We start from the raw sequence: 144,179 nt of genomic DNA on the forward strand, positions 1-144,179 counted from the left end.
TTCTTTTTTTTTTTTAGTCTCTATTTAAATTTTTCCACTCTGATCTTTGTTACTACTTTTTTCTACTAACTGAACTTCACTTGTCCTTTTTCTAGTTGCTGAAGGTGTAAAGTTTGGTTGTTTATTTGAGATTTTTCTTCTTTATTGAGGTAAGTGACTTACTGCTACCACCTTCTCTCTCGAAAGTGCTTTTGGTCCTTTCAAAAGCTTTGGCCTTTCATGTTTCCATTTTCATTTTTCTCAAGTTATTTTTTTAATCTTTTTGATTTCTTCTTTGACCTTTGTTCTTCAGTAGGTGTTGTTTAATCTTCACATACTTGTAATTTTCCAGTTTTGTTCTTTCATTTCTGGTTTCTTACCATTGTGGTTAGAAAAGATGCTGCATGGTCTCACAGGATTTCAATGTTACTAGGTTTATTAAGATTGGTGTGTGTGTGTGTGTGTGTGTGTATTCTAACGTAAGATCTACCCTGGAGAATATTCCATGTGTGCTTGAGAAGAATGTGTATTCTGATGCTTTTGGATGGAATGGTGTGTATGTCTGAGAAGACCATCTGGTCTAATGTGTCATTTAAAGCCAGTTTTTCTTTACTGTGGATATTTTGTTTGTTTGTTTGTTTTGGTCTGGATGATCTATTCATTGACGTAAGGGGGCATTAAAATCCCCCACTAATACTCTAAAGCTATCTATTTCTTCCTTTAGGTCTGTTGCTATTTTCATTAGACTTTTAGGTGCTCCTAAGTTGAGTGAATAAATATTTACAAATGTTATATTCTCTTCCTGGATTGACCCCTTTATCATTGTGTAATGCCCTTCTTTGTCTCTTATTACAGCCTTTCACTTAAATTCTGTTTTGTCCAAGTATAGCTGTTACAGCTTTATTTTGGTGTCCATTTCATGGAACATCTTTTTCCCTTCACATGTGTGTATCCTTACTAGTGAAGTGAGCAGCTACAGGCAACACATAGATGAGTCAGGATTGTGATTCTAAGTGGTTTGATCAGGGAGGGCCTTATGGAAAAGGTGGTATTTGAAGAAAGATGTACTTTGAATCATTTCAGACAACCATACAAGTTTCTTTGATGATAGTGTTACTCTTTCAAACATGCTTATTTCATAGATGAACATTATTCTATATTTGGAATAAGCATAATTTTATTTAACCCTGTGGCTGGACCCTTGTATCAATACTGTTTTTTTTCAGTGATATCTATCAATAAATATAGCATCTGTGACATCTTTATTCAGGTGTTGCAATTAACAATATAAAGGTGAGGCTTATCTCAGAAAAGATGAGGCAGCAGTAAGGTAAAAATGTTAAATTTTTGTTAAATGTTGCAGGGTTTTCCCAGCTGTCATTTACTTTCAGTCTGTTGATAATGTGTTTTTAAAATATTAAGATTTTGGTTAAAAATCTATATATTCATTGTTGAAATTTTAGAAAACAAAAAAAAAAGCAAAAGAAAAGTTGAAATACCTATCTTTCACCCTCAATCGTATTTTGTCAAAATACATACTTAGTTTGTATTTTGTTTGTAGTTTGTGTTAGTTTGTATCATATTAAACATGCTGTTACAATTTTCATTTAAATAACTGAACATTTTTTAAGTTTTTAAGTGCTTAGAAATATATTTTAAGTTACCATTTTTAAAGTACTCTTTTACAACATAATTTTGTAATAAGTGTAGACACTTCATAGTTTGGCCATTGCATAAACTATCCCCATTTTATAAACTGAAATGTCTAATTTATCACTATTATAAAATCCTTTCACATATGTCCTTACACACAGCTCTTATTATTTCCTTCTATAATAAAGACATAAATCTTTCATCTGTGTTGCAAATATTTTCCCTAGTTTGTTGCTTTCCTTTTAGTTTTATCTATGTTGTTTTTTGACTTGAAGAAATTAAATCTATCAGTTCTTTCCTTAAGGGATTCTTCTTTTATGTTTTCAAAGACCTTTAGCACCCTGAGGTTTTTTGGTTTTTTTTTTTTTTTTAAACTCTTTTTTCCCTGGTGGGATTTATTTTGGCCTATGGTATGACATTTACTGAACTGACTTTATTTCTTTTGGAATAGTTATAGCTTGGTTAACCTTCAATAAGCCTTTCTTTTCTTTATTTTGTTATTCTGTCAGTCAGGACTGACCTGAATACTCCTTCAAACCATATGTAGGAGCAAAGGTGGTGCTTCTATTGACATTCCAAGTATTGACATCCTTGGGCACAGGAAGCTGATGGATTATAAAAGGAAAAAAAAAATTGTTTCAAGGAGAAGAAATCAGTATGTAGAATTAAAAAGTTTTAGTGAGATTTGTTAGGAAAAGCTCTAAATGCATAATTCCAGGTGAAAAAAATTTAATAGAACCATGAATTTCAAAACACCATGGTTATAGCTTTTTAGGAGTTGTACAAACTAGATTCACAACCTATGGAAAGTTGGTGTCCCCATTAGGACTTCCATAAATGTATCAACAAGTACTCTCTCAGTGCTTCCAGAGTATCAGGAATATAATAATGAGAGCTGCCATTTAGTGTACTCTTACCACATGCAAGGCATTGTGCCAAGCACTTCACATGTGGTATTTATTTAATCCACACAGTGTTCTAGAAGGGAGATATTAGGATCCCCCCTTCCCAGATGAGGAAACGGAGCCTTAGCAGAGTAGAAAGTTTCTGAGATCCCACAGCTAGCCATCTATATGGAGAGGACTCCTCAACTTTTCCTTTTTTTTTTTTTTTTTTTAAGATTTAATTATTTGAGAGAGAGAGAGAGAGAGACACCCAGGTTGAGGACCAGAGAGAGAGAATCTCAAGCAAACTCCCCACTGAGCGTGGAGCCTGACACAGGGCTTGATCTCATGACCCTGAGATCATGACCTGAGCCAAAATCAAGAGTCTGCCGCTCAACCACCTGAGTCACCCAGAAGCCCCCCTCAACTTTTTCTACCCAAAATTTACTCAGTGCAATAGTAAAAATAAAAACCAGGAGTGTCCTCATTGGATACGTGGTATGATGTTGCCAGCTTTTGTTCTCTAAGATATGCCTGAAAAATTCAAGGTGGCTTAAGGTATACCTGGCCAGTAACAACTATATTTGATAAGTGAATCATATTTTATAAAGTATGTTCACCCACAGAGGTGATGGTTACAGCATAACTCCTTTGAAGAGCATATGGTTGGGGTCATTACCATTTACAGCTGAGAAAGCAGAGGTGCTAAAAGGTTAAGTGGCAGAGTTGTTACTTAAAACCATGACTTACAACTTTGCCATCAATGATTTCCCTGATCTACACAATGCAAGTTTGGGGGATTTCTCTTAGGGAATTTACTTGATCCAAACCTCAAAGTATTAGGACTGGTTTTTGTCCTTGATATTCTCTGACTATGAATTTTTCCACAACTAAGATGCTGTATTTTTAGGTTCTCACTACTGTTATGACCTAGGCTATCTGGTCCTTTGTTTACATATTGAATATGAAATATTATGTATGCTCTTTCATCTAGTTCATCCTCTAGTGAATGAATTATGTTGTTTGGACTTATCCATTTGATGTGTCTTTTAAGGACTGAAAACAAAATTTATGTAATAATAAACATATTACAGATGTGAATCCTTAATACTTCATTATCACTACCTTCATTTATTTGGTACTGCATATATATTTATACAAAAAAAGACTTTGCTCTATGTAGAAATATAGAAAATTACAATAAGTGCATTGACAACAGCAACTTATGAGCACTTTGCAAGAAAGAACAGTAATTTTACAGGGAATAATTAACAAAAGGGCATTTTTAAGGTTTGTTTGAATCTTTCGTGGCCTGTTCAAATGCTACCTCTTCCGTGACCTTCCTGCTCTGAAATATTCCTCTCCTCTGAGTACCATTACAACAGAGTCTGTAACATCAGAGAGGGAGAAAAACCATGAGAAACTCTTAACTCTAGGAAACAAACTTAGGGCTGCTGGAGGGGAGGGGGTTTGGGGGATGGGGTAACCAGGAGATGGGCATTAAGGAGGGCGCGTGTTGTGATGAGTACTGGGTGTTATACACAACTGATGAATTATTGAACTCTCCATCTGAAACTAATGTCCTGTATGTTGGCTAACTGAATTTAAATTAAAAATAAGATAATCATTAAATAATCAAAAATGGAAAATGAAAAATTTTAACAATGCATTGTAGCGCTAAAACCATAGTACACCTTGTAGAGTGGTGAGCTGTAAACATGTCTGTTTAGATTACAACCTCTTTTGGGGTGGGATCCGTGTCCTTGTCTTTTTCTCACTATAGCCTATTGCTTGATACAAAAAGTGAAAATAAGAGGCGATCAAGGTTTAAATAGTAAACAAATGGATAATCCTAATTGAAGGGCTTCGGTGGATAAACAGTTAACATATGCCGCATAGTAAACCAGAATGCAAGTATACCTTAATTAAAGCTAGCTCTAAAATAAAAAGGGCAATTTAAATATTTTTGAATAGAACAGAAAATTAAATCTGTTATGGTAGAAATAGGATATGAATTATAACTTAAGATTATATAAAATTTCTGTGAACAAATTAATGTATATGTATATTTTAAAGATTTTATTTAATTTTTTGAGAGAGGATGAAATAGAGCACGAGACGGGGGAGGGTCCGAGGGAGAAGCAGACTCCCCGCCGAGCAGGGAGCCCGATGCGGGACTCGATCCCGGGACTCCAGGATCATGACCTGAGCCGAAGGCAGTCGCTTAACCAACTGAGCCACCCAGGCGCCCAAATTAATGAATATTTTCCATCATTAGTTTAAGACTCTGATACCAAGGTCAAAACTTGATCTACAAAAATCTAAGGCAGGGGGAGGAGAAGTAAAAGTGTAAGGTTTAGGAAATACATTGAAGATAAGTTGTCATACTAAAGAGTGTTATAATTTTAAGGTTTTATGTAAGTCTCATGGTAAGCACAGGGGAAAATATTACCTAAAAAATACGATAAAGAAGTTAAAGCATATTAATACCAAAAGACATCAAAACATGAAAAAGGACAACAGGCAAGAACCAAGGAATAGTGGGTCTGGAAAACAACCACAAAACAACTGACTGAATGGCCATACTAAGTCCCTACATATGAATAATTACTTCAAACCTAAACAGATGAAATTCTCCAGTCAACACACATAGAATGGCTGGTTGGATTTAAAAAAAAAAAAAATGCAGTGATATTCTCCTTACAAGAGAATCACTTCAGCCTTAAAAGATATACATAGACTGAGAGTGAAGGATTAGAAAAAGTCATTTCAAGAAAATGGTAACAAAAATAAGCAGGGGTAGCTATACTTAGATCACACAAAATACAAATGGTAAAAAGAGGCAAGGAAGGTCATTAGATAATATTAAAGGGGCCAATCCATCAAGATGATAAAACAATTGTAAATATTTATGCACCAGACATCAGAGACATACATAGATAAAACAAAAACTAACAGAGCCAATAAGAGCAATAAACAGTAATGCCATCATAGTTGGGATCTTTAGTACCCACTCAAAAATGGATAGATCATCCAGACAATCAAAAGGAAACAGTCGTTTTGAATAAAACTAAAGACCCAATGGACCTAACAGGCATATACAGAACATTCTATCCAACAATGAAATATACATTGTATTGTCAAGCATACATGGAACATTTTCTAGAATAAATACTATGTTAAACCACAAAACAAGTCTTAGGAAATTCAGAAAGATGGAAATCATACCAAGTATCTTTGACCACAATGGCATGAAACTAGAAATCAATAATGAAACCTAACGAACGAAAATTCATGAACGCACGGAAATTAAACAACAGTTAACTGAACATTCAATGAATCAAAGAAGAAATTAAAGGGGAAATAAAGCTCCTTGAGACATTGAGAAGGAAATACGACATACCAGAATTTTTAAGATGCAGCAAAAGCAGTCCTAGGAGGTAAGTTTTTAGCAATAATACCAGCATTATGAAAGCAGAAAGATCCTGAATAAAAAACCTAACTCTACCCCTTCAGGTACTATAAAAGCTAGACTAAATCAAACCTGAAGTTAGCCCAAGGAAAGAAACAGTAAAGATTTAGAGCACAAATACATGAAAGAAAAAATACCCTAGGCAAAATTAAACTAAGAATTGTTTCTTTGAAAAGGTAAGGTTGATAAGTTCTTAGGTAGAATAACAATGAAAAAGAGAAAACATAAGTTAACAGCACAGAAATACAAAGGATCATAAGAGGTTGCTATGAACAACTCTAGGCCAACAAACTGGACAACCTAGAAGAAATATAAAAATTGTTAGAAATATATAATTTACCCAGACTGAATCAGGAAGAAATAGAAAATCTGAGTAGACCAATTACGAGTAAGGGGACTGAATCAGTAATGAAAAAAAAAATTGCCTAACAAAAACCCAGAATTAGTTACCTTCACTAGGGAATTTCAGCAAACATGTAAAGAATTAACCCAATCCTTCTCAAACTCTTCAAAAAATTGGAGAGGAGGATTCCCTCAAACTCATTGAGTAAGGCCAGCATTATCTTGATACCAAAATCAAAAAAGGACACTACTGGAAAAGAAAACTACAGGCCACTATCTCTGATGAATATAAATGCAAAAATTCTCAGTAAAATACTAGCAAACCAAATTCAGCAATTTATTAAAAGCATCATTCACCATGATCAAGTGGGATTTATCATGGGGATGTAAGGATGGCTCAACATTAACAAATTAATCAGTATGCTACATCACGTTAGTAGAATGAAAGAAAAGAATCACATGAATATCTCAGTAGGTGTAAGGAAGTATTTGACGAAACTGAATGTTAATTTATGAAAAAAAGTATTGTCAAATTAGGCCAGCAGGAACATAACATAGCAAAGGCTGTATATGATAAGCCCACAGCTAACATCAGACTCAGTGGTAAAAGATTGAAAGGTTTTCTTCAAGATCAGAAACAAAACAATGATGAAAGAAATTGGAGAAGACACAAACAGAAAGATGTATGTGTTTATGGATTGGAAAAATTAATATTCTCAAAAATGTCTGGGATGCCTGGGTGGCTCAGTCGGTTAAGAGTCTTCTTTTGGCTCAGATCATGATCCCAAGGTCCTGGGATCGAGCCCCGCGTCTGGCTCCCTGCTCAGCAGGGAGTCTGCTTCTCCCCTTCCCTCTGCCTCTCTCCCCAGCTTGTGCGCTCGCTCGCTCTCAAATAAAATCTTTTTTTTTTAATGTCAATACTGTTAAAAGCTATCTATAGATTCAACGCAATGTCAAGATTCCAATGGCATTTTTTTTAACAGAAGTTGAGAAAAGATTCCTAAAATTTATATGGAACCACAAAAGACCAGGAATAGCCGAAGATATTCTGAAAAAGAAAAACAAAGTAGGAGACCTCCTACTACCTGATTTCCATCTATATACAATAAGGCTATACTCACCAAAACAGTATGGTATTGAAATAAAAACAAATAGACCAATGGAAGAGAATTGAGACTCCAGAAATTAACCCAGGTATATACAGTTAACTAACATTTGACAGAGGAGTCAGGAAAAAAACTCCGTGGAGGAAAAAAAAATAGTCTCTTCAATAAATGATGCTGGGAAAATTAGATACTCACATGTAAAAGAATAAAAATGGAGCTATAGCTCATGCCACTCCCCAGAATTAAAGACTTAAATGTAAGATGAGAAATGAAACTCCTAGAAGAAAACATAGGAATAAAATTCCTTGCTATGGGTCTTGGTAATGATTATTTGGATATGACACCTAAAGCATAAGCAACAAAATTAAGGATAAACTAGAAAGTTTCTTTAAAGCGAAAGAAACCAGAAACAAAGTGAAGAGACAACCTGCAGAGTGGGGGAAAATATTTGCAAACCATGTGTCTTTAAAAAGTTACTAAAATTGAGAACACTTTAGCAAGATGAAGAGGAGAAGAAGACTCACATACATAAAACCAGAAATGAAAGAAGGGACATTAATATTTTTATATAAATAAAAGGTACTATAAGATAGTGGTATAAATCTGCATAAATAAGCTGGATAACCTAAAAGAAAGAAATGCCTAGAAATACACAACCTATCTAGACGGAATCATGAACCACAAGGAAATATGCGTAAACCTATAATTAGTAATGATATTGAATCTAATGAAAGGTTAAGGACCAAATGACTTCATTGGTGAATTTATCAAATATTTAAAGAATTAAGAGCAATCACCTTCAAACTCTTCCAAAAAAATTGAACAGGGTGGTAAACTCATGCAGTGAAACAGCATTAACCTAATAACACCACCAGACAAAGACACTCCAAGAAAATTGTAAACCAAGATCTCCAAAAAAGCATTGACACAAAAAAAACCCTCAACAAATTACTAGCAAACAGAATTGAACAATACATTAAAGGGATTATAAACTATGACCAAATGGGATTTATTCCAGAAATGAAATGATGATTCATCATATAAAAACGAATCTATGTAATACACCACTTAAAAAGAACAAAGGAAAAAAAATCATCTCAATGGATGCAGAAAAAGTTGTTGACAAAATTCAACACGCTTTCATGATAAAAACAACCAACATACTAGGAACTGAAGGAAACTACCTCAACATAAAAACAGCTCTTAAGCGGGGGCGGCCGGGGAGGCTCAGTCATTTAAACGTCTGCCTTTGGCTCAGGTCATGATCCCATGGGGTCCTGGGATGGAGGCCCTCATTGCGCTTCCTGCTCAGTGGGGAGCCCTCTTCTCCCTCTCCCTCTGCCCTTTCCCAACCCCCCCTTCCTGCTCATGCTCTCTCTTTCTCTAATATAAATAAAGTTTTTTTTTTTAAGCCCTTATATGGAAAACCCAGAGCTAATGTCTTATTCCATGGTGAAAGATTAAGTTTTTCTTCTAAGATCAGGAGCAAGAAAAGGATGCCCACTTTCACCACTTCTATTCAACGTAGTACTGGAAATTCTTGCCAGGAGTAAAAGTATTGCTGTTCATACTTGACCTGATCTTATATATAGAAAACTCAAAAAATTCTCTGAAAACTATTAGAACTAATGAATGAGTTCAGCCAAATTAAAGTATACAAAATATACAGGCAAAATGAGTTGTGTTGCTGTACACCAACAATTAATGATGAAAAAGGAAGTGGACAGTTCCATTTACAATAACAACAGAAACAATATTTAGGAAAAAATTTAACCAAGGAGGCAAAAGAGTTGTACTACAAAACTACAAAATATTGCTCCAAGAAAGGAGGACATCAATAAAGGCAAAGACCTCTTATATTTATGAATTAGAGTATTCCTAAGATATCAATACTACTAAAAGTGCTCTAATACAATCCCTATCAAAATCCCAGTGACCTTTTTTTTTTTTAGGAATAGAGAAACATCCCAAAATTCATAAGAAATCTCAAAGGACCTATAAAATAGCCAAAACAATCTTTTTAAAAAAAAATTTTTTTTTTTGAGAGCGAGATCACCAGCAGGGGTGAGGGGTAAGAGGGAGAAGCAGACTCCCCACTGAGCAGGGATCTTGACGCAGGACTAGATCCTAGGACCCTGTGGGCATGACCCGAGCCCAAGGCAGACGCTTAACCGACTGAGCCACCCAGGTGCCCCTAGCAAAAACAACCTTGAAAATGAAGAACAAAGTTGGAGTTCTCATACTTCCTGATTTCGAACCTTATTATAAATCTACAGTAATCAAAACAATGTAGTACTAGCACAATGACAGACCTATAGACCGATGGAATAGAATAGAGAGCTTAGAAGTAAACTCTCACATATATAGTTCATTGATTCCACCAATGGTATCAAGATCATTACTGGAGAAATAACAATCTTTTCAACAAAAACAGCTGAGAAAACTAGATATTCCCATGTAAAAGAATGAAGGGGGACCTGTATCTTCAACCATATACAACAATTAAGTCAAATTGGAATCAAAGACTTAAGAGGTAAAATCATAAAACTCTTAGAAGAAGATACAGGATGGGGCCCCTGGGTGGCTCATTGAGTTGAGCCTCCAACTCTTGGTTTTGGCCTAGGTCATGATCTCAGGGTTGTGGGATCAAGCCCCTGTGGTACTCCATGCTTAGCGCAGAGTCTGCTCGAGATTCTTTTCTCCCTCTCCCTTTCCCTGCTCCTCTGCTCCTATCCCAGCTCACGCACATGCTCTCCTCCTAAAATAAGTAAATCTTAAAAAAGATATAGGGAAATGATCACAACATTGGATTTGGCACTGATTTCTAGGATATGACACCAAAAGCAAAGGCAACGAAAGAAAAAATAAAATTGGAGGACATCAAAATTAAACACATCTGCGGGAAGGACATACTCAACAGAAAAGGCAGCCCACAGAATAAGGGAGAATATTGGCAAATCCTATCAGATAAGAGTTAATATCCAGATATGTATATAAAAAAATACTCAACCACAACAAAAATCAAACAACGTGATTAAAAATGGCAAGGACTTGAAGAGACATTTTTCCAAAGAAAATATACAAATGGCCAGTAAGTACTTGAAAAGATGGCCAACAGCAGTAATCAGTGATGGGATTTTTACAACCACAATGAGATGTCACCTCACATGCTTTAGGATGGCCATTATAAAAACAAAACATAAAATAGACTCTGGCGGGGACATGGAGGAATTGGAACACTTGTGCTTTGTTTTGGGATTACTAAACGGTATAGCCACTGTGGAAAACAGTATGGTGTTTCCTCAACAAATGAAAAAAAGAATAATGGCTTCAGGCAGCGGGACAGCGCCGCAGCATCTCTTCAAAGCGGAGCGGGCAGTTTTTGCTACCGTTGTCACCGCCATGAGTCGTAGTTATAATGATGAGCTGCAGTTCTTGGTAAAAGATCAATAACAACTGCTAGAGAATCAAGAAGGGCTTCGCGCCCAACCTGCAGGTTGAAGGAGTTTTCTACGTGAATGATGCTCTGGAAAAATTAACGTTTGAAGAATTAAGGAATGCCTGTCGGGGTGGTGGTGTCGGTGGCTTCCTGCCAGCCACGAAACAAATTGGCAGTGTGGCAGCCCTGCCTGGGATTGTTCATCGATCTATTGGGCTTCCTGATGTCCATTCAGGTTATGGGTTTGCTGTTGGGAATACGGCAGCCTTTGATATGAGTGACCCTGAAGCAGTGGTATCCCCAGGTGGCGTTGGATTTGACATCAACTGTGGTGTGCGCTTGCTAAGAACCAATTTAGACGAAAGTGATGTCCAGCCTGTGAAGGAGCAGCTTGCCCAAGCTATGTTTGACCACATTCCTGTCGGGGTGGGATCAAAAGGTGTCATTCCCATGAGTGCCAAAGACTTGGAGGAGGCCTTGGAGATGGGTGTGGACTGGTCCCTGAGGGAAGGCTATGCCTGGGCTGAGGACAAGGAGCACTGTGAGGAGTACGGAAGGACGTTGCAGGCCGACCCCAACAAGGTCTCTGCGAGGGCTAAGAAAAGAGGACTTCCTCAGTTGGGGACCCTGGGAGCAGGCAACCACTATGCAGAAATCCAGGTTGTGGATGAGATTTTCAATGAGTACGCAGCTAAGAAAATGGGCATCGACCATAAGGGACAGGTATGTGCGATGATCCACAGTGGAAGCAGAGGCCTGGGCCACCGAGTAGCCACAGATGCACTGGTAGCTATGGAAAAAGCCATGAAGAGAGACAAGATTATAGTCAACGACCGGCAGTTGGCTTGTGCTCGGATCGCTTCCCCAGAGGGTCGGGACTACCTGAAGGGGATGGCAGCTGCTGAGAACTATGCCTGGGTCAACCGCTCCTCCATGACCTTCTCAACCCGTCAGGCCTTTGCCAAGGTCTTCAACACAACCCCTGATGACTTGGACCTGCATGTGATCTATGACGTTTCTCACAATATTGCCAAAGTAGAGCAGCATGTGGTGGACGGAAAGGAACGGACACTGTTGGTTCACAGGAAGGGATCCACCCGAGCTTTCCCCCGTCACCATCCCCTCATTGCTGTTGATTACCAACTCACTGGACAACCCGTGCTCATCGGCGGCACCATGGGCACTTGTAGTTACGTTCTTACTGGCACTGAACAGGGCATGACTGAGACCTTTGGAACAACTTGTCATGGAGCGGGCCGTGCACTGTCCCGAGCAAAATCTCGTCGTAATTTAGATTTTCAGGATGTCTTGGACAAACTGGCAGATATGGGAATCGCAGTCCACGTTGCCTCACCCAAATTGGTTATGGAAGAGGTTCCCGAGTCCTATAAGAACGTGACAGATGTGGTGAACACCTGCCACAATGCTGGAATCAGCAAGAAGGCCATTAAACTGAGACCGATTGCCGTGATCAGAGGATAGAACGCTGACCGTAGTTGCCAAACACCACTGCCCCTCATGGAACAAAGGTGGACGGAAACGCCCCTCAGACACCCGAGACCCGACCGGCTCAACGTGCACAGCGGTAACTGCCCGCCCCTGAATGGCTGGCGGGCAGCTGCTGCTCTCGGGAGCCAGGGTGGTAACATTACCTTCCATTACCGAGTCCCATTGCCCTCGTTTGGAAAGGGGTGTCTGTGCTTCCTCCCTGATTGTCCCACAGGTTTTAGGAAAATGTTAGGGGGTGGGGTTAGATCAAGATACTGCCTAACTCATTCATGGAAGCCTGTAGTCATCAGAATGAACTTCTTTACAGCAAGCCCGGTTTATAGTCTGAGATGAAGCGCGTTCTAGTAAATAAGTTTTTTTGAATGTTTCCTTTCCCTCCTCCCTTTGTTGGTTTGTCCATTCATCCACCCATCCAGCCCCTTCCCCTGAACCCAGCAAAACCCTAAACACCACTCTCACTTGGAAAGTACCCACGGGGTCCTATCCGGATGTTAGATGAATGGATAATGGGATACGTTGAGGAGGGAATGTGTATGGAGGTATAGGAATAGGGGCTCAAAAGTAATTTTTCATAGACTTGCTACTTTGCTTAGCCTAAATATGAGGCAGAGTTTTGCCTTACCTGCACATGGCATCTTTTGGGACCTGTCATTAATGAGGCCTGGTTTGGATGAGGTCTTGCAGCAGCAGAAAACCTGCACATGATACTGAATATGTTTGTGATTGAATTATTATAAAAGCATTACATGACCACAGCTGTGATGTTAACGGTTGTTCCGCTCGACAGGTTGACGGGTGCCATCCAGTCAGATTTTGTGTTCTGTACGGTGACACCTGAGGATGTTAAAGTGACAGGTTACTAAGGCCTTTGTTGAGTCCAAATAGCCAGTAAAATAGAAAAATCCAATAAAGTTGCAATATGTTGTTAAAAAAAAAAAATAGAATAACTACTGTGTTAGGATTCCCCATAGAGAAAGAACTAATAGAAGTTTCCAGATAAAAGAACAAAAGGAGATTTATTATGAGGAATTGAGTCTAGATGATGGAAGCTAACCGGTCCCACCATCTGCTATCTGTAAGCTGGGGTCCCATAAAATCCGGTGGTGTAATTCAGTCTGAGCCTAAAGCTCTCAGAACCAGGGGAGCCAATGGTAGAAATCCTAGTCTCCGTAGAAGATGAGATGACCTGTCCCAGCTCAAACAGTGAGGCAGGGGCAAAAAGGGGCAAATTTCTCCCTCTTCTGCCTTTTGGTGTGTTCAGGCGTGCCATGGATTGGATGGTGCCCACCCACTTAAGGGAGGTCAGTGTGCCCTATGGAGTCTACCAGATCAAATACTAACTTCCATTGGAAAAAAAATTCTGACCTATGTCACAACAGGGATGAACCCTGAGGATACTATAACTAAGTGAAATATGCCTGTCAGAAAAGGACAACTATTGTATAATTTCACCTACAAGAGATAGCTACGGTAGTCAAATTCTCAAACTCACAGAGGCAGAAAGTAGAAAGCTGGCTGCCAAGGGAAGGGGAAGTTAGTGTTTATTGGGTATGGAGTTCCGGTTTTGCAAGATGAAAAGAGTTGTGGAGATTGGGGATTATGGTTGCACAGCGGTGTGACATATTTCACGCCAGCCACGTTAGAGAAGCTGCAACACCCCCAAAGCGGAAGATACACTCGCCGCCAGAGAAGTGTGTCCCTTTACCTTCCCTCTCTCATGCCCTCGGGTCTATGAGAAGAGGTACAGCCAAGAAGAGGAAGGAGGTGGAGGTTGCTAGAAACTCACCTGACCATCCCCTAAAAATCCCCCAACTCACAAACCTAGTTCTGGGATAGAAGTGGGCTGGAGGTTCATGATGGAGTAATGGAGTGATCTGAAAAATTATTTTTTCAATACGTAATACATTTATAATGTGTAATTCCTTTGAAAAGGAATTAAAGGTTGCAGGGTGAAAAGTCTACTTGCCACAGCAGTGTCCCAATGAATTAGGGGCTCATCAGCCCTCACTAAAGGAAAATTCGCATGCTCAGATTCTTGGGCATCCTTCTAGAGATACATACACTCTGTGCATGCGCAAGCAACAGTAATTGTTAACCCTGTTGGGTTTTCCACTTAAAAGTATAGGAAATGACTGCAATAAGATACTTTGTACCCACCTAACAGAATGGATAAAATGAAGATTGACCCTACGAAATGTTGACATTAATGTGGTAACTAGAATCCTCATATATCAGTGGTTAAGAGTGTAAAATGTGACAACTACTTTCAAAGTGTTTGGCAGTTTATAGTAAAGTTAAATGTGTAGTGCTCTATGAGTCAGCAGTCTTACTTGTTGGCATCTACTCAAGAAAATTAAATGCAGATGTCCACAAAAAGACTGTAAACGTTTTTCATGTCAGCTTTCTTCATAATAGCCAAGAATTAGAAATAACACAAACCCATCAAGAGAAGAGTGGACAAACTGAAATTCACACACCAAAGTACCACTCAATGTACTAAAAAGAAAAAGAATGAGCTGCTGATATATGTAACAACATGGATGTATTTCAAAAGCATGACGTCAGTGAAAGAAGTCAGACATTACACTGAATGGTAGGATTCCATTTATATGAGATACCAGAATAAGGAAAATGAAGCTATGATGATAGAAGTCAGAATAGTATTTCCATTTTGTTGGGGGGTGGGTAGGGGATGCTGCCTTAAAAGGTACGCAAAGGTACGCGAGGGAACTTTCTGGGAGTGATCAGAACGTTTTATGTCCTGATCTGAGTGGTGGTTGCATGGGTAGATACATATGTAACAAGGCTTTTATGTAATTTACACACTATATTGTGTGTGTTTTTTTAAAGGCTTTATTTATTTTTCAGAGAGAGAGAGCACAAGCGGGGGAATGGCAGGCAGAAGGAGAAGCAGGCTCCCCGTGGAGCAGGGAGCCCGATGTGGGACTCAATCCCAGGACCCTGGGATCATGACCTGAGCCGAAGGCAGATGCTTAACTGACTGAGCCCCCCAGGCGTCCCCATATTGTGTATTTGATTACACAGTGGCATCCTTAATATTATCCTTAATGTTTGTGGATCTTACTATATATAAACTATATATTAATGAAGTACCATAAAAATATAAGAGCTTATATTCAAATAGAATGAAATTAGAATTTTAAACATAATTCTAACAGCCTCAAATGACTAGAAAGTTCTGGCATCTGTCCACGATGTAGGTAAGTACAGGAGAGATTTAGCAGAGTAAAAGAAGTGAGTGTAGAAAAATGAAGTGGATTCATGCTTATATTTTATTGAATAGATCCTGCTTAACCAACCAGCTACAATTCCGTTATGGAACATTCTGTTACACATAAAAGGATGTTACAGGTTGCTTATGGAATGCATGTATGTAATGAGTTGTTTTGTTTTTTTTTTTTTAAAGATAGGCATGTGAACAGCAAAGTAAACATTCAGGAGAATGGTCAGAGGGGAATGGATGGGGGTTAATAGGATTAAGAAAAGGCATGCCAAATGGATTTTCTCTTAACAGGCGAAAATGAAAAAAATAAAATGTTAATACTTGTTAAATTTAGGTGGTGCCTTTAAGAGTGTTTACTAAATTTGGGGCGCCTGGGGAACTCGGTCGCTTAAGCGTGTGCCTTCGGCTCAGGTCGTGATCCCAGGGTCCCGGGATCGAGCCCCGCGTCGGGCTCCCTGCTCCGCGGGGGGTCTGCTTCTCCCTCTGCCTCCGCGCCTGCTTGTGTTCCTGCTCTCGCTGTGTCTGACAAATAAAATCTTTTAAAAAAAGGGTTTATTAAATTTGTATCTATAGCCATTATTTAAAATGCTTCATAATAAAAAAGAAGATAGGTTTTAAGTCCCAGCAGAGAACTATCTCTGAGATTTACTGCAAGTCATCACAATTCTCTAGATTCCTTGCGATGCTGTTAAGTAGGTTAAATGTGTGCTTGTGTGTTAAAATTTGAGAAGAATATCCAAGAAGTTGTTTCTAGTCATTGCCCCTGGGATAGGAAAGAACCTTAAATCTGTATAATCTTAAGTAATAACTGATTATTTCCTTTCAGAGGCACTTATTAATAATGTAATTAAATAAGGGGTTTAAATTATATGATCGGCAAGGTATTTGTAGGTTCTAAAATGTCATAGAATGATACGATTTTCCAGAAGGGAATTTATTCTCAGGTCCAAAGACATGATTTTGACATGACACCTATTCTGAGTTGTAACAGTGCATTAAAATGGGGGGAAAACATAAACATTATCCTTTTCCTTTAATCAGCGTTATACCTGTGCTCAAGTTTAAAGTTACTAAATATGTATGCGTTGTGTTGCCATTGCATTCGATTTTTTTTCGCACAGTTTCATTGAGAAGAAGCTGACATACATCCCTTTGTAAGTGTAAGTCCTACAGCATGAGGGTTTGACTTACATATATTGTAACATGACCACCACAGTAGTTGGAGGTAATAAACGAGCTTTTTTGCCACTTCACAATATACCTGATTATGACAATATCCTTACTAATATTTTCTCTGGGATTAGTATTCGCCAGTCTAGATTTTTTCTCCCATTTTGATCACTTCAGTTACGTATTTCCTTTTGGAGTTGAAGGTAATTTTGCCAACAGTCTGAAATTCCTTGTGCAGAAAAGCAAATAGAAACCTGTACGTAGTATCAGCTAACTGCAACATACAGTACTTTACCATCCGGGCTGGCCCTGTCATCTGTGACATAGAGGAAAAGATTTCTCGGTTTCTGTATTTTGTGTTTCAAAAAGCAAAAGGGGCTGTGATACATGAAATACAGATTTATCTTTAAAAAGGGTTCAGATAGGCATTTTCCAATATGGAAAATTCTAACCCTTAGTTACTTAGTCCACTTAAAGGGGAAAGGATATGCCCTAATATGGCCAAACAAACACATTATCATTATATTAAGTAATAGATTGAAAATTGATTCCAAATGAACAGACAACCAAGAATACTTTGGCAGTTCTTATTTTAATATCAGAATTTTAAGGAGTGTAACAACTTTGGGGCGCCTGGGTTGGCTCAGTCGTTAAGCGTCTGCCTTCAGCTCAGGTCATGATCCAGGGATCGAGCCCCGCATCGGGCTCCCTGATCGGCGGGGAGCCTGCCTCTCCCTCTCCCACTCCCTCTGCTTGTGTTCCCTCTCTTGCTGTGTCTCTCTCTGTCAAATAAATAAATACAATCTCAAAAAAAGAGTGTAACAATTTTATCAAGACATTTATTTTATATCAAGATATAAAATAAATAGTGCATATTTAAAGCATACAATCTGAAAAGTTTTGAAATACGTAAATTGGGGAAGCCGTCACATCAATTGAAGTAACGATCATATCCAATACTCCTAAAGTTTCCTTGTACCACTTTGTTTTGTTGTTGTTTTGTAAGTAATCTCCATACCCAACGTGGGGCTCGAACTCACAACCCCTGACATCAAGAGTCACGTGTTCTGACTAAGCCAGCCAGGTGCCCCTCCTTGTACCACTTTGTAATACTCCATTCTGTCCCTTCCTTTCCCCTTGACCCCAGTACCAATTGACCATTGATCAGCTTTCTCTGACTTTAGATTGATTTTTGCTTTCCCGACTCTGTATATACACAGGTGTGAACTGTGGGCTCCTTTTTTTGTTGCACTTCTTTTACTCTGTGAATACACATTTTTTTACAAGATTTTATTTATTTATTGGAGAAAGTGAGAGTGGCTGAGAGAGAGCGAGAGAGCGCAGGTGCAAGCCAGGGAGAAAGGCAAAGGGAGAGGGAGAAGCAGACTCCCCGCCGAGCAGGGAGCCTGACACGGGACTGGATCCCAGGACCTTGGGATCACGACCTGAGCCGAAGGCAGATGCTTAACCAACTGAGCCACCCAGGTGCCCCTGTGAATACACTTTTTATAATGATTTTGAGATTTATCCTTGTTCCATGTATCAGGAAACTCATTATTGTGGAGCACTATTCCATTGTATAGCTATGCCAGTTTGCCCATTCTATTCGTGAACATTCTATTTCCCATGTGGCTGCGAATAAAGGTCCTATGAACATTCATGTACAAGTCTTTGTAGGGACATATGTTTTATTTCACCCGGGAGAAGACACCGAGGTAAACACCCGGAAGGATTGCCAGTTTATTTAGTCTAATGTTAGCCTTTCCAGTTGTTGTGTCGTAGTATGTCACTGTGGTTTTCCATTTTCCTACCTAATAATAATGAGCATCTTTTTATGCACTTTCTGGCTATCCATGTATCTTTTTTAGTGATGCGTTTGTTCAAATGTTTTATCTTTCTAAAAACTGAATTTCTTACTATCGACTTGCAAGAGTCGCTTATATATTCTAAATACGGATCCTCTATGGGATACGTAATTTGCAGGTATTTTCCCCCAAGTTGTGGTTTGTTTTTTTGTATTATTATTGTTATTCTAGAACAGTGTTTTAAATTTTGGTGAAGTTCTAATACTTAATTTATTCTTTTGTGGATTGGGCTTTTGATGTTCTTATATGTAAGAAATGTTTGTCTAACTAAAAACCACGCAAATTTTCTCCTATGTTTTCTCTTAGAAGTTTTATAGTCTTAGATTTTACCTTTAGATCTATGAACTCTTTTGAGTTAAAGTTTTGAACTCCTTTACTTCATTGATATGTAATTGACATATGACACTGTAAGTTTAAGGTAACGTAATGATTTGATGTATGTCTGTATATTGCAAAATGATTACTGCAATAGGGTTAGCTAACTTATCTATCACCTCACGTAATGACCTTTTGTGGGTGGTGAAAACATTTAAAATCCACTCTTTGAAACTTTCAAATAGACATTGTCATTAACTCTAGTCACCATGCTGTACCTTGCATCCCCAGGACTTACTTATCTTGTAACAGAAAGTTTGTACTCTGACCACCTTCCTCCATTTCCCCCACCCCTGGCAACAACCAGTCTCTTCTCTGTTTTTATGACATCAACGTTTTTAGATTCCACATATAAGTGAGATGATATAATATTTGTCTTTCCCTGTCTGACTTATTTTACTTAGCATAATAACCTCAAGTTTCATCCATGTTGTTGCATATGGCAGAATTCCTTTGCTTTCGTGGCAAAATAATATCCCGTTGTATATAATACCTTTGTCCATTCATCTATTGATGGACCCTTAGGTTGTTTCCATGTGTTGGCTCTTGTGATGCTGCAATGAACATGCAGGTGCAGATACTTCTTCAAGATGGTGAGTTCATTTCTTTTGGGTGTGTACCCAGAAATGGAATTTCTGGCTCATATGGTTAGTTGTGTTTTTCATTCTTTGAGAAACCGCCATACTGTTTTCCACAGTGGCTGCACCAACTTCCGTTCCCACCCACAGAGCACGAGGGCTCCCTTTTCTCTACTATCTTGATGACACTTGTTATCTCTCATCTTTTTTTATAATAGCCATTCTGACAGGTGTGAGGTGATAGGTCATTGTGGTTTTGATTTCCATTGCCCTGATGATGAGTGACATCGAGCATCTTTTCATGTACCTGCTGGCCACCTGTTTCACGTACCTGCATCTCTTCAGGTCTTTGCTGGTTTTAAATTGGATTATTTGGGGTTATTTTTGCTGTTGAGTTGTGTGTGTTCCTTACATATTTTGGATATATTTTATTAAAGTGTCGACACACAATATTACATTAATTTCAGGTGTACAACATAGTGATTCAACAACTCTATACCTTCTGCTGGGCTCACCGCAGGTATTGCCACCATCTCTCACCATACAACGCTATTCCAGTACCTTTGACTGTATTCCCAGTGCTCTACCTTTCATCCCTGTGACTTAGTCATTCCGTACCTGGAAGCCTGTACCTCCCACTCCCCACTACACATTTTACCCATCCCACTGCCCCCACCTGTCTGGCAACAATCAGTTTCTGTATTTGTGGGTCTATTTCTGTTTTTTATTTATTTTTTTAGATTTGACATATAAGTAAAATCACATGGTCTTTGTTGGATTTATTTCCATCCATGTTGTTGCAGATGGCAAAATCTCATTCTTCTTTATGGCTGAGTAATATTCCAGAGTAGGTATATATGCCACATCTTTTATTTAAATTCAATTAATTAACATATAGTGTATCATTAGTTTCAGAGGTAGAGTTCAGTTATTCCTCAGTTGCATATAACACCCAGTGCTCATTACATCACGTGCCCTCCTTAATGCCCATCACCCGGTTACCCCGTTCCCCCCACCTTCCTCCCCTCCAGCAACCCTCAGTTTGTTTCCTATAGTTAAGAGTCTCTTATGGTTTGTCTCCCTCTCTGATTTTGTCTTAGTTTATTTTTCCCTCCCTTCTCCAATGATGTTCTGTTTTGTCTCTTAAATCCTGCATAGGGGTGAAATCATATGATAATTGTCTCTCTCTGATTGACTTATTTCTCTTAGCATAATACCCTCTAGTTCCATCCATGTTGCAAATGTTAAGATTTCATTTTTTTGATGACTAATATTCCATTGTTCATATATATGAGCAACAGATTATATATATACATATATGTATACGTGTGTGTGTATACACACCCCACATCTTCTTTATCCATTCATCTGTCAATGGACACCTGGCGTCTTTCCATAGTTTGGCTATTGTGGACATTACTGCTGTAAACATTGGGGTGTGGGTGCCCCTTCGGAACACTACGTTTTATACACCACATCTTTATCCATTCATCTGTGGATGGACACTTGGGTTGCTTCCTTTTCTTGGCCATTGTGAATAATGCTGCATTAAAGGTTAAGAGTACATATATCTTTTCAATTTAGTGTTTTCATTGGGTAAATACCCAGTAGCGGCATTACTGGATCTTACGGTATTTCTGATTTTAATTTTTTGAGAAACCTTCATACTGTTTTTTTCCACGGCGGCTACACAGATATACATTCCCACCAACAGTTGAAGAGGGTTCCTTTTTCTTCACATCCTTACCAACACTTGTTATTTCTTGTCTTTTTCATTCTAGCCATTCTCAAAGGTGTAAGGTGGTATCTCATTATGGTTTTGATTTCCATTTCTCTAATGATTAGGGATGTTAAGCATCTTTTCACCTGTATGACTTTTTTTTGAAAATGTCTATTCAGGTCTTCTACTTCTTTTAAATTGGATTATTTTTATTTGTTTCCTGTTGAGCTAAGTACTTTATGTATTTTGGATGTTACCCCTTTATCTTGCAAATATCTTCTCCCATTTACTAGGTTGCCTTTTCATTTTGTTGATGGTTTCCTTTGCTGTGCAGAAGCTTTTTATTTTGATGTAGCCCCAGTGGTTTATTTTTGCTTTTGTTTCCCTTGCCCAAGGAGACATACCTAGAAAAAATTTGCTAAGATAAATGTCAAGCAGATTACTCTGTTGTTGTTTTTTTCCCTAGGAATTTTGTTTCAGGTCTTACATGTAGGTATTTAAGTCCATTTTGAGTTCATTTTGTGTATGGTGTAAGAAAGTGATCCAGTTTCACTCTTGTGTATGTAGCTGTCCAGTTTTCACAACATCATTTATTGAAGATACGATCTTTTTCCATTTGCATATTGCCTTTTTTTTTTTTTAGAATAATTGAACATAAAATCATTGGTTTATTTGTGGGATCTCTATTTTGTTCCATTGATCTATGTGTCTATTTTGGTGTCAGTACCATACTGTCTTAATTATTGTAGCTTTATAGTGCATCTAGAAATATAGGATTTTGATAACTCCAGTTTTCTTCTTTCTCAAGTTTGGTTTGGCTCTTCAGAATCTGGTGTGACTCCATATATACTTTACTATTATTTGTTCCAGTTCTGTGAAAAATGCTATTTTGGTAAAGATTGCACTGAATCTGTAAATTGTTCTGGATAGTATGGATATTTTAACAACAGTAAGTTTTCCAATCCATGAGCATAGTAGGTCTTTTCCATTTGCTTGAGTCCTGTTCAGTTTCTTTCATCAATATTTTATCATTTTCAGAGCACAGGTCTTATACCTCCTTGGTTAAGTTTGTTCCTAGGTATTTTATTATTTCTGGTGCAGTTACAAATGAGATTGTTGTCTTAATTTCTCTTTCTGCCACTTTGTTATTAGGGTACAAAATCAGAACAGATTTCTGTATATTAATTTTGTACCTTGCACCTTTATTGAATTCATTTATTCCAGTACTTTTTTGGTGGAATCTTTAGGGTTTTCTATGTATGTGTCATCTACAGATACTGACAGCTTTACTTCTTCCTTACCAATTTGGGCGCCCGTTGTTTCTTGTGTGATTGCTGTGGCTAGGACTTCCAGTACAATGTTTAATACTAGTGGCAAGAGTAAACTTCCTTGCCTTATTCCTCATCTCAGAGGAAAAGCTCTCTGTTTTTCATCATTGAAGGTGATGTTAGCTCTGGATTTTTCATATATGACCTTTATTATATTGACATATGTTCTCTCTGAACTCATTGGAGAGTTTAGTCTGAAAAACTGTTGAATTTAGTTCAGTGCATTTCTTACATCATTTGTCATGATCATGTGATTTTTGTGCTTCACTTTGTTAATGTGGTGTATCACACTGATTGATTTATGAATATTGAACCATCTTTGTATCCCAGAAATAAATCCCACTTGATAGGGGTGAATGATCCCTTTAATGTATTGTTGAAGGTGGATTGCTAATATTTTGTTGAAGAGTTTTATATCTGTGTTTATCAGGGATATCGGCCTGTAGTTTTCTTTTTTTGTAGTGTCTTTGTCTGGTTTTGGTATAATGGTAATGCTGGCTTGACAGAATGTATTTATAAACTTTCTTTCCTCTTCTGTTTTTTTTGGGGAATAGTTTGAGTAGAATGGGTATTCACTTTCCTTTATTTATTTTTTTAAAAAGGTTTTATTTATTTTTTAAAAAGGTTTTATTTATTTGACAGAGAGAAAGACAGCCAGAGAGTACACACAAGCAGGGGGAGCGGGAGAGGGAGAAGCAGGCTTCCCGCAGAGCAGGGAGCCCGACGTGGGGCTCGATCCCAGGACCCTGGGATCATGACCTGAGCTGAAGGCAGACGCTTAACGACTGAGCCACCCAGGTGCCCCTCACTTTCCTTTAAATGTTTGGTAGGACTTCCCTGTGAATCTGTCTGGCCCAGGATTTTTTTTTTCCCCTTGGGTCTTTTTTGAAAGACCCAGTGAAACTAACTCAGTTTCACTACTTATATTTGCTCTGTTCATATTTTCTATTTGTTCCTGATTCAGTTTTGGAAGATCGTAGGTTTCTAGGAATTTATCCACTTTTTCTAGGTTGTCCAGTTTGTTTGCATATAGTTTTCTGTAGTAGTCTCTCATAATCCTTTGTGGGCTTTTTGTTTTGTTTTGAGTTGTTGGTTATTCTCTTTAATTGCTAATCATTCGGATCCTCTCTCCTTTTTTTTCTTGATGAGTCTGGCTAAAGGTTTATCAATTATGTTCATCTTTACAGAGAACCAGCTCTTGTTTTCATTCATCTTTTCTACTGTTTTTTGAGTTTCTAATTTATTTGTGCTCTGATCTTTATTATTTCCTTCCAACTTTGGATTTTGTTTGTTCTTTTCTAGTTTCTTTAGGTGTAAAGTTAGATTGTTTACTTGTGACTTTTCTTGTTTCTTGAGGTAAGCCTGTGTCTATAACTTTCCCACTTGGAACAGCTTTTGCTGCATCCCAACGATTTTGGACCCTTGTGCTTTTATTTTCATTTATCACCAGGTATTTTTTAATTGCCTCTTGGCTTTTTTTGTTGATCCATTGGTGGTTTAGTAGGATGTTGGTTAGCCTTTATGTGTTTGTATTTTTTCCAGGTTTTTTTCTTGTAATTGCTTTCTAATTTCATAATGTTGTGGTTGGAAAAGATGCATGATATATTTTGTTCTTAAATTTATTAAGACTTGGGCGCCTGGGTGGCTCAGTTGGTTAAGCGACTGCCTTCGGCTCAGGTCATGATCCTGGAGTCCCGGGATCGAGTCCCGCATCGGGCTCCCTGCTCAGCAGGGAGTCTGCTTCTCCCTCTGACCCTCTTCCTTCTCGTGCTTTCTATCTCTCATTCTCTCTCTCTCAAATAAATAAAATCTTTAAAAAAAATTTATTAAGACTCTTTGTGGTCTAACTGATTTATACTGCAGAATGTTCTTTGTGTACTTGAAAAGAATGTGTATTCTGTTGTTTTGGGATGGAATGTTTTGTAGATATCTCTTAAGTACATCTGGTCTAACGTGTGGTTCAAGGATACTGTTTATTGATTTTCTGTCTGGATAACCTATCCATTGACATAAGTGAGGTGTTCAAATCCTCTCCTGTGAGTGTATTACTGTCAATTTTCCCTCTCATGTCTGTTAATATTTGCTTTATGTATTTAGGTACTCCATTGTTGGAGTTCATAGATAACGACAATTGTTACACCCTTTGGTTTAATTGATCTCATTATTATTATCTAATGTACTTCTTTGGGTTTGAGTCTGTTCTGTGCAAAGTATTGTTACCAGGGCTTGTTTTTTTGCATCCATTTGCATGGAATATCTTTTTCCATCCTTTCATTTTCAGGGTGTATGTGTTCTTGGTCTGAAGGGAGTCTCTTTTATGTGCATATAGATGGGTCTTGTTTTTTAAATCCATTCAGTCACCCCATATATGTCTTTGAATTGGAGCATTTAGACCATTTACATTTAACGTAATCACTGCCATTTTGCTAATAGTTTTCTGGTTGTTTTTGTAGTTCTTCTCTGTTCTTTTTCTTTTTCTTTGTGATTATCAACTTTCTTTAGTGTTAGGCTTGACTTTCTAATTTTTGTGTATCTGTTACAGGTTTTTGATTTGTGGTAACCACAAAGTTCCTAAGAACATCCTAAGTATATAGCAGTCTATATTAAATTGATTGTCACTTAAGTTTGAACGTGTTCTAAAAGAACTTCATTTTTATTCCCCTCTCCATGTTTTATGTATATGTTGTCTTTTTTTTTTTTTACAACTTTGTATTTTGTGAGTCCCCTTAACCAATTTTTTAGATATAACAGGTTTTACTACTTTTGTATTTTAACCTTTATACTTGCTTTATAAGAGATGGCTCCACTACTTTTATTGTATATTGTATATTTTTTCCTTTTGTAATTTTCTTGTAATTAGGGCTTTTTCTATTCCAGTTAAAGAAGTCCTTTTAACAATTCTTTTAAGACTAGTTTAACTTGGTGTTGATTTTTTCCCTTTCAGCCCTTTGAATATATCATGCCATTCCATTCTGACCTGCAAAGTTCCTGCTGAAAAATCAGCTGATTGTCTTCTGGTGGTTTCCCTTGTACTTTTTTTTTTTTTTTTTTTTTTTTTTAAGAGAGAGACAGAGACAGAGGTGTATAGGGGCAGAGGGAGAGAGAGAGAATATCAAGCAGTTTCCACACTGAGCTCATGACCTGAGCTGAAATCAAGTGTCAGACACTTAACTGACTGAGTCACCCAAGCACCCTTTCCCTGTACTTTACTAGTAGCTTCTCTCTTGTTGCTTTTTAAATTCTTGTTTTTTAAATTCTCTTTATCTTGACATTTTATTTTTTTAAAGATATTATTTATTCATTTGAGAGAGAGAGAGAGAGATGGAGAGAGCACAAGCAGGGGGAGAGGCAAAGGGAGAGGGAGAAGCAGGCTCCCTGCTGAGCAGGGAGCCCAACTTGGGGCTTGATCCCAGGACCTGGAGATCAGGACTTGAGCCGACGGCAGACACTTAACCATCTGAGCCACCCAGGTGCCCCTTTAATCTTAGACATTTTAAATCTGAATCATGGTGTGGACCTCCTTGGGTTCATATTGTTTGGTACTGTCATGCTTCCTTAACATGGATGTCTATTTCCTTCCCCAGGTTAGATAAGGTACTATGTCTTAAAATGAGTTTTATGCCCCTTTCTCTCTCTCTTTTCCTTCTGGAATTCCTATAATGTGAATGTTCACTTGATATTGTCCAAGAGATTCTTAACCCATCCTTGTTAATTTTTTTTTGCCTCTTTACTATAAGCTTAGGTGCTTTCCATTACCCTATCTTCCAGATTGCTGATCCATTCTTGGGTATCCTCTAATCTGTGGAGTCCCTCTAGTGTATTTTTCATTTTGGTTCTTGTATTCTTCAACCTTTATTGGTTATTTTTAAATATTTTTTTAATCTCTTTTTTGAAGTCATTCTCTCCAGTTCATCCAGTCTTCTCTCCAGGCTGGTGAGCATCTTTATAACCCTTACTTTGAACTCTGTACTAGGTAGATTGGTTGTCTCTGTTTCTTTTGTTTTTCCTGAGCTTTTGTCTTGCTTATTTATTTGGCCCACCTTCTTGTTACCTCCTCATTTTGCTTGACTTTCTGGGCTTGTTTCTATAAATTAGGAAAAACAGGTACTTTCCTAAACTTGGAGGAGCAATCCTGTGTATGGTGGTCCCCTGTGTCGACTGTGTATGGCTGGTGACTTTGGCTGGCTGGTTGGAGCTGTGGCTGGTGTGAGCTGGGGGTCCAATCCATGCTGGGGCTGTTCTGGTGGGATGATTGGAGCTGTGATGGGCATGGGCCAGGGCCTTCCTGGGGCTTTCTGCATAAAGGACACTCTGGCAGGACAGCTGAAGCTCTTGTGGGTGCAAATTGGGGTGTCCCAGGATGCTAAGTTCAGGCGGCACCCTGGCAGCAGGACTGGAGCCAAGTGGGGACAGGCTGGGGTATCCTGGAGTGCTGTGTGCTGGGGGGTGCCCCAGTAAGTTATCTGAGTGTTCTGGGGTACTTGGTGCTTGTGTCACCTTGGCAAGATAGCTAGAGCTGTAGTGAGTACTGACCAGGGATGTTCCAGTGTGTACTATGCTGAGGTGACCTTGGTGGGATGGCTTGGGCTGGTGTGGGCTAGGGACTCAGGACTCACCCAGGTGGCAGGCCAGCCTGGGCACCCAGACCCTACTTCCATCCACACCGTGAAGGTGGAGGGGGCAAGCAAGCTGTGGTGCTTACCAGCTCCTCTGATCCAGAGAGATTTCCAACAGTTCCTCTGCCATTTGGCAGGGTCTTATGCTGGTTTTTTGATATTCCTTTTACCCTTTTAGACCATGGGGTTTTTTGCTATGCCCCAGTGCAGCCAAATCTGCTCAGTATCCTTCCCCACTGCATTTGGCAGCCTCAGGGGTGAATGTTCTCCCCATTACTGTGTCTCCATCTCTCTTGCTGTTCTCTGTGGGGTCTCTCTTTTGTTGTTCTGAAGCTGTTCAGTGAGCCTTCTGTTCTTCCTCGGGAGGAATTCCTCTATACTAAATGGTGTACATTTGGTGCATTGGTGAAGGAGGTAAGTTCAGGGTCTTCCTTTGCATTTCAATATAAATTTTAGATTCAGTTTTTCAACAAAAAACATGATGGGATTTTGATAGGAATTACACTAAACCTATATAGATCAATTTGGGGAAAAGTAACACCTTAACAGTATTGACTCTTCAGCCTATGAATATCATGTTTCTTTACTTACAGTGTCATGTGTGTAGGTCTTTTGACATTTTTGTCCCATTTATTCCTAAGTGTTGCATGTTTTTATGCTTTGGGGATTGATTATTGGTAGCACACAGAAATACACCTGATATTTGTATATTTTACATATTAATCTTGTTGGGTTTTTCAACCTTCCTAAATGAACTTACGAGTCCTAATAGTATTGTTGTGGATTCCACTGGATATTTTTAGGTGATTAATTACGTCATCTGTAAACAGATACTCATATCTTTATAATTTGGATGACTTTCTTTTTCTTCCCAGTTTGAGTTACAATTGACAAAATTGTATATAAAGAGTACAGTGCAATGATTTCATAGATACATTGTGAAGTGATTACCATACCAGTTACCATATCCATCACCTCACAGTTACCGTGTGTGGGGGGGGGTGGGTAAGAATGCTGAAGATACACTATTTGAGCAAATTTCAAGTATACAGTACAGTATTATTAACTATAGTTGCCATGTGGTGCGTTATATCCTGGGAAATTATTCGTCTTAAAATTAAAAGTTTGTCCCTTTGAACACCTCTCCATTTCTCCTAACCCTCAGTCCCTGCTGACTGACATTCTATTGTTTCTATGAGTTCAGGTTTTTTTTTATGGTTTCACTTACAAGTGATACCATAGTGTTTGTACTTTTTATGGCTGAATAATACTTCATTGTGTACGTATATACATTTATACGTATATATCCCATTCACCTTATTCATTCGTTGACAGGCACTTAGGTTGTTTTCATGTTGGATATTGTGAATTGTGATGCAGTGAACACGGGAGTGCAGAGATCTCTGTAGATACTATTTTTTTTCCTTTTGATCAACACCCAGAAGTGGGATTGCTGGATCATAGGGTAGATACATTTTTAGTATCTCTTGTGACAGAGAATCTGTGTCCTTCGTTTTGTTAATGTGGTATATCACATTTATTTATATTTGTTGAACCCTCCTAGCCTCCCAGGGATAAATCCCACTTGATTGGGGTGTATGGTCTTTTTAACGTGGTGTTGAATTTGGTTCACTAGTCTTTTGTTGACTTTTTTTTTTTTTTTTTTTTGCATCTAGGTTCACCAGAGATACTGGCTTGCAGTTTTCTTGTGGTATCTTTGTTTTTGCTATCAGGGTTAATGCTGGCCTTTTATAAAAGGAATTTGGAAGTGTTCAATTTTTTGGAAGTCTGAGAAAGACTGGTATTAATTCTTCTTTAAATGTTCTGTAGAATTCACCGGTGAAACCGTCTGATCCCAGACTTTAGTTTGTTGGGAGGTTTTTGATGACTGATTCGGTATCCTTTCAAGTAAGTAATTGGTCTGTTCATATTTTCTATTTGTTCACGGTTCACTCTTGGTAGGTTTTATTTTTTTAGAAATTTGTCCACTTCTAGGTTATCCAATTTGTTGGCACATAATTGTTGAGTAGTCTGGTTGTGATCCCTTGTATTTGTGCAGTATCAGTTGTAATGCTGACTCTTTGCTTTCTGATTTTATTTGGGTCTTTTCTCATTTTTCATAGTTTAAGCATTTGTCGATTTTATCTTTTTTAAAACAAACAGCTCTTAATTTCATTGATCTTCTTTCTTGTCTTTTTACTCTCTCTTTCTGTTCTGATCTTTGTTATTTCCTGCCTTCTGCTAACCTTGGGGTAGTTTTTTCTTCCTTTTCTGGTTCCTTGAGGTATCAAGTTAGCACATTTATTTGAGGTTCTTATTTAATTGAGGCTTCTACTGCTATAAATTGCCCTCTTAAAACTCTTTTAGCTCCATCCCATACCTTTTGGTGTGTTGTGTTTCCTTCTTTGTCTGTCTCATTTTTCTTTATTTCCCTTTTGACTTCTTCTTTGATCCATGAGGTGTTTGGGAGTGTGTTGTTTAATTTCTACATATTTGCAAATTGTCCAGCTTTCTTCCTGATAGTGATTTATAGTTTATACTGTTGTGGCTGGAAAAGATACTTGATATGATTTTAGTCTTCTTTAAGACTTGTTTTGACCTAACATATGATCTACCTTGGAGAGTGTTCTGTGTGTGCTTGCGGAGAATGTGTGTTCTGCTCCTGTTGAACAGTAGGGTGTTAATAAGTCTGTTGGCTCCATTTGGTCTGTGGCGTAGTTCAAATACAATGTTTCCATATCGATCTTCTGTCCAGGTGATAGACCCAACGTTGACAGTAGAGTACTGAGGTCCCTTATTATTATTGCTTTGCTGTCTATTTATGCCTTCAGCTCTATTAATATTTGCTTAGCGTATTTAGGTGCTCCGATATTGGGTGAATATATACTTATTATCCCAAATCATCTTGATGAATTGACCTCTTTTTTCATTAAATAATGACCTTCTTTCTCTAATTACAGTATTTGACTTAAAGCCTATTTTGTCTGATAGCACTGTATCTATCCCCTGATCTCTTTTGGTTTACATTTGCAAGAATTATCTTTTTCTATCCCTCCATTTTCAACCTATTTCTATCCTTAAAACTGAAGTGAGGCTCTTGAAGGCGTCGTATAGTTGGGTCTTTTTTTTTTTTTTTTTTAAATCTATTCAGCCATTTTGTCTTTTGATAGAATTTAATCCATTTACATTTGAAGTAATTATAGATGTAAGGTCTGACAATTAACTGTCTTGTTTCTTTTTAGTTGCCTTGTTCCTTTGTGATTTGATGATTTTCTGTAGTGATATGCCTTAATTTCTTTTTCGTTGTGTGTAAGTACTGTAGATTTTTGCTTTGACACAAAGCTTACACAGGATATAACAGTCTGTTTTAAACTGGTAACAATTTGGATCATACAGAAAAACCCCCATCCTTTTCTCCCCCTATATGCTGATTCTGAAGTCACAATTGACATTTTTTTTTGCACTGTGCATCCATTAATCAATTATTGTACCTGTAATTATTTTTAATACTTTTGTCTTTTAACCTTTATACTAAATTCTTTACACACCACTGCTACAATATTAAAATATTTTGTTCCTGGCTGTCTCTAGATGCCTCAGCTATGCCAGTCTTCCTAGGGATTCTTTGTGTGTGGTTATTCTTGTTGGCTCTACGGGGTTGCTATAGGTTTATAATTGGACTCCTGAGTCCTCCCAGGGCTATTTTCATTCACGGACAGTTGTTTACATGTTTTTTTTGTTGTTGGGGGCTGAAGACTATTATCTCCTACTCTGCCGCCATCTTTTCTGCCCTTATCTAACTGGTTATGAACCTTCCATACAATGTCGAATGGAGATACTGAGAACAGATGCTGTTATGTTCTTGATCTTACGGAAATTCCTCACCTCTTCCCATGAGGTATGTTACCCACAGGGTTTTTATAGATGTTCTCTATCAAGAAGTTCCCTTCTTAGTTTCCTGGGCTTATCAGGAATGAATGTTGGATTCTGATAAATGTTTTTTCTCACTTGTACCCCAAACTGCCTATCGCCATGTTCTATACAAAGCTTTGGACCCCATGGATCTGAAGGCCATCTTAGATTCTGAGTTTGCCACGTTCCCTCCCCGCCCCCGCCCCCCCCCCCCCCCGCCACCAGCTTTTCGGAGCACAGGCTTACATACAGGTTGTGTTTTTTCCATTCTTCTCCCATAGTTAACTCTGCACTTGCCATGTGACTAGTAGCTAAGTGGATGGAGTTTATGACTAAGCTGAGCATGTGTTTGCAACAGGTTTGATATTACTCTTAGTATCAAAATACTCTGACACAATCTGAGAAGAGTCTCTTTTGACCTAAACAAGCATTATTAGAGCTTTTATTAATAATGCTGTGACAGGGAACTTTTTTGTCCCCTTAGATGGCTAGGAGGCAGTCATCACAGCAAAGGTCCAACAGTGAGTAGAGACAAGAGATGAGGAGAAGAAAAAAATGCAGAAATGACCTTTTGTCCATTTGCTGTTGATTTGTGAAGGCAGGAGGCCCACTGTCACCTACTGCTGTTCACTAATAACGGTAATGGGTATGATCTCTAAGATACCGTAAGAGGAAGAAAGCATGAGCCATTAATATGTAACTAAATAGAATTTCATACTAAACAAAGGCGTTCCACAGTTTATATATGTATGTAAACATAACATATCAATATAAAAAATATATACAGTCATGATGAATACCTCAGTTCATCTGATCTCAGTAGGATGGGCAGATTCTTCTCTCTCATTTGGTAGGAGGACACGCCCGAGGGACGTGCCCAGGAAGGGCACGTACCGGAGGTATGTGGCTGTGTGAATGCAGCAAGTTTCAAGGCGGGGGCTTCAGGCAGCAACAGACGAGGCTGAGGTCTGCTACTCCTGCAGATGGGCGCGGCTGGATTCACAGGTATCTCGTGGGTCTGGACGGTGATAATGCGGTCCCAACCATAACATAAGAGGCAAAGAAGAGCAGAGCCAGCTGGTACCTTACAGCCTTTAGAAAGGGAGAAGGTGGGCCAAAGGACAAAACTGGGGTGTGAGCTCTTCTTCCTGCTCTTTCTCTTTCTCCTTTGCTTCAAGTTTTTGTGGGTTTTTAAAAGAATCTTTTAAAAGATACATTCTGCGTGTCATTTGTTCCTGGTAAACACACACGCACAGAGAGAGAAGTGTGGGTTGACAACAGAGCGACTGATGGAAGGCCACGCGAGGGCTGGCCAATACAATTTTTATGGGCAAAAAGAGTCTGTGGGCTAAATTACTTCTGAAGACTATTTATAAAACTATTTCCTACTTTGGTACCTTTGTTTTCTTCGTGGAAATTTTACGAATTTCAGTTACCTAGATAAACATCTGTCAGAAACCAAGACAAGACCATTAGTCTCATCTGCCGACAATGAAGCTAAGTCAGGAATCGAAATCTCCTTCCTCGAGGGCACGATCAGGTGAACACACGAGTCGGCTACACTGGCTCACCCAATCTAAACAGCATGACTAAGGATAGGTGCTCAGTATTTATGCCTCAAGTTCTTGATTTGCCGTACTTTGTTCAGGGCATCAGATTTTGCACAAAATCTGAACTGAACTCAAGGAATACAGTACCAGTCTTGCTTGACAATCCAGAATTTCTGTCAAGCAAACAGATGGAAATGTTAGCAAACAAATGTTGCCTTTTCAGGCTACAGAAAGAAGTCAGAGCAAGGGAACTAGTTCTTTGATGCTTTAATCCTGTTCAGTCTCTTTACTAAGAGGAGAATTTGCTGAAGAAGAGCTTAAAATAACTGCAAACCTACCAAGCACAGACTCTCTCAGTATTGGGTTGGCATTCACTAAAATTTACAATAATGTCAAAGTAAAATTTTGCAGTAATATTTCTTTTTCTCTAGCCAAGTTTTAATAGAAAATATTGAGGAAAACTCAGCATTCATCCAATGCATCTGCGTGCTTTTGACTAGTTAACATGTTAATCAAGAAAAGGATTGTGCTGTCCAACTATTAGGTTATTTGGAAAAGAAAAAATATTTGTCTATGGATTTGTGGATGAAATGTTTCCAAGAAGAAATTATAAATGGGCCTTTATTTTAGTTCTCTCCGGTTCTGAATGACAGGTTTAACATTCTTAGAAACCTTAAGAATATAATGACTACATCTTTAAAAGCCTCTAGGGATCCTTGTACATTAATGTATCAGTCAGTAAATTATTTATCTATAAATTAATCTCTCTAAACAGATTTCCACTGCTCTTTAATTTGAAAGCTAAACTTCTGAGTCTCCACTTCAGCAACTTTATATCTGAAGAGCCTCCATCTGTAAAAACATTTCTAACAAAAACATGAAGACAACCCCCCGAGAAGCAAATAAAATGAGATTTAAGTATATCGCAGCCTTTCTACAGTTACATTCCTAACACGAGTGGATTCGAACTTGATGCCAAATTGAGGTTATAGAATACAATCAGGGAACACTCTAGTTCTTTTGGTTTTCGTGAAAAATGCAGGTGCTTACACAATTCTGTCTGAATTTCCCACGTACACAAAGATAGATGAATGACATCTTGGTTTCCCTGAGTCACGGAAGCCAAGGGAAGAGGGGAGGAAGAAGCAAGCATAAGAAGTGCTCCAGAGCAGGAAGCAGGAAAGGGAATGCTGGAAAAGTCTGGGCTCCAGAGCCTGTGTTATCGTTGCCAAAACCCATCAAAGATGGGTTTACACTTTCGCGTCGTACCCTAGGAACAATTATTCAAGCAGACTTTATCCAGTGCTCCCGCACAAATCACTTCATTGCTTGGTAAGACGACCAACCAACAATAAGACTACAAAGCCTACTTTCGGCAACTTGAAATCCATTGTGAAAAATTCTCTATCCGGTTTATGTCCATGGTCTGGACTGTCTGCTCAATGAAACATTGTCTGTTGTGGGGTTTTTCTGGTCTTGGTTTTTGTTGTTCGACAACAGGACCTTAATTTTGTAAAACACGGGTGTGTTACAGCAAGTTTCAAGGATCCTGCAATTCACCGTTAGAAGTCAGAATGGAAAAGTAGCCATCAATTTTCAGTAACTCTGGATTTTGTTAACAAAGGTACAACAAACATCTAATGAAGCGTCTGATCCATTCCTGCTGTCAGGGAATGAGAAGATAGGATCTTCCAGAATGGCTTGACAGGCCACTCATGTAGGAAGCAAGCTTTTTTTTTTTTAAATTGTGGCAAAATACATGTACATGAAATTGTAACCATTTTTAAGTGCATAATTCACTGGCATTTAAATATATTCACAGGGCTGTGCAACTATTTCCACTATCCCTGATCCAGAACTTTTTCATCATCCTGAACAAATTCTGTCTCCACTCAGCACTCATTCTCACTCCCCGCCCCAGCCCCCGGTAATTTGTACTCCTTCTGTCTCCAAGCATTTGAAGCACAATTTTTATTTTATTTTTCATTTACTTATCTGTCAGAGAGAGAGAGAGAGAGCACGGGAGGGGGCAGGGGTAGAGGGAGAAGCAGGCTTCCTGCTGAGCAGGGAGCCTGATGTGGGGCTCGATCCTAGAAACCCGGCATCATGATCTGAGCCGAAGACAGACGCTTAACCGACTGAGCCACCCAGGCGCCCCAAGGCACAATCTTTAAAAGCATGACAGTGCAACAAAGAAGTCGACTTCAGCAGGACCTGGGTGTTAAGGTCGGGAGAGCCTGTTTTTGTTTTTTTTTTTTTTCCAGCATCTCCATCGTGGCTCATTTTTTATGTCTTTTGACTGGAGACCATACACAGTCTTTTCTTATGTCTTTATGGATACAACAACTTTTGAGTGCCTGCATGTGGCAGGTGCTATTTTAGTCCTGGCATGTGGCAGGAAGTTGGCTGGACCTGTCCTCTGTCCTCCCTGACCTTACTCTGTGGTTAACCATGCTTCTCCTTATTGCCAACCTCGGCAGAACGTGGGGACGGTGTGCAATTCTGGTAAGATGCCAGGAGCCTTGGACCAGTAATCATCGCCAGCACCACGGGAATGCTCCGAGACGTTACAGCAGAACATTTTTCACCTTTCACCATTAGTGCTCATCCCTGCTTTGGTAGGCAATTGACAGGAAGAATGGAGCTATCTTCTTACCAGATTGACACACATTACGCCATTATTTTGGCCTTCTGCATCTCTGTATCCCTTCATTCAACATGTGATAAAACGTTGTCTACCATAGGAACTGCTTATAGAAAAGTAGTTCGGGTTTTCTCTTATTTCTGGTTTTAAACAGAGACTCTAGGACTTCATTTACATGAAATGTCCAGAATCGCCAAAGCCACAGAGCTAGAAGGTAGGTTAGTGGTCGCCGGGGGCTGGGCAGAGGGGAGAATGGGGAGTGACTTGCTAATCCCTATGGGATTTCCTTTGGGGACGATGAAAATGTTCTAGAATCACATAGTGGTGATGGCTGTATGACCGTGAGAATATACTAAAAAGCCCTGAATTGTACCCTTATTTAAAAAGGTGAGTTTTATGGTTGTGAATTATAAAAAGAATCAAGTCAGCTATTCCGTGAAGGTAGACACAGTGGTAGCGGAGAGGCCAGATTTTAAAATTCTACACGTAGCTAGCAGAGGGCCGTTCTTCAGACTGGAAGAACAAGCAGTATGTTCTGGGAACTGAGAACTGACATTCAGGCTGGGCAGCTTCTGGACAGAACAGCAAGTGGGCAAGAAAGTCATGTGGTCAGACTAGATTGTTCTCTGCCCCGGATGTTTGTGCAGTGCCCCAGTACGTCCTTAAATCAGACTCAGACTCCCCCCTCGGCAAACGGGAACCCAGGTCTGGTCTAAATTCCTGGGCTGCAGCGGTGAAGGAACTCGCCAGGTTTCCTGACGGGGCACCGCCTTGACCTGGTCGACCTGCTACACCCTTCGCACGCAGGATGCACCGGCCTCAGACGTGCGGACTCGGCTTCCTCCGTGTCAAGGAAGCATAAACATCTTAGAGGTAAACTTTATTTCCCCTGAAAATATCCGGCGAAAGGTCTGCCATTAGGTGTAGGAATGAGGAAGCCACCTCACTGAGCCCACCCCACCCCACCCCCCCGCTTTCATTCACCTGCTGCGCAGACGCTCAACTCGCCGACCCGGACAGGACCTTTCCATTCATGAAATGACCCTTACGCGCGAGATGGCTGTTGCTGAAGGACCACAAAAAGGTGGTAGAATTTCACATGTTCCCACTTTTCAGACCCATGAAGGTACGGGCAACGTATGCCCCTCGAAACCCAAACCACAACGCGACGGGGCGCGCCGGCCACCGGCCTGCCCTGTGGAGCAGCAGACGTAACAGACCGCTCAGGAGCTCGCCATGGCACAGGATTCTGATTGGTACTGGTGAAGTTCCAGAGCCAGAGGATGGCCCTACAGACGGCGAAGTGAACCACACACCCGATGGGAAAGGTCCTTTCTGTTTCTCTAAATCTGAGGCCCCCTCTAGTGTTGGAAGAGAGTCACGCACAGCACGCAAAGCAAGCGAAGACAGTGCACCCTATTTCCCCAGGGACCTCCCGAAACGAAAATACCTCCGGTCCATGTGTGTGGCAGGAGAATCAATGAGAGAAACGTCTAACCATAATTAATATTTCACATTCCTGCTGTGATTCACAGAGTCGTTAGCCTCTCCTGCAGTAACTTCCTTCTCTGTCATTTACTGCTGGGTGGTTTTTAGAAGATTAATACTTGGCTATTACGGAAACAAAATAAAACATAGAATGCGTGTAGGGGCTTTATTTACTTTCCCCCAAAAAATACACCTTGAAAACAAGAGAAAATTACTTTCATGTTTCCAAACTGCCTCTTCTGCTTTTAGGGAAGTTCTCGGTAAACACTATATATTTCCTAAAATATCCTTAAATGTATTATATTTGGGAATCAGAAATTTTAAACTACTTATACTTTAAGCCTCACCTAATCTGTGAATTTGCTAACAAACTCTGGAAAAGGAGGTGGGAAGTGTTGCCCCGAAGGCAAACGCTGGCTATGAACAAGACGATGTACAGGAATTCTCAGAAGTTCGCAGGGAAGGGCACTACATAAATCCAATGACTTCATCTCGAATACTTTAAAAACCAACTGATTAAAATTAGGGCGAGTAAAAACGTTTTTCACTCTACTTTCTCAGCAGAAGCCTTTGTGTCTTTCTGCCTGTTACATTACAGAGGTTTTGGGTTAAGAACTAGCATTACTGTTACGGGAAAATAAAAAATGAAAAAATCCCTCTTTTTCAAGGAAACAAAACAATACAATCTTGGGCACTAGTGGGCAGATGAGCTCCTTTTTAAACTTGCGACTTTCATCTTCCTGAAAGTTAGGAGCACGGTGAAAATTTGGAAATTCAAAGGGTGTTGAAACAAGTTTATTCTGTATTAACTTTATTTAAATAAATGCCTAGTTTGTCATTCAGTAGAGCCTAGCGCTTCTCTGCCTTGATCTTGCTTTCTGTTTTCAAACTTGTCACTTGCAAATGTTACAAGTTAAAAACACGGGCTGTCTAAAGTAAGTTAAATAAAATTGTTTACAATTGGCCTCAACTTTCGAGATATAGCTGTAGTCAAATGAATAGGACGCAGCATTTTTAAAGTGCAACACACACTCTTTTGGCTCAACATGAAAAATTATACAACTGGAAATTACTGCAGTCATTTCTCTAAGGACACATCTCGTGAAAAGCTGTTGTGAAAGTTAGCTGTGGAACTATAAATTATGAGAAACACTGAAAAGTCACCTAAAATGAGTATATAAAATGCAATTACAAGTAAAACCAGAGTGGGAGAGGTAGCATAAGGTAAATAAAATCAAATAAATACTGTACAGTAACATACAAAATTTTGCTTATAAAAAATTGAAAATTGGTTTTAAAACATCCACTTTCCCTTCTTTCAAGGCGTTTACAATGAAATTAAAATTTGGGCCTGGAGTCTCCGTAAAGATTTTCCAAACGTTACTCATTACTGGCACTGTTTTTTGCCAAGACCTCCCTGATCTGTCGGTCCAGGTCACTTACTATCCGATCCTCGTGACTGTACACACCCGTCCTCATCAAAGTGTCCCTTTCCTCCAGGAGTCGAGTCAAATAATCATCCAAACCTCCTTCCAGGGTATTGCCGCGCGGGCTGTCCATCTTTCCGCTCGCAGTCTCTCTGGAATCCTGGTCCTGTTTCTGTTCTTGTTGCCGTAACCTGAGAAGTCAAGAACAAACGCCACTCTAAGCAGGCAACAAGTGCTCTTGTGGTTTTTGATTTTTTTTTTTTTTTTTAGTTAACAAAACACCGTTTCAAAAAATGATTTAATGGGAAATTATGCCTGTAGCATTATTTTCAGGAAGATAACAAAAACCAGTATTCCGCTTGGCTAGCCAGAGTCCTCATGCCCGTAACAGACAGTTTTGAAAACAATACTTGTTTTTCTAATTGTAAAATAGACACAAACTGTAGCAGTTCTAGAAATGCACACACACACAAAAATCGTGATGATCTTATCCAGAGATAACCAATCTAAGTAGTAATTTTCTGCATTTCTTTTCAATTAAAAATGTGTATGTACGTTAAATATTTTTCTAAAAAATTCATCAATTTTTTGGTATAGAGGCAAGGCTGTATGTATACTGCTTTTTTCCCCACTTATAAAATGTTTTCATACATCTTTCAGCGTCTTCTAAAGGGCTTCACCACATTCCTTCACTTGGATGTACCCTTCTTTAATCACCCTTTATTGCTGGTCTTTAGGTTGTTGGTAAATCTTTGTTTTTGTTGTTTTGAACAAAATTTCCTTAAGTCATTCAACAAATACCTGTATGTACCCAACAGTGCTAGGTGCTGGGGATACTGGAGTGACTGAAGAGGAAAACTCTTTACTATTACAGAGCTTTTATCACCAAGTGTTCGTAGAAAGTGACATCGTTTCCATGTGAATGCCTGGTTCAGACGGCATGGACCTTTTAAGATTTTGTATGTTTGTGACGCCTCATCTAGGAGTCAGAGAAGGGACAGCAGGTACCAGACTGGGACTTGGGTGTTTCCAATGGCATACTGTTAGCCACGTGGCCTTGCAGATGTTGAGTATACTTACTATACTTTCCTCAGTGACCATAACACCAACTTTGGACAGTGGAGTATGTTTTAAGTGAGTGTGTTCAATTAAGAGAGAACTTCGTACTCCTTTATGCAAGTGGCTACAAAAATGTTTTAATTTGCAACTACTGCTAAATTTTATCTTCATAAGTGGGAAGGATGAAGCAGTGGAGTCTAAGCCCCTGCTTCTGAATGGTCTTCAGGATAAGTATGCCCATGAGGACCAAATCCACTTCAGAATTTATGCAGAGTGAGGAAGAGGCAGAAGAGCCAGTGAGGAGAGTCCTGCACTCACAGACAGGGAGGACTTGGCCCCGGGAAGGGTGTGGGACTGTTGATGGTAGATACTTGGGTTTATTCATATGATCCCTTAAGAGTCCCCACAAAAGAACATGAAACTGAACTACCCAGTCCAAGATGGCCATCAGACATCGCCATCTGTTCTAAGAGAAAAAAACCTAAGCAGTCAAAGCACTGTGCTTTGGGACTCGGGTGGCAATCAAGTGGTTAACGGGACAGGGGTACAAATTAGAGCAATCCCTGTGGATGTTCCCTCTACTTTAATTCTTAGAGCTTTCTTGGACAAGGAGGTCCTGTGTGCAAACTAGTAACATACAACCTCAAACTATGTATGAGAAAGCCTAGCCATTTTCTTGTTCATCTCCTGATGCATGAAGGACACACAGAACTTTTACACCAGTGACAGATGGTCCCTACTGCATCTTTACTAAAATGCAAATCGCCAATCAGGCTCACAGTAGAATTTCAGAACCTTGCAGCTGAAGAAACCCGACAAAGTTAACAAGGGAAACTTGACGGCCCTGACGGACACTATGTCTGGACTTCACCTGCACACTCTTGTCCCTAGGAACCTACAACTTTGTGGAAGTGTTCTGTAGAAAGTTCCTTCTTATACCGAACTTGGTACGTAGCCTTATCCTTTCCATCTGCTGGCGACGATCCTGTGCAAGAGGGGCACCTACTTCTCTTTAGCTTGGGAGCCCAGCAGATACCTGAGGACAGCTATCCGATGCTTTGTCGTGGAGTTCTCACGCTCAACTTCCCTCTCTCCCGACCACCGTTTTGGTCACATTCCCCTGGAAGCTCTCTAGGAAGCCGACTGACCTGAAAACGTGTTGCACATCGGTACGAACACCCAGGTGTGGTGGAACCAATGCGGACTTGTGAACACCTCCACCGATGGCCCTGTGAGAGGCGCGTCCTCCCAGCCTTCCTCACATCAACGGTCTGCTCCTGTTTTCCCCATCACTTATGAAGTCTGCCTTATAATTTATACAGAGGATTCTCGGTTCTAATGTACTCAGTGGTTTAAGTCCTTGCTAAATCCTAATTTATTAAGATATTAACGGTAAGACTCAATTTTGCACAATCTGCAAATGTGATAGCCAAATGGCTATCTGCGTTTAAGCCACCAAAACTGTGCTTAGCAAACAGCAGAAGCTTAATACCTATATGCTAAACTAAACTAAAACCACAAAAAAGAAAACAATGCTGTAGGTATGTGACAGCAAAATTTTAGGAGGCAAGGGTCATGTTATTTCTAACATCTTCCATGTCTATAACACAATGGTAGGTTCTCCTACTGGAACTCCCATTTCTGTAGGGGAGAGAAAAAGGGCATTTTTTGGTTGTTATACCTGTTTAATTCATTTCTGATATCCAACAATTCTTGTCTCTCAGTCTTCACCGTATCTTTTTCCTCAGCAGCCAGGTAACGGAGCCTCATCTGTTCCAGTTCTTCTTGCTGTTTTTTAAGACGAGCCATCTGACTTTCTTGTTCCCGCTGGAAAGAAAGAAACAAGGCAGAACTCGAATGTGAGGAGTAAATATATTTCATACGACCTTGACCTGTGATCATAATCCCGTTAGACAGGACCCATGACACAGCCATGCGCTCTCATTCCGAGATGCGCACTGTCCGGAAAGGGCCAGGTTCTCTTGAACAGTCTTGTCTTCTTGCTGCCAGCCACAGCCGTCCGAGGCACGGTCAGTGACTGAGGTTAGCGAGATACCGTAAGAGAACCCGAGGTGACGGGAGGAAGAGTCTGCTGGCAACCCGATGAGTTGTCACAAGGACCAGTGGCAAAAGCATCTAAGAAATGGCTTATTATACAAAGATACACTGCGAAAAACCGAATGAACAGTCTCTGCACTGATCATTAATTCCTCGTCCACCTCGGGTCACTCATACACCTTTCTACTCTCTTCTCTACGTTCACACGAGAACCTGAACGTAGGACAAATTGTCTTTAAAATAAATGTGCAACCGTCCCCGGAGTGGATATCCACGATTGAGTCAACCCCTCTCTCAGTAACAGATGCGTTTGGTACCACAGGCGGGGCTGCAAACACCCCATCATCGAACAGAGTCAGCTCGTGGTTCTCTGCACAGATTTCTGTAGGGACGGGTGCTCTGCCTTCATTAGGACCAAAGCCCCAAAGGGGACAGCTCTATCAGTAGGTATATGTCGTCCTCTGTCTTTCAACATAAACTTTTGAATAACGGTAAACAGAGTTCTTACACATGAGAAGTGTACAGAGTGGTGAGATTTTACAGAGCAAACTACTCCATGCAGATCACGAAACAGAAGCGCCCTGTGCTTCCTCCGACCCACTGACCACCCCTCCTTTCCTCAAGATAACTACTGCCCTAATTTTTAACGCTACAAATAAGATGTGACCGCTTGAACTTCACAGAAATGGAATTCTAGGTATTACTTCACGTGTGGCTTCTTTAGGTTAACATTGTTTTGCAGATGGATTTGTATTCGGTAAAGCTGATGACTGCCCGTTATTACATAGTATTACACTGGATGAACGTACAATCTTTTCATTCCGCTGTGGAAGGAACTCGGGGTTAGTCTGAAGTTTTGTTCTCTAGCGCTGATGTAAATATTACTGTACGTGTCTATGGGCTCATGTTTGTATGCCTTTCTATTGGGTATATACCTAGGATTCAAACAGAAGGGCCCCAGAGTAGGAGAATTTCAGTATTAATAAGCACTGTTTTCAAAGTAGTAGTACTAATTTATACTTCCCTATGAGCATTCCAGTGCTCCATATTCTTACCACTACTTGGTAATATAATTCTTTTTGCATTTACACCATTTTGATAGGTTTATGTGGCGGTATCTCGCTGTAAATTTATTTTGCATTTTTTCCCAAGACTAATGAGGTTGAACATGGTTTAGTATTTAAATGGCATTCTTCTTTTGTTAAGTTCCTGTTCAACCATTTGGCCCTTTGCTCTACTTGGTTATGCATTTTTCCTTACTGATATATTTATAGTACCTTATATATACAGGGATGTCTTTTGTTGGTTATTTAAATTGCAAATCTTTTCCACTAGTTTTGTCTTGCCTTTTCATTTCTGTAATGGTGTTTCTTACTTAATTTTAACATAGTCCAAATTTATGCTTTTCTAGCTAGTGCCTTCTATGTCCAATTTAAGGAATTTTTTTGCCTGCCTCAGTCTTGAAGAGACTCTTGTATGAAGATGCTCTTTTATACCATCTTGAAGCTTCATTTAGATCAATAATTCATATGTATACACTTGAGTATGTGTGAGATCGTTTCTTATCTCCCCCCTCCCCCCCGCCCCCAAAGCGCTCCAACTGACATGGCCACATTTACTAAAAAAATATCCTCTCCTGCTGCTTGGCAGTAACACCACTCACGACCCTCTAACCTGATGTTTCTCTACCCTTGCATTAAATCATACCGCCTTAATACTGTAACTTTTAAAATAATAAATCCTGATAAGTGACAGTCTATTTTCATATAAATCTGTTTCTATGGCTGGGGGAAAAAAAAGGCCCCTGGGATTTGATGATGATTATGCTTAATCTTCAGATCGCCTTGGCCAAAACCATTATCTTTACAATACTGATTCTGTAATCCGTGAACACTGTTTACTTCTTCAATTATTTAGGTCTTATTTAATTTCACTGAATGTTTCAGACTTTTCTATATACTAAGGGTAACAACTTTCTTAGAATATGCTCCGAGGTATTTCTTCTTTTGAGATGTTACTGTAAATGGCAGAGTTTTTAAGTTCTCGTTTTCTAATTGGCTCTAGTATAGAGAATTAACACTGACATTTGGTTTCCAGCAAACTTGCTAAACTCACCAATTCTAGATCATCTGTAGATACTTTTTGGTGTTCTAAGTGTGTCATCTACAAATAATAGCAGTTTTATTTTCTCCTTTCCAACTAATCTACCCTTTTGATTTTTTTCTCCTTTGTTTTCTTAAGGTGGTAAACCACCATGTTTGCTTTTGTTTAATAAACCCTGTTGTGATTGTTCTAAGCGGTTTATCAATGTTCCTGGGACTGTCCAATTTATTTTGTTCTTGTCCTTGTCAGATTTGGGAATCAAGATTATGCTAGTCTCATTTTAAAAAGAGGAGTGTTCAGTCTTCTACTTTCTGAACAGTTTGTCTACAATTAGTGGTATTTCTAAAATTTTTACTAAAATTCAAATGTGAAGCCATCTAGGCCTAGAGCCTTTATATGAAAGTTTTTCATTACAGATTCAATTTCCTGAACAGCTATCCAGTGAGTATTTTCTATTTCTTCTTGTGTCAGTTTTGTAAGTTCCGTTTCTCACGTTTACAGAAAGTTTTTATTACCATTCTCTTACCTCTTTCAATGACTATGAGATCCGCAGCCCTGTGTCCCCCTTTTTTATTCTTGATGTTGGAAGTTAGGGCATATTCTTTTTGTCCTTGAACACTCTGCCATGAAGGAGGTCTTTTCAAGAAAGAACGTTTTGCTTTGTTGATTTTGTTGTATGTTTTCCCATTTCCTTAATTTTTATTCATCCCTTTCTTCTAACTGCCTTAATTTCTTATTCTTACTGACCATCTGAAAGGGATATTTAAAGAATAAATTTTTTGCTTATTTTTTAAGTGCACTCAAGGTTATAAAATTTCCCACTAAGCACAGTTTGCATTAAATCTCCCATCTTGATATGCTGTATTATTTTTTGGTTCAAAACATTTTCTAATTTCACTTGTGGTTTTCAGTTTAGCTATGGGCAATTAAAAGTGAAGTACTTAATTTTCAATCATTTGGGGATATGAGCTTTTCATTAATTTTTAGATTAATCTCACTGTGGACATAAGATACACTCAATTACAACCTTATGAAATTTGTTGAGAATAGTGTGATCTTGCACGTGAGCAATGTGGCTAAATGTTCCATGTGTACTAGAATATGTGCATTTTAGATTTCTCTTATAAAATATTCTATATGTACCAATGGTTGTGTTGTTTAAATCTTCTAAATCGTTACTGATGTTCTTGTTTGCTCTATCACTTCCTTGGAGAGTTATGGTAAAATGTACCGTTATTGTCTATTTTTCCTTTAATAGTAAAGTTTCTTGAGCGATAGAAAGCTTCAGAAGAGAGAGGGGGGACCTGAGAGGGTTGCCTCCTTTTAGTTCTGATTTTTTTGCTTCATATAAATTTGTGGCTGTTGCCAGGTGCATACACAGGTAGAACTGTTGTCATCTTCCAGGTGAATTGACCCTTTTATGATGATGCACACTAGATAGTGTAGAGACAGGTATTGCCCTGTAGTCTACTTTGCCTGACAAAAGTAGTGCTAGATTGGTTTTCTTGTGATTAGTATTAATGTGGTACATACTTTTCCCTCTTTCAAATTTATCCATTCTGTATCCTTACCTTTAAGCTGTGTCCTTTCTAAGTAGCATACTGCTGCTGTTTTTAGTTTTTCATGTAATACTTGTCTCTAATGACAGTATTTAGTCCATTTATATTTAAAGCACTTGGTCATTTAACTGGTTTAAATCTTTACATGTTAGGACGCTGTACTTGTTCCATCTTTTTGATGTTATTCTCTCCTCTGGTCTTTTTTAGATTAATCCTTTGTCTTTTCACGTGCACTCCCACTGCACCCCCCCCCTTCAGCTTCTTAGTCATTTTTGTTCTTTTTTAAGAAATAATAATACAGATCAGGACTTTGACAACTTCACAAATAATGGAACATACTTCACAAATAACGGAACATACTTTAAACATTTTAACTATTTGTTCCTCCATCTCTCTTCTACTTTGTCCTTCTAGGTTTTTGTCATGAATTTTAATTCTACGTATATCAAACTCAACAAATGCTGTGAGTGTTTTCTACCATCAATAACTGTATGTAGTCAGATATTTATTTCCATTGCTGTTTATTCTCCTGTTTTCGTCTGGGATTGTTTTCCTTCTGCCTGAAGAACACCTTATATTTTTACTCTAGGTTTGCCATGACAAAGTCTCCCAATTTTTGTTAGTCTGAAAAGTCTTAGGTCACTGTTACTTACGAAGAACATTTTCACTGCATACAGAACTTGAGGTTGGCAGTTATTTTCTTTCAGTACTTCACGGATGTTACTCTATTATCTTATGAATTCCTTCGCTGCTGTTGTAAAGTCATCTGTCTGGATTGTTGCTCCCATGAAGGCCATGTCTACCTGTACCCCCATCCCTTACGGTATTCATTGCTTTTTTGTCAATTTTACTAATATGAATCTAGGTATGTTTTACTTTGTATTTATTCTGTTTAGAGTTCATAAATGTTCTTCAATCTATAAACTGATACCTTTTGCACTTTCAGAGAATTCGCACCTAGTATCTCTTCAAATACGGCTTTCTCTCTCATTCTGTTGTCTCCTGAGGGCTTGCTCGAGGCTTAATATTTGTGTCTCTCCCAAATGCATACAGGTTTCCCACCTTTTTGTAAGTTGGTATTACACTGCTTCATTGTTATGACAAACCTGCATTAGTATGGTTTCTGCTAAACAAATCTAAAGAGGAGTTCCCCTACTACAAAAAAAAAGCCATCACCATACTAATGTAGGTCTTTTGTAAAAGCAAAGTGGGGAAACACCAACTGGGGGAAAGTTGGGGATACTCTCTGCTCTGCACCATTCTGACTTCCAAGAAGTTTTACAGGAACCCTCTACTTTCGGATAGCTGGGGAAATGTGTGTAATGAAACCTAATCCCCGTTTTGAGCTGTTAGGGGATGGGGCCTTTGGGAGGTGATTAGGTCATGAAGGCGAGCCCTCATAAATGGGATTACTGCTCCTATCAAAGAGGTCCAACAGAGCTCCCTGGTGCCTCCACCACATGAGGACGCAGATAAAAGGTGGGCATTTATGAACTGGGAAGCAGGCCCTCCCTAAACATAGAACCTGACCACACCAGCACTGTGATCTTGGCCTTCCAGCCCCCACAACTTTGAGAAACCGATCTGTTGTTTGTTAAGTCTGTGGTCTTTTGTTATGGCCGCCCAAACAGACTAAGACAGGGTCTCAGTTACACACAAAAGGGAGTCAGTCTCGTATACTCTATCCCCCGTGACGCTCAAGTTCTTGGCTAAATTTTCCATCCATTCCCCACCCCTCCGCCCCGCCCCTTTCACCTTGGATGCTTTTTACTGACTTCGGTTGAGACATCCCTGGGTCTGCTATATCGAATATGCTGTTAATTCACCTACTGAATTCTTACCCTGCATTTAAAATACTTCTCAGTTCTAGAATTTCTGTATCATTCAAAAGATTCCAATTCTTTACTACAATTCTCCATCGTTTATCACCTATTTTGTACAACAGAGTGATAGTAATTTCAAGTTTGGCTTCTGGTGATTTGAAAATCTGGATTACCTTTGACTGACTTCTACTGAGCCCAAGACATAAAAAGGCATTCCCCAGTGAAACCACACCAGTGGTTAATAAAGAAATGAAAAGATGCTCCAAAGAAGTAATCAAGGATACGAAAACTGAAGCCACAAAGTGATATTATTTCAGACCCACCAAACTGGAAAAAATGAATACATGTTATAATAGGCAAGTGTTGGACATGGTATTGAAGAATAACAATTACACAGCACTCTTGGGAACTGAAAAGTTGTACAACCACTTTGGAAAGTAATTTGGCCATATTTAGCAAAGCAGAAGAAACCAGTGAACCCTTTTACCAGAAACTCTACTTTTTGATATAAACTCTAGAGAAACTTGGGACACAGGCAAAGATTTTCAGTGTTGTCTCATTCTAAGTTAAAAAAAAAAAAAATCACTGAAAAAGGACTGGATAAATTGTGCTATGTTCATATATTTTATAAAGCAATAAAATTGAACTACAGCTATATCTTAAAAAGCAATTTTAACTCATATAAGGTAGACAACAGAATGATTCCATCTATATATATAAAGTTCAAAAACACACAAAAGAAAAGCAAAGGAAAAATAAATACCCACTTTAGGCAAGTAGTCCGTTACCTCTGGAGGGGTTGCAGTTGAGAGAAAAGGCACATGGAGGGCTTCTAAAGCACTGATAATGCTCTGTTTCTTAAAATAGAAGGTGGTGGTTGGGGTGTATAAGAATCCTTTTTTTTTTTTCCCCCCTCCTCTTTGGACCATTAGGATATATTTCTTTTAAAAAGTTTATTTATTAAAAAAGAAAGGACAAGAAAGCTCAACAAAAATATACCCAATTGTTACCTCTAGCTGAGAAGGGGATAAGATGACTGGTGATTACTAGTTTCTGTGTTATGCAGTGCGGCAAAATTTGCATTTGTTTACAGTTAAGCAAGCATAATTACAAGCAGGAAAAGAAATACTAAAAGCCAATTATATGATGTTAGCTCACTCTATAAAATTGTCACTTTATGAACCTGGAAACATTCTAGTTCTCCAATATTGAAGAAAAGCCTTTAAATGCCTCGCATTTTTCTTCAAGTATATGGCATTAATAATCATCACGCATGCACAAAAATTAGAGGTTAGAGAAAGAAATCCTCTCTGTTGCCAGGTGCTCTGGGTTAAAGGCTCCTCCATCAAGTGAGTATAATCTTTATTTTGCCTTAGCTGCCTATAAATCCAGAGAGGAGATGTAAACATGCATACACTAGACTAAACAGCGGCTAAAAAGTGGCCACTACTGACTCTCCCACTCACACATACCATGTAAGTCTGTGGGAAAAACTTACAACGAAACTAAGGAACTCAAGTCAAGTTTTCTGAAAATAACCCAGAGCTGACAAGTCAGTAGGAGGGCCTGGATGGTTTCAAGACACAGTTTTTAACCAAGACTTGGACCTCCAACTGTTTTCTTAAACAAAGATTTACATCCCCTCCTTGGCTAAATTACTTATAAATTAATCAAATTAATTACCCCGAGTGGATAAGCAGGAGGCTGGACAAGATAGTGCTGATGTCAGCCAATGAAGTCTGTGTTGTTTTAACTAAATACATCAGGGCTTAGTTTTAAACAGATCTACTGTGCACAAATATGGTAAGGGACCCACAGGCTACCCCAAATCTTCCTTCTGTTTCCTGTCCTGGGAACAAACGTACCTAGTTTTAATGGATCCGACATAATGAAAATGTTAAATTTTCTCCACCAACAAATTCATACCTCTTAATTTTTTTTTTTTTTTTAAGAAGTAGTGGCTTTTATTCTACCTAGATAATTATTTTCTAGGGTGACAAGAAATGTTATTAAACATATTATTTAGAAAACAAAAGTTAAAGCGACAACCTTGAGTAACTGTAGAACAAGGAAACTCAAGTGTTTGGGTTTAAAAATTTTTCTACAGTGTATCTTCGTGGACGTGGGGGGAAAAGAAACTAAATTTCCCCTTAACTGTCTAACAATCAGAATTCTTTAAAGATCTGTGCTACACACTGTAGCAAAGATATCAAATCCAGAATGTCTGGGGCTCATTTCCTTGTTTTCTAAGTTCGGACCCATTTAATGTTCTATTTTACAGCTGTTGTCTTCCCCGTTTGCAAAGACCAACAATAACAACACAAAATTACAGCTTGGAAACACAGATTTTTATGGTTGTGAGGAAAAGATTTTTTTTTCTAAATCGTTGGAAGAGTATGATTTTTTAATTCACAAACTGACGATACTGGGTCACCTTTGAGTAATGGAAATCTGTTTAAACATTCTTTTGGCAATAGGCACCAAGCATTAGATCTTATTTCCAAGCTTTACCAGCTGGGTTTTGTCATTAACATTTATTAACAATCTAAGATATGGCTTTCCCCGTCTAATCCGTGCTACACAAATGTTTTGGATGGCCCTCCAGAGGATTTTGCTGTGACAAATTACTGGCAGAGATTACCGCCCCGTGGCTATTCACCAGAGGCAATGTAAAATTAACATGGTACTAATCCAATTTAAACAAGAAGTTGCACAAACAGTCCTCTGAACAAAAGCAGAGAGAGGATTCCAATTTTATATTCAAACACAATAAATGTGTTTTTAATAAAAAGTTCTAAAAAAATTGTATTTTCACACGTATGAATTGTGCCTATTTGATGAAGTTATTAATTTTAAACCTGCAACAAACAGTTAGTGGCAGAGCACAATTCAGTATGGCTCTTGCATTTCTTCCTAAGTGCCCAACCTCAAAAGTCGTCTGTAGACCATCAGTGATGCCTAGTGACCTCAAAGTTTGTTTACAGTGGTGTTTCCAAAGCAGAAAGTTTGTGGGATAAGGAACAGAATTACGCTGCAGGGAAGATCACTGCACTCAAAGAAGGAGACTCTTTTTCTTGAGCAAATAGTTCAGAGGTGAGCCAGTCATGTAGGGCTGTTTTCTTCTTAATACAGACACTAACTCCAAGGGAAGCATCTGACTTTTGTGATGATAACCTCTCTGTTCGGAGGAACAAACACCAAAATTACTTTGCCCATGGTTTTTAGGCAAGAGGGCAGAAAAGACAGAGGAAGAAAGGGTAAACAGAAAAGAAGGAATTAAACGGGAAGAGCAAGAAAACAGCAAAAGTGTACAAGGAGGCCTGTGCTAGGAAGGAAGGGCAGGCAGGTGGCAGCCTTTTCGAGACAATTCTAATGAAATTCTGTTTCAGTAATTAGGGCATTTCCTTTGGAGAAAAGAGTCATCACTAATCAACAGCTAATACTTTGATACTTTTCTGCCTTTTCAGTACTGAATTTGGTAATGGCTTCTACTGAATTACCATTCTCTGAATCTCTGAGCCTTCACCATGTCACTTTTCTTCGGCTGCAGGCACCGTCTCCCATGTCTTCCCCATCTACTCCGGGTTGTAAGACTGGAAATGATTGCAAATCTGATCGTGGTATCTCAAACACTGTCTTTCAAACATTTTCCCCTTAGCTTTGAGGGATAAAATACAGTGGTAAGCCCACTGTCCTCTTATTTTTTCTAACACTTATTTTTCTATTTTGGCTAACCTCATTTGGATATCTCACCACGCTGCTAGACCCTGGAGAACTACCAGTCCTCCCAGCTGGACGCGGGATTCGCCATGAGACCGCGCCGCTCTGTGGGGAGCATCCACTCGTGTGCAAGGGGCACCACAGGCTCCCGGTAAGGACAGGCTGACAGAAAGAGGGAAAGTGAGAACTACAGACTCCATGCTCTCTCATCTCTGGATACCCAGTCTTTAGGACATTCTACAGATTCTCTGGTGTATCTGCACATTAAGGATTTCTTTTCCCCCTTCTATACAGTTTTCTAAAGAACATCGATAAAACTACCATGTAAATACGAAGTACTGTTATTACTCAAACTATATCCTACCCACTTCCCTGTTGCTATTACTATATAACCACATCCGCTGCTTCTGTAGACTTAAAAATCTGAAACTGTTGACTAGAACACCGTAGTACCAAATCCCTCCAATATTTTTCTGTCCCCAAAAATATCCAAAGCTACCAACCATTTAGATCCCCGCTGACTAAAACCAAGAACACTCCACAACAGTTTTAGGGCTCAATTCCTTTCAATGGTTAACCATGTACTGAGCATATCCCAGTACCAAACCTGTATTAAACGCTGTATAAACCACTACTCATTCAATTCTCAGAACACCCTGTGAGGAGAAGTTAGTCTCCTCCTTTGTACAGTGAAAAAATCAAGAGGTAGAGCCAAGATTCACCTTACCTCTCAGGACGTGTTCTAAACCACCTCTGAGAGAATTTGAATCCGGTCACTTTTAACAGCTACTCCCAACACATTATTTCCTTGTTCCCAATTCCTCGGGCTTCTCCACCTTGTACCGTATGTAACCTAAGGCCCCTGGCATCGTGGCTTCAGCTTCTTCCCGCTCAAAAGTCACTCAGTTCTCACCATCAGAGCTCGCCTATCTATGTCAGGGATGCCACTTTCCTGGCTGGGATGGGCCAGACCGTGACTTGTGCCTCAGTACTTTGTCAGAAATCCCTAAAGCCTTCCCTGGCTCCCTTTGTTCTTCTTGAAATTCTTGCATTATTTGGCTTCTAGGGAATAAAAAGATAACATGAAAAAAGGGGAAAGAGCCTGGACTCCAGTCCTCACCTGCTCACTCATGATCTGTGTGAGCAGGTGCACCTGACTCGACTTCTCGAAGTCTCGGTGTCTTTTGTCTGGAAGATGGAAATAAAATTACCTGCTGCAGAGGGATCTTGGTTAGGATGAAATGACAAGAAGTGAGCAGCTGGAAATCATGGTCATGATCACCCTCTTTCTAGCTGCTGCCTCCACGATCAGCTCTCCTCTGTCCTCTGCAAACCTGAGGATACTCAGTTCTGTCTGCCACAGCTTCAATTCTCCCCTCTGCAAGGGAGTCCTTGCTCTGTTCTCAAGCCCCATCAGCCTCCCTACACCGGATCCTATTTCTGACTGCTTGCTGAATTTCTCTCTGCAAAAGTTAAAATGTCCAACTTTGCAAGTCCTATCTCCTTCTCATCTTAATACTGCATTTCTGTACTGGAAAACTATTTCCAGATGGTAAGGCTTTAGCCTTGGGCATCATCTTTGACTTTCTACTCCACATTAAAATTAAAATCGACTCCACATTAAAACTATGTTTTTTGTTTTGTTTTGTTTTGTAAGAATCTGTCCCGTTCCCACTGAAGTTCCAGTCCTTATCGCCCAAAATGACCACTACAAGGGGTCCTTCTCTGGGGTCCAAGTACAGTCTATGCTTTCCAACTTGGTGCCTGTTTGCCATAATCATTTCAGTGATTTTATTTCCAGCATTTCCCTCACGACTTTCCTCAATCACAAGCCACTCACCAGAGGTCTATCTCAAATACGTCCTCTTCCCCAACACCTTTCTTAAGTGCTATAAAATAGATGTACTTTCCTCTCCGGACTACTCTGGATGGTGCTTCTCAGGGCTCTTTTAAATATAAATGTTATACTTGTAATTTTCTTCCCTACTACTAAATTGCAAGCTCCCTGAGGGAAAGACTTAAGTTTTACCTACATCAGTAAATCTAGGGCAGTAGCTTGAATACAGGAGGCCCCCACTTACACTCATCTATCCTTAGTCCTGTGAACTTTCATGGTCATTCTGTGTCATCTCAACGCTTCTAGGAGCTACGTTAAGGCAAATTAGTACTATTAATTCTCCTGTAGTCTTGGACGTAATTCTCTATGAGGGCGGGCAGCAATAAATACGATACAACAAAGATGTTTAATAGCATTTAACGGTCATGGAGACAGATATAAAGAATACAAATTTGAAAGGCCCTATGTGCCAAATTTCAATCAGAATAAAACTGTTAAAAAAAGGCAGAAGTTAGAATAAAGCTAACCATTACTGAGCCTTGAAAGTGTGAGGTCAAGTAGGTTGGGAGTCTAAAAAACTTTGCTCACATTTTACTTGATCTTAATCATCTGAGGAAATTGCACCCCAAAATAAGACTAATTTCTCCTGAGGCTTATGGCATTTGTTATCAAGTAGCAAGAAGGAGGGGGAAGAAAAGTAACGTAAGAAGAACTCAGGAAACCACTATCACTTTTTAAATTCTTGTAAAATTATGCAAAAATTGTCTCTCCTTTTCTTCGCTGAATAAATGACTATGTCTTCTAGGAATAACATTTAAAATAAACTCTTCGGTTGGAGGACATGTTAAATTTTTTAAGTTTTTCTTCAAGTTCTCTCCTGAACGGTACTTTCAGTGGAAGGAATTTATACTAAGAGGAAAAAAAAAAAAAAGGCATTTTATAAGTGAAAGTAAAATAAATTATTCCCACTTTCTTCTGGGGAGGATAGTTGGCTATTTAAAAAAAAAAAAAAAGACCTAAAAGTTCATTTTTTTTTTCTAATTAAGATCTTTAAAAAAGCCCCTAACCTCCTAATGTCAGAAATAGCCCTGGAAATTGAAATGGACACATCTGAACATAAGACATATTGCCAAATACACATACTTGTAAAGAATCAAGGGACAGAAAGACATAAAATGAACAATCCATCATCAGCTATAAACTACATACCTGTTTAAGTCTGGCAAGTTCTTTCAAAGCTCGTCCCCACTGCTGCTTGTAATGCAGTTTAGACTTAGTTGCAGATTCCAACTTCCTTTCAAGTTCAACCTAACAGTGATTAAAATCGTATCAAGTGAAACACTATACCACTGTGTACAATCACTGAAAGATAATATATACAAGGAGTCTGGCTTAAGAAAAGAGTTTATATAGTGTAACATACGACATCATCTAAAACTGTTATATAATTTACTATAAATATTATGGCACATGAACATTTTCTTGTTTAAAATATAGTCGTATTTTTACTGCCTAACAGCCTATACTAAAAGGAACTGAATCAGTCTTAACCTCCAGACAGTTACTATAAATGTATTAAAACGTGTAGAGAGTGCAAAACACATTAATTTTTTACAAAAAGCAGTTCTTACTGTTAGCATTCCAATTCAGCAGGCACTCTAAATCTGAGAAACCAAGTTATTCCTTCTGGAGGCCTATCATGACATGGAACTTGGTCTTACAACAAAAAGAGCTAGTAGAGATACTTTCATATTTTGGCAAAAATCAGAAAATGCTGAAAACAGTGAAACATTTTATCAGAAAGCAGTTTACTAAGAAAGAGTACAAAGTGAAAAATATTTTAAGAATGTTAAAATAAACCCGAGAGTAGGAAAAATAATGCTCCTAATAACATTCATCTAACTCTTATTTTCTACTTTTCCTCAAATATATAAAGAAAAACATGAAAGTGATTCCATAAAAAAAAAAAATGGTTATTTATACTTGCAGCAGGCAATCTGTTGTGCATGAACTGAAGCCAACTTGGCTATGTTCTGGAATGTACTCTCTCAGTGTTTCAAACCAAGTACCAAACAAATTCATGAAGCCAACAGACAGTTTTACTATTTAAGTGATAATGTAATAATATGCCTGAATTACAGTAAAATACTGTGACTCTAAACGGGTCTAAGTTTTTTTTATATCAAGTCTAGTTTTTCCCCATATACACAACTCCTCGTGTTTTGCAGGAAAACAAAACCAAAGGCACTCTCCCAAAGTTCAAACGCCAGAAAACTTTCATCTTATTTTCATGTAAGGAAAAGCTGATGGCCAAATTCCCTTCACCAAAGACCAGAACATTCTCTGCAGTAATATATGACTTCATGGAGTCACGGTCTTTTCTGCTTCACAAATCCCTGGTGCTTGGATTTAAAGGTGTTGACATTTCACAACGAGACTTACACGCCTTAAGGTGAGTAACTGTGAGATTATCAAAGATGAGCTCTTCTGCTTATGCCCCCCAAATTTATCCGTATTACTTGGTAATTTAACAATAGGGCATCAGTCAGAGGAATAGCGAAAATCTTTTTACAGCTCTGAGATAAAAGGGTGCTATTTAATTATAAAAGCGATCGTGTCCGTGGGTCTTGGAGAAGGTGTAGCCGTCTGGATGGGCCCAAGGATGAGGGTTAGGACAGGGATGAAACCAGAGGGGTCACATATACCCAGGGGACTGACTCCACAGAAAAAGCGGGATAAGGTCTTATCAGTTTTGCCATGATTATCAAAATAATTCCCATTTGTGTAGTTATTCACGCTTAAATAAGAAAACTGTAGTTAGCAAATTTCAGATACAAACCTCACTTTTCTAATTCATTCCTTTGGCCCAATCAATGATTCCTACCTTTATTTTTTAAGAATATAGGTGCCTCTGTGATTCTAAAGAAACACATGGACCCAATTCCCAGAAACATGCACACGACTGAAGATCTGATATAATTCCAGGGCATTCACAGACCTCGAGTTAAGACATCTCACTCTGAGTAGATCTGAGGCTTGAGCTAGCCTGTACCCTTAGATCATGAGCCCAGTTACAGACTTCCGGCGTGAAAACTCACATCAGGACCTAGAGTCAGTTGAGAGACCCGTGCTCCCTGCTGCTCCCATCTCCCGAATATTTCTATGCCCGCAGCTGTCATTCGCTACGAGACGGAGGGCACTGGCTTTTTCTCTGATGCCCTACTTCCTAGTCTGAGTCTGTCAGAAATCAAAGCTCATCTTTGATTTCTCCCTGGAAAAACTTGGTGGTTTTTATTCTTTTCCTTTCCTACTGCCATGTCCTTGGTCCAAGTTCTTTTCCTCTTCTCTGGTCTCTTTTTTCTCTCTACCCATCCCACTTTCCTCTCTGCTAAAAAAAAAAAATCTGCCATCACTGCTACTTGCCTGCAGTCTTGAGCCTATACTCCTCTGTCTAGGTTTCACAGTGTTCCAAAAATCTCACTTCTGTCCTACTTGCTGAACCTATTTCCTGGGTTTTCCTCAACAGAAGACGCTCTCCTCCAGTCCCCAGGTCCGTGTCCTGTATACCACCTCCCCTGGGCCATTAACTTCCTGAGCCAGTTACTTCTTTTTTTACTCTAACTTAAAACTTGAAGCTTCAGGCTCAGCTACCCCTCCATGAAGCCGTCTTAAAACTACTATTTTCTAAATCGCAAAGAGTTTCTATCAAATTCCCTGGTATTTGATTCACACATAATCACTTAAGGCTGAGTCATCTCCTTGTAATTTCATTACAAACTCTTTAAAAGTGAGGTCCCAAAGGATAATGTGCTTTTTCTCTTCTATTTTTCCTCTCCTCTTTCCCTTTGCCTTAAGACAGGGGTGGATGAGCAGTAGCTACCAAATGATCTTAAATAAGAAAATTTCAGCGTTTATCTTCATCTTCAGTCTGTCCTACTAAATTATTTTCCATATTTCATTTATTTAAAAACCGAATTATTTTTGAGCCATCTAAGAGACTCCTACCGAAAAGCAAATCATAAACTATTACTGGCTTCTTAGATAACAAAAGGAATCAGGAATTATATTTGGTAAAACTGTACCTTATTTATACACCATTTCGTGAAAATGGAAATACTTCTTTTACACTCAAGAGAATGGATAATCAGAAAGGAAAAGCTCAGTCAGACATAACCAGAAGATTATATAGGGAATCAGCTACTTTTTTCACTTATGTCTTCATTTTTGTGCTTTTAGGTCTTTGTTATTATGCAGAAATAAGAAATAAGATTCTGCCCTCTTCTGGCTCCAAAAAAAAACTTACCAAGAATTTTCATAAGAGCATAGGCGGCTTGTTTTATTGAACACTCACACATGCTGGATGAATTCTTTAGGTCTGGTGCAGGGGCAGTTGACCTAGTCATTTTTCCCCTCTTGCTCTTAACTTCATGGCCCTGTTTTCACTTGTAATATGTCAAGTGATTTTCATCCTTTCGCTAGAAGTATAGTTGGAAAAAGGGATTCTGAAAATCACTTAAAATATATGTCTAAGCTGGAAAGTGTCAAGTTTATATTCGGAAAAGATAGTGCTTCTGTTCTGACTTTGAGACAGGTAGTCTCTGAAGGTAAAATGGTAAAACGAAAATCCTGACACCTGCGTTAACAGGACCTGTGAGATGGGCTGAGGCTCTGTTTGTGCGCTTTAGCTGTCTTTGGCAGGTACCACAGAACTTGTAGTTGTCAACACGGGAATAGCTGAACACTTGTTTTTATCCAAACGTGTTGAGAATGTCCGGCTGAATTCAAGTTCACTGGTAGACAAATGAACAGCTCAGCAAATCAAATGGAAAAATGCAAAGACTGTCCCGATACGTAAGCAGCAGCATCAACCACGCTGGGCAGTCAAGCCCACGTTGGGGAAGAAAAGGAACCAAAGACGGCACAGCCATGGACAGGCTGTAGAGACACACTGGTTAATATCTGCTTCAACTTTGGTAAAAAAAAAAAAAAAAAAATTTTTTTTTTTAACCACAGTCTAATTCTTGTCTCCAACTTCTCTATGTACTCACCCCCTTTCTGCCTCTTAAATAGTGTCTCTACTTCCCAAGAAAAACTCTTTCATGGACCACTCATCCCCTCCTCTCTTAAAGCTGAATTTCTTCTTGTTTTTACAAGAAAATATTTGTAGATTTTTCTACCACCATATAAGATTTTTTTCAGCAGTGTGAAGCCCTTGGGTTATATTTTGTTTCGGTTTTTTCCAGTGCCAAACTTTTCAATAAGCCCCTGCAGTTTGGCTTCTTCAAAGTTAGTGATTTCTTACCTGCCAAAGCCATGGCCCTTCGTCCACCGTTCTTGACCTGCCCTTCGTGAGAGATGACCTCTACTACGTCTTCTCAGAAATCGTCCTCTTCTGGGCACTAGACTGTTATTACTCCTCTGAATCTCTTTCGCCCCCCCCCCCCCACCTTTCGTCCCTGAGGCTGTGCTGCTCCCGAAGCGGTCAGGGGTCCTCCCTCGGCACACCTCAGGCGCCTGCGTCTGCATCTAAGGCTGACTCCCCAGTCTGCAGGTCCAGCCCTTTTCTCTCTTCCTCCTGTACTTCCCATTTTTAACCAGTCAGCTGCTCCACTTCCGTTGTCTGGCTAGCACCTCAAGTGTAATACGTCTAGAACCAGAATTCTCTACAACTTCCACCTCCTCAGAAAGTTCTTCCTGAACGTTCTTCACGTTCTTTAATATCCGTGAAGCCAATGTGGTTAACTTGACAGCAACCTTTGACTTTTCTTACCAGATGAAATACAAGTCCTTTAACTTACCATCTAAGGTCCGCCCCCTCATAAGACCAAAGATTACATCTCCAGCATTCTCTCAGCAGTCCCATTTTTATTTTGAAACTATGACAATAATGATTAGGTTCTAGTCAAGCTACTACCGAAATACGTAACAGAATACCTGCCTGAATACCTCTTTCTGGAATATTCTCCCCTACACAGTCACCCCTTAAGAGGTCATGTGTCCTTTAGGTTCCATATCCAGTCTCACGATTTCACTAGAAGGAGCTTTGTCTCCCCTTTACGTTCATGGCTCTTAGTAACACAAAGTTAGATGGTACCAGTCATCATCTTCCTTTCACTTTCATTATCTAGGTAAGTTCCCTGCCTCTCTGTATGACTTGTCATTTAGTTGACTCTATCCTGAAAGTTTTTTAATCATTCATAATAGCATTTAGCGCAGTGTCAGAGAACATACATCTTTGCTGGATAATGAAAGATCAGTTCTGCCCATCAGCATCCTGCCTGGAAACCAGACACCACTCTAGGTCTTCAAAAGAGATTAACTTAATGCAGGCAACTGGTGATGCAGGTAATGGAAAAGCAGAAATGCCGGAGGGGATCGGGTGAGGGCCCCCCCAACCGCCGCCGGGGTGAGCAGGATCAGCCAGTCCCTACCTCTCTGGGGTAGGAGGGGCTCCAGAAGGAAGTAGCCGGAGGAGCAGCTCTTGAATCCCCAGAACCCAGAGCCAGGGGGTGTCCAGTGAGCTAGAGCCCCAGTGGGGATGGCCCAAGGCAAGCTGAGAGACGGGCTGTCTGGTAGGACAGGGGACCATAAAGTACACCTACTACCCGAGGAAGTAAGAGAAGCACAGAGACAAAGACACACAGAGAAGAAAGAACTACCCTGGCGTCTTCCCAACTTCTGTCCGCCAATCTTCTGAGGGTGCCCCCTAGTGGCCTTTAACTTCTACAGATTATTTTCTCATTTATAACCTGTGTCATTTTCCTATGTAGTAGGAACCAGAACATACTTCCTGTTGGTGGTGAATCCCCAGATAAATAGAGGACCTGGCTTCCAACCACAGGAAACAGAAGAGGATGGACATCCCCGCTTCCGGGCTAAGAGGAGAGTGTGGGCTTGTAGTGAATGCTCCGGTCCGGGATGCTGAATCTGTTAAGGACAGTGATACACAGAGAGCATTCCCGACGGCAAGACCGGCACCAGAAGTGGGGTTACAGAAATCCAAGGACACAGCCGTGACAGCAGCAAGAGAAGACGGTTTGAGGACAGGCGAGGCCATGCTGTGCTGCCCCTGGTTCTTGCTCCTACTTTGAAACTTGTTCTGTAGCCTTCCTGAAAGTTTTGGGGATTCCTTTGTTCCTACAGCTAGTCACTGATGTGGTTTGCAACCAACAACTCTGATCAGTTTAAGCCAGAACTGAGAAAACGGATAAAAGCCAAGAAATTTAACTACTGACGATGTCATGTGTCTCGAATTCTGTTCTTAGTTGACATCAGAACACTACAGTGAAATGTTACTGCATTTTATATTCAAGTAATACTTACTGACTTTATAAATTATTAGAATTAAATTGCCATAATCTGACATGGGTACCTTTTCTAAGGTGAGGAGATTTATTTCAGACTGTAGCCGGATTTCTGGTTTGTTGCTTTGCTGATCCTTGAACTGAACAAACTCTTTTTCCAAAATCTTATACTTATTTTCAGCATCAGTAAGCTGTATTGAAAAAAGAAGAAAAGTACAGCCATTAAGAAACACTGATACGCTAAGTTCAATACTATAGAATTTGATGCAACAGTGTCATATTTTCCTTATGCTAAGGCATGTTTATAGAAAATTTAGAAAATCCCTGAGGTGTAATGAAAATTAATACACAACAACTTTTTAAGAATACGAAATCTGTTATAAAACCAGTATCACCAGAACCTTCCTGGTAGATTTTAGATAGCAAATGAAATTCACCTTATAAAAATACTGATACTACATACTTAGGATGTCACATGTAAGAAAATATTGTGCATTATAGATATACCAGCTAATTACAGAGGAAAACAAAAACTTTTGGTGCAGTATTTCTTTTTCTTATTATTTGAAGCTGTCAGAACTCCATAATTCAAATACCATTGCAAGTTAAAGTCATTTCAAGATGATTTGGCCCAATCCCTTCATTTGTGTGGCTAAGAAATGTAAAGGCTGCAGCAGCTCAATAATGGGGGCAGTGCCTAAGAGCCAGGACGTAGCAGAGACATGAGTAGCATCCAGAGCTCTTCATCCCCTAGAATAATGCTCTGATGAGAGCAAATGCTTCGTTAAATTCAGAAGAGAGAGAGACCGCCTTGACTCAAGTCCATATATAACTCCCCTTTGAACAGATTCAGAACTACCAAACCCCCCAACCCAAAAACACAGGATATAAAAATGTTCTTTTTGATTTGATCTGGGATTTTTTTTTAATCAAATGAAAACAAGCACTGTTAAAGATACCTTCCAAAAACATGTAACACTATGACTACCAATCATTGGACAAACCCATTTATCTTTAAGACATAAGACTTAACTGAATTTGAAATACTGAGAAAATCTGTGACAGAAATGGAACTTGTCAACAATAAATTCTTATTTCATGCCAGTAAATACAAATAATTCTAATTAGGATTTATCTAGCATCTTTAGGTAATGAGGTATTCCATTACCTGAAAATTCTTCGTATGACTGAAGTTTACCTCTCTGAATAGCTGAACTTTTATTTTTAAATTTGAATTAGAACCTTTCTCAAGCATCTCTGTCACATTTATTTCTGTTTTAAACAAAAGCTACCAGACTTCGTATTTGTTATTTTTTCCACCATCCAGAGACATCATCATTACTGTGGCCCCAATCAGGTTGCACAGAAGTAAGCTATGAGGCGTAAGGGGCTCTTTTTCTTTGGCTAAGTGGTCCATAAACAACATGGATTGAGTTGTGTGACTCGCTTCTATATACTGTAATAAAGATACCTGATCACCTTTCACTGACAGGGTGTCTTTTTGTCCTTTCTACCTGTCTAGTTAGAACTGTGTGCTGAGTATATGGAACCTAGTTCTGACTCAGGGCCTAGAATGTGTTCTTTTATATAAACTGTGAAATGTTCCCAGTGAAGGGCTGAGCAATTTCAGCTCCCAGACATGTGGGCTGCCCCACAGCTCCCTCCTCACTCCCCTGCCAAGTTTCCCCCAGGTCTCAGACTATGTTCTCGAGGAGTGCCTGGGGTTAATTTTTCCAAAATACCAGTTTGTACCACAAAGGTGCTTTCCACAAAGATGCAAGCTAATTACATCAGTCTGGGACAAGGTAGAAATGGGTTTTTCAAAAAGAGCCCCTGGTGAATCTAATGCACGTTAGAAGCCTCTATTCTAGAAGGCTCGATCTTCCTAAGAAGTGGAAGAAGGGAAGCACAACCGGTGAAGCCCATCCCGACTGCCCACTTCTACCACTCGATCGTTCATCTTTTACATGAGACCTCTACATAACAGTCCATGAACAATGTATTGGCCACAACGAAATTTGTCAGAAAAAGAATTTGTGGAGTCAAATTTAGTTCTTTGTCATGTGAATAATGATAAGGGAAGGAACATTATCCCAACGTCATCTTTAGCTTTGATTTAGAAAAACAAGATTTGACTTTAATAAAGTCGATCTGAATCTCGGTGCAATCAATATGATCAACAGGTTCGATTTACTGTGTATTTTTCTCACTTGTCAGTGAATACAGAGAAGCTCGAGCTCCCACCTGCTGCTGCAGTCGGAGTTTGTCCTCGTCTAGCTGTCTCATCTTCAACCTTTCTAGTTCGACCTGATGAACACAATCCTCTCTGGCCCTCCGGATAGAGTCCTGACGTTCTTGCAGGTTCCGTTCACGTTCTAATTTCAGTTCCTTTCTCTCTCTTTGAACCTGACAACAGGTGCGTCTGTAAGAGGTGGGCTTGCTCTTGGCCATGTGACACTGTTCAGTAGTCTATTATCCTTCTATACAGTCAATGTTTGGAAGATTTACAAATTTATCTCCATATCCTTTTCCGTTACTGGAGTTAATGTTTAAACATACTGAAATTCTACATTTTAATCCATCATTTAATTCTAATATAAAAAGTATATCCCAAACTCCATATATGACTCGCATAAATTCAATTGAAAAGGCCCTAATAACTTAAACTTCCTATTTGAATAAAATCCATTGTATTATCTAAGCAAATATGCCCAAGTTTCGTTTCTTCTTTAGAAATTTCTTATATTTTGAGGGTGCCTGGGTGGCTCAGTCAGTTAAGCGTCTGACACCATCTAAGATTCTTTCTTCCTCTTCTTCTACCCCTCCCCCTGCTCATGCACACTCTCTTTCTCAAATAGATAAATCTTAAAAAAAAAAAAAAAAAAATGGGGGCGCCTGGGTGGCTCAGTTGGTTAAGCAGCCGACTCTTGATCTCAACTCCGGTCTTGATTTCAGGGTGTAGCCTACTAAAACATGGAGCCTACTAAAAATAAACCACAAAATTTCTTACATTCTGCCTGGTAATACAGAAGGTGACTGAGCCTTTGTATTAGATGTTTGACCTTAACTATACCTGTTTCCAAATCAACTTAGAAACTCCAGAAAATGTGAGGACAAAGTTAGAGAGAGATGCTGAGAAAAATTCTGAGAAACACGCGGGGTTAGGGAAGGGGCATATACATTTAATGTGGGGTAAATTCTAATTATTTTGAAGTGACTTTTGTAGTAATTTAAATAAACATTTAGGGTAAAATTTAGTACGACCTAACAAAATTGCTAACTAGGCGTAGCACTAACAGAAGTTTTCATCCATCCTTCGGATTTAACCTCTAATGGGCAACCAAGAAGAGTATTCCTTTCTTACTGAGAACAAGGTCAGAAGGCTAGGCCACTGAGCCTGTGCTACATTTTCTGTTTCTCTAGGTAGTGCATGCAACTCTCTCTCCCTTCCCCATAGTGGGGAACTTAACCAGAAGTCTCTACAACTGCAGACATCAGCCAAAGCTGGCTGAGGAACAATCAACATTTCTAATAACAAATATTTCGCTATCTATTCCTCACATTCTGACCTATTATTGAACAGCAGTTTTCTCCATCATGCCTACAAGACAGCTTCCATGAAACGGAGTTTATATGGGCATAAAGGAAAAATAAAATAATAGTATGGACCTAGAACACAGATTCTGGGAAATGACGTACGACAGAGGAATACAGTTACCTCTGACTCTGCAAGGACAAGCTGCTGCTCTCGCTTCTCTAAGTCAATTAGGGTTTTTTGAAGTTTTCCTTCTAGAACAGTATATTCAGCCACCTAAAGTACGATAAAAGAAAAATTACATTTTCCCCAAATTCAAAACATGAACAAATTCAACGATGCATACATTATAACTTACTGAAACACAAGACGTGGGAATAGGAAGATCATGAATTACATCCACCAATTCAGAGCAGAAATTCTTCCCGGTACTCTAAGGAAGGAAGCCCATCTCGCTTCTGCTTGGCTCTCTCTAGTGACATTCAGTTTCCCGAGGAAGCTCTTTCTCCCACTGGACAATCAGACTGCTAGTAAAATCCTATGTTCAGGCAACATCTAGCTCCTTAAAATCTGCCTTGGTCAACACTCTGGTATTTCTCGGATGCCCCCCTTCATCACTTACGCTCCTCCCCTAGAACGAATCCTGTTGCTAGATCAGCGAGTCAGTTCCAAGTCTGCCCTCCTCTTGGTTCAGATCTCATCCTTTCCTGCAGTTCCATGATCGCTTCTGAAACCACGCTCCCTGCTTGGGCTACTACCCCGGTTGCTACGGGCCTGCAGTCCTGCTCTGCTCTTTGACCCTGTGAGTCCCATTCAGAATAAGAGGTCTGCTAGCTCAGCCTACACAGCATGTGGGAATCCGACAGTTTCCTGTCTTTCATTTGTAGCCGATCATTTTTACTAGGACTTTCTGACCCAGTGTGTCTGTCCTCACCATCTAGTCTCCAGATCCCAGGCCGCATCTTAATCTTCGTTTTCCCGTAGTCAGTAGGACCTTGGTTTGATCCTCCTGAACCTTACCTGTACCCGTTAGACAGAAGAAAAAAAACTCTATCTGCACATATTTGCATCTGGTGATACCCATCATATAGCCTCCTAGTCTTTTTTCTTCTCCAAGATAAACATAAGTTCTCGCTATTATTCACGTATTTTGATTTTCACATCTTAATATCTTAATTTAATCTAGAGTCTAGATTCTAGACTAAGTCTTTTAAAAAATGTGGTAGCCCGATATGATCTCACTACTTCCGAAGCCAAAGAATGTCGCCTGCCTGAGACAAGAACAGCAAGTCCGTTAACTTCATCTAAAATCGCATGTGCTATTTCAGAATCCTGATCACGCCATCTGTTGTGTCAAAGAAATTCCCCCAAGACTTTTGTTTTTAAACCTAGGATAACTATACCCACATAACTACTGTCCAGAAGACTGCTGTGACTACGGAATTTGACATTTGTCCTTGTTAAACTTTATTTCAGTGATTTAGGCCCGACATACCAACCAATCATGATCACTTACATAAGAATTCTGTTAACCACCTACTTTTGGTTTACCTAAAAAACAAAACAAAAAAACAACTAAGTATGCCCTACCTCCTTATAAAGTCTTACAGAGATAGGGAAACAGGATGGTGAGTCAGAATTCCAATGTTCTGCCTCTGGCAACGCAAACGTGTGCGTTCCCAGAGCCCTGTCTCAGGAGGTCTCCTTTCCTGCTACGTGACCTCTGCGGATGACCCAAACCACCTACCATCACGTATACGGAGCACTCCCAAATCCAGCCTGCCAAGTCAAAACCCCTTCCAGAGGTTCGGACCTCTAAGCCCAAGGATCTGCTGCATATGCCAATACTCCCTAGGTCTCTCAAACTTAAAAATGTATAAAAACGGGAAATCATCATCATTTAAATAAATATCTCCTGAAAACCTAGCAGGTGTGGGTAAAAGAAAAGTCCTGTGATACCTATATTCTGAGGAGGACCAACTTTGAACAAGGAAGTGGATATTTAATGCAATCCTAAGTAAATGCCAGGATGAAAATAAGCAGAATGAATGTCTAGCTAGTGGCTAGGAGCAAAGGAAGAAGGCGTATTTTGGACATAATGATAGGAGAAGGCAGCACTCGGATTATCCTGAACAAAGACCAGAAAGTACTTCTAACAAAAGGACATTCCATAGATCCTGAGGTAGGGGACGTGGCTTAGCACATCTGGTGAACTACAAGGAGGCCAGGTTGGTAAGAACAGACTGTAGCAGGACGCTGACAGCAGTGAGGTCACAGAGTAAGCTAGGAGACAGGTCACCTAAGGCCTTGTAGGACCTGGTACAAAATGTGAGTTTTATTCTATGTGCCATGAAGAGCATGACAGGTTTTAGCAGAGGCATGCACTGTCTGACTTTTGGTTTAAAAGCCTCCCTCTTGGCTGATACGGATATAACCAGCTACCGGGGTCAGGAAAGAGGAAGGGGTGCTGAGTTAAGTAGTAACTAGGAGAGAAGTCATCTAGGCGAGACATAAAGTTGTGAAGGAGGTGGCTCAAAGTGGTTCGTTTCCAGGATACATATGCAGTGTGGAGCCACGAGGATTTGCTAATAAACTAGATGCAGAATCAGAGTCAAGGATAACTTGCCTTGTAGCCTGAGAAGCTGAGTAAAAGGCATCGCCACTTATTAAGATGGGGAATCAACACGAACAAATTTATACAGGAGGGAGATACAGAGCTTGTTCTCAGGTCACATTTGAGTTGCTTATGAGACAGTCAGTGGGCAGTGTCAACAGCAAAGTGCAGAGTCCAGAGAAGAGGCAGGGGATGCAAGTGGATACGTGTTGTATATAATACACATATACTATATATAATATGCATACTTGTATTTAACTTGCATATGACAGTAAGAAAGTGGAGGACAACACCAGAAGAAATGTAAAAACAGAAAAGAGTTTCAAGGACTGGGCCTTGGGGCAAGCCAATAAACCCAGCAGAGGCTGAGGGGAAAAAAATGATCCAGCATGAAAAAACTGGGAAGGGGAGACCAGTGAATTCGGCAGAACGGTAGGAAGGTTAGAGGAGGAGAGGTCAAGCAAAGGAAGGGTTTCAGAAAGGGAAAGATCAAACTGGGTAAGGATGCGGAAGGCTTGGTTGAGAACCGTTCTGGAGAGGGAGTGAACTGCTTAGGGACAGGAGGAGGAGCAGCGTTGGGTACCAATGAGTATCCCTTAAGGCTTCAGATCTTAAACCTCCTTCACTCCCTTTAACTCCCGTTCCCCTTTTCTCTACCACCTTATCACTGCTCTTTTGAGCCTTCCTCTTCTTTCACATATATTACCGCCTCCCTGGTCTTCCTGACTTCAGCTTCACCCTCTTCCATTCTGTCCACTATACTTCCACCAGAATGACTGTTCAAAAATGAAAATCTCATTTCCTTGTTCTCTTACATAAGACTTCATTAAAAAAATAAGTTTCTCAAATTTCTACCTTTCCCAAGCTGGGTTATCAGCTGAACCACAGAACATAAAAAAATGATTCAAGTAATTTTTTTCTCTGTCTTCTCTACCAATGTAGAAGCATAGGATCAAGTTAATCCATTAGCTACAGTGGATGCTGGCAAGCATTAGGACTTAATTATCTCAGGAAACCCTGGATGAGAAAGTCTGCGGGATCAAGTCTAACCTCCTCAAAATGGAACAGAAGAGCATTTACATTCCATAAACCTCTCTATGCCTTATTTCTTGAGGCATACCCTCTCCTCCCTTCTTCCACATCAACCTATGTGCAATTTTCTTAATGCCAAGCCTATTTCAAACTTCTTTGGAATGTCCCTTGAGTCCACCTGGTAGTATCTACTAATCTTTATCCAAGTAAAAGCATAATCTTATCCATGAAACACTTCCTCATACTATTCCCTTATGTAGAACTGAGGTCTTCCTTCTTTGTGGGTACACGACAGCGATCTTTAGCTATCTGATGGGAAGTCACGTACAAGACAGAATAAACATGATTATCTCAGCTATGAAGAAGGCAGAACAGGACCAGAGTATCCTACTCATAAATTAGTTTAAGACACATTCATTAGTTAACAATCCCTGGGTTTAGCATATCCGTCTGTAACCAGGTCATTAGCAATATGCTGGTTTCTGGAAATAAAGGTTTAGTATATTTCACTTCACCCCAAAGGCCCCAAGTGGGTGGTAGACAGATCATTATATTATCTGTCTCAAGGTTAACTAAGGCCTCATTTATTTGGGGGAAAAGTTTATGTGTAACTCCAGAGAATAAACTATTTTTTCAAACAGAGAAATTTCCACAAAAACAATCTGCTCCTTTTCAGGTAACAAAATAATGCCTCCAAAATGGTCCCAAAAGATGACCAAAAAAAGATATATATCATTAGGTGCCTATCATAAGCTTAAAATAGTAACTTATTATGAAATACTAGTATCTTTGAGATCTAATTATATATGGTTTTATTTTACTACATATACTCCTTCACCACTACATCCTGAATTGGTGGGCTATTAGCTAGTTAGCATCTTTTTGGTAAGGCAAGACAGAAGTTCCTCATAATAAGCAGATGAGTTCCATTTTACTATTAACTAATTATTTTGTGCCAAATAGCAGAAATGAAATGAAATTTAAATGACTGCATAATGTTCCACCAGTATTATCCAGACTCCTTCAGGTAAACTTTCTAACTGTTGAAGAAGTTACATATTGTTTTGAAGAAAACAGGTAAATAAAGTGAAAATAAATGAACCGAAAAGGCTCATACATTTTAGACCTAAAAATAGTATGGTGAGATTAAATCCTCAGAGAATTTAGCTTGAAAAGGTTTCATCCTATTGAGGAAAAAATTGCTTTTTTCTCCCAACGGACTCAATTTTACAGTAACTTACCAAGTTTTAGAAAAACAGATCTCATCCTAGTTGACCATACTCTTGCAAGACAGAGCACATGTTACACTGGATGAGTTGTAACTCTCAAACATATTTAGGTTGAAATAAAATGGCAACATCCAATCTACTTTTTGACATGACTAATTCAAATAAATAGCTGAGCCATTTACTAGACAGATATCATATTCCATTTTCTGAGCAGAGTTCTTATTAACTAATCAGGAGCTTGTCAATTCAAGCTGAAATGGTAGAAGAATCTGTATATATTGGAAGCCAATTGAAAAGATAATCACAAAATGACAACCAACCAGAAATCATTTTTTTTTCCAACTCATTACACAAAAACTGTTTTCTCTCTCTCTCTTTTTTTTTTTTTTAAAGTTCAATTAGGGCGCAAGTTGGATTTGTCAAAATTATTAACTAAAAAATGTTTCAGGATTTGACATTTGCAAACCTCAACCCTGAAAAACTCTTCAACAGCACTTTAAAAAATGATTCAACAATAAACTCATCTTGCCTTAAAAGCTAAATGAAAAATTAAAAAACTTTTGGGCGCCTGGGTGGCTCAGTCGTTAAGCGGCTGCCTTCGGCTCGGGTCGTGATCCCAGGGTCCTGGGATCAAGTCCCACATCGGGCTCCCTGCTCCACGGGAAGCCTGCTTCTCCCTCTCCCACGCCCCCTGCTTGTGTTCCTGCTCTCACTGTCTCCGTCTCTGTCAAATAAATAAAATCTTTAAAAAAAGAAAAAGAAAGAGAAAAATTTAAAAACTTTCAATATTTGATGGCTCAGATGCCATTCATAAAGGATACTGGAGAACTGTAAATGCTACTTAATATAAAAGTCACACTTAGTACAACTACTATAAAGTTTAAGTATGTGTGAAGGCCTCTAAATTTTTAAATTTCAGTTATTTGAGTATTTAAGAACAGATGCTTTAGAGTGGTCCTATTATTTTTCTTTTAATTCACTGGTTTTTCAAATTTTTAATGGTTGAGAATTAAGGGAGATAAAGTTGAAACAGATACTTTAAAGTCAAAGGCTTGGGGGCCTTCTGCTCGGTCTACCCAGAGAAGACTAACTGCCCTGCCCCCCCACCCCCACCCCACAACACAAATGGAACAACCTACACAAAACAACTGCTTTCACACACTGGAGAATGGGCAGCCCAGGACCATCATCCCTGACAGGGCAGAAACAAATGAGGCCCTAACAGGAACTTGAGAGGACTTCCTGGAGGCACTTTCTAGACTCTAGCTCAGAGAAGGAGGGACCCAGCAGACCCTCGCAATCTGGCTGAGTTGAGGCAAGAGACAGACTGAAGAGGATGAAGCGAGTCAAGCTGGTGAGGAGAGGAAGGAGACGCGGCGAGAGTGAGCACCTGAGACCTGCAGAGTAGTCTGCTCCAGTCTGAGGTGAAACCCCGATGGCTGGGCACTTTACCACTGGAAAGCTCTAAGATGAAGCATTCCCAGAGCTCATACAGGTCTGAGAGGTGTGTGCATTCCTACCTGAGGGGAGAGACCCTGTGACAAACCAGGCATCTACATACTGCTACGGAGCCCAGGGCTACGGGATGTTCTCAACTCACCCCAGCCAAACTTTAAAGGATCAAACTCATCCCAAGTAACTTCACATCATAATGAGATCCAGCAACTGACAATGTAAACTTCACAATTTCTGGTATCTTAACAAAAAATTACCCGTCATGCTAAGAAGGAGAAAAATGTAACCTATAACCAGGTGAAAAAACAACAGAAAGAGACCTCAAAATGATACAGATGTTGGAACTAGTAGATAACATATTATAAATATAGTGTAGATACTGAAAAGGAAAACATGAACATGAAGAAAACTGGAGTATGTTAAAAAAAAAAGGGGGGGGGAAAGGCCCAAAAGGACCTTTCAAAGATGAAAAGTGCAGTATATGAAATGAAAAATTATGTTCAAATGGATTCATGGCAAATTAGACCCTTCAGAAGACAAGACAGGTGAACCTGAAGTCACAGCAATAAAAAATACCCAAAATGAAGCACTGAGAAGGAAAAAAAAAAAACTTAAATAATTCACTTACTGGGACAATATCAAGCAGTCTAAGCTACACATACATTGCAATCCAAGCACAAGAGGAGAAAGACACAGGAAAAAATTTTAAGCAATAAAAACCCAAACTGTTTCAAACGTGATGAAACCCTATAATCAAGAAGCTCAAAGTCTCCAAGCAGGGTGAATACACGCACACAGACACACACAGACACACAAACAGAAGCACAAGGCCCATCAAAATCATAATGCTGAAAACCAGTGGTAAAGAAAAAAATCTTAAAAGCAGTTCAGAGAAAAAAAGACATTACAGATAGAGGGCCAAGGTAAAAAGGCCAGCAAATTTTCTATCAGAAACAACACAAATCAAAATGCAAATGAAACAACTTTCAAGATTAAAACAAAAAATTGTCAACCGAGAATTCTATACCCAGTGAAAATATATGTATTTCAAAATGAGGGAGAGATAAACACCTCTTCACATAAGAGCTGACAGCATTTATTGCCATCAGACCCATACTCAAAGAAATGTATTTGGGTAATAAAAAAGGACTACTGCTTCAGAGTTTTACTTCTTTAAAAACTAACTCTGTAAAGCAAAAATACATTTTAGGGCAATACATGTAAAAGCAAAATCTATGATGGTAACAACACAAAGACATATGCTGGACACGTACTATTGTAAACTTCTTACGCTACGCAGGAAGTGGTAGAATAGCACTTGGAAGCATATTATGATAAATTAAAGCTACATATTTTAAACCTTAAAGCAACCACCAAAAAAAAAAAGGCAGTAAAACAGAGGTACAGCTAGTAAGATAATAGTAAAAATAAAATGGGATCATTAAAAAAGTCATAAATCCAAAAAATGGAAAAAACAGACAACAAAAAAAAACAAAAAAACAAACTAAGATGGAACAAATGGAAAACCAGAGTAGATTTAAACCCAAACACACACACAAAAAACAAAAAACCCCAACCATGTCAATAATTACCCATTAAATGTAAATGGTTGAAATCAGAGAAGAAAAGAAAGTAACTTTCAAGAATATTCTAGTCCGCACCCTGCTCCTGTCTCTTGGTCAAGTGTAGCAAACCATCTTGCCATTGGTTGTCTCCTCCCATCTATAGATACATCATTAACCACTAATATGAAAGTTAAATTTCAATACTTGAAACAAGTCTAATTTTCAGGGTTTTTGTTTTACTCAATAACTTGAGTGTAAATAAGTAAATATTGAACTTTTGCTTTCTGGAGTAAGATCAGATGGTCTCATTTTATTTTTAAAGATGTCATTTATTCCAGAATTAAATTCTTAAAAAGAGCTTATAAGTTTTTGATGCTTTTTTATTAACTAACAAATTATAACATTTATATATACTTAGATGTCTTGTTTTTTTTCAGACAGAAGTAGGCTTTTTTCCTAGAATATTCATTTTTCAAAAGAATAATACATTTGAAGGGTTCAAAATGGAAAAAGCACCAAACTTTTCCTTAAGAGAAAGGCCTTCCTCCTACTCCTGACTGATTCATCCACTTTATCCAAGCCAGTATAACCACTATACTTTGATATTCCACAGATTTTCTTTATGCATGTACAAGATACTATCATTAATATTTTTCCTTTCCACCTCTGATTTCTATAGAAGTTATTACCTTTTTCTTCACAAGCGATTCTCTCTCTCGGTCTCTTTTCTTCCATTCCTCTGCCAGAGCCTGCATATGAGCCAATTCCTTCTGCTTTAGCTACAAGAGGAAGACAAAAAAGTCACAGAAAACACATCAGTATTTCCAACACACCAATCAGTTGTTTGGTGGTAAAGAATTAATACTGTTCACCCACAGGTATCTTTCAGGAATTCCCTTTTATTCCTAAACCGAACAAAGAGAAGGCCTGAGGCAAGGAACACCCATAAGAGAATAAAGCTAACGTAAGACCTGTTCTTTAACTCTCTCGATTCCAGACAGATAATTCCAGGCTCCAGGAGGGTATGCTACATGAGGGCCTGAAATTAAAAGAAATGTTCAAGTTTTCAGTCTCTGACTTCTAACCTTCAGTCCTAATTCTGCCCCAGAGTCGTGGAGAAAGTTTAGGGGAATCCTTCTTGCATGGCTTCTGCCCAGCTGTCATTTAACGAGTATTTTTATATTGTTTTTCTGTAAGAGTAAAGCATTCTTGATATTCAGAGGAACTGGGTAGGGTACCCATGGAAGAGAGAGAGAAAAGCCTTACGGAGAAGAAAGAAATGTAGTCAGTAGACAAAGTAACCTGATTTTCAAAAATGTCTTCTTGCATCTCTTTCCACATTTCTAGCTCCAGGGCTGCTTTGTACTCTAAGGTTTCTCGAGGCTCTGTCTGGACTTCTGAAGGACAGGGTGCTGGAGGAACGGAAGATGGCTTTTGTTGCACAGCAGATAAACCCTGAGACATGAACGAAAACAAACTGAAACCAGTACGCTCACACATGTAGCACATGAGATCCACTGTGAAGAGTCAGGTTTCACTCTCAGTGATACTGACCTGAGATGAATCAGAGACAAGAATCTCACGCATTTTTACTAGTCCATAATCTTCTAGAGTTACTGTATAAGAAAGATCCATTATCCTGTTGTTTGACCTGCAGGTGAAATCAGAAATATCTTAAAATTCATGGAAGCCCTTCTATTATTTTTCCTTTTATTTCCCCAAAGCTCTAGCAGTGACTAGGTCACATTTCTTGTACCTGACACTCTTGCTACTCCAACTGCAGTTAAGTTCTAAAGGCTTCAAGACCTTCTACATACAGGATCCTATTGAGCATAAACACTCTAATTAGTCCATACCCACATTTACTAAAAGAAATGACCCCTAACACTGCAGATGTGGAGAAATGTTAAATCTTAATGCCCACAGGTAATTACTGCTAAACTTTCATTTCCTTCTTCTCCTCTGTTTTATGTACGTGCAGAGGGACATGCACTCATGCATGTTACAATCAAACCATTTTGTCCCTTTTTCTCCATTTCCATCTGGAGCATTTTTCTGATGCAGCCAGGGGCCCCAAGAATGGTATTTTAAAAGAATTTTCAGCTCAGCAGGATATCTGATGTAGAATGTGTGTGTTAATGCCTGTAAAATATCCTAATGAATTTATATAGTAAAATTAAGAAAAAAAAACAATTTCCCTACTCTTGATTATATATATTCTAAATTCTTATTCCACTTTTTTCCTGGGCGAAGCACTTGTACATAAATCTTTTACGGGATGTGAGTGATGCTTCAGGATAATTCCTGGAAATTGGTTAATTATATATAATTTTTATTATAACGAGGATTTCTTTACCAGAGAACTACAAAGGAGCATTTACTAAAATGTTAGAGGAAAATACAATCTTGGCTACAAGAAATGTAGCTTTGTCTAAATCAAATCTATTCCATAAATCCTTGGTCAAACACAACTTCAGTGAACGGAACCCACACAAGCAAACCCTTAATAATCAATTTTTACATTTTCTTCTAATCTCACAGCTTTTAGAAGACACTAATGAAGCAAAATGAAGCACTATCTTACCTAGGTCTCCTAAAACTTTTCTGTCTGCAGAGCAGGGCAATAAAAGTTAATATTCATAATCCACAGATTTAAAATAACTAGTAATGATCTGATTATTTTCATGATATTCTACTTATGTGACCAAACAATGGTTTTTTTTTTTTTAAGATCTTACTTATTTGACAGAATGAGAGAGAGAGAGAGAGCGAGCACAAGCAGGGGGGAAGGGCACAGGCAGAGGGAGAAGCAGGCTCCCCGCTGAGCAGGAAGCCCAACTCAGGGCACCATCCCAGGACCCCGAGGTCATGACCTGAGCTGAAGGCAGACGCTTAACCGACGGAGCCACCCAGGGGCCCCAAGAATGGTATTTTAAAAGAATTTTCAGCTCAGCAGGATATCTGATACTGTAAAACACCTGTTCCCAGATCCTCCAAGTGAGTCAAAGTTTTACTCAACTCCTCAGTGTCTGCAAGTGGCTAGAGGTGGGCAAGAGCAAGGGAAGGGATTTCAGTACGACTTTTAGATCTCAGCTTTTTACTGCGCTGGATTTCTCTCTACATTTTAATTACGCTTCAAAAATCAAGGCATGTGATTTATAATGTTAAAGTTTATTTAAACTTCTGTTGCTAAATTTAAAAAAAGATCACTCAAAAGATGTCCTTTGTGTAAGACATACGAACTTCAGTTTTTCACTGTGGCATTAATAAATCCCAGGGCAGAAAAACAATACTCTTTTTAAAGTGCCAAACATTTGTAACTTTCTCAGAAATCAGATTTGAAGCAAAAGTTAAAACATTTGTCAAGTAGAACAACAGTCATTCCCAATGCAAGACAACGTAACGATACATTATAAATCTGACCTTGACTTAACTAAAAAAAAAAAAAAAGCCAGAATTTACAATTGTCAGGCTTAAGAGGGGGAGGGAAATACTTAAGACCTAAGTGTTAACAGTATCATGGGTACAGTGGTACCTGAAAGCTAAAGAAGGCTAAAGAGCAAGTGAGAATATAGCCCCCATCGGTCAAAGAAGAAAGAGGAGAACAAAGACAGGAGAGTACAAGGCTGTAACCAGCTACTGAGAAGAAACAGCCAGTGAAGACCAGTTCTGGGCAATGCATTACCCCTGTGCGGTTATGAAAGGCACACATGCACTGTAAGTTTGACGCCAACACTGTTCACCACCGGAACCTAAAAAGCGAGTTTTTTCCGAAGACAAGACGTTAGAAAGCTGGATTCTGGCGATTCCCAGAAGTAAATCTTTACTCATTTTATCCTTGTGCCATAATTCAACCAGCAATGGAATCCTGAGGAAAAGAGAAACCAGTGTTCATCTCTGTGAGCTCGGAACTGGGTCCCTAACATCTTTGAGGTCCCTAAATGTATTCAAAGATGGCTTGTTACCTGGATCACAAAGGCTCAGCTCCACAGGTAACAAACAGAAAATACTATTACATTTTCTACACCTCTTTCTGTGCAATAAAGAAAACCCTTCAAATACTATTCTTTTTTATTCTTCCTTCTTCCCTTTAAATTAATATACAAATTTGAATTGTGATACCCTGAGAAAGTAAAAAGACATTTCAGATTTCAGTTTTCTTCACAAATCCAATTCAGACAGCTGGATTAACACCTCCATTTTATTTGTCAGAGATGACAAATCAGAAAAAGCAAGTAATACACTACAGTCAACTGGTGAATCAAGAATAAAAACTGAACAGCTTGCTCGTATTTACCTTCACATATTATGAAAAAACAAGACTACTTTCCAAAGTTTCTTTACTCATAGATTGTACTAACACAGGTCTAAGACCATCCAAAGCAAGACAAGATACGAAAATCTACAAAGAGCCTCCATTACCACATAAAACTTGATAGCGGAAGGACAAACATCACAGACATTCTTAGTACCTTTGTTTCTAGGTCTTCAAATGCACTGACTGCTAGGAATCTACAAGTCCAGGAGTCCCCTTCGTTAGCAAGATATAAATTTTCAAGAGTGACTTAATATCATACACACCGTACATATAATTACCTTAAGAAGGTATCTTGCAGCTGATGAGGCAGAGTTGCAAAATCAAATGCACAGTAAGACTGCGGAAGAAAAACTTCCATGTTTTTGCGAACTTCTACAGGAGGATTAGTCATAATAGGAGCCGCACTACCAAAGAATGGATAGGAGTACCTAGAATTTAAGGAAAACAAAGTCCTATGACACAGTTGACAGGTAAGACTTCTAGTCTGTGTTGTTTTTTTTAAATATAGTATGAATTTAATGAAACACAATTTTTTAAAATTGGTAAATGGTACAAATGCATAGTGGCTTTAGTCCTAACACCAACTTTAAAATACCGCAAACACGGTCAGTGTTGATACAAAAATGAGAGCAATTCCAGAGAAAACACATGACGGGTATAGCACTGGTTCCCAAAGCTGCTTTACAAGTGATCCTAGAATGACCTTCTGGGGAAGAAGAATTCTGGTATTTTGAAGGCAATGACACCAAGTAAGAAGAGATCATCACTTTGATACGTTCTAAGTAAGAATAAGACTTAGGAATGACAGTGAGGCCACTAGAAAAAGATCAAGCCGCCACTGGTTTAGGATTTCTTTGAGGGCACAGGTCCCATCTTTTGCATCCGTGCCCTTCCAGCAACAAATAAGCAGTTTGGGGTACATAGTAAACTTTCAAGAAATACCTGAATTTAATTTCAAAACTTATTTTCTTTATTCAATAATGTCTTGATGTTAATGGGCTAGAAAAACTCCTAGTCAGCGCCAAAAGGGTGTACTCATGGTATTCTGTCTTTGAGAATCAAGGATGAAAGCAGATGAATCAATGAGTAACAGCGCTCTTCCTGTCATCACAGAAACCACACCGGATTCAATGGGAGGATGCCTGACTACTGCAGAACTTCACTTTGTATTTAAAGCCGAATATAAAGACAATGTAATGCTCACTTAAATTTCATCTTGTATCCTGTTATTCATTAGGAAAACTGGAGCTTAAAGCCTACTAGTGAAAACTGCTTTTCCTACAACAAGAATCCTGTGCATTCACTCAATTCCTATATAATTACACAGCCACTGAAATCAGGTCATCTCACAAATCCCATTATGCAGTTGCCAACTACAGTTTCATGATAGTTCATGCGAGCCTGACACCATAAAACTGATCAAACTCAAAGTTAAACAGTGTTTTTAAAAATGCCATAAAATGACTCCAAGACAGAAGCAATGCCTCTTATCATCAAGTGAATTCTATGCAGAGTGTGTAAGTGAATCATAACTGTACCCTCGGTTTACGATATTCTCCCCCTTTTCTTTGCCAGCTAGACTTCTGGCCTCCCTCCCATGTTGACTTCGTCCTCAATCTGTCTTCTTCACAAGGTTGAACTCTTTGTTTACGTGGCCCATAAACCCCTAATACCAGGCACACTGCTGGATAATGTAGGCACTTCATGAGTCAACCAATGGCCCGTAGGACAAGAATGAACCACAAAACTACAAGGAGTGCCTGCTAAGTGGGCTGGTACAAGGCTTCCCCCTCACAGCTTCTAATTTTAGATCATCCCAGTATTTCTACACTCTGGCTAACAGCATCTCTAAGTAGCCTAAGATCACATTCTCTACTAGCAGTGGTAAAGAGATGTCAGTTAAAAAACAGAGGGAGAAAGACAAAAGGTAAAGAAGAAAGTAAGTAATAATTCTACTTCCAAAGCCATTTGAAGAGATGTTCTAGGAACTCTTTGAGAAAAGCTTTGTTTGTGAGAAAAAAGCCTTTTTTGGCCCTCAATTTTCAACCAACATTTTCATAATGATTCTCAGCCTCTAACAAGAGGTAAAAAGCAAAACTTAAGCTGTGACAGAAAGACTCCTGTTCTGTGAATTCACAATCAGACTCAGGGTTGGGTCCCTTTGATTCTGTCCCTTATTCACATCAAAGCCCAGAGGATTTTGGCAATAGCTTGATAAGAATCTAACAACTGAAAAATTGAGATACAAGGAGTTAATTTATGCATCTAAAGCAGGTATGCCTTAAATACCAGCAGGGAGCGCTGTGTAGTGGCTGACGTTCCTGCCATTGGCAATCCCAAATGACAGAAAGATTTTTGTATTTTAACCACATAAGGAGCAACAACTTTATTAGAAATGCTAATGCTTGCTCCAAAGAAATTTATAAGGAAAAACTAAATACTCCAAACTAAAACACATTATTTTATTACATTTAATATACATTTCAGCCAAAAGTTGATGAAAATGTATTACTGTTAAAAACAAGCTAGTGTGGGCGCCTGGGTGGCTCAGTTGGTTGAGCGACTGCCTTCGGCTCAGGTCATGATCCTGGAGTCCCGGGATCGAGTCCCACATCGGGCTCCCTGCTCAGCGGGGGTTCTGCTTCTCCCGCTTCCCCTCTTCCCTCTCATGCTCTCATTCTCTCTCTCTCAAATAAATAAATAAAATCTTTAAAAAATAAAGAAATAAATAAAAAAAACAAGCTAGTGAGTAAAGCCATTTAACTGGCTGAAATATATATGTATTTCAATTTTTTATATGGGACAGGGTGAACACTTGCAGTTCATTAAGTATGGTTCTTACGGTGTCAGTTACCAAGGGTAGGTATTAGGACACAACCCCCCCATTATAATGAAGTCTTAAGAGAAAAGTCAGATACCACACCTCCCTTATTTTGACCTAGGATACCTTTTCTAGAAACAACGCCTTTTCAGTTCAAGAGTCACTTTGTTTTTTTTGTTTGTTTTGTTTTTACAAAGGAGGATGAATAAATTGTCATCAATACCTACAGTTAGTATTAGCTCTCCTACCACCAATGCTGCCCTGGTTTAAATTCAAAGTCATGAGGATAGAGCCTGGCCCCATTTTCCATTCAGGGGTTTAACAACTGTTTGAACCTCTTTGGTGATAATTCTCCCTCTGCAATTTCCAAAGAGAGGAAAGGCATGTGCTCTTCAAAAAATAGTACTTGGAGACAAAATCGGATCACACCTTAATATACAGTTGATTGGAAAACCAACTTCCAAATCATGGATACTCCTTAAGTCTATTGAAAAGCAAAAATGATGTGATGTCGCTGGCACAGCAATCTTCTGTCCGGAGGCTGTTTCTGAAGCGTGGGATGCGGGCACTGGCTGGACCGCCAAGGCAGGTGCAGAAGAACTGATGGCTAGAATGAACATAAAAATTCCAAAGAAAAAATGCCACTTGGTAACAGTTTCTCTTAAGTTATTTATATCACTTACAGACATCTCATTTACATTAAGCATGGCACTTTCCTTAAAAAAAAAAAAAAAAAAATCTCTCATTTACCTTCAAGCAAGGAACAGTGAGTGATCACTTGCTTTCATAAACATATGAACTGAGCCATCAACTTCAAGGGACTTACCCAAAATGATGTAGGCTTTCATTCCCATTTTAGAGCTGTGTGAAAAAGAGCTTACTCTTCACACAGACTGCAAAACCTAAAAGCATACACTAGCATCGCTGTGATGTGTGCCATCAGCCTGGCAGGCACCAACTTCTTTCCAAGAGGCAGCTACACGTAACTGAGTATTTGAAGGGTTATCCTCAGATTTAGAGCAGATAAGAATTACATCACTTTTTAAGAAGTAGTTTTGGCTATTTTAGGCACATATGACAGAGTCTAACAAAAAGAGCTATCTAGTCCAATCCTATTACAGACCAGAGATGTTTAGCAAGTAGTCCAAGTCCTCCAGCTACTGTGACCAAGTGATCACTTGCATCTTAACTTCTGACTCCTAATCCACCACTATTCTAATTACTTACACTAGGAAATGTAACTGCAGGTCCTTATGCAGCAATGAAAAAAGTTTGTAAAACCAGATAAAATCATTCTCAGTCTCTCCCTTAACTGTAAGATCAAAAATGAGTCTAATGATTATTACAGTAGGCAGTAGCTCTTCTAAAATTTCAATGAATTCACAATATTTAAGTGTTTACTGGCTAAAAATATGCTCAAAAGACCTATTTGCTGTAATTTCTTCTCAATAAGCTACTGTTTCTAAAGTAAAAGTAATTGAAAAATTCTCTTACCTTTTACCAAGTTCTATGATGAAGTTATAGACTCAATTTAAATTTAATTCAATTTAAACTGAAATTTTTTATATCACTATACATTTTGGCTCTTAAAAAAAAAGGCTCACAATTTACTTATAAACTGTGAAAACTCTCTTAATCATTAATTCGATGGCTACAAAATGTACACCTAAAAAATCTGTAAAAAGAACATCTTACCCTTTGGATTTGGTTTTGTGTCCTTATCATATTGCAAGCTTTCCACTTCACTTCCTGTTACATCATCTTTCGTGGAAGGTGATGGGTTTTGAGGTGGAACAGGGGACACGCTTGGTGACTTTGGCCCAGTGAGTGTCTTCTCTTTTATAGGAGTTAAAACTCGCTTCTTTGAATGCTGTAGCTCATGTTCATTCTGGGTCTTTAATTCAATTAAAGACTAAAAACAATTTTTAAATAAAGTATAATTTGCAAAGCACTTTCCTTCATAATTAAGCAAAAAATGTGATGTTTTTTTAAAAAAATAAAAGCTTCCTTTCCCAGTTTGGATATTCCTAGTCTATTTTTCTTCATAATTTGCAAATTTTCTTATAGCATCTAGGACCAGAAAAAGGAAGATGAACAGGAAGGGAATATGATATCCAGAGCTGAGTATCAAAATGCATCCTAACTTGTAAGAAGGTATATTTGATATAACAAGTCAGGCCAGGTGTCCCTGGGAATGGTTATTACCAGGGAAATAAACACAATGGAGGCCTGTTACTAAAACAAAAACATATCTAACATGATTTTCTTCCTCTCCTTTGTTCAACTTTCTTCTAAAAATATATATGTATATGCATATACTTAAACTCTCACTTCGGTTTTTCCAGCTTTAATCCATAACCTACATAAAGATCAGTTCTTCAAAATAACAGTACATTAAAGTTGATTCTGGGGCTATGTACAATCAAAAAACGTATATACATCCAAACGAATACCCATCTCTGTTGCCTAAAGAGACTATGAGGACCACAAAGCACCAATGAACCAAGAACTTTTGTCTTAGTTCAAGCAGGGTCAACCGAAACAATTACCATTAATGCAGATTCCCAGAAACTAGGTCCAACAACATTCTCATTCACAGGGATCCCTTTTCTGGCAGTGACTGACCATGAGTTGGGGGCGGGGGGGAAGAGTTCCTACTACAGGAGAAGACTGTACGGGGGCACCTGGGAATCCACTTGAGATTCTCCCCTTCTGCCCCCTCCTCTCTAAAAATAAATGCATCTTTAAAAAAAAGGGTAGGGGGCGTGGTGTTCACCACCACTGGGTGGCTCCGTTGGTTAAGTGTCTACCTTCAGCTCAAGTCATGCTCTCCCTGCTCAGTGGGGAGTCTGCATTTTGCTCTCCCTCTGCCCCTCCCCCTGCTCGTGCTCTCTCTTCTCTCCCTCTCAAACAAATAAAATCTTTAAAAAAAAAAAAAAAAGACAAGACTGTATGCAAAGGCTCTGTATAAACACTTAATAAAGTATAGCTGGGAAGCCACAGTACTTTTCAGAAAGGAAGGATCATGTAATGTAGGCCACTAATTAATATTTCTTACGCAAGGTAACTCTTTTGAAGTTCAACTTTTATGAGTAGTCCCAAGTGACACCGCAGAAGCTGAAGGAGGGGATGGACGGTCACTACTTGCCTGGGCGTCTATGCCTTCTCTCTGCAGAGCCACAGACACACCAACAGTGGGGGCCAGCTCCACAGGAATAGGTGCAAGCTTTTGTTTGGCTCGGTTTGGAGGGTCGAGAATAAAAGCACCCTCAACTGTGATGGGGCGCTGGTTGATTTCTGTACTCCCCTTTTTCAGTAGTCCAGTTAAGGGTACTTCTGTACTTCCAAGTGACTGGTCTCCACAGCAAAGATGGATCTAATGTGAAAGAGAAAATCCGAATAGGCTTAATAGTCTCTCCTGTCTCCTGAACACATGAACTTAACAGAAAGGGGCGCCAATAGTTGAGCATCCGACTCTTGGTTTTGGCTCAGGTCATGATCTCAGGGCTGTGGGATCAAGCCCCGCGTCGGGCTCCACACCCACGCTCAGCATGGAGTCTGTTTGAGTAAAAGATTAACCATCTTATACTTGATGGTTAAAATTGTTGATAAGGCACAAAATTTACTCAATAATAAAGAACTCATAATGATATATAATATGTAATATATATAATTATATTATATATAAATAATATATATAAAATATATATAATATGTAATACATATATGTTATAATAATATATATAAAAATAATAAGAACTCAATAATAAAGCCATTCTCTTTCACTTTTTCTCTCAATACTGTATACTCATACATTATCACCCTTCTCTCTTTCAGGAGCTATGGTTACTTTAATATTTTACCATGCTGTTTCACCAGTTGTATCATGAATACATGAATGTAAACAGAAAACTAATACTTCAAGCATTTTTTTCTATTTCCATTTCAACATTAAACAGTTTTTTTTTTTTAAGATTTTATTTATTTGACAGAGGGAGACACAGCGAGAGAGGGAACACAGGCAGGGGGAGTGGGAGAGGGAGAAGCAGGCTTCCCGCTGAGCAGGGAAGCCCGATGCGGGGCTTGATCCCAGGACGCTGGGATCATGACCCGAGCGGAAGGCAGACGTTCAACTGAATGAGCTACCCAGGCACCCCAATTTAAACACAGTTCTAGGGGCGCCTGGGTGGCTCAGTCATTAGGCGTCTGCCTTCGGCTCAGGTCGTGATCCCAGGGTCCTGGGATCGAGCCCCGCATCGGGCTCCCTGCTCAGCAGGGAGCTTGCTTCTCCCTCTCCTACTCTCTCTGCCTGTGTTCCCTCTCTCGCTGTGTTTCTGTCAAATGAATAAATAAAATCTTTAAAAAAAATAAACAGTTCTAAAACAAAACAAAAAAAGTTAGTGGATCCAGCCTCTAAAGACCCTGAAATAATTTTGTTTTATTCACCCATAAAACATCTTTAGTGTTTCTTTCTCTTTTCTTGCTTTTCAGATTTTATATATAAAACAGTGTTTACCAGTACAAGGTAAAATAGAATACCTCTCGGGTGGACTGTACTGTTTATCACTGACATCTAATCAAAACTTCAACATTACCCCCTTCTGAAACTACAAAAAAAGTGGGAGGGCACCTGGGTGGCTCAGTCACAGTTAAGCGTCTGCCTTGGTTCAGTTCATCATCCCAGGATCCGGGGATCAAGCCCTGTGTAGGGCTCCCTCTCCTTCTCCCTCTGCTTGCCACTCCCCCTGCTTGTGCTCTCTAATAAATAAAATCTTTAAGAAAAAAAAAAAGCACAGGAAAAAAATGGCTGTTCAGGTTATGTGCTATAAACCTTTTTTTTTTTTTTTTACCTTACTCTAGGATTTTACCTTACTGTACGGGCAAACATGGCATTCAAACTCACGATAAGCAATCACAACAAGCAATCACGACATGAGGGGGTTAGGAAAGATGGCGGAGGAGGAAGGGACCCTATTTCAACCAGTCCCCGGAATTGAGCTGGATATCTACCAGACCACTGAGCACCCACGAAACCACCCTGAGATGTAAGATCTGGATCTCTACAAACAGAATATCGCAGGCGGTTGGTTTTGAGGTATGAAGCTGGGAGCCGTGATTCTGTGGAAGATAAACGGCAGCGGGAGGGTGCCTGGCCGCGGGGATCCTACACTGCCAGTGAGTGACAGCCTCGCCCGCTGGGGACGGGGCACAGACTCGCAGACCGGTAGCAGCGGGACAGGAGCGGGCGGAAACCCGGAGCGGCAGGGTCATACGTGTGATCTGGGGGCGACTGGCGATTTTAGAAGGACAAAGAGCAGAGACCTGCCCTAACCTGGAGGTGAGGACTGGGAGCACTGCAGAGGGGTGCACAACCCGGCTGCTGCAGTTTATAGCAGCACAGACAGAAACAGAGACGGTATGGCCTGGAGAGCTCACTGAAGAACAGACTGCGGTCTCTCTGCTCTGAGGCAGAGGGTTGGAAACGGTCTCTTCTGCTCTGACTCGCGGAACAGATGGAGAAGGCCAACAGGGAAAGCTGCCAGAGAACAAAAGCCCCAAAAACTGATTCTCGCGGAGCCCATCTCCCGCCACAGGGGGGCAGGGCAGCTCCGCCCAAACAGGGTTGCCTGAGTAACAGCATGGCAGACCCCTCCCCCAGAAGACAGGCTGGGAAAACAAGAGGCCAGCAACCCTAAGGTCCCAAGAAAACAGGTGCATCTTGCTTGGGTTCTGGTCAATAATTTGGACTCTATACATTCCCTCAAACACCCATCAACAGAATGACTAGGAGGAGGAACCCCCAAAATAGAAAAGACTCAGAGATTATGACTTATGCTGCAGATTTACAAATGGATGCAGATCTAACCAAGAAGTCGGAGATGGAATTCAGGGTAGCAATTGTGAAGACAATGGCTAGAATGGAGAAATCAATTAATCGCAACATAGAGTGTCTAAGGGCAGAAATGAAAGCTGAATTGGCAGAACTTAAAAATGCTATCAATGAAGATCCAATCCAATCTAGATAATCTAACAGCTAGGGTAAGTGAGGCAGAAGAACGAATAAGCGACCTGGAAGACAACATAATAGATAAAAAGGGAAAAGAGGAGGCCAGGGAAAAACAACTCAGACTCCATGAAAATAGAATCAGAGAAATAAGTGACACCATGAAGCGTTCCAATGTCAGAATAATTGGAATCCTGCAGGGGGTGGAGAGAGAGCGAGGACTAGAAGATGTATTTGAGCAAATCGTAGCTGAGAACTTCCCTAATCTGGGGAATGAAACAAATATTTGCGTCCTAGAGGCAGAGAGGACCTCTCCCAAGATCAAGGAAAACAGGCCAACACCCTGGCATGTAATAGTAAAACCTGCAAATCTTAGAACCAAGGAAACCATGTTAAGGGCAGTTAGGGGGAAGAGATTCCTTACGTACAGAGGGAGGAACATCAGAATAACATCAGACCTATCCACAGAGACCTGGCAAGCCAGAAGGGCCTGGCAAGACATATTCAGGGTACTAAATGAGAAGAATATGCAGCCAAGAATACTTTATCCGGCAAGGCTGTCCTTTAGAATGGATGGAGAGATGCAGAGCTTCCACGACCGGCAGAAACAAAGAATGTGTGACCACTAAGCCAGCCCGGCAAGAAATATTAAGGGGGGGTTCTATAAAAGGAGAAAGACCCCAAGAGTGATGATATACAACAGAAATTTACAGGGACAATCTATAAAAACAACGTCTTCACAGGCAACATGATGACAATTAATTCATATCTTTCAATAATCACTCTCAATGTGAATGGCCTAAATGCTCCCATAAAACGGCACAGGGTTGCAGATGGGATAAAAAGACAGGACCCATCCATATGCTGTCTACAAGAGACTCATTGTGAACCTAAAGATACATCCAGACTGAACGTGAAGGGATGGAGATCCATCTTCCATGCCATTGGACCTCAAAAGAAAGCTGGGGTAGCAATTCTTATATCAGACAAATTAGATTTTAAACTAAAGTCTGTCTGTAATTAGAGACACAGAAGGACACTATATCATTCTTAAAGGGTCTATTCAAAAAGAAGATCTAACAGTTGTAAATATCTATGCCCCCAACACAGGAGCAGCCATCTACATAAGCCAACTGTTAACCAAAATAGAGTCATATTGATAACAATACGTTAATTATAGGAGACCAATACTCCACTCTCAGCAATGGACAGATCATCTAAGCAGAAAATCAACAAAGAAACAAGAGCTTTGAATGATACACTGGACCAGAGGGACCTCAGATATTTACAGAACATTCCACCCTAAAACAACAGAATACTCATTCTTCTCGAGCACACATGGAACTTTCTCCAGAATAGACCACATACTGGGTCACAAATCAGGTCTCAACCCATACCAAAAGATTGAGATTATTCCCTGCATATTCTCAGACCACAATGCTTTAAAACTGGAACTCAATCACAAGAAAAAATTTGACAGAAATTCAAACACTTGGAAGCTAAAGACCACTCTGCTCAAGAATATTTGGATCAACCATGAAATCAAAGAAGAACTTAAACAATTCATGGAAATCAATGAGAATGAAAACACATCGGTCCAAAACCTATGGGATACCGCAAAGGCGGTGCTAAGGGGGAAATACACAGCCATGCAAGCCTCACTCAAAAAATAGAAAAATCCCGAATTCACCAACTCTACACTAAAGAACTAGAGAAAAAGCAACAAACGATGCCTAAGCCACGCATTAGAAGAGAATTAAAATTAGAGCAGAAATCAATGAATTAGAAACCAGAAACACAGTAGATCAGATCAATGAAACTAGAAGTTGGTTCTTTGAAAGAATTAATAAGATCGATAAACCACTGGCCAGACTTATCCAAAAGAAAAGAGAAAGGACCCAAATTAATAAAATTATGAATGAAAGGGGAGAGATCAAGACAAACACCAAGGAAATAGAAACAATTATTAGAAATTATTATCAACAACTATATGCCAATAAACTGAGCCATCTGGATGAAATGAAGCCTTCCTGGAAACCTATAAGCTGCCAAAACTGAAACAGGAAGAAACCGACAACCTGAATAGGCCAATAACCAGTAACGAGATTGAAGCAGTGATCAAAAACCTCCCAAAAAACAAGAGTCCAGGGCCTGATGGATTCCCTGGGGAATTCTACCAAACATTCAAAGAAGAAATAATACCTATTCTACTGAAGCTGTTTCAAAAAATAGAAAGAGAAGGAAAACTTCCAAACTCATTCTATGAGGCCAGCATTACCTTGCTCTCCAAACCAGGCAAAGACCCCATGAAAAAGGAGAATTTCAGACTGATATCCCTAATGAATATGGATTCCAAAATCCTCGCTAATACGATCCAACAATACATTAAAAGGATCATCCACCACGACCAAGTGGGATTTATCCCCGGGATGCAAGGTGGTTCAACATTCGCAAATCAATCAATGTGATAGAACACATTAATAAGAGGAGGGAGAAGAACCATATGGTCCTCTCAATTGATGCAGAAATAGCATCTGACAAAATACAACATCCTTTCCTGATTAAAACTCTTCAGAGTATAGGGATAGAGGGAACATTCCTCAAGTTCATAAAATCCATCTATGAAAAACCCACAGCAAATACCATCCTCAATGGGGGAAAAGCTGAGAGCCTTTCCCTTAAGATCAAGAACACGTCAAGGATGCCCACTCTTGCCACTATTCAACATAGTACTAGAAGTCCTAGCAACAGCAATCAGACAACAAAAAGAAATAAAAGGTATTCAAATTGGCAAAGAAAAAGTCAAACTCTCTCTTTTCACAGACGACATGATACTTTATGTGGAAAAGCCAAAAGACTCCACCCCCAAATTACTAGAACTCATACAGCAATTCAGTAATGTGGCAGGATACAAAATCAATGCACAGAAATCAGGTGCTTTCTTATACACTAACAACGCAACTGTAGGAAGAGAAATTACAGAAACGATTCCATTTACAATAGCAACAAAAACCATAAGATACCTCGGAATAAACCTAACCGAAGAGGCAAAGGATCTATACTCTAGGAACGACAGAACACTCATGAAAGAAATTGAAGAAGACACAAAGAGATGGAAAAATATTCCATGCTCATGGATCGGAAGAATAGACATTGTTAAAATGTCTATGCTACCCAGAGCAATCTATACCTTCAATGCCATCCCAATCAAAATTCCAATGACATTTTTCAAAGTGCTGGAACAAACGATCCAAAAATTTGTATGGAATCAGAAAACACCCCGAATCGCCAAGGAAATGTTGAAAAAGAAAAACAAAGCTGGGGGCATCACGTTGCCTGATTGATTTCAAGCTGTATTACAAAACTGGGATCAAGCCCTGCATCGGGCTCCCTGCTCAGCGGGAAGCCTGCTTCTCCCTCTCCCACTCACCCTGCTTGTGTTCCCTCTCTCACTGTGCCTGTCAATTAAATAAAATCTTTAAAAAAAAAAAAAAAACTGTGATCACCAAGACAGCATGGTACTGGCACAAAAACAGACATATAGACCAATGGAACAGAAGAGAACCCAGATATGGACCCTCAACTCTATGGTCAAATAATCTTTGACAAAGCAGGAAAAAACATGCAATGGAAAAAAGACAGTCTCTTCAATAAATAGTGCTGGGAAAATTGGACAGTCACATGCAGAAGAATGAAACTCGACCATTCTCTAACACCATTCACAAAGATAAACTCAAAGTGTATGAAAGACCTCAATGTGAGACAGGAATCCATCAAAATCCTAGAGAACATAGGTAGTAACTTCTTTGACATCACCCACAGCAACTTCTTTCAAGATACATCTATAAAAGCTAGTGAAACAAAAGCAAAAATGAACTTTTGGGACTTCAAGACAAAAAGCTTCTGCACAGCAAAGGAAACAGTCAACAAAACAAAGAGGCAACCCACAGAATGGGAGAAGATATTTGCAAATGACACTACAGATAAAGGGCTGATATCCAAGATACATAAAGAACTTCTCAAACTCAACACCGAAAAAACAAATAATCAAGTCAAAAAGTGGGCAGAAGATATGAAAAGACACTTCTCTGAAGAAGACAAACAAATGGCTAACAGACACATGAAAAAATGTTCCTCATCATTAGCCATCAGGGAAATTCAAATCAAAACCACAATGGAAAAAATGGACAGGGAAAGAAACAACAAATGTTGGAGAGGTTGTGGAGAAAGGGGAACCCTCTTACACTGCTGGTGGGAATGCAAGTTGGTACAGCCACTTTGGAAAACAGTGTGGAGGTTCCTCAAAAATGTAAAAATAGAGTTAATCTACGACCCAGCATTTGCACTCCTGGGTATTTACCCTAAAGACACAGATGTAGTGAAAAGAAGGGCCATATGCACCCCAATGTTCATAGCAGCAATAGCCCAACTGTGGAAAGAGCTGAGATGTCCTTCAACAGATGAATGGATAAAGATGTGGTCCATATATACAATGGAGTATGACTCAGCCATCAGAAAGGATGAATACCCAACTTTTACATCAACATGGATGGGACTGGAGGAGATTATGCTAAGTGAAATAAGTCAAGCAGGGAAAGTCAATTATCATATGGTTTCACTTATTTGTGGAACATAAGGAATAGCTTGGAGGACATTAGGAGAAGGAAGGGAAAAGTGAGGGGGAGGGAATTGGAGGGAGAGACGAACCATGAGAGACGATGGACTCTGAGAAACAAACTGAGGGTTCTAGAGGGGAGGGGGTGGGGGGATGGGTTAGCCCGGTGATGGGTATTAAGGAGGGCACGTACTGCATGGAGCACTGGGTGTTATATGAAAACAATGGATCGTGGATCACCGCATCAAAAACTAATGATGTTTGTATGGTGACTAACATAATAATATTTTTTAAAAAAAGCAATCACAACATGAAACTATTTTAGTTCTAATGTCGGCAATGACCTGTCACTTAGTTTTAATGTTATTAGGTATGATGTTGTTGGTGTGCTGAAGAGAAAGGATTTTTAGGACTTAAATGTCCACGAGAATTAAACTAAGAAAGAAATCATTACTTCAGTAAAGATTGGTATGTCAGAGATAGAAAAAAATTCCAAGAGGTTTAGAAAGCTAAAAACTATGTGAAAAGATGAAATGCAGCAAAAAAAAGCAGTTCATCATTTTATAGAGTATTTCGCTATTTAGTCTCTTGGGTTTATCAGAACCACCTCCAAAATTTAGTTCTACTATAATTTCTTTTTTAAAATTTATTTGAGAGAGAGAGTACAGGGCACGGGTAGGGGAGAAGGAGCAGGAGGAGAGAGAGAACATCAAGCCGACTCCTTGCTGAGTGCGGAGGCCCACGCAGGGCTCGATCCACGACCCCGCGATCATGCCCTGAGCTGAAATCAAGAGGCAAATGCTTAACCAACTGAGCCACCCAGGTACCCCCTACTTCTACTATAATTTCTTCATGCCCCTTCCCACCTCCCACCCAACTTTGCAAGCAAAATCTCATGACTGATCGGGTTAAACAAATGACGACCTAATCCTTTATTTCACTATCCCATTTCCATCTGATTAAAAGCAACTGTAATAAAAAATAAAACAGTCATTCTCACCAGGTAAGTACTTTCAAGGAGAGTCCAATAAAAAATTACTTTACAAAAGTACTCAATTCAAGGGCAGGCTTTAGGAAGTTATTTCTTTGCTTTTAATAGCAATAAGGTATATAAATTCTGAAATCCATCATGTGATCTGTGTGTGTATAACTACTATGCCCACTAATTAATGATGAAATTTTCCCTGAGCCCACAGCTTTAGATTCCAGGTGCATTTTTTTACTATAAAGCCTGACAACTGATACACCTCTTTTCATAATAACTAGGTAAAGAAGAAGATCTCCTAAAAGTCTGAAGTAACAGTTATGCTAGGTCTTTACAAGTCAGGATAATTCCTAAACAATTAAAAGATGTGGCAGAAAGATGCTCTTCACTACTGAAATAAAAGTTTAGGTACCTCTCTGAAGCTTAAAAAAAAAAAAATCATCTCTAATAAAAAAAAAATTTTTTTTCTGCAATACTTACCTGTAGTTTAGACTGAAGAGCCAGGTAAACACGAAGAATTTCTATGCTGCTACGTATTCGAACAGACGCTCTCTCTGGCTCAAAGTTTGGGTTGATCAAATCATTGAAGGGTTCATTTGTAACATCGTTTCCCAGCAAAGAATAGTAAAAGAAAAACTCAGGCTGTCTTTCTGGAAGTTTCATAGTACATGGAATTAACTAAACATTTAAGGAAAAAGAAAAGAGTATTAATGTGTAAGCCACTCTACATACTTATGCATGCCTGACGAATTGCAAGATATTTGCTAAAATGCTGAATTTTTTATTTCTAAGTCTTAAAATTGTTCACTCAAAATTTCTAAATCTCTGAAAAATTACAACCAAATGACTGGTTTAATTTTTCAAGGTTTACCTCAGAAAAGCCCAGAGATTACCATTATTTTTAGAGATTTCTGTTGTTTTCAAGTTTACTTTTCATTCGACTGATCCATGGACAAGTACGTGCAAGTTCTTTTAGAAGAAACTGGTCAAGTATTTTAAACTGAGCTTTATTTCCATATACCTTATTTCATCTTATTCTTACCCTGCCACCCTCTTCACAAGAGGAGGGTTTTAAACAACCGTAATCCAAGCTATTCAATATAACACCTTAGTCCAGGCCTTTGAGAAAAAGGCTTTCTAGCCACTCTGTCAAAACCAGGAAACCTATAAACGAAAGCTGCAAAAGGGCATTTCCTTTAATAGGAGTGTTATTTTTCAAAGCTCATAGTTTCATGGCCACATATGGCAAAGACACAGATTCTTGGCCAATAAAATATCTAATAGACTCTAAGCGTTCACTAGCACGTTGTTAAACAGTTGTTGTATTCATCAATATGAGATGGTCTAAGTATATTCTAGTTATCACACAAGAGGGCTGCTCAATAACGATATCCTGACAGGGCCGTTATCTGAGACACAGTGTCAGGCCAAGCAGAGTTACAGTACAGCTTGTGGAGTTCGGGGAAATAAAAGAATTAAGCACTTAGAATAAAACAGCCCCATGTTCCGTATACAGTAAATATCCAACAGTCATTTATTTTGCGTAAAGTAAGACAGTGTTTCATATAAAGTATATCTTTATATGTGAAGTAAATGTTTACTCTAACCCCATACATTAAGCTGTGTTTCAGTAGGTCTCAATCAAGTAATTTATCTAGAGAGAGCCAGCACTTATACACCTACAGTTGTTAAGAACAGATTCTGGAGTAAGCCCCAATCCTGGTTCCATCAACGCCTTACTGTGAAGCTTTGGACAAATTACTATATCGCTCTGTACCTCCATTTCTTTTAGGGTTCTTAGAAAGATGGAAAGAGAGAATACATGTTCAATTGTACAACTCCACCACCCAGCACGGTCAGCTGTTATATGAATGGGAAAATTTCTGCCTGAGGCAAAAGTATAGTATCCTTACCAGGGATTATTTCTGAGTTTTATTAGATAAGACCTTTCTCCTTTGGTTTCTTCCATAATCAGAACGCAATAAAAATTTTAAGAATTAAGGTGGCCCTGAAATATTTCATAGTATATTTAATTTTAATTCCCACCAAGAAAAGATTCTTTTCAAAATCCTTTAACATCTTTGTATTTGGAAGGTATTTTTTTTTTAACCCTCCACATTCAATATTTAAGAAAAGGAGCAATGCAAGATTATCACCATCCAGTCTTCCTTCTCCTAACTCATTCCTCCATTCTACAACATGAGAGCATTATGTCCTAAGTCACTGATGTGCATCTGAAAAGGTATTTTTTTCTTAGCTTTATTTGTTGCTTGATGCTTTCTCACATTACCTTTCACTAGCTTGAGGAGAAAACTAAATGGCTAATTTACAAAACCCTTGGCTTGTCTATAAATAATGAAAAAAGCAAACAAATATTAAACAATATCAAAAGATGAAGACTATTGGCTCAATTTTTTGTGTTTTTTAGTTACTGTAAAATACACCTAACAGAAAATGTACCATTTTAACCATTAAAAAGTGTGTGCGCCTCAGTAACACTGAATACATTCACAAGGCCGTGCATGCACTGGTCACCACATCTGGCTCCAGAACATTCTCATCATGCCCAGAACTAACACCACAACCATGAAGCAGCCTCCATTCCCCACTTCCTCCAGCCCCAGGAAACCACAAATCTGCTCTGGCTTTCTATGGATTCACCTATGCTAGTGTATTTCATATAAATGCAATCACACATCATGTGGCCTTGTGTGTCTGGCTTCTTTCACTTGGCATGCGTTCAACGTCTGCCCACACTACACACCTGTCAGTACCGCATTCCGTTACAGTAGCGTAATATTCCATTGCACGGCTATGCGTTTGGTTTATCCATTCATCCACTGATGGACAGCTGGGTTGTTTCCACCGTTTGGAGACTGAATACTGCTATGTACATTCCTGTACACGTTTTTACTTGAATGCCTGTTTTCAGTTCTTTTGATTCACACCTAGCATTGACATTGCTGGGTTCCATGGTAATTCCGTTTACTCTTTAGAGAGACCTATTTGGCTTCCTTTTTAGCTGAGAGAGCCAACAGCCAGTTATCAATCCGGTTTTTGAGTTTTTAAAAATTAAACTGAGTGACTGGTCCCAGTAAGTCACCTCGTATTACCAAGAACTATTTTAGTTTTAGTTGTGGATTCAATAGGTCAATTACTCCCAACAAGCTTTTAATGTACAAAGGTAGCTTCACACATACAAACTATATGGTAGACATTTTGGTTATATTATCTCATCCCTCATCCTTATATGGAAAGGTGGTATTATCACCACTCTACTACTGAGAAAACTCAAGCCTCAGAAAGGTTATGCTGCCTAAGTGGAACAGGAGCCCAGCTAGTAAGCAGTGAGTAAGTAGTGAGAAAGTGAGCCCCACGCACATCCATCTTACTCCAAAACCGCATAACAGGGAAGAGAGCCTAAAACTGGAACAAGAGAGTAAGGGAAGTGACTCTATGTCCAGAAATACACAGGCCATTTACTTAGCTATAAAACCTTCCTAAGAAATGGCTTCCTGATCTTGAAAATGAAAGTAATAATCCCCTAAAGTAGAGAGAGGACTAAACACATTAGTTAGCATAAGGCCTATTTCACAGGACACACAGTAAATGATGAGGAACAATTATGCCTCCCTAGAGAGTTGAAAAAAATTACAAATAAAGTGGTAATGTAAAATGCCTTGTATCGACTGAATAACGCAGTAAAAATATAGTAGCCTCATTATCTAACAAGTACCCTGATGTGGTTAATGGCGACAGTGGACATCTGACCTTCCCCCAGCCAGAATGGCATACTAGGGTGGGGCAATCCATAAGCACGGCTTTCTGAAGAAAAAGAGAAACTGATGGAGAAAGGCAAAAGCATGAATTTGGTATGACAAAATTATAAATATTTCCTGAGAAAAATCATTACCTGATTGACCACTACATGGTCACTAACAGGTATTTCACTTATAAATGTGGACTGTTTGGGAGCTTTGTAGCTCTAAGAAAGGTAATAGTAAGATAAAATTTAAGTCATAAGCCATATTCTCTATTTGAAATTATTAATTTATTTCAGCTGCTACAGACCACTATGTCGAGAAAACTGGGCTTGATCCTGAGAAAGACGATGGAATAAGAGCTCATTTTGTGATGAGCCATTTTTGTGATGAGGCAATGTTGGCATGGGCCCTAAGTGTCCCTGCACTTCTTGCTGAGGGCACTGAGATCGCAATGCCCAGACCACTCTCCCCCAGGCTACTTCCCAGGGTTGCTTGTGCAGCTGGTAACCTCGAGGGATTAAGTGTCTTCCTGGAGAGAGACCAGGACTGTTTACAATGCAAGTGGTCTTGTCCCCCAGTTCTGTGCTCCTCAGCTGTGATACAAACCTACTCCGTGTGGGGCGGCCACTGGCCCCTGTGTCACCCCTGGGACATGGGGTGAGGGAGGCAGCAGGCGGTATGCAGATGTGGATGCTGTGTGTGCTGTGCTGAGAGTAGTACAGTCCTTTGTCTCTGACCCAAGAACCTTCTGTCTCCTGGCACCATCCAAGAAGCGGTAACTGGCAAATGTGTTAGTTTATAAATAAGGTAAAATCTAATCTCAGATGATACCTATTGAAGTATGACTGACACCAAGTGTTCCCAACACTGGACAATTCTCCAAAAAGTCACTTTTTCAATACTTTAAAAAAAATCCTTTCAGACCAGTCCTTACCATGCCACACAGTGGCAAACAGTGTTTATGGACAGTCTTTCTTCTAAATCCTAAGAGATTTTAATTTTTATTCCTCTTACTACTAAAATCATACCAATTTATACTATTTTTTCTTAAAGCAGAAATACTTCCTGCAGTGAAAACATTTTTCTACATTTTTTTAAAGTAAAAAAAGTCCACCTGCAAATCTTTTTAATACCTAAAAGGCAAATTTTAATATAAAAAAAAATCAATGTTCACAGTTCTTTGTGAATCACTAATCAGAGGGAAAGTCTCACCTGCTCCAGCTGGGTGGCAAATGCTATGGTCACCGACATGATGAAGGAGTCAGTGCAATACTCTGCTGGTCCGATCTGATGGTAGCCTCCTTCCTCATTCAGGACTGCCACAATGTCCTTGGGGTCAAGTCCAGATAGGCTGGCAGCTACTTTATGGGGAAAACCACAATTAAACTACATTATAGTTTGCCATAAACCACTGTAAGATTTTGAAAGCCGGTCATGCTTTGTATTTTGCTTGGCAGTTTTCACGGATATAGTTAGTACCTCAGTAAGGTTTCTTTTCTTTTTTTTTTTTTTTTTAACACACTCTCCCAAGAAACCTGATTTAACCACCATTTTCTTTCTATTTTGAACTACAGTAACATTTTAAAATTGAATAAACCGCAGAGAAGAGGCATCATAGGTTTCCCGAAGGAAGTGAATTTAAACTGGGAACTGAAACATCGGCCCAATGTGGCTAAGAAGAGCAAGGTGAATGAACAGAGAATAAGGGAGTAGAAAACAGTGTTCCAGGCAGAAGGAACTGTACAACAAAGCCTGGGAAGAGAAAGTACGCGGTGGGAGAGGTGAGGGGGGCGCGTGGTGTGCTGGATCACCGGGTGAGAACTGCCACGCAGGAAGACGTGGGGCAGAGGCCCGATCCTACAGCCTTGCTCCATGCCACGATCAAACGCTGGGATAGTTTTCCAAGATTAAGAGGAAAGCATGAAACAATTTAGAGAAGTGATAGAACGCACACCTCAGATACATGCATCCCCCATCAATAAGCAATCCTCTCCAGATTCCTATTTTGCAGCCTGAGAAATTGTACCTTTGGCTTGAAAAGGAGTTTAAAACCAAACGTTTCCCTAAGCAGTCAGGCTGCTGAAAGGACATCTTGGACTCTGAAGGGGGGCGGGGGAGAGGGGCAGCACGCAGGGTTAACCCTGAAGAAATGAACTTCCTGCAGCACTGGCTAAATATAGCATAACAGTTAAGTGCACAGATGCTCCAGTAACACAGACCAAGATTCCAATCCCAATTCTGCCATTTACCAGTTTTTTGGGTTTTTTTTGGGGGGGGGGGACCATTTACCAGTTTTATGGCGGAAACCGGTTTTTGAAATATTTCTTTCTGTTTCCATTTTTTGTTCTGCAAAGCTTTTATAATGTTGTTTAGAAGATCAAATTAAACAATGAAAGTAAAGCCCTTACACAACCTCTGACAATCACCTTAATAAAGACAGCCACAAAAACAGTAAGGTTAGCAGAGCTTAGAAGGGAAAAGAGTAACTATGACAGGTCTCTTGGTGTCAGGGAGTTACAGGCTTGGAAAGGGACAGCAACTAGGATAAAGCTTGTGTAAGACTGGGGAGATTGAAGGTGGCACTGTGGATGTGCGCTGTCCACTAGATGTATGGACAGACACAGATATAACAGGGATACACGTAATGGGGGCTGGTGTGCGTGTGTGTGTGTGTGTGTGTATACATGCACCAATTCCCTCGCTATTTTCACTGGAAGGCCCTGGGAGCAGAACACCCCAATAGCAACTGGCATATCTTGCACCTGGACCTTGACTCCTAAGCATCTTTCTTGGCTAAAAGGAAGCAGGGCTCCCTAAACAAACAGCTGAATCCGGGGCTGAGACAGGAAAGAACAACATCAGCCTGTACCATATTCCTATGCCAGAAACCAAGAAAAAGCTCCAAGAATTATAGAGACAGGCTAAGGGAAACAGAAGCAGCTTGAAGGGGCTCTCCTTGCACAAATCTGGGACACACAATGATAAATATTTTAACCCATTAAACAAAAAGAGAACACTCTTAAGTCCACACTTATACAATATAAGTAAATTGAAGGTTTGATAAGGAATGAGTATTTTCACAATTTTTTAATAATGAGTCACAAAATATTCATTACTTAAGGAAAAAAGAATTTACAGTCGAGAATAGATACACACTACACCTTAATCAAGTAACCAAAGTGAGTATCATTGTATCATCAGTAATAGGACGAGTCCAAATTGTACGCCACCTGCAAAGATGAAATGACAAAAGAGCACTGCTTCTGTGATATTCATCATGCCAAAAATGTACACCCTACATCTATGATTGGACAAGCTGAAGCAGTGCGGGCGCACAGGCTCACCCAGACACAGACTCAGTCACGGGACTGCAAGAAGGTTCCTCTCCCGACACTTTACCTCTAGGTTACTAAACGCCTATTTTCTTTTTACCCAGTGTATCGTCTCCACCTTTCAACAAAAAATTCCAAGGCATGCTAAAAAGCAAAACAAACACCACAAAAATCGAAGCTTCTATCTCAGGAAAATAGAAAAAGAGCAGCAAATTTTTGCAAATTAAATTCAAAGCCAGCAGAGGGAAAGAAACAATAAAAACTGGAGCTTAAATCAATGGAACTGAAACAGGAAATCAATGAAAAAAAAAATCAAAGAAATGAAAAGCTGGCTCTCCAAAAACATCAATCAAACCATTAAGCATTTAGCCAATGTTACTAAAAGTAGAGAAAATGCAATTTTCAGAAAAGGGACATCACTACAGATTCCATCAACATTAAAAGGATACTGAAGGAATACTATGAGAACAACTTTATACACACAAATTTGATAACCTCTATGAAATGGACCAATTCCCTTGAAAGACAAAATCTACCAAAATTCACACAATCTGAACAGGCCTGTATCTTTTAATGAAATTGAATCAATAACTTTACAAAACAGAAAGCACCAGACCCTGATGACTTCACTGGTGAATTCTAGCGAACATTCAAGGAAGATATACCAATTCTCTGTCACCTTTCTCAGACGACAGAAGCAGAGGTAATAATCCCTAACTCACTCTATGAGGCCAGCATTACCCCGATGTCAAAACCAGACCAAGACATTACACAAAAAGAAAACAACAGACCACTACCTCTTATTAACATACAAGCACAGATTCTCAACAAAATATTAGTCAACTGAATCCAACTATGTATAAAAAGAACTGTATACCACAACCAAATGCAATTTTGTTCAGGTATGCAAGGCTAGTTCAACACTGGAAAATCTGTTACTATGATCCATCACAAGAGGCTAAAGAAAAACCACATGATGGCATCAAAAGATGCAGAAAAAGCATGTGACAAAATCCAAACCTCAGTAATGATAAAACACCCTAAGCAAACTACAAATAGAGAGTAACTTCCTCAATGTGATGAAGAACGTCCACAAAAACCCAACAGGAACAAGGCAAGGATATCCCCGTTCGTCAGTGTTCTTTAGTATCATACTGCAAGTCCTGGCTAATGAGGTAAGACAAACAAAGGAAACAAAGGCATGCCGAGCAGGAATAAAGACATAAAACTGTCTTTGTTGGCAGAAGATGCCAAATATATTCCTAGCAGAATCATAACTATAAATACACAGAGAACAAACTGATGGTTGCCGGGGGAAGGGGGTGAGGGCAAACTGAATGAAGGAGAGTGGGAGGTAGAGGCTTCCAGTTACGTAACGAGTCAGTCACAGGGATAGAAAGGTGCAGTGCAGGGAATACCGCGATGGTATTAGAATAACCTTGTATGGAGACAGTGGGCATCTGTCTACGCTTGTGAGCCCAGCATAAAAAATATGAAGGTGCTGTTCATAGGTGAGGGAAGAGAGAACAGGGCACTCATCCTAGGAAGAAAATTTTCCTAAATATCAATTTTTAAGAAAACAAACTTCTGGGGTGCCTGGGTGGCTCAGTCGTTAAGCGTCTGCCTTCGGCTCAGGTCATGATATCGAGCCCTGCATCGGGCTCCCTGCTCCGCGGGAAGCCTGCTTCTCCCTCTCCCACTCCCCTTGCTTGTGTTCCCTCTCTCGCTGTGTCTCTCTCTGTCAAATAAATAAATAAAATCTTTAAAAAAAAAAACAAAAAAAAACTTCTGCTTTCTTCTGTTATAGACCAAATGAAAGAGTATCTTGTTCTATTTCTTGGTTTTGTAAACAAGAGCTTAGAGCAGCAAGTGTTTCATGTGTAACAATCTCACAATGTGTGTCTGATGCACTCGAGTAAAATCAGTTCACACTTCTGTGTTTCCCTATCACACCGCTCACCATTCCTCAAGTCACAGTCCAGAGTTACAACTTTTCAGAGAATGTCCTTTGAGACGATGCACAAACCTTTTCCATCTCGAGGGGGGGCTCCTTTGGCTTTAAAACTATCCACTGGGGCCTTTGTATCTGTTTCCAAAGCAATGCTTATCTGTATCTCAGCCTTGAACTTGGTGTATTTATTACTCAACAGCTGGTACCATTTTGGAGCCTGAAGAGTAAAACAAAACAAAATCACCTTAATAATTAATAGGAAATCAACAAGAGTGGGCAATGTCCTATAAGGTTCCAAATATATCTCCTGTAGTTCCTCAGTACTTTCTCCTCTTTTAAAATATTTTTCACATTTTCCTCCAAAGAATTTAATCCTGCTTAGGAAGCTAACTGAACTTCCTCTTGAAAAAAAAAAAAACAAGAAGTTTAGACTACCAATCTTCCTCTTCCCTACCCTTCATTTTTCACTTTTGCTGGCATACCTTTGCTGCCTGCCCCCATTTCTGCTTTGTTCTGCATGTATCAAATGAGGGTAAAGGAAAGCTAGTGTTAACAAAAAAAAAAAAAAAAAAAAAAGCACTAACAAAATACTAAAGCAGAGACGTGAGGTAGAGTTCTAGGTTATGATCCACACACCTGACTGAAATATAAAGACTTTGTCACAGCATCAAGCATCCTAAATGACCTCAACATCCTCACCACAGTAATTCTGAGAAATTGTACTACTCAAGCCAGCCTGTACTATGATGGCCCAGGGCCACGTGTTTCATTCCTGCAGGGGCACCACTGTAATTCATGGATAGAGCATTCTTACTCTGACCACTATTACCTAAAGCCACAGAAACCAGTGCTTAAACAGATCAAAACCAAAAGCTGCCATGTTGTATCAAGTTACGTGTGATAAGTAAAATAGGACTAACTAGGCCACAGCCTTTAAAAAAATCCACACCCAAGGGTTTTTTTTAAAAGCAAAAACTCAAGTATTTTTTATCATAGATATTTTGTATCTGTATTTTTTATCATAGATATTTTGTCATTTTAAGTATGAGCCTGAGAATGAGTTTCAGTGACTCAGAAAATTTATTGTCTATTTTTCCGTTACATAACTTAGAAAAACAAATCTGGGTTTTTCTGAGTTTATGTTCATTTACGGAGAATCAATTTATTTTGAACTTCATATATTCTACTCACCAATTCAAATTATCTCTGCTAATAAATACGAGAGAATAAGCAAGACAACATCTGACTTTCCTAAAACTCTTGATTCTGAAACATTTCTTAACTCCGATAGAGAGAAAAAGCAACTATGATGACAAAGTGTCATATAGGACCGGGGGCAGGGCAGGGAACGTCAAGAGCATTTACAGGCGTGACCCCCTCCCAGGTACCCTCCCCCTAAGAGAATCTACCTTCTCTGTAACTAAAGCCACTGCAGAAGTGTCTTGCTCAAGTTGTAGTAAAGCTAGTTAAGTGAAACATCAGGGGCACAAACATGGTTGTGGGGCTAAGACTCCAGAAAGAAAACCTTTTTTAGAACCTGAGTGCAGAGAGCTGAGGCACACCCAAGGAGGGAGGAGAAACAGATCCTCTTTTAAAACATTTTAAAATTTCAGTTTCTTTTGAAGGATTCCAAATTCAGGCTAACTGGCTCATTTGTAAATATCATAGCTACCAGCAGCAAAAATGTTGGTAACAGATCCATTTTCTTCACAGAATCCTAATTTAGGATTCCAATCAAGAATAACGGACTTCAAATGGCAAGTGTGTGTGTGTGTTTACTTTCTTCTCTTAAGAGAGTGGTGACAAAAGCAAGTTATTAACAAAAACTGAAAGGAAGCATTTCCAAAGCCAGTAACATAAAAAAAAGGCTAGAAGAGATTGTAGAAAGATGGAAGAGACATTTTCGGTGACAGAAAGTACTGACCTAGGAATCAAGACCCTGAATTCTTTTTCCTTCTTTGTGTGCGTGTGTGTCCGCGGGGGGCGCAGGGGGGTGCCTACTGTTTCGGTCACCTGAGCACGTTGCCGTAAGTTCACTTGCTCCGACGACTACCGAAGAACACAAGGAGCAGGGCAGAGGGAAAGCGATCGGAAGACTACTACCACAGCCAAGTCAAGAAAGGACAGTGAGAATGTAGACGAGGAGCTGGATCAGGACGGGGCGGCTGGAGGCCCGAAACCACCTAGAAAAGGGGGGCTGTGGAGGCTGCAGAGGGAGGGGTGGGGAAGGACTCCTGGACTCCTAGCCTGCACGCCTGGAAGAGGAATGGGGGCCATTCACTGAAGTGAGCAACACTGCAGGGAGCTTACCGCTCATCGCTAAAACAAAGCTCGGCAGGTGAACACGCCAAGCTCCAGGTAACAGCAACGTGACCATATGTTTGAGCTCAGAGAGAATTTTCTTTGAGAAAGACAGTTCCAGGTCAAAGAAGGGACTGAAACGTAAGAACTGCCACACTGACTCAAACCAACCGCCACTCCCCCGACCTTTCAGGTCCAGTGTTCCACCTCCTTTCCAGCAATCTGGTATCTGCTACAAATCATCAACTAACAGAATCAGTACCAAAACTCGAAAGGCTAGTACCTGCTTTGTTTCTTGAGCAGTTCTTAAGTCTAGAACAATGTAACCTATAGTTTCCTTGGCTGAAGATACAGGATCCAAGGCAAAACACTGCAGTTTGATTGGAGTACGCTGCAACCTGTAAGGTAACAATTTACATTAGAGATAAAGTACCTTCTGCTTAATATTGAACTGATGTCCTGTTAGCTTTGAAAAAGCTGTCCACTACTCTCAAGACAATTATAATTTTGTTGGATAACCGAAAACTATTCCACATTTTCTGAAAAATTCTTCAATTGACATCAACTATTAATTATGCCTCTTTATCTTTATACCAAGTAATATTCAAACCACGTCAAAAATCTTGGTCTCTCCCATCTGAGAAGCGATGCTCTAGGGCAGTGTTTTTCAAGCTTCTATAATATACAGAACTCTTTTAAAGTAAAAAACTACCATGAATCCTCAAGATTGATTTCAAAATGCTTTCCTTATACTCTCACACACACATAAAACCACAAATACACATATATGCTTAAAGCTCTTTTTGTCACTAACATAATGAAATAAACTTAAGAATTATTTACCATACAAATCACAGACTATTCCAAAAGTCACTGAAAACACAATTCTGATCTACTCTAAGAATTTATTACCCTTTCAAATCCCCAGACAAATCCATGGACTGATTTAGCCATAGAAAAAAACAATTTTCTCCTGACATTCATTTTTTAACTTTGTAATTTTATTTGCTCTAGTCCTAAGTCACAGCAATGAATGAAGTGATTTTGTGTTTCCCAGAAAAAAAATATTTTCAATGCTTTTTAAAATACAAGTATCTGTGATCTTGCCTATTTCTAGGCATCTGAGTTCATGAAATAAGACATTCTAACTTTAAGCCTGTTTTATGTATTGACACCAAGTGTTTTTACGTCCAAAATCAAGTATAAAATTAATTAGAAAGAGTCTCTTATGTAATTACTACATACATGTCTCTATATATCCTTGGCCAGCCAGGTTAAGTATATAATAAACGAAGTAATAGAAATTACAATGAATTCCAACACTTAATATTGGGTAAGCATCATTACAGCCCTTCTAGAATATCTATTCCCTTCTAGACTATCTAGTCTCTCAGACATCACGGGGGAAAAAAAAAAAGCTAGGTGCAGTGGTTAGAAACTGAGGCTCTAGAGCTCAAGTGGCTGGGCTCAACCACTATCCAGCTGACTGTCTTATGACAAGTTACTTTCCTTCTTAGGCCTCAGTTTTCTCACCTATACCTGAGGGGACATTCTAACACTCACTTCACAGGACTGTTCTGATGCTCAAGTGAATTATTACTGCCAAGTACTTTGAAAATCTCCTAACACATTACAAAACCGCTCAACAAATGTTATCATTGTTACTCTAATCTAGTAAGACATAAATTTATTCGTCTCTAGGGACCTAAAAAACAGAGCAGAAGGAACTGAAAATAACAATCACCTGTGCTGATGGAGGGCTTTCCTGTCGATCTCCCAGGCTAACTCGGTAGCAAATTCTGGCTGGTCGGTATGGTCCACAGGGTCAGTAGCCAACTGTTCTCCATCAAACTTTGCTTCTACTACAAGCATATGCTTTGGACGCTTGGGAAAATGGCGACCTGGAATAAAAGACTATACAAGTTAATCAGAAGTATATAAAAATCAAACATGATCTTTTAGCACGTGGTTTTAAAAAAAAAAAAAGCTAGGTGCAGTGGTTAGAAACTGAGGCTCTAGAGCTCAAGTGGCTGGGCTCGACCACCACCCAGCTGACTGTCTTATGACAAGTTACTTCCCTTCTTAGGCCTCAGTTTTCTCACCTCTACCTGGGGGGACATTCTAACACCCACTTCACAGGATTGTTCTGCATCTGGTTGACTTATATATTCCACTAACTACCTACTAACACGTACTCACACATACAAGTTGTAAATTAGTGTTTCTCAAAGGTTAACGTGCAAGAATCATCTGGGGATCCTGTTAAAATGTAGATTCTAGTTCACTAGGTCTAGGGTGGGCCTGAGAGGCTGCATTTCCCATGTGATGTCAATGCTGTCCTTGAGTCACCATCTCAGTGACATTTAGAATTAAACAATTAAAAGCGTGATTCCACCAATTTTAGATCTTACACTAGCGGCTATTAATATAGAACAGTGAAGTCATCCAGAGAGTCGGGAAATAATCAAATTAGCAAAAACCCATCAACCTGCATCTTAATTTTCCTGTTAACACAGTCAAGAATACTCAGCAAATTAGCCAGAGAAAAGCAGACATATGTATTCATTCATTCATTCAAATTTCAAGGACAATTTTTTAAGTTATCAAATTTGGTACCGCCTGACTCCATTCCTTCACTGGTCACTGAAGGTACAGCAGAGTCAGGTATTAACCATGTCAAACAATGGGATGCAAAAAGAGTAAAACAGAGTACTTGCCCTGAAGGAACTGACAAACTGAAGACACAGGGTACAGGAAGCTCAAGAACTAAAGAACAAGAATCTTATCCACCTGTTTACAGGTCAGGCGAGGGGCATTTTGGTGAGACGAGCGTTCACCCCTGTTAAATAAATACATCCCAGCTCCTACTCACCCTGGCACAAGCCACTTCGTAAGGAAGGGCTCAGAGAAATCTCGATTGCCATCCTGTGACTTTCAACCTGAAGCGCTCATTTGAAACTCCCCACTTAGTAGTCCTACCACATAGCACACGGCTCTCCCAATTAGCAATCACAAAGGCCTCTCTCTGGACATCATTTTGAGCTGCTCTGAAAGATCACAGGCTTCCCCAAATGAATTTCAGCGATGTCAAAAAAAACCCCTTTATATTCAGTCCCACTACCCTAAACTATAAGCTCCAATTGGCCTGAGAAGAGAAAATATGTACCGGAACGAACAGGTGCCTGCCTCATTCCAAAGACAATACTTAAAAAAAAGAAACCTTGTCTTTTTCATCCTTAGAATCCAGCACATAGCCCCAATTTTGTTCATGGTAGAAATCTCCTCATTTTCTTTTGAATAAAGGGCATTTCTAGAGGTGCAGGCAAGAAACTGCAAGCAGCTCAATATAACTAAAGAGCTGGTAACATAGGAACATAGGGCAGGAGAGGAGACCAAGCTGAAAAGGTAGGCAAGCAGTCTGTCATAAAGGGCCATGAATCCTGTTCTAAAAAGTATAGACCATTATCCTTTAGGACACCAAAGGATTTTAAGACAATTAGATTTGCATTGCAAAAGATTACCCTAGAGAGTAATGTGAGCAGTAGATATTCTCCGAAAAGGAAAAAAATAAACCATTCACCAGACTACTGGAAAGATAACAAGAGATTAGAGGGCCTCAAAGCAGCGTGCTCAAAGTGGAAAAATTTTCATTCAGAAGTTTACATGAAGCCCCTAGTATTCTGTTAAAAATAAAACCAACAATACCCTGTGACCACTTGGAAGGTTGGGATGGAGAAGGAACCCAGGAAGGTAAGGACTCTCAGGTTCTGGGCTTGAGGCAACAACATGGTTATGATGAATGGAAACACAAACAAAAGGAGACGGTTTGCAGGGAGGTCCACACTCCAGGAGTAGTCATGTTTGTGGCAACACCTAACTGACATCCCTGAATCCAGATTCCCTTCCTTGCACACCTCTACGAAACTTGCAAATGATGCTCTCCTGCTTAGGAATACTGGCTGCCTCCCTCTTTTTTAGAACATTAAAGCCCTTGGCTTTCAAAATCCCCCAAGGTCTATTCAGTCCGGCTACACAAGCTTATTTTACCAGATTATTCAATGGTCACCTCCCTTGACCCTGGGCATCTTGCAGGCCTCTTCACCGTTCTACCCACCATGCTTACTCCCTCAATGGCCTGGGTTATCTAACCTCCAGCAAGGACTTTCTTCCATCCTTACTTACCACTCACAGCCCTTAAGCCATCATCCCCACTTCACCCCCAAAACCTGTATTTACGGCCCACATCCAGTATTTCTAATACTAGAAAGCATTCCGACATAGCGTGTCCTGCAGATGAATCTGATCTCCCCAAGAAGACAGAAGCCTAATAACATGCATGAAGGGAACGAGAGTGCCTTGTATTTCGGTTTGCCGCTATGCTACAGGGAGCAAGTACCAAGCCCAAAAGCTTTTATTAACCAAATTACAAGGGGATTTCAATCCTCTGTCTTTAAACAATCAGTAAAATAACAGTTAAAAATACCCCAGCATTTTACAGCTTCTGTTCAGTTTTCTGTTCCAAAACTCATTACAACTCATTCCCTCTTATCCCCCAAATAGTGCCAGGCCTCCACAAATTACCTCCACTAGGTGGTTAAAAAAAAAAAAAAAAAAAAGCCAGCCAGCCATTCCTCTGGCCCACTCAAGATGACTGTTGTCACCTTACTCATAACCTATCCTCACTCTACCTACCAATTCCTATGCCCCCACTTTCTGCCACCTACTCTCCAACCCCAGTGAATTTAAGAAATTGCAGACTATGCCTTGCTTTTCCATACCTTAAGTGTTCTTTGCTCTTCCCTTTGCACGGAAAGCCCTCCCTTCCTTTTTTCCCTTCACACAAACCTCATCATCCCTTACGACCCAAATCAATGTCCCCTCTCCTGGGAAATCGTCCCCAGGGCTTGTCTTTCTTTCCTCCACACCCTGTTGAATTATACACATTCTTCAGGCTATACCCCGAGCTTTCAGGACTAGGGCTATTGTCTCCTTCCATTCCCAGCACAGTGCCTGACACTCAAAGAGCTTCCAATAAACAAATGTCACTTATTCAACCAACGGAACCTCAAGGCACGTACAAGAGACCGTCTTGACAACTCTAGTTTTTTAAGGCCCCTATCAAATCTTGTAAAGGGAATGGCCTCCGCAATACTTCAGACTGCAGGAAATCCGTATTCGACTCTAAGCAAAGTTCTCACAAATGGGATCACCGGGAGGCCGCTGAACAGAACGTGCTTTGCAGGCACACTCGGCTCACATATAAAAGTCATCGACATGCTGCTTCTGATGGAAATCGCGTTTCTCCTACATTCCCTGGGGCTCCGGCTCCGCACGCTAAATACCACCTATCCCTAATAGCTCTCACGCTCCCTCGAGAGGTTTTTAAATCAATCGCCTAACAGCCCTTACTAACTACAACTGTGAACAAGTCCGGGGGGAGCGCAAAAGCAAAGATGACAAAGGTCCTTAAGGCCAACCAGGAGTGGGTCGCACGCCACTCTGGTACAACTCGGCAAGCAGCAGTTGCAAAAAGCAAGCCCCGGGCCGCTCACCTTCTAGGATGGACACGACGATGAGCAGTTGGTCGGACTTGGAGACCATGGTCGCGCTGGGCGGCCCGCAGGCGGGGTCTGCTTGGGGGAAGAGGGACCCGAGTGAGATGCGGCAGTCCCGCGACCACCAGCAGGGCTCCCGGCGGGGCTCCCACCGCCCGCCCACGGCTCCCGACGCCGGGACCCCGCTGCGCGGCCCGGGCCTGCGGCCGCCGGCACCAGAACGAACTCCCTGGCCCCGGGCCGCCAGCCCAGCCCTAGCCCTGCCCCGACTCAAGGCAAAGGCAAAGACCGCGCGGCCGTTGGGCCGCCCGGCCCGTCCGCAGGGAGAGGCGAGCCCGCCGCCGGAGGACCTTTTGCCGCCTGCGTTGCCGCTTTTCAAACGCCCGGGCAGCTGCCGCGGCAGCCGCCGCGCCCCGCTTCCGCCTAGCAACCAGGCCCGCAGGCCCAGTGCCGGGGAAAAGCTGGAGGACAAAGGGTGATAGAGACCAAGGCAGTCGCGGATAGAACGCCCCTCCGCCCGCTTCGCCTCCTGCCCTTTTATGTTATGTTCCAGAGCCCTAGGGAGAAGACGAGTCCACTGCCTCACAGCGCCCCCTGCTAGCCGGACGGGGGAAGGCGGGCGCGTTGGCGGGCCCCGACTGCGCAGGCGCACTACTGCCGCTAACGCTTCCTGCAGGGCCCATAGGAGGAGTGTGAATGTGGTGTATTCTCTGCTTCTCCTCCCCTTAGACACAGACCTGGGAAATACAGCAATGGAGATGGAGGATACGCGCACGCACACGCACACGCGCACACACACACAAACACACACACAGTTGGCTCCGTTCAGATCCCCAGCGTCACGACCGCTTCAAAACTAAATCACAGCGTGATTTAATCACGACTTAAGACTGAACTGAAAAATCCCCAAGACTCGCGCCGCCCCGCAATCGTTCACGTTTTGAAAACAAGTAGCGTCAATACGGTAATTACTGTACCTGCTGGCGGTGACGTAAACTCTCCGAGAATTTCCTGTACTTTAGAAATTACCCTGAAACAAAAACATTGTCACGTGGGCAGGGAAATTAAAAGCATAGGTTCTACGGCCCCCTGACAACAGGGTAACTAATTAGCACCATCAAGACCCAAATTAAACAAGGCATTTCCCCACCCCCCAAACCTTCAGGCTTTATTTTAGGGAAGATTAGAAATCCTTTGGAGGTCAGGTAGCTTGAAACTGGACCTCGGGCGGGGTAGAGGGGGTGAGTAAGGAGGAAAAAACAATCCCCACCCCACCCCCATTTGTGCCCAAAAGGAAAGAAGGATGTGCACGTTGGGTTACACGACTTCTAAGACCCTTTCCGTCCCCTTCGGAGCTGCCTGAGATGAGCATTATGCAATATAAAGCCAAAGTAATGATCTACTTTGGGTTCATCGTTGAACAATGCATTCTTTTGCGTAAGATGTCAAACAGACTCAAAAGTAGATAGAATAATACCGTGAACCAGCAAGTACCCAAAACACGGCTTCAACAATTATCGATTAAAGACCAATCTTCCTCTGCTCCGTTAATTTGGAGGAAGTCCCTAACATCGTATCAACTCATCTCTTTCAATATGTACCTCTAAAACATAGAATATCTCGACATATTACTTAACCTCAATTGCAGTATTTTACCTAAAAAATTAAAAATAATTCCTTAAAACCTTTAACTGTACACTGTTCAAATTTCCCCGATTGTCTAATAATTATTTTTCCGTTGTTTCGTGCAAATCAGGATGCAAAGAGGTTCCAAAACCACAGTGTGTTTGGTTGATCTGCCTTTTGTGTCTTTTCGTGTAGAGGTACTCACTTCTTTTTTTTTCCCCCTTGAAACTCTTCATTAAAGAAATTGGTCATGTATCCTGTGGAGTTTACCACAGTCTAAATTTTGTTGATACAAGACCAATGTCATTATTTAACATATCACCTGTAGAGCAGTCTAATGAAGATGTCCAGATTGACAATACTTGCGATGATCAGCAAACAGATCAACAACAGCAAGCCAAATACGAGCTTCTTGTGGTGTAAAACACTATTTAGTTTAAACCCTAGACAAAAGGAGCTAAAGCAATGAGACCAAGGATCTCCAAAGCAAAAAAACCCCTGGGAGTCAGAGTTTGGGACCTAATTCTACCATTTATGTTTTAAATAGGTGACCATCGACAAATCACTTTACCTCCCCGAGCCTCAATTTCAGCTACACAATAGTAGTATACATAATTTCTTAGTTCAGGACTTAAACGTACTAAATGCCATTTAGTTATTATCTTTTTATATGAACAGTAACAGACCTTAAGTTAGGAGCTGTAAAAGAATTAAGAAATTGCCATCAAGACGCCTCACTGTTTTGTTTTACGACATTTCAGGCTGAGAAGCTAGATTGTAAACCATCACTGAATGTCAGAAAATAATTTCAAATCAGAGACGAAAAATCTGACAAACCATTAAAATTAACTTAGAAAGTAAAATTTTCATAAAGTTCCTTTTATCTGGACTCCCCTGAACAACACTGTTACTCTCAAAATCATATCACAGCTTCTGAAGTCATCAACTTAGTTGGTTCTTTTTTTTTACATACTGTACAAAGTTAATGTCATAAAATTTCCCATATATCCCACCTAGACATTGAATTATAAGTCCACCAGCAGCTATATCCTCTTTATATGTTATTCTATAACCTACTTTTTTCATGTGTGATATTAAACAGTAGTAACTTCAGTTCTAGCATAAATCATCATATTTTAGCCTAAATTTACTGATGTAAATGCTAATAAGATATACAAATTTTGTCTAATACACAAGGTGAGATTCATTATAAACATGCAGATTCAAATTGTACACCTAAAAGATTATCCTATCAGGTAACTTTCTGTTTCTATGGATTTCTACCAAAAAAAAAACCAAAAACCAAAAAACCCAGAACAAAAAAAGGATTTCGACTCATGTTAAGTCTTTCTTTTTCTGAAGCTATGTTACATTTTGAAAAACACTTTAGTTATAGTAAGTCTCTAGTTTCTTATCTTTCCAGCAACATTTATGGCCCAAGATAGGAAGGATCAGCAGCTATGTTCTCCTGCCTCTGTCCCTTCCCTCTTCTTTCCCCTTCTCACTAAACACACACACACACACACACACACACACATACACTCACACACACATATGCACTTAGTACAATTTCAGATAAGCTATCAGGAGTAACAACATGAGCACATTTACTGAATAGCTGCGATGTCTAAGAGCATGGTCCAGACTCTGACCTCTCTCCTTCTGGCAGAGGGAGGGAGAGTGGAGTCCTACTCACTCAGTGTCAACATGACTGGACTTTCAACCCGACATCTGATATCATTAAACCTGGCAATGAATTTGGGTGCCCTTACTCGCCCGAAGAAGGGTCACTAATGTCCATGGCAAGAGAGGCAGCCTAGCCCAGCAGTGAAGAGCCACCCCGACCTGTGTTCCAAGTTCCACTTTGTGACCTGGCCCCATCGCTTTTCTCCGAACCTCAGTTTTCCCATCTGTGAAACAGGGTTAATAGGGGTTTTGAAGACTCATTGGCATTACTTCAGTGAGAAGCTCGTGCCATGATGAAATCTCTGAATGCGGGAGTCATTTTGATTGTTGATGTGGACAGATGTATCATTTTGTCATTTGTTTCTTTTTTGGTTCTGCAAAGAAAACCAGCTTTTTCATATTCCCTCACCTTGGCCTATATTTATGTTCTAAGGGTGATATCCTCCCAAAACAGTGTCTCTCCCTGGGTCTTGGGAAAGGCCACAGCTGGGCTCTCCAAAGTCACACACTCGTTCAGGTCAGGTGGGTGCTATTAACTAGCGACGCATGCGGGGCCGCACCTGCGCAGAAGCAGAGCACTGCGCCCAAAGGCGAGCCCTTCTCTGCCCGGCTGCTTATGGCCAGCTAGGAAAAGCCAGGCTTTTCTAAATTTCCATAAGAAGCTAGATTTATAGGTTTTAATATGAACTCCTTTGATTTTTTTTCATTATTTATTTATTTTGAGAGAGAGAAAGAGAGCAAAAGGAAGGGCAGAGGGAGTTGGCTCCGTACGCAGCACAACGCGGGCCTCAATCTCACGACCCTGAGATTGTGACCTGAGCCTAAATCAAGGGTCAGACACTCAACTGACGGAGCCACCCAGGTGCCTCACCCATTTGATTTTTAAATGCTGGTTACAGGGCCACCTGGGTGGCTCCTTTGGTGAAGCAGCTGCCTTTGGTTCAGGTCAGGATCCCAGGGTCCTTTGACTTCCTGCTCAGCGGGGAGTCTGCTTCTCCCTCTGCCCCTTCCCATTGCTTGTTCTCTTGCTCTCTCTCTCTCTCTCTCAAATCAATCAATCAATAAAATCTTTAAAAAAATAAATGCTGGTTATTAATTTCAGCTAAAAAGCAAACAATAGCAACAACACTGCAGGAGCCAACCAAAGCTTCCAACCCCACTGGATTTACCTCTGGCCTGAATTCAGAAAGGTGGTTCTAATGGGTATTCCTGAAGGGCAGAGAAAGGACAGGAGTCCAGAAAGGAGAAGAGATCGCCTCCAAGTGGGAAGGAGAGGAATGAAGGACAGTGTGCCGGGGTCCCCCGTTTCCACTCCTTGGCAGAACCTTCAGGAAGGGCAGAAGCAGGGACCAGCCCTGTGGGATCCCCAGGGAAGGGAGACCTAGGCCCCCATTTATCACCCTTGGCACAAGTTTTTATGCCCCTAATCTGACACAGAATCAGCAAACTCACTAGAAGTCCAGAGACCCTGGAGGCTTGGATGATGGACAACTTACGAGTGACCAGGAAGGGCAAAACCCTGCAAGCCCTCCCCAAATATTTGCTTCATGTAGGAACCCAGACACCTTTGCACAACAGTTTATATGTGCAGTGGGGAACCCCAGGGATGACTGAGACCGAATTTCTGCCTGACCGGAGAAGCTTGCTGTCGAATGTAAGAGTCTGAAGAAAAGCAACATTTCTTGCTCTTCCTTCTTTGTGCAGTAAGCTTCCTGGGGTTCCTTTAGGCGGGGACAGGCTTTGAGGGACCAAATCGTGGTGTATGTCCCAGTGGCTCTCTCTCTGAGGCGAGGCACAGAGCAGAGGGTGAGAGAACACTTCCTACTCCATAGAGAACAGACAGAGCTAGAGATACTTCTGCAACTGTGGGTAAGGGCTGCAGGCCAACAGAAAGCGCTGCTCAGGTTCGCTTTGGAAGGACCAGGTCATTAGTAGAGCGACTGCCTCCTAGAGGCAGCAGATTTTTGAGAGGACCTCAATTTATTTATTTATTTTTTTAGGTAAGCTCCAGGCCCACCGTGGAGCCCAACACGGGGCTTGAACTCACAACCCTGAGATCAGGATCTGAGCTGAGTTCGAGATTTGGACCCTTACCCGACTGAGCCCCCCAGGCACCCTGAGAGGACTTAATTTTAGGGGTTCAAGGATGCAACAGATGTTCCATGCTGGGATGAAAGCCCTGCCACTGGGACACAGTGTCATTGAGAGACACTCTGTGACATTATGGGACTTTGTTCACCTATTACGTAATGTCTCATGTGTGTTGATTTCTTTCCCCTTCTAAAAAGCTGCCTTTTGGAACATGGAAGCCAATAGTGGAGGAAGAGCTGGGGTCTGCCTATCAGCTGTCTGGAGGAGACATTCCCCAGGCTTCTGGGGGTTTTGGCTCACAGAAGTCTGACCCCACCAAACGGGAACACAGTCTTTCGCACTGTAAGATATCTCTGGTGCAGGGGTTTTGGTTCATGATGATATAACAAGTACACCCTAAGGGTAGAAAACTATTTCCTGCCTGTCTGTGTTATGGCCACCATGAACACCCAGAAATGACAACAACAGTCATTACCCATTACCCCCCGCCCCCGCCCCCCACCAAATGAACTCAGAGAAAGGCTCTAAACATATGGCCTGGATTCAGAGAAGACAGAAGGCTTCCTCAAATTCTCACCCACATCCCTGAGCAATAACACAAGCCCCCGCAGCCAGCAGCTAGCACGCTTAGTCACCCCATTTCCCAAGTGGGATAGCAAAGCCGATATCCCCTGGCCGTTGCATAAATCAGTAAACTGTCCTTCCTAAATTATTGTCTGTGTTTTTGCTGCCAACACAGAATTTTTCATTTGTAAAAATGTGTCCACTTCCAGGCAGAGTCTAGCTAGTGTTAACAGGGAACAGGATGTTGGATGGGGACTTTGTTGCCTTGGAGTTCTCCCCCGTGACTGAAAGGATGACAAAGAGGTGTCTTGTCTCCTTCATTCTGAAGAGCACCCAAGACAGTTAAGGCCCAGATGCCTCTCCTGGGCTTTGAGGGGATGACCACATGGTTCAGCACGGCCATCAGCTGAGTGGCCACCTAACACTATGTTCAAATCTGATGGGCTGAGGAGCGGTTAGTGATAAGCCTGAGGGCCTTCCCATTGTAGAGGGGGAAAGTGCTCCCCCTCCTCAGCCCAGGCCAAGTAAAAAGGAGTGAGTCAACAGGAATCTCTCACAGAGGTGGATGGGCTTGCTCATCAGCAGCTCACTATAGATACTTAAATAGGAAGGAGAGAGAAAAAAAAGAGGCTGTGTGTGTGTGAGAGAGAGAGAGAGAGGGAGAGATTAGTAGCCTACATCATATTTTGTTGTGTCAAAAATGTGTGAGATTCCCGTGGATGAAAAGAATATGGTGGTAGGTCACATCCATTGAGCCATTCTGGTGTCCAAGAGGCCAGGTCACCAGGTGAGGAGGCTGCAGCCTGGAGAAGCTATGGGGTAAACTCCAAGATGGAAACTGATCTGGTTCCAGAAGCAGTTGAGGAGGAGGAATCAAAAATGACTGGGTGAGGGCAGGTCTTTCAGAACACAACACACTGCGCTGGGAAGCTCCCCCTGCCAACCCCACCAACATTGTCTCTAACTGTAACTCCCATGTGTGTCCCAGGAGAAACAGCATTTATCTGGGAGCTACTCACAGGGCATGAGAGTCGGGACAGATCTTGAACAGAGAAAGAGCAACAGATGAGACAGGACCACACCTGCATCTGTGAAGTTAGGGATATTTGCAGCCGTTCTCCGTCTTGGATCCCAATTCTTGGGAGGAATAAGGGTCTCAAAAGAAAGGGAGGAGAGAGGGTGAAAAAGTGGATCCCATTTCTTTCCCCACTCAAATCCTGTAGGTAGAAACTTTGCTGAACAGGGAAAATGGGAAGAGATGAGATTTCCAACAGATACGAGGAGACCTTTTAATATGGGTTAAATTGGACTGAACTGATACATTAATAGCTGGAAGTGATCAGAAAGTTATGATCAAGCTGTCATTAAGGGATGGGAGGAGAATGAGTGGAGCACAGTTAGAAGCAGTAACTAGAGAAAAATGGAACCATTTTATATCTGTACTTGACCCAGACCCAAGCACAGAATGTTAAACAAACCAATTATTAAAAAAAAAAAAATAGGGGTGCCTGGGTGGCTCAGTCGGGTAAGCATCTGCCTTCAGCTCAGGTCATGATCCCAGGGTCCTGGGATCGAGTCCCACATCGGGCTCCCTGCTCAGCGGGGAGTCTGCTTCTCCCTCTCCCTTTGCCCCTCCCCCCAGCTCATGCACGCGCGCGCTCTCTCTCTCTCTCTCTCTCTCTCTCTCAAATAAATAAAAATCTTTAGGGTGCCTGGGTGGCTTAGTCAGTTAAGTGTCTGCCTTATGGCTCAGGTCATGATCCTGGAGTCCTTGCTAAATGGGGAGCCTGCTTCTCCCTCTGCCCCTCCCCCTGCCCCTCCCCCTGCTTGTGCTCTCTCTTTCTCTCAAATAAACAAAATCTTTTAAAAAAATTACAAAAATTAAAAAGAATTAAAAATAATAATATCCTATCAAGTCTTCCAATCTTCCCAGTAACACTGTGGAAAGAAAAGCAGGGCTTTCATTACTTTTTAACACATGAGATAATGTGAAGTTGAATAACTGGAACAATTGGATAATAATGAGAGGCCAGGTCATCTGACAGCTTGTGTGAAGCTAACCCAGTGATTTCAAACTGGGGTGAAAGTATGACCTGAGCCCATGGAGCTGTGCCAGAAAACTGGAATAGAAATTCCTATATCCTATCGGGAGAACAACAATGTTAGTGGATGGTAAGAAATTAAAACATGAAGCTATATGGACACAAAAGACATTTTTGCGTGACTTAAAAAGAAAAAACTTAATACTTCAAAGAAATTTGTTTTGGACTACACCTTCAGCCTTTTCCCCACCCAAACTCCATCAATATCAAGCCTCTTCTTCAGCTAAGGGGTCATTTGGTGGACTTGCTGAACGGCTCATCACTGACATTCTTGAACCAGATTTGCTTTACTATTCGTGGTAAAAAAAGGGAGAAAGGCAATATCTAAAGGGAGGGAATGTCCTACTACCACATAGTGCTCCAAGGGTTTGGAGAAGATTAAATTTATTTCCCTACTCATACGTTGAAGTTGTTGTTATTTCAATAAGATGAAGGAAGTTCTCAGGAAAGCTGACTTGAATATTCTAGTTACTTCAGATGAAAATGGTTGGATGTTTAGCTGTGAGGTCCCCTACTGTGATACCAGAACGTTAGTGTACTCTATGAATTGTTACAAATTTTTATCATAAAATGATGAATGTTCCAGACAAGAGTTGATTACAAGGTAAGAAGCAGTGATTTTTTTTTTTTTACTTTTAGCTAAAAATCTGCAAGGTCAACATTGACTGGATTATCCTAATATTAGCCAGAAATATGTAATCTCCGAGAAATCAAGAATAGCAAATTCCAGTAAATTAGGCAACATGTCTATTTTGTTCGTTACTATACTCCTAGTGCCTAGAAGAGTGTCTTGAGCAAATTTGTAGCAGAGGCTCAAGAAATTCTCATTAAATAAATTAAACCAAATTTACAACAATGTTAGAATTGTATCTGCACCAGTGATGGACAGTAAGAGATACAAGACTTACGTGTACAGAGGACAAAGGTGAACACGTAATTTGGTGCAGATTAAGAAATGTAGCTACGAGACTGTCTTGTTCAGACTGTGCCAGCCATTCTCTGATGCATCAGGAAACACCTTGCAGTCTATTTGATTTCAGAAAGGTGCTAACAAAATGAGAAGAAGTGATTTATTGGACTAGAGGAGAAAAGAAAGATTTATGGTGATACTTTGGGAAAAACTTGAAGGTTAAGATGTACTATAAGCAGATGATTTTACAGGGATATCAGGGATGAGAATGAGAAGGTTAACCTTGAAAAATATGATTATTGTACAAGTGTCAAGAAGAGAAAGAGGAAAAATTGAAGGAAAGAAAAGGAAAAAAGAGAAATAAAATATGAAACTTGTATATTTCATTAGCATTCTCATTGGCAGTGCCACAGAAATCTGATAAACAAAGAGGATTACTTCATGAGGGAGTGATAAGGATACCTACATAACAAAGAAAGATATTTTAAAAATCTAGACTTTTGCAGAACTTCAGCCAATGCCCAGAAATACAATGAGAAGTATCTTCCAAGTATGTTTGCACAGGTATGTATTCGTCAGCCATTTTTTAAAAAAATATTTTATTTATATTTTGACAGAGAAAGGGAGAGAGAGCGAGAGAGGGAACACAAGCAGGGGGAGTGGGAGAGGGAGCAGCAGACCCCCCCACTGAGCAGGGAGCCCGACGCGGGCCTCGATCCCAGGACCCTGGGATCACGACCTGAGCCAAAGGCAGTCGCTTAACGACTGAGCCACCCAGGCGCCCCTTGTCAGCCATTTCTAATAATTCTTACTTAGATAACATTTGCATCATACCGAGATATGGGATGTTACAGCTTTGTCCACCATCCAGTCAATGTTTACTAATAAACCAGTTTCTGTTATCTCCGTCAAGGAATATGAACACACCAAAATGATATCTGTTGAGCAGGGTAAAGATAAAAAGAACTATTTTGGTACATTGCATCCCATATCGTTGTTTAAATTAACAACTCATTAAGTTAATAGCACAAGTGCCAACAAAGTATAATCTATTAATTAAGTTCCATGAGACAGGGACGTTGTTTGTTCAACTCGCTATCCCCAGGGTCTGGAATAGTAGATGGCACACAATAGGCATTCAATAAATATTTGTTGCACAAATGGGCAAAACTATGATGGGTTTTAGCCAGTAGATGGACTTTAAACCTGGCTTCACGTGATATATTTGACTAATATCCTCTATTATAAAGTAAAAATATAAGAATATTAAACATTTTCTTGGAATATTCATTTCTTCAAAATAAAATGTTGTATTATTTTTTTAGATTTGGCCAGCAGCTTTCTGCCTTTGTCAAACTCTTAAGCTTCAATTTTTTTAAATGTAGACCTCAAAAGTTTTCAAGGACTTTCTCCTATTTCGTAATTGGACCAAAACAGAACCATAGGCACCATCAGAGTCCCAGGGGCGTCTTTAAATTTCAAATATCCAAATTCACATCACTGTCTCTCTCGGAAAATTTCCCACTGAACTTAATCAGAAGGCTTGAATAAATTTATCCTACATCTACGTTCCGTCAAAGTCACTGGTGATTTTTTTTTTTAATTAAAGTAAGCTTTTAAGTTTTAGGAAAAGTGATCGGATATTCCACTTTCCTTCCATTTAAAAAGCATTAAATGGTATAACAAATGCATTGCAATGGGCCCAATTATCATCCTATCCAAATAGTTAACCACTTCTGAGACGAGAGAGAGCCTAGGGAGGGCTCATCTTACACACATGCTGGCGTTTCTTTTCCTCTTGTCGTTCCCCTAAAGCTTTTCTGCCTAGATCAATTAGCTTTCTCCCGACTCAGCCTGGTTCTCATGAGTATGGGTGCCTCATGTTATCATTTCGAAAAGGTAGAACTTCATAGCAGTTCCTCGGACGCATTAACTTCAAATCCGTTTAAAACAAGCAACGTACTTCAATCTGATACCGGGAGGGAGACAAAATTATTCTATATTTTTTTGTCTCCCAGTCCTCTCAGATCAACATTGGCTCTATCCAAAGATAATAACGTATGCAGACATGTTATTCACTTTGGTTAAAAGTTCACTCATTGAGATATTTTCTTTACAGGTCCTACCCCTAAAAGAAAGTCTTTTTGTATTAAAATGTTTTCAGTTTTTGGAAATAGAACCCCCAAATAAGCTCAGGTTCGCTGTTTGGACTCTATCAGATACAGCTTTCCATTTTAAAGTCTCCAGCATGAACCTCTACCCACAAACAAACAACAAAAAAAAAAAAATAGAGTTAATTTAATACATTTCCCCTTAATTTAAGAGCTTTCTCTTTCAGCGTTGCTTTTTCTTTTTCCTACTTTTTCATGTCAGCAAAATAGAAATCAGTTTAAGTCTAGATGGTCAATATTCAGCCAGCCTGAATACTTTATTTCCTCTGTGGCCACATGCTATTATGATGTGTGGGAATGTAAGAATCTAGCAAATTAAATATAAGTAAATAATGGAGGATGGATGCCAAAGTGCCTACGCATCTGTAGTCTGCAGCATAGATACTGCTGAGTTTAATGGAGAAAAAAAAAGTGGAAACCTCAAAATAAGCATCTTTGAAGGGCGGAAGATTCCCTACTGAAATGGAGCATAGCATTTCCACAACTATGTTGGCACCTAAGTAATCTTCAAAAACTTACGCTGTCAATGCAGTTACATTTCTTTTTGCAAAGACTCATGTAGATTACCTGGCATCTGGGTTTGGGTTTTTGGGTTTTTTGTTTGTTTGCTTGTTTGTTTATCACCTGTCCTTCCCACATACTTAAAGGTACTGATTTCTTAGACACACAATTTATGGAACAAAATATGAAGTGATTTCACTAAAGAGAGAAAAAGTTGAGTTTTTTTTACGTTGACCTGCTTTTATTTTTATAGTTTTTGTTATTTTAAAATATTTCAATAAACTTAAAGGAATGAATGAATTATCTGAAAAGACATCCCTTTAAAAAACATAAGGATTATTTTTGTGATACTATAAATGGTTATTGAAATCTCTCTTCAGTGTAATTCTTCAACTTGATCTGATACATGAATTATTCACAAAGAAATGTATCTTAATCACTTATCAGCACCGATATTTTAAGATTAGATCTCAAGGACATTATAGGTAAAACATAGTTTAAGCACAAATCCTATTCTTGAGATTTGCTTCACGATCATTGGCATTTTGTGATTGCTAAAAGCCCTCATCTCATAACCAACCGTATTATTATGCTGTATTTAATGGAAACTTTTAGTATTAATATTTAAGATGCTATTTAAGGGGATTAACTGAAATCGATAGTTAGAGACTAAAGCAGTCTATTCATTCCAATCTATAAAGTGAAACTCAGTTCACACTAGAATTATGAACCCACATTTTGAGGAATTCTTCAATATTGTGTACATTGTATCAGTATTGGTATGCTTTCAGGGGCAAGGAATGGAAAGGTTTACCCCCACTGGTTACAGACTAAGGGAATGGTTGCAACTGGGGCTTTAGCAGCAGGAGGGGTATCAGGGTGGGTGTAGTCCCTGTGAGTTTCTTATCTGTGTTCTTCAATTAGAATTGTTTCATTTTCCTGTCCGAAACAGTCCTGTGCTTCAAGGCTGAACAAAATGCCTTTCAGAGAAGGAACTTGTCTCTTCTGGGGGCTTTCTCCTAACAGAAAGGAAATTTCTTTCCAACCAGCCAACATCCATTGGCTCACCTTGGCCGTTGCTCATTCCTGAACAATCTCATGGCTGGGGAAATGCCATGGCTGACTTGCCCAGGCCCTATTCCTAAACCAGTCCCTGTTGCAAGGATTTGAAATTACCTTTATTTTTTAATTTTTTTTAATTAACATATAACGTATTATTTGTTTCAGGGGTACAGGTCTGTGATTCATCAGTTTTACACAATTACAGCACTCACCATAGCACATACCCTCCCCAATGTCCATCACCCAGCCACCCCATCCCTCCCACCCCAACTCCACTCCAGCAACCCTCAGTTTGTTTCCTGAGATTAAAAGTCTCTTATGGTTTGTCTCCCTCTCTGGTTTCGTCTTGTTTCATTTTTCCTTCCCTTCCCCTATGATCCTCTGTCTTGTTTCTCAAATTCCTCATATCAGTGAGATCATGTGATGCTTGTCTTTCTCTGACTGACTTATTTCGCTTAGCATAATACTCTCTAGTTCCATCCACGTCGTTGCAAATGGCAAGATTTCATTTTTTGATGGCTGCATAATATCCATTGTGTGTGTGTGTGTGTATATATATATATATGTATATATATATATATACCACATCTTCTTTATCCATTCATCTGTCGATGGACATATAGGCTCTTTCCATAGTTTGGCTATTGTGGACATTGCTGCTACAAACATTGGGGTGCAGGTGCCCCTTCGGATCCCTACATTTGTATCGTTGGGGTAAATACCCAGTAGAGCAATTGCTGGGTCATAGGGTAGCTCTATTTTAAACTTTCTGGGGAACCTCCATACTGTTTTCCAGAGTGGCTGCACCAGCTTGCATTCCCACCAACAGTGTAGGAGGGTTCCCCTTTCTCCGCATCCCCGCCAACATCTGTCGTTTCCTGACTTGTTAATTTTAGCCATTCTGACTGGTGTGAGGTGGTATCTCATTGAGGTTTTGATTTGGATTTCCCTGATGCCGAGTGACGTGGAGCAATTTTTCATGTGTCTGTTGGCTATTTGGAAGTCTTTGCAGAAATGTCTGTTAATGTCTTCTGCCCATTTCTTGACTGGATTATTTGTTCTTTGGGTGTTGAGTTTGGTAAGTTCTTTATAGATTTTGGATACTAGCCCTTTATCTGATATGTCATTTGCAAATATCGTCTCCCGTTTTGTCGGTTGTCTTTTGGTTTGGTGGACTGTTTCCTTTGCTGTGCAAAAGCTTTTTATCTTGATGAGGTCCCAATAGTTCATTTTTGCCCTTGCTTCCCTTGCCTTTGGCGATGTTTCTAGGAAGAAGTTGCTGTGGCTGAGGTTGCAGAGGTTGCTGCCTGTGTTCTCCTTTAGGATTTTGATGGACTCCTGTCTCACATTGAGGTCTTTCATCCATTTGGCGTCTCTTTTTGTGTGTGGTGTAAGGAAATGGTCCAGTTTCATTCTTCTGCATGTGGCTGTCCAATTTTCCCAACACCATTTGTTGAAGAGACTGTCTTTTTTTCACTGGACCTTCTTTCCTGCTTTGTCAAAGATTAGTTGACCATAGAGTTGAGGGTCCATTTCTGGGCTCTCGATTCTGTTCCATTGGTCTATGTGTCTGTTTTTGTGCCAGTACCATGCTGTCTTCATGATCACAGCTTGAGGTTACCTTTAAATCAACCAGGCCTAGCTCCCAGGCTGGAGATGAAGTCACCTTTCCCTGAAGCACGTGGGTTTTGGAGACATGACAAAAAGTTAGGGCACAGTGAGGAAGGGTGAAGGGAGAATTCTAACAATGTTTAGCAGAAGATAGAAAGCTTTTCTTTTTTTATAGGTGATGTTGACCTAATAAATATTCAATAAACATCAACAAAATTCTATAGAGCAGTGATTCTCGAAGTGGGGGGGGGGCGCGTATCAGAAGCAACTAGAAATAATTTTATCTAAGTAAAATCACTCCCCATTCGGATTTGCGTCTGTATGAGGCTCTCTTGCTTGCCTCGTGGAAAATCAGTTACACTTTGGAACCGTGTTGGATCTGCTGGTTGATAGGGGTTCAAAAGATTGAGAACCACTGCCACGGAAAAAGCTTTATGATGCGGAGGGGGGGTGAAATAAATGGTCCATAAAGAAATAAAATAATGTATCTGGTGATTGATATTCTTTCTTGCTGCCTGTCTCTTTTCACTTGTCTTTTGCTTGCACAAATCCTGTGACAAAAGCTATGACTGTTTTTTTCATCTCTTTGAGGAAGAAAGAAAGATTTCACCTAACCTAGTGCTAAGAAAGTCAGCCAAACTTGTTTTGTTTTGTGGACCCTGTATCTCACCTAAGAATGTGTCTCTTGGTAGAAAATGGTTCAGGACTAGCTATAGCATTTTCATCCCTTTCTCAGCAGAGGGCAAAAGAAATTTCTCAAAGGGCCTGGACAGCAGTGGGTCCATCACCCTTAGATGGTAGAAGCTTCATCCTGGAAACATTTGAATAGACCATTTGGTTTGTTTATTTCCCCCCCATGAGGTCTGTTTTAAATTTAATGATATTTTGATAATTTTAAACAAAATAAAAATGAAATGTAGGAAATTGAGAACATATAGAAGAGTGTAAAGAATAGGATTAAAAACCCTTAGAATCTCTTCAGCTAAAGAACCATTAATAACATTATTGCATAGGGCGCCTGGGTGGCTCAGATGGTTAAGCGTCTGCCTTCGGCTCAGGTCATGATCCCAGGGTCCTGGGATCGAGTCCCGCATCGGGCTCCCTGCTCCTTGGGAGCCTGCTTCTCCCTCTGCCTCTCTCTCTCTCTCTCTCTCTCTCTCTCTGTCTCTCATGAATAAATAAATAAAATCTTTAAAAAAAAACATTATTGCATAGTTTTCCAATTACATATGAATTAATTGTTATATATAATATGCATATAGAGTGCTTTTTAAAAAGTAGTACTTTACCGGAAATGCTATTTTGTAAACTGTCCTCTTTGTTTAAAATACATTTCTCCCAGGGATTAATAATTCTTCTAAAACCATCATATAAATAAGACTATTTAACCAAATAAGAAAATATCTTACTCTTGCAGATAAAACAGTTTACAAAGCCAGGTCTCAAACACAACATATACCAAGCTCCTTTTTGAGCTACCTGAGTACTAAAATTAGTGTTAAATCAGAAATCTGGTAGGGAAGCAAGGAAGGAAAACCACAAACTGTAAAACGAAAGTGTGGCAAAGAGACAGAACAAGCTTGGGAAAGAATGATGAATCGAATACAGGCTGGGATTTCCTGGAAGTTTTCAGATCCAAGCCAGAAATGTTGCTTTGTCTACACGCGTCTGCACTCAGCTTCTGTTATGAGCTGCTCATTTACCAAGGCGAGGGCCTTACCGATGTCAACGCTGGAAACTGAAGCCAAAGGGAGAGGATCCAGAGGCGGAGCCCCTGCCCTGCAGGTAGCGATTCGTTTAGATCCTGGGTATGTGGGTGTTCAGGAGAACAGCTGGGGAAGACAGCTGTGCCCCTACTATCTCCGTCACTCTGGGGAGGGGAGCAGGACCCTGGAAACCAGCGTTGACCACCAAACTGACAGTGGTGGCTCGAGTTGGAATCAGAAGTGCCTTTGCTCTAAGGGAGCACCCCCTCGTGGACAACTCAAACACCGGAAGACCACTAGTTGTGCTCATCTTACGTGGGAGGGCATTAAGACTTTCGATCCTTTGTAAACCGCCTTCCCGATCTTTCCATTTGCACCTATCGCGAGCACAATCGTTAATATTTTTCTTTCAACTGAGTCACCTTTTTTTTAACTTAAAGACTTGATGTTGTGTAAAAAAAAAAATCGTGAATTTAACGGGAAAACAGAATTGCCACAAAGGGAATGGTGGGTGACCTCATGCATTCAATGAAAACTAACATGTAACAAAAATAGTATTTAGTTAGGGATGGCTGTTCAGTTAGGCTCTTGAGCTTGAGGCCTGATTTCTGTTTGTTTGGGAGGGCGGGGAGGAGCAACGGGTAGGGAGGAATTAGCTGGTGTTAAAAACATTACCAACGAACTCAGACTGCCAGATGACTTCCTCAGAACGGCAAGGGAATTCGGTCACTTTCACTATGTGATTCAACGTTATTTATACCACCTAGCTTCCCGTCCAGTGGCGTACACCCCTCTCTAGCAAACACTGTGCTGGAGGAAGCCGCCCTCCCCTGTAAAGGGGTAGGGAGAATATCCCCATGCCACCTGTGGGCCAACCTTAGGAGGTATTAGGAGTTGAGGACTTAACGTAAAATCCTATATACGCTGTAACTGAAAGATAGATTGGCTAGGGAATGCTCTCATATCTTGTAAACGTTGCTGTTATTCCCTGTCATTTGCTCTCACCCCGGCCACCCCCAAACTCATATGTTGGAAGCCCTAACCCTCAGTATGTCAGAATGTGACCGTATTTGGAGATAGGGCTTATAAAGAGGTAATTAAGTTAAAATGAAGTCATTACGGTGGGCCCTACTCCAGTATAACTGGAGTCCTTACAAGAAGACAGACTTAGGACCCACACAGAGCCCAACACACAGAGGGACAATAGGCACTTACCAGCCAGGAAAGAGGCTTCAGAAGAAACCAACCATGTCAACACCTTGATCTTGGACTTCTAGCCTCCAGGATCATGAGAAAATAAACTTCAGCTGTTCAAGCCGCCTAGTCTGTGGTACTTTGTTACAGCAGCCCTAGCACGCTAAGGCATCTTCCAAGTGGGACGAAGTTTAAAAGAGACTTCGTGCAACTGCTGTGGCTTGTTTCCTGGAATATTATAAAGGTAGTGTTGTCTAGAGCACACGTGGAGACCATTTGGGTTTGGTTCTCCAGGAGGTAATGGGTATTTTGAAGGCTACTAATGCGAATTATGTATTGGGGGCCATCCAGGGATGCAAGTACAAGGTACCTGTTCAAGTCAAGTGATTAAAAGCAATTCTATAGGGGCGCCTGGGTGGCTCAGTCGGTTAAGCTCAGGTCATGATGCCAGGGTCCTGGGATGGAGCCCCACTTTGGGCTCCCTGCTCAGCAGGGAGTCTGCTTCTCCATCGCCCTCTGCCCCTTCCCCCTGCTATGTGCGCACTCTCTCTCAAATAAATAAAATCTTAAAAAAAAAATCCTGAATATTGTTGATGTCATGAAGTGTGTACTTGAAGGGAGGAAACAGTCTTAGGTTAAAATGGAGCCATGAGTCTGACTGATGGTGTTCTCAGAGGTGTGGCCCTTGCCACGAGAGGTAATTGGAACTTATTCCAAAATATGGCCACCATAAAATCATAAAATAATCCATAAATGAGATAGGCATTGTCTCTATCAACTGATAACCATCTGTTCTGGTGTACAAATTTTAAAAGTCTAAGTGTCCACCAGGTGGATCTGAGACGCAGTCCGGCCACGTTGAGCGGAAGCTTGACTCCTGAGGCAGGCAGCGAGCCTCTGATACGGAGTGTGGATCCTCCCTCCAGGCATGTTTCCCTCTAGCTTCCTTCACGGTGGAAGGGACCAGCCAGATGATACACTGGCCAACAATACAAATCAAAGATTTTTCTGTATTCTGTTACTTCAACCTGCAAGGGTGCGGGATAGTAGAATATCAATGAGATGCTGAATTCAATGACCTGGTGTTACTGGGGAGAAACATCTGACTCAGCAATACCACCTCCCCAGGACGTATATAGGCCTGGGCTACAGCACTTCATACAGAGGGGATTATTTTAGCCATTTTTTTTTTTTAACTTTCTGTTTTTGTCCCTCCTGCTAATCCCCACTGAGATCGAGAATTTTTTTTTGGGGGGGGGGATCGAGAATTTTTTAGTCGACTGCTTTATCCTCAGCATCCAGCCGGGTGCATGACACATAGTTTATGCTCAATTAGTACTTTTTGGAAGCAATGATGAGAGCCAAGGGCATAGACTGCGAAGCTAGATGGAAATCTCAGCCAGGTCATTCAAGTCGCTCTGTGACTCTGGGCAAGTTACTGACTCTTCTTAATCCACAGTTTTCTATCTGTAAAATGGCTGGGGTAATACTTCACAGTGCTAATTTAAGGAATCAGTAGAGCACAGCACCTGGCACATAAATGCCTAATAAATATTAATATCATTATAATTATTGTAAGATAACATAAAAACCGAATCTATGTAATTGACAGAGAATGGAGTGTTTGGGCAAAACTAGATCATACTACTCATTGGTTTCACTACTTTTTTTTTTAATGTGTGCCCTGTAGATTTTTATTTTAAAAAATCCTGAATTCCTGGGGCTCCCGGGTGGCTCAGTTGGTTAAGCATCTGCCTTCGGCTCAGGTCACGACCTCCGGGACCTGGGATCGAGCTCCAAATCTGGCTCCCTGCTCAGCGGGAAATCTGCTTCTCCCTCTGCCTCGGCCTTTCCTCCCTACTCACAATCACTCTCTCTTTCTCTCTCTCTCTCTCTTTCTCAAATAAATCATAAAAATCTTTTTAAAAAATCCTGAAATCCTGACAGCCAAAACATGTCTGGAAATTCTCACAATATTATACTGTAATAGTTATAAGAATCAGTCTATTTTTTTTATTTTAGAATTTTGGTGTTCAAATCTAGTCAACATATTTTGTTGATAGTTAATGCATAATTCAACATATAGACTATTGCATGTATTTATTGAAAACATTCTATTATAGCTTACAATGTATTTCAGTGTTTTAAAGATTATTTTGTATTTAATGGAGCATTCCATATCTTTATCCATTGTGAAATGTCCATAAAGGATAATGACGTTAAAGCAAATCATTACAACAACTTCAGATTATAACTGATTTATATGTGTCTAAATGAAACCCTTCTGTAACAAAAAGAAATGCATGCAGTAAATGTCTTGTAATCAGCTGTTATCTAGAAGCAAGTGTGGGCGTGTGGGTGTATATTTCAGGAACATAAGACACTCTTGGGTCCTCTGAATATAAAGGGTTGTACTTACAAAGGGAGGCTAACAAAACTAGAAGTTCCAGTTTAGCTTTAGAGATATGTCTAATGACAGCCTTTCAAGCAAGAACAAATCACTGACGGTCAACTGGCCATTTTGATTGTTGTTTTTGCAGAAAACATAAAGGTTCTTCATCATGTGTTCTTACCTGGGAATCAAACTGTTACAAAATGCTGTGTTTATACTGTTGATTATTTATCATGTCTGGGACCACAATTGATTTTCCACCATGGTAGGGAAAGCAGACAGACGTGTGTGCGCACACACACGCACACACACACACACACACTCGATACATATAAAATACATAATGGCCTGTTTTTAGGAGATTCACTATACTCCCTGAAAATTATTAAATGTGGTTTTATTCAATTCTTTTGAAATCAACTCTGTCTTGCAGAATTATTTGATGGAGTTTATAATATATTCTTCAAGGCATAATTATAAGCAAACTGTGTCACACAACTGTAGATGCTTTTAGCTCATTTGCCCAAAGCCTTGCAAAGCAATCTATTAACAAATACTTGTTTTATATGTTGTGTGGGAATACAAGAAAATTATGAGATAAATCCCTAACTAAAAGGAGTTGTCAATCTAGTTAGGAAATAAGATATCCTTATAAAACCAGCAGTGACCTTGTGAACAAGATAGCATTTTGTACACACACATATTTTGCATTTTATTCTGATTTTATACAAATGTTTGGTCCCCCTCCCCAACTTTTCTCTAAAAGACAGAGTTCCAGGAAGAAGAAAATTGCACTTTCATTTTTCATCTTGCCTTACTTGTGGCTTGAGCACGTGAATGATCCCATGCCTTTCAAGGATCCTTCTTTGAAGGTGTTTTGTGTCAAAACCGTATCATTGAGTGAAGAGCTCATTCTTTCCACTGAAAGGGGTGAAAGCAGGGCCAAATTAAGTAAGATGCTTCCTCTCTCCTTGAGATATGGTCTAAGAAATTCTCTTGTACATCTGTTTCTCGATGACCTAGAATTTAAACCTAAGTCTCTACTCACTGTTTCTATGTAAGAAATCTGCATACATTGTATTACATACTACATATCTTCTTCTTCTTTTTTTTGACTCTGGTCTGCAAGCTGGGAAGGGTGATTTTTAAGGCTTGGAGAGAGTAAGAAAACCTTTCGTCTGCCTCTGCATCACATTCTTTAGAGCCCCTGGCAAAATGCAGAACCTCGAGCGAGACTTAGCTAAGCAGATGTCTGAATTCACCGCGTTCCTCAGGAAACAGTGGAGAAGCATTCATTTAGGGTGACTTGCTCTCCTAACATGATGTGATGTGATCCCCCTAATTAAAGCCTAAGTGGGGACACAGGTGGCTACATGATTTTCACAAAGGCAGCATCCCGTTGCCCTCATTTACTTCTTGAGTTTCAGGTTCTTTTGTGTAAATGAGACAGAGAGTAGATACTGCATCCTACCATTTTAGGGAGCTAGACAAGAATTCATGGGGACCGTAGCCTAAGAGCATGCGGAACCAGACCTAGATTGGTTTTGTGTTCTTTCGTTTGCCTTGATTTTCACTGCTCCCGACTAACCGAGTTCCTTACATAATGCTATTAGAAATTACTTTTTGCAACTGTCGTTTGAACCCTCTCCTGAATGGAGAAAATAAAGCTTTCTAAAGCATTTTGTCCTAGCAAACTGCCTTTTTTTTTTTACTCTTAGCAGAATTCTAGTGGTTTGTCTGTACATGTAAGGATAACATTTTACATTTGAAGCTTCCAAACATAAATGTAGAAAAAGCAGCTCCTTTAGAAATTCAATAAATTCATTTTGCTTAATCTAATATATAGTGGGATCTTTAGTCAGTAAGAAAAATATTCTCTAACAGAAATATGGGTAATGGATAAAATTAATACAAATGGCCAGCAGGCAAATGAAAATAGCCTTTACTTCAAACTTAAAGAAATGTAAGTAGATACAACACTGACATATAATTTTTCACCTACAAGAACTTTTAAAAAATCTCTCAAATGCCCATGGTTGATGAGCTGGAGAGAAAATGCCAACTCTTTTGTAATGTTGATAGGATTTAGGTAAGTACAAACCTCTTGGAAGGCAGTCTGGCAAAACACAACCACCTCGAAAAACTACATAAACTTTAACTTGATAATTATGTCACTAGTAATATGTCTCGGGAAGATAATAAAATAAATCCTCAAGAATATTTTATAGGAATATCACACTAAATCCTTAGAATAGTCTAATGGTTCATCAATGAGAGGTTTATAAATAAATTAGGATATAGTCACACACCAGAATGCCATGCAGACATAACAAAAAAATGATGAGTAATTGCATGTGTATTTAACATGGAAAGATGTACAAAACACAACGCAGATTTTAAAATACAGATAACGGTACAACCTACACAGTATTGTCCTAATTCTATAATCCTCTACATCGAGAGACACTTGGAAGTATGCTATTCAAAATACGAAGAGCGATTATCTCTAGGTGCGGAAATCTGGCACGGTTTTTGTCCTATTCTTCATGTTTTTTTCTGCATTCTTCAAATTATTACACTGAATATGCTTTACTTTTAGAGTTTGAACAGAAAAGCAGACAATCTTTCCTCACTTTCAGGAAAAACCTTTTTTTTTATTAATGACAATGGTACTTTTTTAAAAATGGGAAACCCCTCAGTTCCTTCCCACTCTGCAGAGGTACATGCATTTTAGAATTATGCAGTTATTCTTAGTAAATGAGTGTGAATCTTTTATGTTTGAAGCTTTGTCTGACTAAGAGTAACCAATAAAACAGGTGTGCTAGGTGGGGTAGACCATCTGTTTCTCCTCTTAGAGATTTTTTTTCAGAGGATGGAGAAGGATTTAAAATATATCCTCATTGGCTGAAAAGCTAGAAAAAGAAAATTAATACCTTTCCTACAACCCAGCATTACCTTCTGTTGTTTTTTTACAGGGAACATGTATTTAGAAACAACCAACAATGCTGTTCATGAAGTTTTGCAAATGCGTGCTTTGATTCAGGCCAGAGTGTCAAAGTTTACTTGCCAAAAAGATGTTAATTAATAGCTTAGGGTAAGGTGAAAACAGCCACGAATGACTAAGTTCTTTCCAGAAAGTCCCACTGGTGATTAAAGGTGTGTTTTGTACTAGAAAGGTTTGGGGGTCTCGTGAGTCCAACAGAGAAAATCGCCATTTGTCCTCCTTGCTTTATCATTTCCTTCCACTGCCACAGGAGAAAATCACAGCAAGTAATTCACAGAGGGATTATTTTTGTTTTTTAAATGGGTCACGCAATAGCTCTCTTATTTGGGGAAAAAAAGAAGTCATTAATGTGTACTACCATTTTGGAAGACAGATGGGCAATGTCATACAAAACTAAACATACTTTTACCATGTGACCCTGCAAACATACTCCTTGGTATTTATATGAATGGTTCAAACCTTTAAACTTATTGGCATTTACCCAAATGAGTTAAAAACTGCCACATGAGTGTTTGCAGGAGCTTTATTCATTATTGCCAAAACTTGGAAGCCACCAAGATGTTCTTCAGTAGGTGAATGGATATAGAGACTGTGGTACGTCCACACAATGACAAAAATAAATGAGCTTTCATGATATGAAGAATCTTGGGCGCCTGGGTGGCTCAGTTGGTTAAGCGACTGCCTTCGGCTCAGGTCATGATCCTGGAATCCCGGGATCGACTCCCTGCGTCGGGCTCCTTGCTCGGCAGGGAGTCCGCTTCTCCCTCTGACCCTCTTCCCTCTCGTGCTCTCTATCTCTCATTCTCTCTCTCTCAAATAAATAAATAAAATCTTTAAAAAAAAAAGAATCTTAAACGCACATCGCTAAGTGGAAGAAGCCAATGTGAAAAGGCTACCCACTATATAATTCCCGCTACGTGAGAATTTTCTGGAAAAATGAAAACAATGGAGATCGTAAAAAAGTCAGTCGTTGCTGGGGGTTTGTTGGGAAAGAACGGAAGAAGGGACAAAGAAGTGGATGCAGCACAGGGGAATTTTATAGCAGTGAAGCTCTTCTGTATGTTACTATGATGGTGGATACATGTCATTAGACATTTGTCAAAACTCATAGAATGCACAACACAGAGAAGTGAGCCCAAATGTGAACTATGGGCTTTAGTTAGTAATAATAATGTATCAGGACTGGCTCATCATCTGTACCACACGAATGCCAGATACTAATAATGGGAGAAACCACGGAGGTGGGAAGCAAGGAGAAGTGGTATTTGTGAATTCTCTGTACTTTCCACTCAAATTTTCCACAAACCGATAACTTCTCTAAAACATAAAGTCTATTAATTTTTTTTAAAAAAGTCATTAACAGGGGTGCCTGGGTGGCTCAGTGGTTAAGCGTCTGCCTTCGGCTCAGGTCATGATCCCAGGGTCCTGGGATCGAGCCCCGCTTCGGGCTCCCTGCTCGGCGGGAAGCCTGCTTCTCCCTCTCCCACTCCCCCTGCTTGTGTTCCCTCTCTCCTATCTCTCTCTCTCTCTCTCTGTCAAATAAATAATAAAATCTTAAAAGAAATAAATAAAAATAAAAAAGTCATTAATGACTTTTATGTGAACTTCTGGACCCATCATAGAGCTCTGCAAAATATCTGTAGCTTGGCTCTGAAAGGCACTGCCTGTCCTGGCTTGTGCCTTTGTGTCCTGTAGTATACAGCATACCATCTGAATGGTAGAATGAGAATTACAATGGGTGCACCGTGCATTGTATATATGGGCAGGCTCTTAAGCCCATTGTTTCTCGTGATATATTACAATATTCAGGTCTCGACCCATATTTTCAAAAACTTCAGCCCTGAATTACTTTAAAAATATACGTACCATTTTTTGTAATTCATCTCAGAGATTTCCAAGGATGAGAAAGATGACTTCGAAGATCCGTGGCGTGATGCCACTATGTCTAGATACCAACGTAGTTTGAAAAGGGAGAGAATATACTGGTTTTGTAGTTATGCATTTTGTGCTTTCGGGACAACTTGGCTGAAAACTCCGGTAGCCATGAAAATGCACCTGTCGGATGTCCTGCTGCTGGGTGCATAGTTGATGCACAGCATTCTGGAAGCACTTCAGTGTATGAGCTGAGGACACACTGGCCCTGGGCTGTCCCCAGCCTGTGACTAGGCACAGAGGGCTTGGTAGAGCACACATATTGCTGCCAGACACGGAACTCATCCAGAAGGCAACTTCCACTGCAGGACTCACCCTTGGGGTGGCCATTCACTTAGCCCCCTTCCGTCTGAGACTTCTTCTCAATACTCTTTCCTTTCCTTCACCTTTCACAGGGGTTAGACCTACCTTGCCATCTGCTATCTCCCTCATCTCACTCCTTCTTCCTCCCCTTTATCCTGCATGAATAAATTTCTTGCTTGTCTCATCCCATCTTGGCATCTGCTTCTCAGAGGACCTGAACAAATACAAAGGCCAATCTCTAACACGTGGTCATTTTTATCCTTTGAAGCATAATATGTCAGTGAAAATCTCTAAAGCTTGCGTGTCCACATTTATGAATTAAACTCTGATATCCAGAAATTGCAAAACTGTGAATAAAATCACATATTCCATGCAACTTTTAAATCAGAGGACTATCAATTTAATTGTATATGGTTTGTCACGCAGTTCCCAGGTAGCCATTGTGTCTTGGGAACTCATGTATTTCTCTCTTTCTCTCATGGGTATGAAGAACAAGAGGAAAAGAGAGATTTCAAGATAACGCAGTTTGCTTAGTGAGCATCACTGCTTTCTTACTTATGTGCCATCTTACTTTTTTCTTTTAAAGGTTTTATTTATTTATTTGACAGAGAGAGAGAGATAGCACAAGCAGTGGGAGCAGCAGAGGGAGAGGGAGAAGTAGACTTCCCGGTGAGCAGAGAGCCCAATGCTGCAGGACTTGATCCCAGGACCCCAGGATCGTGACCTGAGCCGAAGGCAGATGCTCAACTGAGCCACCCAGGCACCCTGTTACTCTTTTCAAATAAAGGCAAAATTCTCTTCATTTTAAAAGTCCGACATTTTCAATTTTTTTTTAAAAAAGCTCTTTATTCTGAAATAATTATAGACTCAAAACGAGTTGTAAAAAAAAGTAGTACAGAGAGATACCATACTACATTCAGCTTCCTCCAACAATCAAGTTTAACATCAACTTTTATACACAATAAAATAATTTCAAGCTCTAGTTCGATGGCCAATTTAGTTTTCATGAAGCAAAATGGATACTTTTCAATAATTTTAACAACCCACTGGAATTCAGTCTAACTACCCAATGGGATTTAGCTAATGTGGTGCTTCTATAACGTGCACCAGAATCACCTGGAGAACACGTTTAAACAGAGACTACTGGGCTTCCCTAAAATTTTGAATTCACCAGGGTTGGGGACTCCTAGAAGTTGCAGTTGTAATAAATATCCAGCAGATGCTGGATGGTGGTGATGGCGGCCCAAGCACCTCTCTCTGAGAACCGAAGGATGAAAACCACAGAGACCACAGCTCGTTCCACATGTTTAGAAACTAAGTGGAGCAACCCTGAGCTCTCCGAGAGTGAAAACACAACCAGTGAAACTGGTTGTTTTATTATCTGTCAATGTGTGACAGAGAAGACCGGGAAACACCCAAGTCTGGCCAATGTGCAAAGGTTGCTCTTTTCAATGAAATGGAATTACTAGAAAGTGATAGTGACATAAAAAGTTGAAACCTGATTAGTTGAATTGCAGTGCATCTGAAGAAAAAAAAAAGTCATCCACAGAGAAGAAGCGGTCTGGATAGATTCTGGAAAAAGACAATCCTTTAGAGTAATATTTGTAGTGCTCCAGCAGTATCTGGAAAAGAGCGACCTTGACTAATGCTTATTAATGGTCAACCTGGAATCAGACCTAAAGTGCTCATGCATATATCAGACTTGACCACGCTGACCCTTGAGAGCACTTCATTATCTCTGCAATTATTACACCGGATGTGCATATAGAGGGACATGGCGGTGCTTTCCTTTTCCAGCAAACTTTTGATCTGCTTGGAAATATTTTTTACATAAATGAACACATCAGCCTTCTGGACTATATCTCAGACTCAAAGGAGTTTTCTTAGTCCCTAGGCTGCATCGGCTCTACAGACCCAGACAGCATAGAATTTCTGAATCTGCGAGAGCCTATTGGTTTGGTCAGTCCGATTTTATACAGACACCTGTATCTCGTCCTTATACTACACATCCTGAAAAATCATCCGTTTTAAACACATGAAATCTTTCATTACCTACCAAAACTCCAGAGAAGAGACCACTATGTTTCCAAGGTAACTACCGAGGTGAGTACGGTCAAGAACCGTGACGGTTCTGAGATTTGTACTCTACTTGCTAGCTCACAAGATAGCCGCCGCATTGTCATGGATGCTGGTGGAAAACACTAGAGTCCCAGATCAGAGCTTCAGGATAGCTATAGCAATGGCCAGAGTATAAGCGTTTCTGGGCGGGTTCTCCGAGCCCCACCTCCCACAGGACAACATGAAGAGGGCCAGGTGACAATGGTAAAGCGCAGGTGACTGCAGGAGAAAGACCCTGAGCCTAGAGGGTCTTTTATAACGGGCAGTAAGCATGCCTGGCCTTCGCTCTAGAGGGAGGGGTTATCTTCTTTATACTGGATATGATGCCTGCCAGCAGCTGATACTATCCCTCTCTTCTGGGCTATAAGGAAACCTGCCCTTTGCTCCAAAGGGCAACACTTTCTCTATTCTCCAAGTGTGTTCTCTCTACAAATATCTTCGATATTGACCAGAACAAAAGGTAGTCAGTACCTCGCTTATAATACATGCAGAAATGTGAAAGACCCACAGAGGATTGTCTCCCAACAAGTATGTATAACAAAATTTCCCATCCTGAAAACATTAGCTCATAGATAAATGGTTTTCTTCTAGAAATCTTGTTCTTCCAAAATGCTATTCATATAAATTAGAGCTAGGTAAAACTTGTTACCCAGGCTAGTCTACTTCAAGATAAAGGCAGATTTGTTATAATATGTAATATAAAATGGCAGAAGCTATATACGTAGCTATATATTATATATATATATATATAAAATCTTCAGGTCGTGCCCTTTCAAATACCAGCTCTTTTCCCCTTGATATTTCTAATATTCCTATCATTGCAAGTTTTTATAATTTCTGTTTTTCTTGCCCCTAGAATTGTTAGGAAATATTCTGATTCTGATTTTACCCAGCAGAATGACTCACTAGCTTAGAGCCACTCCTGAATCTTGCATATTTTGAAAGGTTAGTAAAATGTTACGTTGTTTCATTATTACTGTTGTGCTCACAGTTTTCTTCTCCCTTCTGCTTGCTGAGCTTTTGTTTATGTCCTGCTACAAAATACTTCTGATGCTCCCTTGATAACTTGTCCCAGACATAATGTCTCCTATCAGAGATCTGACAGGACAGTTGAAAAGAAAATCTCTATTGTCTCTTTATGTTAACTGAAACATATGGTCTTGTTCTCTTTTTCTCAATGAGATGCAGAAAGGGAGAATTTTGTTTAATTTCTTTTCCAAAAAAAAAAAAAAAGCATTTAGCATTTTATACAGAGGAAGTGTAATCCTGTCAAATACAGCGGGTAACCCTGAAGAAATACCCTGTCACAAATGGTTAAACTCTAAGGGAAAAATTGTGACAATCATTTCTAATTTTTGCCACTGTAATTGTCTATGGCAGATTCATTTGATGTGGATATTAGCTTTGACTCATCCCTTGAAGTCAGTTATTCTTTCATTCTAAGCAGGCTGCTCACTGTAAGAAAAAAAACAGTTTTAGCCTCTTCAGAAGCTCATTATTTTGAGAGGCAGGCTTTGGCTTGATCACTAGAACCAGTTCTGGCTCATGGTCAGCTTTGTCTCCTTCCACACAAATATTTGGCAGTTGACTTGGATCCCAGAACCGTAATGTGGAAGATGCATTAGGGAGTTCCGGTCGTTCTCAACATTTTACATGCAATAAATCCACAAGCTCCAGGGTCCCACTATAACAAGAACCACAGAAACAAAAGCAAAATACAAGATTTTCTTGGGGGAGGTTTTGTACTTTCTGTCAGTATGGTAAGGTCTTAGAATGTGTTCAAGAAGACGCAGGCTCCCCCCCTCTACTATGTCTTTGTTTTTCTTGGTTGAGAACCGCTGCTAGTTTCAAGATTAGGGAATAAGCCTCGATGGGCCAAGGTCATACAGCTGGCTGGTGGCGGAGTCAGGACTGGGACTCACTTCTCTTCCTTCTCAGAGGTGTTTGTCAGTATCCTCCCTCCTGGGGCACTGGGCAGATGCTCAGTTGCTCCTTCAGTGATCGATCGACCCTTCCCTTCATTCCTGTAGTCCGGGCAGAATCATCTGACGAGTGAGTTAGCCTCAGGCATAAATAAGGCAGTTTTCATTAATGCTTAAAGGTCATTAGGGTGCCATTAGCAAATTAGAGTTTTAGTTTAACTAAAGGCATCTTAGTAGCTTGAAAGAATTTATGTTCCTCAAAGTATATTAAACCAGAATTGAATAATTTAATTTACTTTAGTACTTTGACAAATAATCCAAAACTTCTGTCCTCTTCTAAATTATTTGAGAACCTACGCTTTTCATTTGATGAAAATTCTGTCATATCATATTTGTGTCTCATATTCACCTTGGTGTCTATTAATGAATCACTGATTGACTGCATCGTCATTCGTCTGTGTCACATACTCCTACTGAGTGACATGACTTGAGAATAAAGATAAATCCGATACTCCCTGAGCTCAAGAGTCTCAAAATCTCGGAAAGAATAAAAAATACAGAAATAAAAAGTCACCTGGCTTGACTAGGAGTGCAGAGCCGTAATGTTTTAAGAACTTCACTTTCTAAAATATATTTGAAAATCCCTGCTTTTGCTACTAATGTACAATCTTATTATATTAAGATAATCAATATTGGGAGGGGCCCGGGTGGCTCAGTCCTTTAAGTGTCTGCCTTTGGCTCAGGTCATGATCCCGGAGTCCTGGGATCAAGTCCCACATCGGGTTCCCTGCTCAGCGGGGAGTCTGCTTCTCCCTCTCCCTCTGCCCTGCCCCCTGCTCATGCTCTCTCTCTCTCAAATAAATAAATAAAATCTTTTTAAAAAAGATAATCAAGATTATTAATTAAAAATAAAGCCATATATTTCAATAACTGCTTTTATTTATTTTTATTTTTTTAGATTTTATTTATTTATTTGAGAGAGAGAATGAGAGATAGAGAGCATGAGAGGGAAGAGGGTCAGAGGGAGACGCAGACTCCCCACCGAGCAGGGAGCCCGATGCGGGACTCGATCCCGGGACTCCAGGATCATGACCTGAGCCAAAGGCAGTCGCTTAACCAACTGAGCCACCCAGGCGCCCCTCAATAACTGCTTTTATTTTTATTTTTTTTAATTTTTTTATTCTTATGTTAATCACCATATATTACATCATTAGTTCTTGATGTAGTGTTCCATGATTCATTGTTTGTGCATAACACCCAGTGCTCCACGCAGAACGTGCCCTCCTTAATACCCATCACCAGGCTAACCCATCCCCCCGCCCCCCTCCCCTCTAGAACTCTCAGTTTGTTTTTCAGAGTCCATCGTCTCTCATGGTTCGTCTGCCCCTCCGAATTACTCCCCTTCATTCTTCCCCTCCTGCTATCTTCTTCTTTTTCGTTTTTCTTAACATATCTTGCATTATTTGCTTCAGAAGTACAGATCTGTGATTCAACAGTCTTGCACAATTCACAGCGCTCACCATAGCACATACCCTCCCCAATGTCTATCACCCAGCCACCCCATCCCTCCCACCCCCCACCACTCCAGCAACACTCAGTTTGTTTCCTGAGATTAAGAATTCCTCATATCAGTGAGGTCATATGATACATGTCTTTCTCTGATTGATTTATTTCACTCAGCATAACACCCTCCAGTTCCATCCACATCGTTGCAAATGGCAAGATCTCATTTCTTTTGGTGGCTGCATAATATTCCATTGTGTATATATACCACCTCTTCTTTATCCATTCATCTGTCGATGGACATCTTGGCTCTTTCCACAGTTTGGCAATTGTGGACATTGCTGCTATAAACGTTGGGGTGCACGTACCCCTTGGGATCCCTACATTTGTATCTTTGTGGTAAATACCTGGTAGTGCAATTGCTGGATCGTATGGTAGCTGTATTTTCAACTGTTTGAGGAATCTCCATACTGTTTTCCAGAGTGGCTGCACCAGCTTGCATTCCCACCAACAGTGTAGGAGGGTTCCCCTTTCTCCACATCCCCGCCAGCATCTGTTGTTTCCTGACTTGTTAATTTTAGCCATTCTGACTGGTGTGAGGTGGTATCACATTGAGGTTTTGATTTGGATTTCCCTGATGCCGAGCGATGTGGAGCACTTTTTCATGTGTCTGTTGGCCATTTGGATGTCTTCTTTGGAAAAATGTCTGTTCATGTCTTCTGCCCATTTCTTGATTGGATTATTTGTTCTTTGGGTGTTGAGTTTGGTAAGTTCTTTATAGATTTTGGATACTAGCCCTTTATCTGATATGTCATTTGCAAATATTTTCTCCCATTCTGTCGGTTGTCTTTTGGTTTTGTGGACCGTTTCTTTTGCTGTGCAAAAGCTTTTTATCTTGATGAAATCCCAATAGTTCATTTTTGCCCTGGCTTCCCTTGCCTTTGGCGATGTTTCTAGGAAGAAGTTGCTGCGGCTGAGGTCGAAGAGGTTGCTGCCTGTGTTCTCCTTTAGGATTTGGATGGACTCCTGTCTCACGTTTAGGTCTTTCAACCATTTGGAGTCTATTTTTGTGTGTGGTGTAAGGAAATGGTCCAGTTTCATTCTTCTGCATGTGGCTGTCCAATTTTCCCAACACCATTTGTTGAAGAGACTGTCTTTTTTCCGTTGAACATTCTTTCCTGCTTTGTCAAAGATTAGTTGACCATAGAGTTGAGGGTCCATTTCTGGGCTCTCGATTCTGTTCCATTGATCTATGTGTCTGTTTTTGTGCCAGTACCATACTGCCTTGATGATGACAGCTTTGTAATAGAGCTGGAAGTCTGGAATTGTGATGCCACCAGCTTTGCTTTTCTTTTTCAATATTCCTCTGGCTATTCGGGGTCTCTTCTGGTTCCATACAAATTTTAGGATTATTTGTTCCATTTCTTTGAAAAAAGTGGATGGTATTTTGATGGGGATTGCATTGAATGTGTAGATTGCTCTAGGTAGCAGTGACATCTTCACAATGTTTGTTCTTCCAATCCATGGGCATGGAATGTTTTTCCATTTCTTTCTGTCTTCTTCAATTTCTTTCATGAGTATTTTATAGTTTTCTGAGTACAGATCCTTTGCCTCTTTGGTTAAATTTATTCCTAGGGATCTTATGGTTTTGGGTGCAAATGTAAATGGGATCGACTCCTTGATTTCTCTCTCTTCTGTCTTGTTGTTGGTGTATAGGAATGCCACTGATTTCTGTGCATTGATTTTATATCCTGCTACTTTACTGAATTCCTGTATGAGTTCTAGCAGTTTTGGGGTGGAGTCTTTTGGGTTTTCCACATACAGTATCATATCATCTGCAAAGAGTGAGAGTTGGACTTCCTCCTTGCCGATTCGGATGCCTTTGATTTCTTTTTGTTGTCTGATTGCTGTGGCTAGGACTTCTAATACTATGTTGAATAGCAGTGGTGATAGTGGACATCCCTGCCGTGTTCCTGACCTTAGGGAAAAGCTCAGCTTTTCTCCATTGAGAATGATATTCACTGCAGGTTTTTCATAGATGGCTGTTATGATATTGAGGTATGTACCTTCTATCCCTATACTCTGAAGAGTTTTGATCAAGAAAGGATGCTGTACTTTGTCAAATGCTTTTTCTGCATCTATTGAGAGGATCGTATGATTCTTGTTCTTTCTTTTGTTCATGTACTGTATCACGTTGATTGATTTGCAGATGTTGAACCAGCCTTGCAGCCCAGGGATAAATCCCACTTGGTCATTGTGAATAAACCTTTTAATGTACTGTTGGACCCTATTGGCTAGTATTTTGGTGGGAATTTTTGCATCCATGTTCCTCAAGGATATTGGTCTGTAATTCTCCTTTTTGATGGGGTCTTTGTCTGGTTTGGGGATCAAAGTAATGGTGGCCTCATAAAATGAGTTTGGAAGTTTTCCTTCCATTTCTATTTTTTGGAACAGTTTCAGGAGAACAGGTATTAATTCTTCTTTAAATGTCTGATAGAATTCCCCTGGGAAGCCATCTGGCCCTGGGCTTTTGTTTGTTGGGAGATTTTTGATGACTGCTTCCATTTCCTTAGTGGTTATAGGTCTGTTCAGGTTTTCTATTTCTTCCTGGTTCAATTTTGGTAGTTGATACATCTCTAGAAATGCACCCATTTCTTCCAGGTTATCTAATTTGCTGGCATAGAGTTGCTCATAATATGTTCTTAGAATTGTTTGTATTTCTTTGGTGTTGGTTGTCATCTCTCCTCTTTCATTCATGATTTTGTTGATTTGGGTCATTTCTCTTTTCTTTTTGATAAGTCTGGCCAAGGGTTTATCAATCTTGTTAATTCTTTCAAAGAACCAGCTCCTAGTTTCGTTGATCTGTTCTACTGTTCTTTTGGTTTCTAGTTCATTGATTTCTGCTCTGATCTTTATTATTTCTCTTCTCCTGCGGGGTTTAGGCTTTATTTCTTGTTCTTTCTCCAGCTCCTTTAGGTGTAGGGTTAGGTTGTGTATTTGAGACCTTTCTTGTTTCTTGAGAAAGGCTTGTATTGCTATATACTTTCCTCTCAGGACTGCCTTTGCTGTATCCCAAAGATTTTGAACAGTTGTGTTTTCATTTTCATTGGTTTCCATGAATTTTTTTAATTCTTCTTTAATTTCCTGGTTGACCCATTCATTCCTTAGTAGGACGCTCTTTAGCCTCCATGTATTTGAGTTCTTTCCAACTTTCCTCTTGTGATTGAGTTCTAGTTTCAAAGCATTGTGGTCTGAAAATATGCAGGGAATGATCCCAATCTTTTGGTACCGGTTGAGACCTGATTTGTGACCTAGGATGTGATCTATTCCGGAGAATGTTCCATGGGCACTAGAGAAGAATGTGTATTCCGTTGCTTTGGGATGGAATGTTCTGAATATGTCTGTGAAGTCCATTTGGTGCAGTGTGTCATTTAAAGTCTTTATTTCCTTGTTGATATTTTGCTTAGATGATCTGTCCATTTCAGTCAGGGGGGTGTTAAAGTCCCCCACTATTATTGTATTGCTGTCAATGTGTTTCTTCGCTTTTGTTATTAATTGCCTTATATAATTGGCTGCTCCCATGTTGGGGCATAGATATTTACAATTGTTAGATCTTCTTGTTGGATAGACCCTTTAAGTAGGATATAGTGTCCTTCCTCATCTCTTATTACAGTCTTTGGTTTAAAATCTAATTGGTCTGATATAAGGATTGCCACCCCAGCTTTCTTTTGGTGTCCATTAGCATGGTAAATGGTTTTCCAGCCCCTCACTTTCAATCTGGGGGTGTCTTTGGGTCTAAAATGAGTCTCTTGCAGACAGCATATCGATGGGTCTTGTTTTTTAATCCAATCTGATAGCCTGTGTCTTTTGATTGGGGCATTTAGCCCATTTACATTCAGGGTAACTATTGAAAGGTATGAATTTAGTGCCATTGTATTGCCTGTAAGGGGACTGTTACTGTGTATTGTCTGTGTTCCTTTCTGATCTATGCTGCTTTTAGTCTCTCTCTTTGCTTAGAGGACCCCTTTCAATTTTCTTGGAGGGCTGGTTTCGTGTTTGGAAATTCCTTTAGTTTTTGTTTGTCCTGGAAGCTTTTTATCTCTCCTTCAATTTTCAATGAGAGCCTAGCTGGATATAGTATTCTTGGCTGCATATTTTTCTCATTTAGTGCTCTGAAGATATCATGCCAGTCCTTTCTGGCCTGCCAGGTCTCTGTGGATAGGTCTGTTGCCAATCTAATGTTTCTACCATTGTAGGTTACAGATCTCTTCTCCCGAGCTGCTTCCAGGATTTTCTCTTTGTCTCTGAGACTCGTAAGTTTTACTATTAGATGTCGGGGTGTTGACCTATTTTTATTGATTTTGCGAGGGGTTCTCTGTGCCTCCTAGATTTTGATGCCTGTTTCCTTCCTCACATTAGGGAAGTTCTCTGCTATTATTTGCTTCAATATACCTTCTGCCCCTCTCTCCCTTTCTTCTTCTTCTGGGATCCCAATTATTCTAATGTTGTTTCATCTTATCATATTGCTTATCTCTCGAATTCTGCCCTCGTGCTCCTGTAGTTGTTTCTCTCTCTTTTTCTCAGCCTCTTTATTTTCCATCATTTGGTCTTCTATATCGCTGAATCTCTCTTCTGCCTCATTTATCCTAGCAGTCAGTGCCCCCATTTTTGATTGCACCTCATTAATAGCCTTTTTGATTTCGACTTGGTTAGATTTTAGTTCTTTTATTTCTCCAGAAAGCGTTTCTCTAAAAACTTCCACGCTTTTTTCAAGCCCAGCTAGTATCTTTAAAGTCATGATTCTGAACTCTAGGTCCGACATTGTACTAATGTCCGTATTGAGCCGGTCCCTGGCTGACGGTACTATCTCTTGTTCTTTTTGCTGAGGTGATTTTTTTCGTCTTGTCATTTTGTCCAGAGGAGAACAGATGAATGAGAGAACAAAATGCTAACAGGTTAACAACATCCCCAGCAAATATACTCTATACAAATCAGAAAAGACCTGAAACCAGGGGAAAAGAAAGGGAAAGAAAGAAAAAAGAAAGAGAAAAGAAAGAAAGAAAAAAAAAACAAAAAGAAAAAGATTAAAAACTGAAACAGAACAATACAAAAAAACCATTTTATGATCAAATATGATCAGGCTAGTGCATAGATCAGTGCCACACACTAGATTTTGGGCGTATTTTGGTCTGTTAGAAAAAAGTGCCTCCTAAAATTTTAAAGGAAGAAAGACTTATATATGTACAAAATAAGGGTTGATACAATGAAGGGATGAAGATGACTGTAAAGATGAAAATTATAAAAGATTTTATAAAAGGAATTGGTATAATAAGAAGTTGTTTGAAAAAAGAAAGAAGAAGATTTAAAAAAAAAAGGGAGAGAATGTGATCAGGCAGGAGACTGGAACAAAGCCATACACTAGTGATTTAGGGTATATTTTGATCTGTTAGAAGAAACTGTATCTCAAAATTTTAAAGAGAGAACAACTTACATATATATGCCAAAAATAAGAGTAACTACTATGAAGGGATAAAATATGACTCTAAAAATGAAAAATGAAAAATAAAAAATGTTTTTTTAAAAAAAGGGATTGATAAGATGTTGGTTGAAAAAGGGAAAGAGAAATTAGAAAAAAAGAGTTAAAAAAATTAACTTTGAAAAACTAATGAATCATGGTAAAAAAAAAGCCATGAATTCTATGTGCAGTTATTCCCCTAGCGCTGGAGTTCTCCCGTTCTCCTTGATCGGTAAACTTGGTCTTGGCTTGCTGGCTGTTCGTGCTGATCTTCTGGGGGAGGGGCCTGTTGCCGTGGTTCCCAAATGTCTTTGCCGGAGGCGGAATTGCCCCGCCCTTGTCGGTCCAGGCTAAGCAAGCTGCTCGGGTTCTCAGGAGCTTTTGTTCCCTGCAAGCTCTCGGTACAGCTTTGGGTACAGCTTTGGGGGACGAGAGTGAAAATGGCAGCTTCCCAATCTCCGCCCCAGAGGAGGCAAGAACTCGGGGCCCCGCTCCTCAGTGCACACCCAGAGAAAAGCAGTCAATCACTCCCGTCTCCCCGGCCTCCGGCCGCACTCCGTGCTCACCCGGCCTGTGACCGAGCATTTCTATCTCTGGCACCCGACCCCGTGTGGAGTCCCCAAACCCAGCAGATCCCTGCGGTGCGCTCCCGCGCCGCTCCTCCCGGGGGAGGAAGGGGAGTCTCCCCGGATCTGCCGCTTGTTGGGTCCCTGCTGGAGGAGCAGTGGCCCGACTGGGCCGCAGATCACAGTTTACGGCAACCCTGAGCTGAGAGCCCGCACCTCGGCTCCATCTCTGCAGCCGGCTTCCCCGCTCCGATCCCTGGGAGCTCTGCCGCACTCAGGCACCCCCGGTCTTTCTGTGACCCCGAGGGTCCTGAGACCACACTGTCCCGCGAGGGTTCCACCCCCCGCTTAGCCACTGGAGTGACGTCCCTCCGCGGAGCCGACTTCTAAAAGTTCCGATTTTGTGCTCCGCGGCTCCACCACTTGCCAGAAGCGGCTGAGGGAGGCCCCCTCCCCCACCGTCTATCCTCCCGAATATCGCCTCGGATTCACTTCTCCGCACGTCCTACCTTCCAGTAAGTGGTCGCTTTTCTGTTCAGAGAGTTGTTGCTACTCTCCTCTTCGATCTCCTGTTGAGTTCGCAGGTGTTCAGAATGGTTTGATCCCTATTCAGCTGAATTCCTGAGACCAGACGAAATCCAGGTCTCCTACTCCTCCGCCATCTTGCTCCGCCTCCCCAATAACTGCTTTTAAAAACAAAAGGTCTTTATGGCTTTCTAAGAACTTACATGTACATCATCTCGTTTAATCTTCAAAACAACTCTGGGAAGTAGAATATATAATGCCATCATCATTTTGTAGATGAGGCACTCAGAACTCAGAAATCTGGGGCGCCTGGGTGGCTCAGTTGTTAAGCGACT

The 144,179-nt window shown here is 40.1% G+C and overlaps 1 protein-coding gene and 1 pseudogene across 5 annotated transcripts; one reads left to right on the top strand and one right to left on the bottom strand.

Annotated features, from left to right (window-relative positions):
- The first annotated feature begins 10,793 nt into the window (after nucleotides 1–10,793).
- Nucleotides 10,794–12,357, top strand: LOC114209542 (RNA-splicing ligase RTCB pseudogene; annotated as a pseudogene).
- Nucleotides 12,358–37,026: 24,669 nt separating this feature from the next.
- On the bottom strand, nucleotides 37,027–107,277 carry CEP120 (centrosomal protein 120). 5 transcript variants are annotated; one of them, XM_028103694.2, is made up of 21 exons: nucleotides 107,191–107,277; nucleotides 106,838–106,915; nucleotides 103,030–103,186; nucleotides 101,569–101,683; nucleotides 99,060–99,201; nucleotides 94,914–95,062; nucleotides 90,418–90,615; nucleotides 81,482–81,709; nucleotides 80,029–80,245; nucleotides 78,763–78,940; nucleotides 75,791–75,940; nucleotides 74,880–75,062; nucleotides 72,749–72,845; nucleotides 72,497–72,649; nucleotides 71,884–71,973; nucleotides 63,483–63,575; nucleotides 62,009–62,170; nucleotides 59,833–59,955; nucleotides 53,670–53,768; nucleotides 41,042–41,187; nucleotides 37,027–38,492 (listed from the first exon to the last, which is right to left on the bottom strand). In XM_028103694.2, the coding sequence occupies exons 2-21, from the start codon at nucleotides 106,884–106,886 to the stop codon at nucleotides 38,255–38,257; spliced, it is 2,967 nt and encodes a 988-aa protein (XP_027959495.1). In that variant the 5' UTR covers nucleotides 106,887–106,915; nucleotides 107,191–107,277; the 3' UTR covers nucleotides 37,027–38,254. The 5 variants fall into 5 exon arrangements, with proteins under 5 accessions (XP_027959495.1, XP_027959496.1, XP_087879369.1 ...); XM_028103695.2 differs by having other exon boundaries at nucleotides 94,914–95,059; nucleotides 106,838–107,265; XM_088023243.1 differs by having other exon boundaries at nucleotides 106,838–107,265.
- Nucleotides 107,278–144,179: the final 36,902 nt, after the last annotated feature.

Source organism: Eumetopias jubatus, unplaced genomic scaffold (genome assembly GCF_037043125.1).
Source record: "Eumetopias jubatus isolate StellerSeaLion01/CBP00866 unplaced genomic scaffold, mEumJub1_p1.0 scaffold_5, whole genome shotgun sequence".
In the NCBI taxonomy this organism is placed as follows: domain Eukaryota; kingdom Metazoa; phylum Chordata; class Mammalia; order Carnivora; family Otariidae; genus Eumetopias; species Eumetopias jubatus.

Coding starts and splice junctions, on each gene's coding strand:
- CEP120 (XM_028103694.2), bottom strand. CDS start 106,886: ATGGTCTCCAAGTCCGACCAACTGCTCATCGTCGTGTCCATCCTAGAA. Junction 80,246..81,481: donor GAGAAGGCATAGACGCCCAG/GCAAGTAGTGAC, acceptor AATTGTTTTTAG/TCTTTAATTGAATTAAAGAC. Junction 75,063..75,790: donor CTGCAAGATACCTTCTTAAG/GTAATTATATGT, acceptor TCTTTTCCTCAG/GATTCCATTGCTGGTTGAAT.